At 56.3% G+C, this 118,923-nt stretch overlaps 3 protein-coding genes across 5 annotated transcripts; all 3 read right to left on the bottom strand.

The window, feature by feature from the left end:
- Positions 1-779: 779 nt before the first annotated feature.
- Positions 780-11,475, bottom strand: OCEL1 (occludin/ELL domain containing 1). Its single transcript, XM_074978290.1, has 6 exons — positions 11,344-11,475; positions 8,311-9,518; positions 6,433-6,626; positions 5,322-5,490; positions 3,442-3,492; positions 780-2,077 (listed from the first exon to the last, which is right to left on the bottom strand). The coding sequence occupies exons 2-6, from the start codon at positions 9,424-9,426 to the stop codon at positions 1,958-1,960; spliced, it is 1,650 nt and encodes a 549-aa protein (XP_074834391.1). The 5' UTR covers positions 9,427-9,518; positions 11,344-11,475; the 3' UTR covers positions 780-1,957.
- Positions 11,476-21,627: 10,152 nt separating this feature from the next.
- KCNN1 (potassium calcium-activated channel subfamily N member 1) lies at positions 21,628-87,860 on the bottom strand. The gene is made up of 9 exons (XM_074978364.1): positions 87,801-87,860; positions 46,288-46,734; positions 44,439-44,534; positions 39,552-39,970; positions 30,278-30,419; positions 29,105-29,215; positions 28,725-28,852; positions 22,538-22,607; positions 21,628-21,915 (listed from the first exon to the last, which is right to left on the bottom strand). The coding sequence occupies exons 2-9, from the start codon at positions 46,654-46,656 to the stop codon at positions 21,628-21,630; spliced, it is 1,623 nt and encodes a 540-aa protein (XP_074834465.1). The 5' UTR covers positions 46,657-46,734; positions 87,801-87,860.
- Positions 87,861-92,675: 4,815 nt separating this feature from the next.
- On the bottom strand, positions 92,676-116,278 carry CCDC124 (coiled-coil domain containing 124). 3 transcript variants are annotated; one of them, XM_074978133.1, is made up of 7 exons: positions 116,141-116,278; positions 112,736-112,907; positions 104,654-104,781; positions 104,039-104,096; positions 96,399-96,585; positions 95,857-95,971; positions 92,676-95,114 (listed from the first exon to the last, which is right to left on the bottom strand). In XM_074978133.1, exons 2-7 carry the CDS (start codon positions 112,892-112,894, stop codon positions 94,910-94,912), a joined length of 852 nt encoding a protein of 283 aa, XP_074834234.1. In that variant the 5' UTR covers positions 112,895-112,907; positions 116,141-116,278; the 3' UTR covers positions 92,676-94,909. The 3 variants fall into 3 exon arrangements, with proteins under 3 accessions (XP_074834234.1, XP_074834235.1, XP_074834236.1); XM_074978134.1 differs by lacking the exon at positions 116,141-116,278 and adding an exon at positions 115,700-115,960; XM_074978135.1 differs by lacking the exons at positions 104,039-104,096; positions 104,654-104,781.
- Positions 116,279-118,923: the final 2,645 nt, after the last annotated feature.

The raw sequence follows: 118,923 nt of genomic DNA, 5'->3' as shown, positions 1-118,923 counted from the left end.
CTGGGGCTTGGGCGGTTGCTGGCCTGAGTCAGGCTGAGCGTGTGTAGACAGAGGCTTAAACCTGAATCAGCCCCTGGCCTTCATTTTCAGTGTAGCGTAGCTCTGCTCCCTGTAGGCAGCTGGTCTCTAGCGCCCTCCCAGGGCAAGGGTTTGCTCCACGCCATGTCGCCTCTTGTGTTGCACTTACCTAGTAAGGCAGCTGGGGCAGGGACCAGCTTGTGGCTGTGTTCAAACACTGCTGAGTGCGGCGGGCACTGGGACTCCAAGGCACGACAGTAATGCAGCCGCCATCACGTTGGGCAGGAGGAGTCACGTTGTGGTGTTGTCTCTCGCCAGACCAGCCCCCTCCCTCCCTAGAGCTCAGGTGCTCTGTTACAGACCGGTTCAGACCAAACGGCCATCTGGCCCAGCGTCCTGTCCGCCAACAGCGGCCAATGCCCGGTGCCCCACTGGGAGCGAACAGCACAGAGACTCAGCCAGCGAGCCCTTCCTTGTCGCCCACTTGCCCGCCTCCGACAAGCAGGGCCTAAGGACTCCCTCCTGGCCCAGCCTGGCTAACAGCCGTTGAGCGACCGATCCTCCAGGCATTTATCGAGCTCTTTTTTGACCCCTGCTGTAGACTTGGACTTCACGACATCCTCCGGCGAGGAGTTCCATAGGCCGACGGCACGAAGAACACCTTCCTTTGGGTTGTTTTAACCCTGCTGCCCATTCGTTTCTGCGGGTGACACCTGGTTCTTGGCTGACCGACGCATGGAAATAACTTCTCTTTATTTACTTTCCCAACGTGTCATGAGTTTATTGCCACTCTGCCAACAGAGCTGAGGGTTTGGGGGAGAAGGTGAGACCCTAATGACCTTCCCAGTATGGGCACAGAGTCTCTACAGCTTGAACTAAAGGTAAAAGCCCCGGGGGCGGTGCAGGGCTGGAGCACAGGCACGTTCTATGGGGGCTTCAGGACACCTGGGGAGCAGAGAGCTCTGCCAGTTGCCCACCTTGATGCAGCTATGACACACAGTGCATTTACCAGAGAGCAAGTACAATGGCAGTTCCACCACCCCATGGTTCCCTCTAATTGTTCCATGTGTGGAATAAATTTTATATGTGCACTGAGGCAGGAGAGGGTGCGCACCACCCGTAGAAACGCAGGCTGCTGGCTGTGGGTGCTGTGCTAGTCAGCTGGGCAGCACCTGAATCTCTGCTGGGTGACCACCCCCCGTGTTTAGATGCAAGGAACCCTGCCCCACACCCTGCTGCCCTTCAGGGTCCCTCTCAATTCCAGCATCAGGCAGGACAGATCCTGCTGGCTACCAGGACATCACCCAGGGCAGCTGGACGTATCTGATCAAGAGGGGAAGCTGTCTCTTCTTCCGGACGGTGACAGGCGCCCAGCAGAGCTCCGTCTTTGCTGCACAGACGACCACTGCCCCCGTCCTCCAAGGGGCGCTGTGCCGAGTGGCTGAGCACCGCACAGGTAAGGTGGACAAGGCGCTCTCTGGCTGGTCTCCCAAGGCTCTAACCAGGGCTGCATCCTGCTCCCACTGAAGTCAAGGCTCTGACTCAGAGTGGTGCAAGTCCTCGGCCTTTGGCGCCTCTTGACTGGGCACCAGGGCAAAGTGAGCCACAAGCAACGTGCTGGCCCCAGGGCCGAGCCCCGCAAGGGGGGTGGCTGCCACTGGCCGGGGCACAAGTGTGGTGCATGTTCCAAGCAGGAGGAACGCACCGCTCCCCACCCCACCCAGCTGGGAGTGCGCTGCTGGCTCCGAGGCCCGGCTGGGCAAGGGCAGCATGGGGCAGGGAGGGGGCGCGTGTGATGCACAGGACGGCACAATCTGCCTGCCCACGGTCCTGCTTCCTGCTCCCTTTGGGCCAAGAGATGGTGGCCAGCCCCAGAGCCAGGCAGGGCTGGCGGAGAGGATGCTGGGGACCAGCCTGGGGCCGCACCCCCTTGCCAGGCTCAGAAACTAACGGCGTGCTCCTTGCCAGCCCGGTCGTACTCTTGGATCTGAGCCTTGATGTGGGTGAGCTTCTTCTTCAGGTACTCGCAGCGCTCCTGCTTCTCCAGGAAGGCCGGGTCCTGCCAGGATGGAGGAGCCTGCGTCAGCATCGCCAGTGAGGTCTTGGCCCCACACCCCCACCTGCCCTCAGTGTTCACTTAGCAATGACCAGAGACCAAAGCAGGGCTGCCGGGGTTTGCTCCTGCTCAGGCTCCAGCCAGCGTACTCCCGACCGTGGGGAGGGCTGCAGCCAATGCTCCCACTCGTCTTTTAACATCTACGGGCAGAATAATTTTTGTTATGTGCACCAAGGCAGGTGCAGACATGCACCATACATAGGACCATGCCACCGGCTGCAAGTGGTCTGCTGATCAGCTGGGCAGCACCTGACTCTCTCCTGGCGGCTGCCCCAAGTGCTCGGCTTACAGGGAACACTGGCTGCATCCCCACTGCCAGCCATGGGGCCCCGAACAGCTCCTGACCGAAGAGGAGATGCAGGAGTGGGACTGTTCCCTAGTGCTGGGGCCCTTGGCTGGGAAGGCCCATGCTTGGTGGCTGCCCTGCTGGGAGCTGGCTCAGGCAGGCCAGGATTGAGACAAGGCACAGGACCACGTCTGGGGGACCCCAAGAGAAAGGCCAGGTCTGTCTGCCTCCCCATTAGAGTCACTCAACCCCATTCCTGGCTCGTCCATACCACCAGGGCTCCGCAGCCGCACCAGCGGGGCCTGGCTTGTTTTGGAGACCTCGTTAGCCAGAGGTGCCCCGAGTGGGGCTCAAATGGGGACATGGGTGGAGGAGCCTCAGGGCACATCTGCAGCACAGCTGGGAGGCGTCTGACACGCCCAGCACTGAAGGGACAGCACAGCAGCCTGGGTCAATGGGGCTGTGATGGAGCGGGGGGAGTGCATGTGTGAGACTCAGGCTGGATGTGTGAGACAAGCAGAGCAGCTCCCAGCAGCTAAGGATGACCCTGGGGCTATAACCTGGGCTGGCAGGTAACACCTCTGCCCTGAACACAGAGGAGGGAAGAGCTGAGCTGGGTTTGATTCTGGGGTGGCAGTTAGAAGCTGGAGGGGAGACGGAGCTGGAAGGCAGCCAGCTGGGCGAGCGGGGAAGCTACACCCCAGAGGGGCCCCCCTCGGGCTCCTCTCCCCAGGACGGGTTGGAATGACTGCCTCTGACTGCTGCACTGACGCTTCTGTGAGAAACTGGGCATCTGTTGCCTAATAAACCTCCTGTTGTACCTGCTGAGTGAGAGTCACTCCTGCCTGCGGACAGGGTGCAGTGCATGGGGACCCCTGAACCCCATCACAGGGTGCGAGCTGCCATGGCCTCACTGGGACCTGACCCAGCTGCATGGCTTGCACCCCACGGGGCTCAGGCCACGCAGCGTATCCCTGCCCGTCTGCCACCCAGGCAACCCCAGCTCCACACCCCAACTCACCCTCTTTTTCTTCTTGTATTCGTTCCAGATGTGGGAGACCCGGCTCTGGTCCTGCGGAGCAGAAAGCAGCGGGTGAAGGGGCCCGGCCTGGCAGCAGGGAGCAGCCCCAGCCAGGTCGGGTCCGCAGCCGAGGGTGCAGGAAGCAGAAATTCCTTTGCCCAGAAGCCCTGGGAATGTTTTTCGGGTCTGAGCAGGACTCTTTCGGGTCTGCAAAAGCAGCATTTGCTGACATGAGCCCATGGCCCTGGAAGGCTGCGGCGAGCTCTGGTTGTTAGCTGCTAAACAGCTCGCTGGCTGTGGTGGGTTGGGGCGGGAACCCCTCCAACACTCTGGAAATAGATGAGGAAATTAACTCGCCGTCAGCCGGGTGCCTGGCAGGACAACTTGGACAAGGACCTGGCTGGGGAGAGCTGCTGCTCTTCGAATCTGCTAGCTGATGCCAGCTCTTGGAAAACCAGGGCCTGCCCCGGACAATCGTGGGTGTCTTAAGAATGTGCGTGTGCAGGGGGAAGGGGACATCGAATTCCAGGCGTGCTGGACTGAAGGCAGGGCTCTCTCATTAGCTGCGTCACACCAAGCCTGCCCCTGCGCGTGCACTGGTGTAGCTCTGAGCATGGGGTGTGGTACACAACCGGACCTCCAAGCGCACAGCTGCGAGCTGGATTGGATCCCAGCAAACAGTACCAAACTCCAGCTTCCCCACTTCTCAATCAGCCCCGGGCATCAGCCCCAGCAGGATCAGTGCAGATCTGTGACCACCAGGGTGTGACCTGCACTGGCTTCCTCCAGGAATGGCTGGAGGAACTCAGAGCACGAAGCTCTGTGGCTCTGCCAAGGAATGTTCCCGGAGAGCTCTGTCGTGAGCCACAGCCCTGCAGTGGTTGCTTGTGGCCGGGCAGTCAAGCCACTACTGCTTCTAGCCAGGCTCCAATAGCTCAAGCCAAATTAGGTACCAGCTGCTGCTCCCTGGGGGTGCCCAGCCCATCTCGGTGGGCTCTCCAGCTCTCCTCCTGAGCCAACGCTGCTGGCAAGGGGCCAGCCAGTTCCAGCGAGGGGTTTCCTGTAGATTGTTCCTGTCCCCTAAGATCGGCCAAACTGGATCAGACCAAAGGTCCATCCAGCCCAGCGCCCTGTCTGCCGCCGGCGGCCAGTGCCGGCTGACCCAGAGGGAGTGAACAGAACAAGGAATCATCAAAGTGATCCCTCCCTGTCACCCATTTTCTGCTTCTGACATACTAGGGACACTAGTCCAGCCCAGCCTGGCTAACAGCTGTGGAGAGATCTCACCTCCATGAATTTATCTCGCTCTTTTCTAAACCCTGTTGATGTTCTGGTCTTCACCGCCTCCCCCCGCGAGGAGTTCCGCAGGTTGTGTGAAGAGAAACGTCCTGCTGGTTCTAAACCTGCTGCCCATCAGTTCCAAGGGGCGACCCCTAGCTCTTGTGTGGTGGGAACAAGTAAAGAACTTTTCCTTTCTCACTGTCCCCAACCCACTCATGACTTTATAGCCTTCTGTCCTCTCCTTCCTTGGTCTCCTCTTTTCTGAGCTGAAAAGTCCCAGTCTTTTTAATCTCTCCTCACAGGGCAGCCGTTGCAAACCCCTCCTCCTTTTTGTTGCCCTTTTCTGAACTTTTTCCGGGGCCAAAATACCCCTTTTGAGATGAGGCAACCACACCAGCACCCACTATTCAAGAGGTGTTCGCACCATGGATTTATAGAGATATTCTCTGTCTCTTCTCCTATCCTATTAGGACATCAGCTGAGAGCCCTCAGCTCAGCTCACCAAAATTCCCAGCTGCTGGACCAGGCTGGACAGGACGCGGTTCCCATGCGACGAGAGGCCCCATATCCCATCTCCTGCCCTCTGATAAGCAACTGACCTGGCTGTGCGTGCGAGACGGCAGCCTGTGCATCATGGCCTCCAGCTCCTTGAACTTCTGCAGGGCCACCTGGACCTCCTGGTGGAGCTCCTTGTACTCTGCGTACTGGTCGTTGAAGACGGCCTTGTACTTCTCTCTCTCCTCCGGGTAGCAGATCTCCGGGTACTTCCTACCCGACCAAGGAGGTTTGGGGGGAGGGGAAGGGAGGAAGGAGTCGGTGTGAGGTGGGCGTGGATGGATCCATGAACGGCAGGAGAACGTTAAGCAGGAGGGGGCAGAGGAAACCAGGGACGTGCTAGGCAGGAAAACGCCTGCAGAGCTCGGGGTGCTCAGCAGAGCCGTTCCGGCCAGAGGACGAGGTGCAGTGGCCGCCCTGTGGATGGGGGAGGGAAAGGAGATTGCCTGGGCCAGCAGCCGGCCATGATGCCAGCAGCGACCTGCTCTGTTGGCTTTGCCGCTGAGCCCGGCTGTTCTGGGCTGCAGGATGTGGCCTTGGCTCCCCACTGCCCGCAGAGAAGTGGGCTCGTGGGGGGCGAGGCACAGCAGAGCAGGCTGCCACTGGCACCACGTGGTGTGTGTGTTTGGGCCCCCCGGCTGCTGCCCCCTGCCCTGGGTAATCCCAGCCCAGATGTTCAGAGAGGGGACGGGGCCCAGGGCATGGGGGCGCTGCCTGGGACCCCATGACTGGGACACTGGGAGAGGGGTTGCCCCAACCCTGCCCCCGCCCCGGGACAGCCCAGGTGCTCAGAGATTATGTGCATCATAGTCCTCTCGAGAGGCTGGGGCCCCATGGTACGGGCACTGCCTTGACACAGGGAACCCCTGTCCCAAAGAGCTCCGAGCTTGTGTAGACACAGGCAGGCTCGTTCTCCCGCTGGGTGCAGAGAGATGCAGTGACCAGGAGGGCCGGTGACAGAGGCAGGCCTTGGAGCAAGGGACTCTGGGTCCCTGCCCAGCACCTTAACTGCCAGGAGGGTGACTACAGCCTAAACCCATTGGTACCAGTTCAGCCCCCGCCCCACCCACCCACCTGCTGCTGCTTATGCCAGAACCGCTGGCACCCAGCCCTGAGCCGGCCCCCACAGCCAGGACACGAGCAGTCGTTACTTACACAACGTAGTCAGGGATGACGTGTGGCTTTGGGGTGTGCCCCGTGGGGATGGAGCAGCTCTGGACCCCCGAGGCCTCGCCCTTCTCCGAGAAGCACAGCTGCTTGGTGACCTTCCCCGGCGAGCCCCCGGCCGGCCCCACCTCGTCCTGGAAGACGATCCGCTTTGGCCTGGCTCGCAGGAGGGCTGGGTTGTGCTTAAAGGGACAGAGAGGCATGAGGCTCAGCAGCGAAGTGAGAGCTGCACCAAGGGGCACAAAGGCTCCATACCCCACCGCCTCCAATTTCTGTGCACAGTGTAGTCACTAGAGGAAGACATTGTGTTCAGTGTTCCCCAGAAGCAGAGCTCTTGGGTGGCCGCCCAGGAGAGAGTCAGGGGCTGCCCAGCTGATTAGCAGAGTGCCCCCGGCTGGCAGCCTGTGTTTCTATGGGTGGTGCGCATCTGCACATGACACACAACAAAATTTATTCTGCACATGGGTGGAAAAAAAATTATAGGCAATATTGCCTGTGCCAGGGAGAGGTGTCCACACTGCGGGGAGGGAGGGTTTGATCGCTTCACCCAGAGAGACAGAGATCTGCACTAGCTTGGGTAACAATAGCCACCGGAGTATGCACAGGACCTTGGGTAGGTCCCTGAACTAGCTTTGATCTAGAGCAGGATGGGCAATTTTTTCCACAGCGGGGCCACTCTGTGAAGTTTGTTACTAGTCATGGGCCGGCTCCGGGCTGGCTCTGGGTTCTCTTGGCAGAGGCCGGCCCTTGGGCAGAAGGGGTCGGGCTGGGGCGCTACAGAGCGAGACCAAGATCGTGTGAGCGTAGAAGAGAAACACTGGGTGTGAGGTGGACTTAGTGGCACAGATGGAGCATGTATGGCAGTTGAGTGTGTGTGTGGGGGGGCACAGACTGGGGGTGTCGGTGACACAGTGCGCACTGGCTGCTGCTGGGCACGTTTCTGCGAGAAGCCGCCCTCTGCCTCCATCAGGGAAATCTGTCCCTGTCTGTTGTCTCCCCTCCCTGGCTCTGCACTCCTGAGTCACTCACCAGCCACGCTTCAGCCTGGAGCCGCTCCGCTGTGTGTGTCTCCTTCCCGGCCCCGGCTCTGCAGAGATGGGGCACAGGGGCAGGGGAACCCCCTGACTTCAGAGCTATCCCCCCCGCCCCATGTGCAGCTGGCAGGAGAAGCCTAGGAGCAGCTCGGCTGCAGGCAGCGCACAGTGGTAGGGGGGCGGCTGACCACACGCTGCTGGCTGTAAGTACGCACACGCTGCCGCCCAGCCGGGCGAGCCGGACAGAAACGCTCAGTGGGCCGGATCCAGCCCCTGGGGCTGATTTTGCCCATCCCTGATCTAGTGGCACTTCCGGGGTTAACCGGGAGCCCTGGTGAAGGCCACCACTGGCTGCAGCTGGTGGTTTGCCCCATCCTTCTTAGGACTCTCTGCTGCATCTCGCCCCATGCAGTGCAGCAGGGCTGGGGGCAGAGGGCCAGGTGAGTCGCAGCCCTGGCACCCATTCGCACCAGGCATGAGCCCTCTCCCCAGCACAGTGAAGCTCCCTGCAGGCCTGGGGAAGGGTGGGGGGCGGTGGCAGGCTGGAGGAGCGAGGGGGCGTGGCAGAAGTAGGAGGGGGCGTGGCTTCGGTGGCCAGCGTTCTGCCTCCCTGCAACGCCCCATAAGCGCCTTTGAAACATGAGCGTAATGGGGCTTCCGTGGCTTGAGTAGGGGCCACGTCGGCCACTGGAGCCTTCCAAGTGCTTTGCCTCCTGCAAGGGACAAATCCTGCCCCGAGCCAAGAGAAGGCGCTGGGCCTGGCGGGAGCCAGGGAAAGGGGCAGAAGCTGCCTCCTGCTGCGGAGGGGCACACGCCCCAGGGAGCGACTCACCAGCGCCTCGACGGCTTCCCGCTGCTTCCTGGCCATCTCATGCCTCCACATCTTCAGACACACCAGCGCCCCGGCCAGGTAGAGCAGCGTGGTGAGGAAGAGGAAGGCGATGGCGGCCACCTGGCCCCCCTCCACCCGGCAGAAGGCAGCTACCAGCGGGTTGCTGGCGAAGAGGGAGTAGCACAAGCCGCCGCGGTTCACGTCGTTGACGTAGACGATGGCCGCTGCCATGTAGAGGAGGAACATGATGATGTTGAGGGCGAACTCTGTCAGGGGCCACCAGTGGGAGTCCAGGAGGATGGTCCGATAGTACAGGGTGACCCCCAGCCCCAAGAGGATCACTGTGACCAGCCACACCAAGCTGGCCACCACCAGCACAAAGGGGGTCATGGGGCCGTAATAATTGTACCCGTAGGCGCCCCCATAGAGGCCGTCGGAGAGCAGGTTCCCACCGTACAGGTTGTACCACTGGTAGTCCTTCTGGATGTAGGCACAGACGCAGGTGAAGACCATGCCGCCAAAGAGCAGCTCCAGCCCGGCCAGCATCCGCAGCAGGCCTGGCCAGGACTTCATGTAGGAGTACTTGCGGCTGTAGGCTTCCAGCTTCTCCTCGTAGCTTGGCAAGGTGGGAGGGCCCAGGGGAGGCGACATCTCTGGCTCCTGGCTTGACTCGGAGGGGCTGGACCAGGCGGGTTCCTGGAAGCCGCTGCTGGAGCTGCCATCGTGGGCTGCATCTAACAATGGACTTACAAGTGGGGAGCACCAGCCGCCGGGCTCAGGGTAGGGCAGCGGCAGGGACGGCTCAGGCTCTCGCCTCCACCTTTGGAAAAAGTTCTTCCATGACCGGGGGATAAAACGCCGGATGGGCTTCAAGGGGGAGGCCTCCTGGTTCTCTGCGCTGCAGGGGACGTCCCCGCTGGGCGGCCGGGCGGACAGGGGAGGCTCCCGGGCAGAGGAAGCGAACGAGCCAGATGCGTCACTCTTGGGCGGGTAGGATCTGCTGGATGCTCTGGTCCAGGCTGGCGACGGCCACGTTGGCCCGGAGGAGTTCAGCGGGTCTCCACTGGGCTCCGCGATGGGCCGCCTCTTCTCGCTGCAGGAGGTGGACTGCGCCATGTGCCCAAGGTCCCTTGTCTCGGCGCTGTGCCGTGTCACCGTGGCGACTGGCGATGCCCTGCGCTCTGCAGCCTGGCCGGGCACTGCTGGCGCTGGAGGAAAGAAACAAGGACAGCTTAACGCTGCGGTGAAGCGTGTCCTGGCACCAGCGCCATTCATCCCATCGGCAAATACAATGCCCTGAGTGTGAGCTGCCCTCTCGGCCCACCGCCCCCAGGCTTTGGTCTCAGCCCTGCTGCCAGCCATCGGGCAGTGTGGCCTAGTGGCTAGGGCCCAGCCAGGAGCCCTGCGTCCCAGCCCTGCCACTTGACCTTGGGTAAGTTGTTCTCCATCGCTGGCCTCCTCTTGTCTGAGCCAGTCAGGCAGGGACTGTCTCCCGCTGGGTTCGCAGAGCGCAAAGGGGCTGTGGTCTCGGTGTGTGCCGGGGTGCGACGGTGGGGGCGTTCCAGAGCTGGGCTGAGAACTCAGCAATACCCGTGTAGCCGTCTGCAGGTCCTGCCCAGCCAGTCCCAGCAGCGCCCAGGGAGCAGCCTGATTGGCTTGCGCTGATGTCACCCTGGCTCTTACCCACCTGCTCCTGCTTCTTCCATTGGCCCCTTCAGCACCAGCGCATGCCAGGCCTTGGGTGCCCACCCTGTTCATACCAGAGCCAGGCTGTGCCAGTGCAGCCTGTCCCGCCTGATTGGTGAATCAGGAGAGAATTTCTCGGCTGCTCAGCAGTTCATCGGCCGAACCCTGGAACCGCACAAGCCCCAGGTGTGAAACGCAGTAAAACAGCGCAGCTCTGGGCTGGTGTGGCCAGCTTCCTCTGGGCCTGGCCAGCAAGCCGCTTTCCTGGCCCATTTGGCTGCTAACCTGCCGCTGCCTGGCACATCCGTTTCAGAAATAACACCGACAGCTAACAAAAGAAAGGCTGCCCCGCAGCGATCCCGCTAGTCGTTTCCAGCCACATGCAGGCTTTTTCCACACGAGTGGAATATTTTTTTTAAAAGAAGTGCACCAGGACACGTGCGAATGGGCACCACCAGGAGAGACGCAAAAGCTCAGAGACTGTCCCTGCTGGTTCTTGGGTGGGGATGTGGCTTCTCCCTTGGGAGAACAAGAACAGCCATTCAGGCAAGGTGGTGTCAAGAGAACCGCCGTTACTAGTGACACACAACATGCAAGTACAAATTTCGCCCTGCTGTCGGCCTGGCTGCCCTCTTAAATCTGGCCAGCACCACTAGCTGGCTCACAGTCAACATAAAGAGTTGCTACCAATGTTCCCTCTCACCTTTGTCACCCAAGTGTGGGATAATTTTTCGTGTGCACCGAGGCATGTCTAAATGTGCACCACAAGTAGAAATGAAAAACCCAGGGGTGGGCGCTCTGCTAATCAGCTGGGCGGCATTTGAATCTCATCTGAGCAACCACACAAGCGCTCAGCTTATGGGGAACACTAGTTCCTACCCTCTGCATTCACCAGACCAATGCCACAGGCTGGGCCAGGCTAATGCCACAGGAGGGGACATTAGCAGCCCATGGAAAAAGACACGTACAAGTCACTTCTGTGTGTGTGTGTGTGTGTGTGTGTGTGTGTGTGTGTGTGTGTGTGTGTGTGTGTGTGGAGTGAAGTGCAGAGTGGAAAACACCTTTGGCTGGATTGATCTGGGGGAGTTAACAGCTTGAGCAGCCGCTTGTTGAGCAGAAAGACGGGACCATCTGCCCATGGAGACTTCGCTCATCCAGAGATTCCAAGCTCCTGGGGCGTTCGCACTTGGGCTGGCTGGCAATCCAGGCTTCCTGGGTTTGGTTCCAGGCTTCAGAACCCCTGCCCAAAGCCTTGGAAATTTTTCATACTCCCCCCAAAGCATCCCTAGCTAGAGAGGTGCAAACAGGACACCGTCCACCCCCAGCTACACCCATGGCAGCACTCACCGGGGGGGCCGCTTTCCGGTCCCCACTCTGTCTGATCCGGAGCACGGAGCTGAGCGTCCCCCTCGGCCGTCCCAGGTGAGCTGCGGCCCTGTGGCTGCTCCGGAGTGGCCTCCCTGCTGCCGGGGCGGTGTGAGCCAGCGCCTTTTCACACCGCGCGCCCTCCCGATCAGCGTTGTCCGGAGGGAAAAAACATTTCCTTGAGAAATTCCCGAGGGGCCCTCGCGAGCGGGGACCTCCTTGGCTTGTCTGGACAAAGCCAACTGCGGCTGGGTCACCGCCCTGCCCTACCCTGGAAGTCCCGCCAAGGGGACGCCGAGTTGCCGAGGCCGCATGGCCGTGCTCCACAGGGGCCCAGCAGCTTCGCTGGGGGCTCACTTCTGCTCCCAGCGTGAATCCCCAGCAGCAGAGCGGACCCGGGTGGTACTGCTGGGCCTGGCGTGTAGGATCTGCACCAGCAGCAGGATATCTCAGGCCGCGCCAGCCTTCCTGGTGTGGCCGCCGGTTGCAGCCTCGCTCAGGAGGGGAGCAGCGGGTTGAATCCGCCGGGATTTCAAACAGCGGGAGCCCTCCCCTGCCCTTGCAGGGCTGTGGGCTGTGGGGTACGTCGGTTCTGGGCTGAGCCTCGCCCTCCCGCAGGCCTCACGGCCAAGCTGGGGGGCGGTGAAAGCACCTGGCTGGCTGTCCAGAGGGGAGTGGGGCGGTGCCAGCCTCCGATGGCAAACAGCGAGTTACAGATTAACTGGGCCCAGGCAGCCCCGTGTGCAGAGCTGAAGCGGGGTGGTTGTGCTGCTAGGCACCAGCCTGTGGGGGAAGTTCTCATGGAGGCAGGCGGCACTCAGCCCCAGGCTCCCCTGCCCACCAGCCACGCCGTGCCGAGGGCACGGCCTGTAGGAACAAAATCCGGCTGGCTCTGGGCCAGCTACAAGAGAGGTTGACTCCTAATGACCCCCCCAGCCAGATCACCAGCAGGATTCGAGTCCTCGCTCTTCAGCAGCCCAGAACAGCCCTCCCGCCCACTGGAGCTAAAAGGAGAAGCTCCATGACCGGGCAGCAGTAGTAGGCTAGGTCCTATGGTGCGCAGTGACCAGCCGGAGGTGACGGCTGCCCTCTAGTGGCTGGACTCAGCCATTCATTGGAAGCCCTGTGCTGCCACCAGCTGATGATTTTCCTTTCAATTTACAGGCTGAGGCTTTGGCCAGGAGGCCCCCAGGAGCGGGCAGGATGCTGGGCAGGGTGGGGCGAGGCTGACTGTGTGATGGAGTGGGGGATACCTGTGTGGCTCACAGAGGCTGTGGGGCTCCTGCTGAGGGTAACCAGGCGCCCAGGTGACGCCTCTGTGCTGCAGACAAAGGGGAGGTGGAGCCTGAGGGGTTTGAATTGGAACTGGGAGTTGGAAGCAGTGAGTCTGGGCTGGGAGAGAGAGACAAAGGAAGGGGCCAGGCCCCAGCTCCGGGGGCCCCCTGGGGCCTCCTGTCCCCAATGTGGACAGGACTGGCTGTCCCTGCCGGCTGCACTGACTCCTCTGTACAACGCTGTGTCCTGTCAGCTAACAAACCCGCTGTTCTCCTGCTGAGTGAGAGTAACTCCTGCCTGCAGATGGGGTGCAGAGCTTGGGGACCCCGAACCCCACCACAGCCTGCACGAGGGCCTGGTTTGAATCGGGGTTCAACTTATGGACCCGTCACCCTCTTCCTCCCAACTCTAATTTACTCACTTAAACCCTCGTACTCCAGGTGGTGCATCGGCCACCGACGAGTCTCCGCCGCGTCACTGTCTGGGACAAAGCTTGTAGCTGGCCCCAAGCGCGCCCCAGTTGTTGTCCTTCATGCTCAGTAGCTCTTCTCCCCGCAGGCCGAGGTCTTCCTCGGGGGTTCCTGGTGAGAGCGAGACGGACTCTGCCGGAGGATGGTTTTCTGAGTGTGGCCTCGACACCCCCCACTTTCTTCTCTTGGGTTGAACGTCAAGTGGCTCTTGTCCTGCTCTGCTCCAAAGCTCCTCATTTGTGACCCGCAACCCTGCAACTAATTAATACCAGCAGCTCTTCATTCTGACTCCCCCCCACGTCTGTCTGCTGCAAACCCGGCACCAGGGCCAGCGAGCACCACCCCTTAGCCAGCCCCACCTCTCTTTGCTCCAGAAGGCGCCAGGGCTGTGAGTGTGGTGCATTTGTGTGTGTGTGTGTGTGTGTGGGAGGATAGTGGCTGTGACATGAGGGTGGTTGCAGCAGGAGGCAGTGGCAGAGCCGCCCATGGAACCCAGGGGTTCTGACTGGTGCCCAACTGCACTCTAACCACTAGACCCTCCCACCCAGACAACAGCACAGCACGAAGGACAGCAGCAGGGACTTGCTGCGCCCCGAAGCAGCCACCATGACAGCGAGAGACCGAGTTAAGAGGCCCGGCCAGGCTCGGGGACGCGCTGAATTGTAAGATGCTCGGGGCCAATTCAACAGCCCGGGAGCATCTCAGGGTAATTAACTGGTGAAAGCAAGAGGCAGCCACTCACTTGGGCCCTAGGGCATTGCTAGGCAGCACCTCACGCTGCTCCCATCCTTCGCTGGGCTCATGCAAGGGGAGAGAGACAGCTGCCCCCTAAGCCTGGCAGCCCTCATACCTGCTGGAACCTGGATGGGGACCAGCCATCAACAGCCAGGCGCTTGCCCCACGGCCCTGGGCCCCAGAGTCTGGGCCTGGCCCTTGCCCCAGAGCACAGCTGATTGCTTCAGCAGAATAAAGGAGCTGTTTTGGCCAATAAGCTACAGCGCTCCCAGGCAGCCTCAGCTGGTGCCCGTTTGCTTCTCAAAGGCCCATCACCCTGTGATGCTGCCCAAATCATCTCCTGCACCACCGCCCCTGGTGCTCCAGCCTCACTGGCCAGCTGAGCTCTGGGCAAGTGGTGTTTTGGTCTCTGGTGCATTTAGGGCTCAGGAGCTAAATAAGAAGGCCAGGTGCCCAGCGCCTACTGCTCTTTGCTCCTGGCCCTGGCGCTGTCGGTCAGGATGGCCCAGGTAGGGTCAGCTTCCAGGTAGCATCCATTTCCCGGCTTCTCATCAGTATTACCAATGCTTTGTCTGCAATAGCCTCGGAGCAGCCAGTCCAGAGCAGCTCCTGGTGTCCTAACCACTGAACTGACACTGCAAAGAGGCCATCCCTGCCCCAGAGTGTGTCCAGTCTAAACCAGATTAGCTCAACAGCCCTCAGCCCCATGGGCAGGTTCCTCAGACCCACGCCGCCAAGCTGTTGAGAAGAATCTGGCCCTGAATGGGGGGAGCAGGGGCAGGCAGAGAAGGAGCATGCCCTGGAATTGCTGGCTTGGTGCATTGGTCGAACACAGCTGGGATTATCTTGGGTTTCTTGACATGGTTCCCTTTAATTTTAAATTTTGTTATGTGCACCAAGCTCTGTGCACCACCCACAGGCTGCTGGCTGGGGGCGCTCTGCTAATCAGCTGGGGGGCACCGGCCTCTCTCCTGGGTGGCTGCCCAAGCACTCAGCTGACAGGGAACCCTGCTCTTTGCTCAGGAACAAGCTGCTGGCATCATGAGAGGACTCTGGAGCAGAGAGGGCATCTTTCAGGAGTAGCTGGGTGCATCTTGTTGACACCCCGATAAATCCCTGGTGGGATGCAGGGCCCTGCAGCTTCTTGCAGGACTGCCCCAGCCCGGCTGGCCATAAGAGCCTGGCAAACCCAGGCGCAGGGAGACGTGTTCATTTGTAGGGTCACCCAGCTGGGGGAACACTAAGTTCACAGTCTCCTGTGTTCTGGCCCCTACAAAGCCACATGCTCAAAGAACCCTCTGTCAGGGCCATGGGGCACCTAATCGTGAGCAGCTGAGAGCCAAGCGAGCGAGGTGCCATTTGCAGCCAGAAATCCCAACTCTGCCCCAGCGCTGCCTTGGCAATTTGAACGCCAGCAAGGGAGGTGCTGTTCTCTCTGCTTTATAAATGGGGAAACTGAGGCACGTAGTGGGCCAGGGAGCTGTTCCAGGTCACACATACTCACAGCTCCCGTGGAGCCCCTCAACCTGCAGCCTCCTGTCTCTGTAATCGGTTCACAGTGGATTGTATTTTGAGTCCTGGCTAATTTAGCTAAGGGACATAGCGGGGGTACATGTGCGTGTGTTTGTGTGTGCGTGTGTTTGTGTGTGTGTGCGCATGTGCGTGCACGACAGCTGCCATTGGCACCAACACGGCACATCCAGGCTGCACAGCAGAGATGATTCCTTTTCCGACTCTGTCGCCCAGCAACGCTGAGGTGGCAGGTTGATAGATGAGGCTGGGGAGCTGTCAGGCTGGGTCCATAATTAGGGTGACCGTATTTCCCTGTGCTGAATACGGGACACCTGGTAAAATTACTCATACTCAAGTGAGTTCAGTGGCAATCAATCAGAACGGTGCAGTGCGGAAATTCAAATTATCATCAAGTCAGCTAAGTCCCTGCTAAAAAGAAATACTGCGTGACTGGAGTCTATTAATTTGCCTGCTTATCTTGGAGGTTTGCATGGGGAGAAGTGACTTGTATATATTCCCATGCGCCCCTCTCACAAGAGCAATCATAAAAAAAGGGATAGAAAATTAGACCGAGACTATCTTCTTGCCTCTGTAAATCCATGGTACGCCCACATCTTGAATGCAGCGTACAGGTGTGGTCACCTCACCTCCAAAACGGTTTCTTGGCATTGGAAAAAGTTCAGAACTGGGCAACAAGAAGGACTAAGTGCTGGGAACAGATGTCCTATGAGGAGAGATTCAAACAACTGGGACTTTTCAAAAGCGGTGACTAAGGGGGGATGTGACAGAGGTCTATAAGATCATGACAGGTGTCAAGAACGTGAACAAGGAAAAGTTCTTTCCTTGTTCCCATCACGCAAGAACGAGGGGTCACCCGATGGAATTAACGGGCAGCAGGTGTAAAACTAACCAAAGGGAGTTTTCTTCACACGGCGCAGGGTCGGCCTGTGGGACTCCTCGCTGGGGGAGGTTGTGAAAACTGGGACTTTAACAGGGGTTGGAAAAGAGCCGGATAAATTCATGGAGGTGAGGTCCATCCACGGCCATTAGCCAGGTTGGGCTGGGCTGATGTCACTGGCCTCTGTGCATCAGAAGCTGGGAACTGGCAAGAGGGGAGAGATCACTTGTTGATTGCCTGTTCTGCCCATTCCTCTGGGACACCTGGCCCTGGCCAATGCTGGAGGACAGGACACTGGGCTGGACGGACCTTCGGTCTGACCCGGCCTGGGTGCTCTTATGCTGAGGGTAACTAATGGGGCACTTCCATGCCGACTTGATGAGATGCAGTAGCACTGCTCCTAACCTTGCCAAGTGCGTCTTTTGTTGTTCTTATCTACACCCCGGCCTCTGGCATTTCCACCCCAGCTCAGCGGCAGGATTGGGTTTTACCCACGAAGCTTAGGCCCTAGCAAATCCGTTAATCTCAAAGGTGTCAAACAGCTCCTTGTAGTGTGCCCTGCAGAGAGAGAACACGGCTTTGCCTGTCTCAGGCTGTGGGGCAGGTCCCACGAGGGGCTGATTCTCTGCCCAGCGCCAGGAGAGGAAGGCACCAAGATGCGGGGGAGGAGGCTGCTTATGGAGGAGCAGTGGGGCTGGAGGGTGAGGGGGCACAGTTGGGAGAGGACAGTGATTGGGGAGCGTGTAAAGGGCCGATGGGTGAGCAGCTGAAGTGACACGTAACCAGCCCGTGCTCACTAACCACCGCACAAGCAGCCAGCGCTGGTTGGAACTGGGACAGGGGGCAAAGGGGACCTGCTGGCGGAGAGGAGACACAGCAGGGACTGCCGGATGGACCCGCAGGGGCAGCCGGCCCCACTCACTGCAGCTACGTCCAACCACCAGCCTTGCAAGCCCACCCCAGCGTCAATCACTGGACCCCCCCACCCACTTCACTCACCTCTGGGGGGCCGCTGCTGAGCTGGGACTGGGCCAGCAGCAGCCCCCGCAGTACTGAGGGGTGGGGGAGTGAGGAGATGGGGTCATTGGCCCATTAAGAACAGACACCTGCAGGAGGGTTTTAACACAGCAATGTCCCTTTAAAAGGAGGACTTGTGGTCACCCCGTTAGTGGGAGCGGGGCGCCCAGGGCCTTGGTGGGCAGTTACTGATGCGTGCAGTGGAGTGCAATGCCGGGGCCGGGCGCTTGGCGGTCTTACAGGACAGCTGCTGCTGCAGCCCTCCGTTAGCGGCCGAGGTTCATTTCACGCCTGGCGAGGTGCTTGGCAGGAACATTTTTCAAAGGCCAAAATCAAACCAAGTCTGCCTCAATCACCTCCCCCGCCTGCCGGGTTCCCCAGCTTGGGGCAGACCTGGGCCTGGCTTAGAGGGGAAGGTCAGAGCCTGAACCTTCCCTTGGGCCTCCAGCTTCAGCCGCCTGCTCCAGCGGGGAGCCCCCCGAGCCCTGTGCATGGGGTGACAGGGCGTGTACCTCACACAAGTCAGAGGGGTGGTTCAGAGGGGAAGAACCACCAGCACAGGGACAGAACCAGGGAGAGAACCCAGGCGTCCTGCTGCCCAGGTCTCAGCCTGGGATCTCACTCCTCTGCCTGGCAGTCCTGACTCCCGGCTCCAACCAGGAGACCCCCAGGACCAGTCTATGCCTGAGGCTAAAGCCCAGACTCACCTGCTCCCTCGTCCTGCCTGAGTCACAGCTCATCCTGCAGAGCTGCTGGTCGGTTCTGGGCTCCATGGGGGCACAGCTGTGCGCTCCTGCCTTGCAATTCAGCATTCCTGCCTGCGCTGCACGGCGGGGCTCAGACTGTGGGGAGAGCCAGGCCAAGACAGGCTCCCCTCCCAGCTGCCCTTGGAGGGTGTCAGCTCCTGCCTTTGCCAGCTGGAGCAAGGGGTCAATCTGCCTCGACATCATCTGCCCGGTTCCAAAGCAAATTGGTTAATTAAGCCCCAAAGGCCCCTGGGGGAGGGCTGTCCTTGTGAACTGGCACAGCCAGGGGAAGTGACTTGCCCACATAACATCCAGGAGGATGGAACCCAGGAGTCCTGGCCCCCTGCTCTACCTAATAGAGAACATTCCTGTAGTACTGGGGCCAGGGGTGCAGATTCCCTGTTGCCCTCCGCTCTAGCCATTAGACCCCACTCCTCTCCCAGAGCCAGGGAGAGAACTCGAGTCCCAGGTCCCTCTCAGAGGCAGGACCAAGCCCATCACACTATTGACTCATATTTAGCTTGTGGTCCACTATAACCCCAGGTCCCTCTCTGCCATACTCCTTCCTAGACAGTCACTTCCCATTCTCTATGTATGAGGCTGATTGTTCCTTCCCAAGTGGAGCACTTTGCATTTGTCCTTATTAAACTTCACCCTGTTCACCTCAGACCTTTTCTCCAGTTTGTCCAGATCATTCTGAATTTTGACCCTGTCAGGTGCACCTGGACCGGGACTCGGGAGTGGGCATGTCTGACTCCCTCCCCTTGTCCCAGGAGCTGATCGTGTGGGCAGAGCCGGCAGCGCATGGCACACCGGTCATGTGGCAGGGCGAGTGAGCAGCCAGCAGGAGGTGCTGTGGCAGTGAGTTCACCCCGTGGTACCCAACTTGCCCAAGATTTCAAGGACTTACATTTTCGGTTCAACCCGAAGCAATTCTTTTCCCCGGAGTTAACACCAAATTGAGAAAATCCTTTATCCGCCGCACCTTCCCTGGCCGACGCCCAAGCTTTGGGCTTTCCTTCAGCTCTGTAGCTGGCTGCCTCTGCCGGGGCCAGCAGCAATGGAGCTGGGTGCTACTCCAGGATGCCTGAGCCAAGGTATCATCAAGACAGGACTCCCCAGAGATAAGAAGTATCTTGGGTGGAGGCTGAGCGGCCGACAGGGCAGCTGGAGAAGAAGCAAACCATTCGTGCCATAATTATGACAGCAGCCCTCGCCAGGCCACGGCCCACGGCAGCACATACAAAACACGGGCCATATGCTGGTCTCTCTTGTTTGTTTATTTTTCCCTTAAAAAAAAATTTGGATATTCCTAAGGAAAAGTCACAAAGGACCACATACCCCTCCCCCTCCGCCGTTGCCCACCCGCTGCTCCTGTTTGGCTTCAAAGGAAAAGGGGTTACTTGCAGGGATGGGAAATGTACCCAGAAAGTTACTTGAGTACAAGCGTGCCTGCTTGCACTCCTGGCTACTTAAGTACAGTCAAGATGTGGGGTGTGTGTAGTTTTACTCAAGTAGTTTTCTACAGGGACACTGGTGAGTTGTACTTAAGTACCCCCCCCAGCCACTGCACTTTTACTTAAGTAACTTTTTGGGTCCTTTCCCCTTCTGTTATTTGAGAGTTCCCAGGATTCTGCCGTCAGAACCCACACACTGGAGTGAAGCTGGAGGCTGGGGCCCAAGGACTGGTGCTGCTGTGCAGCCATTTTGGGCACGAAACACCGTGTTTGTGCACCGGAGCGAAGGATGGTGCCCGGTGCAGCAATCACCCTGTGCGAGACATTGAAAAGTCCCTGTACAATGGGGACTTGCCGTGTCCCCCATTGGTTAATCACAATGGAATGGTCTGTTGTGCCAGGGACTCTCCTCAAAGATCAGTCATCCAGAGGAGGCCTTTGATTGGCTGAGCATCCCCTGAGTGTCTTAGGTTATTCAAATCACAGCTGGGTTGAGACCATTCACAAAACCCAGTGGGGGGGGGAGGGTTGAGCAGCAGGAGGGGAAGAACATGGCCTTATCTTGTGTCAATGGCCCTTCCTACACTAGCGTTGGGGTTAAAAACTACACACAGTGCGCTGGGTCTCAAGGAAGGTGAACTTGTCCACCGGGGCAGAGACCGCGCCCTGGATCCCAGCTCCACCCTGGCCCTGGGGAGGGTCCAAACCTGAGTCACAACCCAGAATTTTCAGTTAGACCCTAATGAGATAACAACTCTGCTGACGCGCGCCCCCCACCCCCGCAGCTCAGAGAAGCCCCCCCACCCCCGGCCTGTTTGGGGTCCCATATTATGGCTTGAGCCTGGCCCTGCTCCTGGGCAGGCTCCCTCACCTGGGGTCTGATCCCCGCCAGGGCTTCGTTACCTTGGAGGAGAGGCCAGCTGGACTGCTGGAAGGCTCCTGCACCGCTCTGCGAATGCCCCTGGTCTGGCCCCTCCTGGCCCCCAGCCTCCCTGGCCTTTGTGGACAGAGCTGGGTGTGTTTGAGATGCAGCTGTGAGCCAGCCACCTGCAGCCTGTTCCCCCGTGGGCAGGGCACCTCAGGCATCTCATGGCGGGAACCACAACACATGGGGGGGTGTCTTGTAAATAAGCCTCTCCCCTCCCTGACATCCCACCCAGGCCAGCATCCACCTCCCCGCCCCCAGCCCCCTGCTTGGCAGCGATGCCGTCCCTCGCCATTTGTGACAACAGGGCCGGCAGCTCTGTGTTAAATCCCCCCTCCCACTTCCCACCAAATGCCCAGGGATTGCACTGCAGCCGACTGCCCCCCCCCCGGGACTCCCCCCCACTCTTCCTTCCATGCTTCACAGATGGATTCAGCCCCATCCTCGCTCATGCCGGCTGTGTGTAGTATGGCCAGGAGCCACTGCTGGCAAAAGCTCTTTGGGCCAGGCAGAAGCAGCTGCACCTGCCCCAGTCACAGTCTGTATTGGCGTAATGTTGCAGCCCAGGAAATGCAGAGTGCTTTGTTGTGAGCCCCCATTTTACAGATGGGGAAACTGAGGCACGGAGTGGTGAAGTGACTGAACTGAGGTCACCTAGTGGAAGAACCAGGGATAGACCCCTGAAGTCCTGACTCCTTGTCCCTGCCCTGCTCTAACCATGGGACAACACCTCCTTCCTGAACGTCGGGAGAGACGCTGAGAGTCCTGGCTCCCAAACCCTCCAGCGCTAACCATTACACCTCCACACCTTTCCCACAACCTTCCAGCGAATCTACAAGCCCTGCCTCCCAGCCCTGTGCCCTAACCATAGACCCACGCTGCTACTGTGCCCTAACCATTGACCCACGCTGCTACCGCAAGCCCATTGTCATGACTGAGGGCGGCACTCTGTCTGCATGCAACCTTTTCCCCCTTTCTGAGGGTGGCTGGGATCCCTTGCCACAAACCTCAGGGGCCGAGGGGGCGCTTTGGATTCCTTGCCCTGGGGCTCTAGCGGCCCTGCCCCTCCTCCCTGACGTGAAGGCAGCCATCACGGCAGATCTGCTCTCACTCCAGCACGATGGAACTCCAGGAGTTTAACTGTACAGGGCTTTGCAGAACAAAGCTAACAGGATCAGCCACACAATGGCCAGACATAAGGAGGCCTGGGCGCCGCGCCCGCCCCCCGGTGTCACCCGCTGTCCGAGGAGGTGTGGGGAGCGGTGGAAGGCGACTGCCGCCGGTGGGTAGGTGTGCATGAGGAACACTCCGAGCCGTTGGAGACGGGGCAGAACCTGGGGACGCAGCTCTGGGCCAGCTCGCGCTGCTGCTGGCGGATGGCTTGGCAGATGAGTCCCGGCAGGGCCTGCAGGCTGAGCCCCAGCGAGTCGATCTTGTTCTCCAGGGTGTGGATGCGTTTCTCCAGGTCCTCGTTGCGCTCCTGGAGCTCGGAGATCATGTCATACATGACGCTCTGGGTCTGGCGGAGAGACGGGGCGAGGCCGGAGGCTGAGCAAACGGGCCCAGATCTGGCCCCATGCCAACAGCCAGCTCCTGGCCTTGCAGCTTCCAACTGCCTGCTCCCACCACCCATCCTCAAGGGCTAGGGATCAGCCCCGGGGACAGTGACTGACCCCAGGGACTAACTCAGCCAGAGCCTATTAAGAACTGGGAATAGAACCGTGGAGTCCCGACACCCAGAGCCCTGCCCTAACCGCTAGACTCCTCTTCCCTCCTGCAGCCGGGGTAGAACACCGGAGTCTTGGCTCTCAGCCATCTGCTTTAATACACCAGCCAGGCCTTATCTCTCTCCCCTGGCCGGGGACAGAACTCAGGAGTGCCGAGTCGCAGTCTGGTCCTCTAACCAGACCCTTCTCCCCTCCTGTAGCTACGGCAGGGCTCAGACCTTGCTCCTCCTAGAGACGGGAATAAAACCCAGGATTCCTGCCTGCCAACTGCTGGCTTGAACCACTAGCTGCTATGGCCCTCCCCAGAGTCAGGCAGAACCTGAGAGTCCTGGCGCCTAGCCAGTGCTCTGACCACTAGACCACAGCACTGGTGCAGCACCCAGTGCTGAAGCTGAATGCCTCCGGGCAGCTCACCTTCGCCAAATCCACCAGGGTGTTTGCCTGATCGTTCAGCTTCCGTTGCTCCATTTTCACACTCCTCAACCTAGAGCAAAAGAAAAGACACTCGGTCGGGGCCCTCATCCCACCACGGAGGGAAGGAGCACGGGGTGGCCCCTTGCACCGGACATGCACAGCATCCCACAGGCTGGCTGGCTGGACCCAACGCACAGACATGCAGCTGTCGAACGAGGCGGCCGAGCCCCCTCGCTGCTGGAGAACGAGTCTCTCTGAGACAGCTACGCCGCAGCCTGCCCCAGGCTCCTTGGTGTCTGAGGCCCCAGGGCTCTGGCCTCCCTGGGGAGCACCCACACGACAGCCAGACAGGGGCGCGGGACAGAAACACTACCATGCAGACAGGCGTGGAAATGGGCGAACTGGGATGCAGAGGAGACCCCGGAGCTGGGGAGGGCGGGGGGGGGGGCAGCTGAAAGGCGACCTCAGGGCTGGGAAGCCGGTCGCGTGAATGAGAGGCACTGGAGATGTCACAGCTTAGAAGGGCTCTCTCTGGGTGCACTGCCCACCCCCAGCCTGGGTGCTGCACAGAACCCCCTGTTCTGCAATTAGCTCCCAGGGCAGCCCCCTCCTCTGCCCGGCCCCTGGGCTCGACTGCCACACGTTCCCATCCCCCCAGGGAAGGCCAAAGGCTGGAGACATCTCTGCCCCCCTCTCGGGACTACACCCTGCTGCCCTCCCGCAGCTACCTGGTCCTGTGCCCTAAATTGCTCTCCACTCTGCTGCCGGGGACGGTTCCCCTCCTGCGGCTTCAATGTCTCCTCTGCCCTGCCCTGCAACTCCCGAGGGTGCAATCGGGGAGGTTCTAGATCAGGACTTCCTAAAGCCAGCCCTGCCTCTTCTCGAGTCTAGAACCTCAGTGCAGCAAAGGGGAAGGTGTCCGCTGGGTTCCAGGCCTGACGCAAAGTGCTCCAGTCACAACTTGCCCCTTGCTGGGATGCTGAGGCTCCGGGCAGCACGACCGCCCCGCCAGCTCACTCGTGAGCAGGATGTGGCCCATGCCCTCCGATCCGGGGGCGGGGATTGCAGCAGGGCTGGGCAGCGCTGCGCCAGTTTTAATGCCGTGTGGCTCAAAATAGCTGTGAAGACTCAGCCCAGCCCCTGTCATGGGCTGATCCTGTGAGCACAGACCTGGGGGCCCAGGCAGGCTGCCAGTGCCTCTGTGGTGTCGATGCTATTCACCATGCTAGTGAGACTGAAGCTAGTGCAGCTGCGGTCTCCCTCTCATTGCTGTGGAGACACACCAACAAAATTCCTGCTAATCTTTTCCACGCACGTGCGGAATATTTTTATGGGCACTGAGGCATGTGCAGATGTGCACCACCCACAGAATCTCAAAACCCAGCTGGGGGCTCTGCTAATCACCTGGGAGGCATTTAAATTGCTCCGGAGTGGCTCCACAAGTGCCCAGCTTGCTGGGGACACTGCATGCCACAAGGCTCAAGGCCCCAGGAAGGGAGAGAAGCCCGGGTAAGCTGCTACATGGCTGCTAGCCATGGTGTTCAGGCTGCTGAATGGATCGATGAGGGGATTCAGTTCTGCAGCTTACACCCCTTGCCCCAGGCAATGGATGGAGCATGGAGTCACAGGGTAGACCAGGGAGGCTGAATTGCCAGTGTTCAATAAAACCATGCACAACACAAGTTCACAATTGGAGAGACTGGCAGCTCACAGAGGTGACTTACTTCTGGGCTCTGGAGGGATTGGGGCAAAACAAAGACAAAACACAACACATTTTAATAACACAACAGACAACACACACGGCCACGCCAGCCAGCGCCCTCCCACCTCCCCCATCCCTTCACACACAAGGGCCCAGCCTGCGCGCACAGATCTGGAAAGTGACAAAGCTGATTCCATGTAGTGCCTTATCCCCTGTGACTCCCCCACCCCCATGTTTTATGAAAGTTGGCTTATGAATATAAATAACTCAGAGATGCTTTGGACAAAGTACCTCATGAAACTAATTCTAATGTTACAATCTGCTGCCTTGGTACAACCTGCTCTTGGGAATGTATCATTCTTCGGTGTGAAGTTAGAAATATGAAATGTAAGTTTGTTTATACTTTTAAATATAATAATGATAGCCACAACTCCTGCCCAGAACTCTAATGGCTGGGTGATCAACTCAATGACTTGTAAACAGCCCTGTTCCTCCTGTAAGTTCAGAAGTTGGTTCACGCTAGGAGAATGTGTCTCCATCCCCACTGGTACTAAAAGCCATTTTGATCCAGTGTTTTTCTATGGGAAGCAGGGGTTATAGAACAAAGATTTCCCACCCTGAGGGGAAGTCTATTTAAACAATGGGAAATTGTCAGGTTTTTATCTTCAGCCTGCTTTAGAATCTGCCTGACACACCCTAAGAGGAAACAGACTATGACAGGCCTCAATCAGCAAAAATGAGCAGCTCCAGTATGAAGATTTACCTGACATAAGAACAGTTCTTTAAGGGAGAAGCCATCTCTTGGGGAAGTTAGAGCTTGCTCTGTGTTCTCTTTTCATTTTCATTCAGTAACTTACTCTGATTTATCTGTTCTCACTTATAACCACTTAAACCCGACTGTTTCTGCCTAATAAAAACTCTTTTGTTTATAATCAAGCCCAGTGTATATAATAATTATCTGGGAAAGGCTGCCACTGCCCATACCTCCCCTTCGTTGAGAATGGTGGCTTTCCCGATGAGCCCTCTCTGTGTACATCTTTCGCATAAAGAGAGACAGAGTTATTTGGGGGTTTGATCCCCTGTGGGGAGAGGGGGTTGGTTTCCTGAGCTCTATGCCCTGGATGCTGAAGCGTGTCTGCATCGGCATTGCTCTGTAGGGCGGTGGTTACCCCAGCTCTGTGCCTTGCCTGGGGCAGACCAGAGGATCTGGCCCAGCAGGACAGGGTGGTGGGGAGCCCCTGAGAGCAAAGCAGGGGTCAGTGGCACAATCAGCACACCAGGGAACATTGCAAGGAGACGCTTGGCACTCAAGCTTTCCAGTCTGCCAGGGCTCCCAGCGGGAAAGACCCTCTCCCTGCTGCATCTGTGCTGGGCCAGCTGGTTCTGGTGCCCATCCCTGTGAGGTGGATAAGGGGCACCCATCACTGCTGTCTTGGCAGGACTGACACAGCTGCCAGTTCAGAGGCTCAATTACTATGAGGAGATCCCCTGTTGCTTTACCAGTGGTAACTGTTTAAACAGGAAGCTGTAAACTTCCCCAGCTATAAACTGAGGCACAGAGGGGAGGGGGGAAGGGTCACCCCCAATTTGCAGCTGGGGAAGCAGAGGGAGAGGGTCTTACCCCAGGCCACACCCACAGAAGCCCTGAGGCCGAAGCCCCGATCTACCCCAGATGTGCTCCTCCCCCGGCCTTGGGAACAGAACCCAGGAGCACGGCTGCTGGGGGCTGCCCCCAGGAATGTTTGAAGAGATGCACACCCTCAAGCCCTGAGATGGGACATGGGCTGCTGGGAGCAGGGCAGCTGGGCAGCCCCACGGCGGAGAGCCCTGGGGCAGGAGCCGGCTGCTCGGCTGCTCTCGGTGTGGTCCTGTCACCAGCAGGGAGCCCTGCGATGGAGGGTGCTCAGTGCTGGCACCGCAAGCTCTGGGCACCGGGTCTCCAGCCCACTCACTCCACTTTGGCAGTACTGCCCCCTGGGCTGGTGGGGCCACACGGCAGTGGGTGGCGTGGCAGCCAGCCCTGCTCCCGGGAACGCCCCAGGCACAGCAGCTTACAGGCTCAGCCTGGCCGGGGGCTGCTGGGGCGGCAGTGCTGAGGCCAGTGATGGGGGAAAGGGGGCAGCTTCCCTCAGCAAAGACGCGGGCCAGAGCTGCAGCTCCTGGGGATCCCTGGGGCCGGCTGCAGTGGGTTTATAGCAGCTGTGGTCCAGCTGGGCTTGTGCTTTGGGTGACAGGACAGGTGGTTGCACCATCCACCCACGGGCTGAGCAGCTGTGAAGTGCCCGAGGGTCACATGCACACGCAGGGGTGGGCACACGCCCAGCATCCCCTTTACATGCTGGTTAACAGTCCCGGTGGGGTGGGTAAAACCCCAGGCTCTTCTCCCTGAGATAGCTCCTGCTAGTGCCACGCATCCCTCCCCTGCAGACAAACTCACCTACCCCGGCCACCCCTGCAGGCACCCAGACACCAGGGTCCCCTCTAAATAGCCCATCTCTGGGCAGAATAAATTTTGTTCTGTGCACTGAGGCGTGTGCACCACCGATAGAAACACGCTACCAGCCATGGGCACACAGCAAATCAGCCGGGCAGCACCAGAATCTGTCCTGGGCACCACCCCAGCGCTCAGCTTCCAGGTGTCACTGCCATACATCCATCCATCCATCCACCCACACCTGCAGCTCTACCCCCAGTTTCCCTCTCCTTCACCGTTGTGTCTTGGGGGTATACCCGGAGCAAGTGCTTTTTCTCCACCCCCATGAGACACAGGGAGTCTTTGTGGGTGTGGGCAGGGGAGGGGGCCATGCGGGGCCATGGGGAAACAATGAAAAACAGCCCAGCCAGAGTGCCGGACAATGGGGGGTTGAGGAGTCCCTCCCTGTGAGACCCCCAGGCTCACTGGGACAGCTTGGGGCCTGCAGACTGGATTGCTACATACAGCTTAGCCTGCTGCTGGGGAGCCCTCTGAACACATGGTTTGCTCCCCATGCACTGGTGGGGTGAGGGCACAGCATGGGCACACAGTGTCCAGGGATGGAGCCCTCTAGCCACACAGCAGAGACGCCACAGCCGAGCTGTGCCCGCTTTGATGGTGCCCAGTTCTCCTGGCCCCAATGGAGCTGGTGGTGCGAGGGATGACACCTCCCACTCCCCGTCCCCCACCTGCACCACACTGGCCCTGTGCCGTTTTGTAAGGCTGCACTAGCTTCATGGCTGGTTACCAACGGGGCCCCAGGGCTGCCCACCTGCAGCCTGATTCAGCAGCAGCACTGAAGCACCAGGACTGGCATTGCATTTCTGGGCTGCCCAGGAGCAGTGGGTGCCACTGGAGGAGAACTCTGCAGCCAGTCACAGAGGAACAAGCAGCACTTGCCAGCAACAACAGCACCAAGGCACAGCCCTGCCCAAGAGGGTGGCAACTGGTGGGTGCTGGCAGTTTGGTTCTGCAATAGCCGGACAAGGCAAAGAGGGGCTCTCCTGCTTGGCACCGTGCCAGCGCCCTTGCCCTCTTGCTGCAGGAAAGCAAACTGGCCTCTGTTCTGCTGTCTGTGGTGCTAGCAGAGTTCTGACGGCAGCCCCTTGTGATAGCTACTGGGCAGGGAGGGCCAGGAGCTGGAGTGTGCGGGGGGCCCCAGGACAGCAAGTGTCTGAGCACATGCTGCAGCGATTGGATGAAAAGGGGTGTAGGTGCAGGTGTTACTGAACGCTGGATCGACAGCTCAAGGGAGGGTAAATCTGGCCCCCTGGGGGTAGTCTGAAGAGCATCGAGCTTGGTTGGCACTGGGCTTGGAAAGGGCAAGTCGAGAGTGCAAAAAGGGAGAGAGATTTTTGCATTCAAAAATGGAGACCGTAAATACGGCAACTGGGTTTATTCTAAAATCAACACCCCGAAAAGGGTGGAAAATGCTTAGAATTTTATTCCTCCTTTTTTTTGTCAAGGAATCCAGGAAGGAAATAAAGAGAATGTGTAGAAATTGGCAATGGTGGAAAATTTGATATTTTAACCCCATTTGTCCCTGTTTTTCCTCAGAAAGTGGCTGTCCTTCCGATGACATTTTCCCTCAAAATTCAAAGCTGACACAAGTTCTTGGTGAAACCTGAACATTTCAATTACTTTCAAGGTTGGCTGAAGAACAGAAACAAAACCATTGGCGCACACGGGATTGTGCTTTTGGTCAAAGACTGATGTTTGACGGGAAATTTCTGGAATTTTGACATGAAAATTTGTCTAATTTTTCGCTAACTTTTGTGGCCAAATTTGAAATGCAGATGACATCGGATGGCAAACTTGTAACCTTAAGAAAAATTGCTCTCGTTTTCGCCATGCAATCTTTAAAATAAACCCTTATTGTCCAAGTGCTGGGATGTTACACATCAACCCTCCTTGCTCCCGTCCATCTCCCCTGTCCCCTTTGCTCCCCCAACCTCACCGCTGGAAGGTCCGGAGGGTACCAAATACGAAGCAGGTAAAGGTGTAGGACTTACTGATGGATGGCTTGGAGGAACTTACGCTGGTGTTTCCGAACTTTGGCATGGTCAGTCTTCTTCACCAGCTTGGTGTGTTTGTAGATCAGCCACGTTTCCCTGAGTACGTTGGCAGCAGCATTTTTCACCTGGGAGCAACAGGAATAACATCCGGCAATCACCGGGCTGGGTGGATTGGGTGTGAATTATGCTTTGAGCCAACCTGGAGGGGGAAACTCACCCTGGGCAAGGGGGTTAACCAAAAAAGTCAGGATGCCACAGAAGACCCACTTCCGCTCCGTGCCCATTTCCCAGTGCTGAATTTCACCACCCCCTCCAGGACACAACAGCTGGGCTTTGTGGGGGTAGAGGGAGAAGAAACAGCAGGGGAAATTTCTTACCCGCTTTGTTAACTGTGTGTCCATCATAAAATTGTGTACGTGTTTCTCAGCTTTGGTGAGTTCCAGTTTCCGAGCCACCACTGCGACAACCAGGGCCGTACATCCGGCGCCCTGGGACCGAAACAAGAAGTGGGGGGGCAGGTGAGGCAAAGCTGATCTCCAGCTACCAGAGAGAGGCTGTGGGAACAACTGGGAGGCTGGACCTGTGCCTGCAATGGAGCTAGAGCTCAGGGGAGGAATGGTCAGCACCCCGCTGGATTCTTCCTAAGGGTCTGGGGTGGGGCTCACACCGAAACACTAGAAGTTTGCAGGGACCCTGGGAACGTGGCCTGGGAGCCCACACTGGCCTCAGGGAGTGAGAAACAGGGTATTTCGTCTGTTCTAGCATAAGTCCCAGCAGCACTTGGAGAACATATTGGTCTCTTTCCAGTGGCTGGTCTTTCTAAGAGGATAAGAGCCTGCTACAGCTGCCAGCTGAGGGAGTCTCTTGTTTATTTCTGTGATGAACCGGAGCACATGAGGATTTTTATCTGCCTGGTTAGTTACATGTGTTTCCCACTGTCCTGTAGCAACAGCGGGTGGGTGCCTCAGTTTCCCCAGGCACAGCATGAGTGCATTGTGCTGAGGGGAGTTTCAGAGTGATGACTTCTCACACTTAGGCCAGGCCCTCCCTGCCCTTTGTAACCTAGGCAACCAGGTAACACCAGGAAACAGGACAAAGGCAGGAGGGGACCTGGCTGGTTTGAATGGGAACTGGGCAGTTGGGTGGGGCAGCCTGGTCTGGCTGGAGAGGGAGGAAGGGTGGCCAGGGCCCAGCTGGGGACCCCTCTGGGCCCCTCTCCCCAGGATGGATGGTGCTGACAGCTCCTAGTTCCTGTGTTGATGAGTCTGTTCTGTGCTGTGTCCCCCTCGCTCAATAACCCGCCTGATCTCCCTGTCGAACAAGAGTCACTCCTGCCTGCGGATGGGGGGCAGGGCCTGCGAACCCCCACGCTCCTTGGCACGTGGTGACCCCCACGCTCCGTGACGTGCTCAGGCCAGGGGTGTGTATGGGTTTCTGGGCACCATGGAGGGGTAGCAGGAAATGCAGCAATGCAGCCCCATGTCTGCAGAGCTGGAGTGGCACTCAGCTCGCGGGGGGCGGCGGGGACGCCTTGGCCAACAGCTGATTACCATGATTCCGGTGAGCAGGCACACCCCCTTCCCGCAGTAGGTGTGCGGCACCATGTCCCCGTAGCCGATGGAGAGAAACGTGATGGAAATTAACCACATCGCGCCCAGGAAATTGCTGGTCACTTCCTGTTTGTCGTGATACCTGCCCAGGGGCAAGAAGGCACAGGTCAGCCGGGCCCGCCTCCCGCACCCTGTCAGTGTCACACACCCTGACACGAGCCTTTCGGAGTCACTCATCAAACCTTCATCCAACACAGGCCACAGCCTGGGGCGGTCCCAGGGCTCTGCAGCAGGCCAAGCCGGCTTCTGGCAAATTGCATAATACCAGGCCTGACTCTCTGCTCTGCCACACTCCTTCTGCGGCCTGGCAGATTGGCAGGGCTGGGGCCGGCTGCTGCTTTGGGTTCGTGCAGCACCCAGCATGACGGGGGTCCTCCTCCTCCTGGTGGGGCCTTGGGCACAACCATCACAAACACAGGAAAGAATAAAACCAGTGGCCAAGACAGTGCAGCCAGACCCGGGATCCCCACCTGCTGAGCACAGTTCTGGCCATTGCTTTGCCTGTGCTCTCTGCAAAGGGCCGGCTCTGAGCTGCCCACAGTCTCGGGTTTCAGAGGGGGGGTCCAGGTTTCAAAACGGGGATGTGGTACAGCTGGGACCTGAACTAGGCACCCCCTTGCGGTGCACGGTCCTGCCTAGGCTCTGGAGGGGGCTGATTCCCCACCATCGGGGTCCCTCTATCGCACCGTTTCTCCTGCCGCAGCCAGCGATCCCAGTAAGCTGAGCATTGGGAGGCTGCCCAGGGGAGATTCAACTGCTGCCCAGCTGATTAGCAGAATGTCCACAGCATGTATTTCTATAGTGGTGCACATCTGCACATAGCTTAGTGCACTTAAAATTTAGTCCACCATAGGGTGGAAAAAAATTAGAGGGAGCCCTGCCAGCAGGTAATGGAAATCAGGACCTTGAGATGGATGGTCCTTAGGAACAATGGGAAGAGAAAAACACGCTAGGTCAGCCTGATGGACAGGGCCGGCGTTCCACCCTCCATGGATTAGCCTGGGTCAGACAGCGTGAAGCTGAGCTAAGCCCTGAGCAGGGGCCTGAGGTGAGCTGGGGAGGAAAGCCATGCCAGCCAGAGACACAGCCCCGAGAGCAGAGCTGTGCTGGGCTGCAGCAACCAGAGCCTGAGGTGAGCTGGGGAGGAAAGCCATGCCAGCCAGAGACACAGCCCCGAGAGCAGAGCTGTGCTGGGCTGCAGCAACCAGAGCCTGAGGGACCAGAGAAGCAGCCCAGGGAGCTGGGATCAGAGCAGCATCTGTGCTGAGGCAGGATGGAGCTGGGGCTGGGTGCAGTGAGCTCCTGTCAGAGGGATCAGTAAAGGAGACTCCCAGAGCAGCCTTGGAGGGGATCGCAACCAGGGTCCCTTTAATTTTTTCCCATCCATGAGTGGAATAACTTTTGTGCACACTGAGGCATGTGTGGATGTAAACCACCCACGCAAACATACGCTGCGGCTGCGGGTGCTCAGCCTACAGAGAAAACTGCTCTCAGCCAATCGTGAGCTCCAGAACTGCCCCCGCCCCACCCTGGCAGGTGAGTTTGACAGAGGCTATTGCTCAAATATCAACAGAGGAACCAGTTGCATTCGCTCCACCTGGTTGCTCTGCCGCACCCGGCTGTGGCAGAGTCATTGGATGAAGATAAATGGCGACAGAGACAGACGGGTTTACATCCCCCCCGACCTTCCATGACCACAGGGGAACAAATCTACCCAGCAATTGCACTGTGGAATGATCCATCGAGGCGGGAGGTGGGAGCCCGGTGTGTTGAAGTCACCCTGACACGTGCAGAACACGGCTGTGGCATGTGAGTGAGCTGCCAGGCACAGGTATGACACAGCTGGCCAGCCACATGCCTCTGGCCTCGGGGACATTCTATTCCAGCATTCGCAGAGGGGAAGAGAAACTCGCACCTGTTACATACTTAGCAGGTCAGCCGTGACACTTTGCAGCTGGCTGTGAACCGGGGACAACAGAAAACTGCAGGGGGCGGAGAGCCAAACATCTGAAAGGCGGGACGATGAAGAAAAGTGCTTCACGTTACTGGTTCAGTAGCAATTTAAGCCTCCCAAGGACCTTGAGGGATCGATTAATACTAACTGCCTTTCTGCTTCTTTTGTCAAGGATCTTAAAGCACATGCATATGACTCAACTGCCACGGAGGGCAGCAAAATCCCTCTTTTACAGGTGGGGAAACTGAGGCACACAGTGGGGGCAGCCGGGATCAAAGAGCAAGTCGATGGCAAAGCTGGGAATGGACCCCAGGAGTCCTCAAACTCCAGCCAAGCAAAAGGGTCAGATAGGGAGCCCACCAATCCACACAGACCAGTTGATGCTGCACAATGGGGTGGATTTATCTAGCTACACTTGTAGTCAGGACACCCCTCACAGTGGTATCCAGGTACCTGACATCTCAGAAGAACATAGCTCTGAGGTGCTGGAGGGAAATGCCACCACAAGCGGCCATGCCTGGTGGGAGTGATGCCCTTTGCCTCCCAGCAGAAAGGCTGAAAAAAGTCAAACATTTGCGAACCACAGAAAAGGTTCTGCATGCTGGCGTCTCTTCTTCTGCAGCCTGAGAGCTACCAGCTCTGTAGCCACCAGCTCTGCACCCAAAGGCTACCAAGCCAACCCCGAGAGGACAGCCACCCTCAAGCCATGGCTGACTTGCTGGGTGGTTGGTACTAGCAAACTAGTTTTGTGAGGTTTTCCGATCGACACTCTGGAGCAGAGGTGCAAGAACTGATGGATTTCTGTTGCCTGGGGCCCACTCAGTCGGAGTCATCTTCGCTGGAGCTGACGCTTTTAGGTAACATCCACTTTGCCAAGGCTGGAATTGGCCTGGGAGGACGTGGGGGGTGAGGACAGACATTGGGGTGAAGTCACTGCTGTGCAGAACGCCAGCACAAGATTTTGAAATGACTGAGGTCCCAATTTGAAGAGCTTAAGTGGGACTGAAGTGGTTTATGGACTTGCACAGGCTCCTCACCAGACTGTATTTCATCCTTGGCAAAATAAACATCTTCCCATCCCTGGCAACCTGAACCTGATGCACAGGAGCCGGTGACCACAGACAGCACTCGGGACCACCAGGGTGGCTCTCTGCTGCCCATCCTGACCCGCCACAGTCCTGCCCAGTTGTGTCCGAACACCAGAGAGACAGTTCCAGGACTGGCGTTCTTTGAAAACCAGGATTTACTCAGTTAATGCCAAGTTCTGTCAGAGATGTTCCATCAGCCCCAAGTGCAGAATTTCACAGGAAAAAAAAAAAGTGAACTCAAAACAAAACCCACCCTGGGTGTTCACGGGAAAGAAAAGGATGGATGGGGTGGTAAAAACTCAGTCCAAAATCACTGACACGGAGCAGGAGGGTTCCCCCTAATCTTTTCCATCCATGGGCAGAATAAATTTTGTTCTGTGCACCAAGGCACGCACACCACCAGTAGAAACACAGGCTGCCAACTGTGGGTGCTCTGCTAATCAGCTGGGCAGCACCTGACTCTCTCCTGCACTCAGCTGCCAGGGAACGCTGCGGAGCAATGTTGCAGACCTTGCTGGGTTTATCGGAGGTCTGTAGCAGGGCTCCATAAGCATGCAGGGAAGGAAAAAAAGAAGGTAAATGTCAAAAATAAAGGGAAAAGAATGAACAAGACAGCGAGCATGAGCCCCAAACCAGCCAGAAATCAGATTCAAGCAATATGAGACTTGGAATTTAGGATTGCTGCATTCTTGACACAGATCCCCCGGTCCTGCTCAGATCCATGCAGTCAGACATGCCCCGGCCGGCCCAGTCCCTGGCCCCAGCTCTCATGCATTTGCTCTCCAAAGGCGGTTTTGCAGAAAGGGTTGAGGGAACCTTTGAAAGTTTGGCTTGGAACCTCAGTGGGGAGAGAAGCTGCAGATGTGAAGCATGATGGGAAAAATACTGCTCCTCTCTCTGCGGAAAGGAGATGATGTGGAGAAGCATTATGGGTAAAAAATAATCCTGGTGCAGCAGGGTGGTCTCCTGTTGGTGCCCAGATCGCTGAATTGTCGCCAGAGAAGCAAGAATGAAGCTGTTAATTTCACCCCCACTCCCGCTTCGACTGGCTAACTCAGCGGCAGAGTGGGGTAAGTTAAGGAGAATTCCTGAGCTGACTGCTGCTGGAGACGGCCGCAGGAGGAAGTCAGCCAGCAGGAATTGACGCTGTTTGCTGTGGGGGAAAAGGTTCGTGCCTGGCTGTCTGTCTGACCCAAGCCTCGGTACCACTTAAACCCTGCTGTGCATCTGTGGGATTTAAGCAGCACACAGGCCTCCTGCCAAGCGTCTGCGCAGAGAGGCCAGGCCCCCGTGCAGAGCAAAGGGTTCCAGCAGTGCCAGCTCACACCGGTCAAGAACCCAGCCTGCTCTACTGCTACACCTCCCCTCTGGTCAGGGCTGAGGTTTGCCCTCTGCCAAACCCAGCTCTGCTCCGGTCCCCAGGGCTGTCACAGCAGGACCTCACCCCGGCACCAGACTTGATTTTTAGATGAACAGACTAGTACAGTAAAAACTACCCCCACGAAGGGAACCCTGGTGTCCGGGAGCCTCCTGAAGACCTGACTGAGGCTGGCATCCCATTGCCACTCCTCACTGGGAAACGGCACCAGGTGAACATTTCACCTTCCTCATGGGCGCAGCTGCTGCAGCAGCGGTCAGGCCCCTTGCTCCTCTGAGCCCTGCGTGGGCAGCTTCAGTGAGACAGGGCTGGGAATCCTCAGCCTCGGCCACAGCTGGCACCTGCCCCCTCAAGGCTTTTTTAGTGTTGCAAAAATACTTTAAGGCCAACTGAGTAGCTGATGAGGGAGGCTGGACAGGCATCCTTCAGACTCCCATGGTGGCACAGCCTGGGCACATGCAAGCCACACACCATCCACTGGGCAGTGCAATGACCTGCCCCTGGACCTGGGGTGCATTTCTCTCACTTTTCTCAACCTGCCAGCTGAGTTCCGACAACTCGTCACACGGGCCACACCAGTGAAATGCAGCTGGGCAGAGAGGCCGGGATGGGTGGGGACCCAGAACTTCTGGCCTCTCCTCTTGGCAATGCCATTGACTCACTGCATGGTTGCAGGTGAGTCACCGTGGTGCTCGGTGCCTCAGTTTTCCCATCTGTATAATGGGGATTCGTTCCCCAGGGGCACATGGCGAGCACTTGGTGCTCCCTCGGGGGAAGGCGCTAGAGCAAGGGACAGGCTCATTGTGTAGACATGGATTCTGCATGCTGGGTGAGACCTGGGACAAGCCTCAGCAGCAAGAGTCCTAGCTGCCAACCGGAGTCGCTGCACAGCCCAGAGGAGCGAGGGAAGGCCAGAAGGGCCAGGGAGCTGCCGTGCTGGAGATGGCCTGTGTTTGCGCCTGTCCTTCCCCGGAGTGGGGAGGGGTCTGCCACCTGGCTGCAGCTTCCCCAGCAACTCCTGCACTAAAAGGGGACGTGGGCCAACTGCCCAGGGTTTGCCTACGCTATGGAGGCCATGGGAGCATAGCCCATAGCTGTGCAGTGTAGCCCCTCTCCCAGATGCCTGCTACTGCGACAGGTGGGGGGTCTGTGTTGCAGCAGGCACCAGCGCACTCAACGGAAGCCTCGGTCTGCTGACCTATCTGGGCCCTACGCCGGGGCAAGGCTGGTGCCTGGCGGATGTTTTGCACCCCGCTGAGGCACACAGCTCTGCTGATCGCTGCCGTCAGTGGAGACCAGGCCACGGAGAGGGGCTGGCCTGGGCACCGCACCAGCTGCCCTTGTGGCTGACTCTGACCAGGCCTCCTGGCCCAGCCCGGGGTGTGGTTGGCACCAGTGTCCTGGAAGCTGAGTGTGGAATGGGGTCTAGTAATGGGGAGATTCTCACCGCGCCCCACCCCCCACCCGCCACCCCGCAGGTCTGGACAAATGTGCAGGTCAGTGCTGAGGCAGTTCCAAAGTCTCATCGGTCCAGCTGGCTCCTCGACAGCTCAGCCCTCGGCCGAGTCACGCTCGGCACACGCCAACAAGCCCACAGGGACCTGCCACGGTCCCTCCCTGGTGTCTCTCCCCAGGTGAGCAGGGAGTGGTGCCCCCAGGGCTTCCCCTCCTAGAGGGCTCCACCTTCAATCCACCAGCAGCTCCATCGTCCCTCACCAGCTCGTCCCAAAGAGCCCTCCATGATGCTACTGCAGCAGCCAGCCCCATAGGTCCTCTCTCCTGGAGGACTCCCACCACCCTGAGCTGGCACTGGTACCTCAGCTCTTTACATACGGCCTCCCAGGCCCCTGATTGGCTGCTTCCTCCAGCTGACACCCTAGGGTCCCTTGGAGCACCCCTCTGTGGTCACCGGGACAGGCCAAGAGCCTCCAGCAGGGGGCTTCAAGGCTCACCCCGCCCCCCCCACACAGGCCCCTTCTGAGCCGGCCTGCTGATCCTGGCCCTATGGGGACTCCCACCCCTATGCACAGCCGGGGACACTGACACAGTGAAGGGCCAATCTGCTGTCTGCAGAGGCCTTGCTCTAGTGACCACCTTGGTCAGACCACCCCCAGAGGAGGGGCTCTTCCTCCCACCTGGCCATGCCAAGGAAAGCAGACTCCTGCCACTAAAGGGTTAACCGGCCAGGAGGCCGGGAAGAGGCAGTGCTGGATTCCCGGGTGCAGCTGGAATGGACTCAGGGAGGGACACACCTGCCACCATCAGAATGAAATGCAGCGGTTCCGAATGCCACGGCTCCAGCCTTCTTTTAAGGTTCACGGTCCCTTTGCTGCCCACCAGATCTCCCCTCCCCGGCCTGTGCCCACCCCGCTAGCTGCAGCCAATCTTAAATCCTTGGCAGGCACAAGGCTCGGAAGCAGGAGGCAGCTGCCCGTGCAGGATGGGGCTACAGGGGGCTGCGAACGAAGACTCACAGTTTGTCCCTATGAGCAGCATAGCAATTAGAGAGGGAAAACAAGAGGCAGTTAATGAGCCACCCTGGTGCAGAGGAAAAGGGGCAGACAGGAGAGGAGAGAGCCCCCATGCACACGCAGGCTGTCGCACCCTTCGGGTCCCTTGCCACCTGCACTGGTGCAGCTGAAGGCGTACGCGTGGGTCACGCAGCAGATGCTCCCTTAAAGGACAGAGAGCCAGGCGGGCTCTTCTTTTTGCCATCTGCATGCAGAATAAATTTTGTTCTGCGCACTGAAGCATGTGTGGATGTGCACCACCCTTAGAAACCCACACTGCCAGCTGTGGGTGCTCTGCTAATAAGCTGGATGGCACTGGAATCTCCCCTGGGTGGCTGCCCAAGAGCTCAGCTTACAGGGAACTATGTCCCCTTTAGGTGTAAATCAATCTTACTTTGGAATTCACATTCCCAGCACTGTTGGTTTCACTGACCCCACTGACTGAGGCTGTGGCCAGGGTTTCCCCTAATATTTTCCCATCCATGTGTGGAATAAATTAGGGCGTGCACAATGTTACCCTGCGGCATGTCAAGCGGTTCCTTTTGCACCAGTGCAGGGCCATGGAGAGTTGGAAGCTGCGACCCCCCCTTGCCTATCTCCAGGGAGGCCCTGGTGGAAGTCAACTCAGGACACAGGGTCTTGCAGAGCAAGTGGCACACACTGTGCTGTCTCTCCTGGAGACATTATATTAGTTCTTTCTTTTGCCGTTCTTTCCACACACCTATTGTGGCCACCGGGTCCCATGCAGAAGTGCCCCTAAACCCAGGGTGGAGCTGTGTACCTCCAGTGAGTTTCATTTCTGAAACAGTGAAGAAAAGAAGGGCTGATCTAGGGCAAGTGCACACAGGACATTTAATTCACTCTGCGTCAATTACCTTGAATCAGCTCCTAGACCTACCCCTCCCCAGCACCCCCTCCGAAAGGCCCCTGCCTTTCACAGCAATGGTCCAAAGCAAATGAGCACCCCCCATGCGCTCAAAGGCAACATCAGCAACCACACAGCAACGCCCCCACTCAGATCAATGGCCTCTCAAGGGGAGCTGCCAGCACTCCCTAGAGCTCCACGCCTGGTCCTTAAAAGCCCCACAGCTCTTATCCCAGTCACGGCATTGGGGTGAGACCCTGGAATCTGGCTCTGAGTTCCTGCCAGCTGAGGTTGGCCACGGTGGCTGCTGAGGGCATTCCAGATGCAGCCACATTAAAATGCAACCTGAGATGCGTGGCAAGCTAAGGCGGAACAAGTACCCCCATAGTTACTTGCGTAAAAGTGCAGCTGCTATGGGAGGATTGTTCCAGTTACCGGTGCCTGTCTGGAAAAGTACTTGAGTAAAAAAGTGGCACTTTTACTCAAGTAACTTTTGGGGTACTTTTCCCACTTCTGGTCAAAAGCTTTCATCTTCCAGCGGCTCAGCGTGTGCCTGAGGTGGAAAGCCCATGTCCTGGTGCCAGACACAGGGCTGAGCACAGAAAGGAAGGGCTGGTGTCACTGCTTACACTTAGCTGGGATGATAGAGGGAGGGACAATCTGTTTGCTCTCTGTCTGTGCAGCACCTGGCGCAGTGGGGTCCCAGGCTGTGACTAAGTCTCCTGAGCGCTGCTATCATTCAAATACTAGACCACGGCACGCCAGATATGAAGCCGAGCCACGCACCCACAGCCACGCTCCATCTGGCCTCGGGGCTGACCACCCGCTGCACGACTGGCCCCAGTGGAGAAACAACCCATGAATGGGAATGACACCCTACTGCTCCCCACGCCTGCAGAGGCGGAAGAGGTGGAAGCCAGAGTTGCTCAGGGGCCGTCTGCCTGTAATGATGAGACCCTGCCCAGCGTGTCACCTCCAGCCCTTGTGACAGCATTCACCATAAGCTGAGCACTGGGGCGGCTGCCCTGGAGAGAGCCAGGTGCCGCCCAGCTGATTAGCAGAGCACCCCCAGCCAGCAGCGTGTGTTTCTATGGGTGGTGCGCATCCGCACATGCCTCGGTGCACACAAAGTTTATTCCACACGTGGATGGAAAATGTTAGCGGGAACCTGCCTGGTGTTGGTGCTTTTGCTTGGCCAGAGGGTGCGGGTAGCCCAAGCAGGTGCTGTTCTGTAGGCCTGAAGCTGGTAGCAGCCAACCAAAAGCCCTTTTCCCTCTGCTTGTGGAGACATCACATGTGCAGGGGTCCCTCGCTGTGGCCTGTCTAAGGGAGCCCAGCATGCCTCCAGCTGCACCGGGCTGCCTGGAGCCCAGCTGGAGGGGCCCAGGCCCCACCCTCCGCCAGCGGCAGCCCCCTCACCTCTCGCACACGCGGACCGTCCAGGCGGCGATGATCCAGGAAGAGATGCTGAAGACCAGCAGCACGGTGCCGGGGCAGATGGTCATGAGGGTCTTCATGATGAAGCGGGTGTTGAAGTTGATCTTGTTGAGGGCGCCGATGCTGCGGGAGGAGGCGTCGGTGAAGAGCTTGCTGTGCAGCAGCATGACCCGCCCGATCAGGTAGAGGCGCAGGAACATGGGGATGGACAGGATGATGTCCACGTCGGCATCAGCCACCGAGGGGGTGTAGGTGAAGGCCAGCCGGGCTGTCCAGGTGAAGAGGTACTGGCCTGGGATGGGGTGGATGGCGCACACCACCAGCTCCAGAGTGATGAAAAAGATGCGCTCGTAGGTCATGGCTATTCTCCAATCGTCCGCCCCATTGTCCACCATGAAGAGCTGGGCAGGGAGAGGGGGAATAATTATTACGGGGGGGCGGCCACTGGAAGAGATTGGAAAGTGGTTGAGGGCCACCCTCTTCCACGGTGTTGCGGGAGGGGGCGCGGGGCTTGGGTTGTGACCTGGGGCCGGGGGCTGGGTGCAGGAGGGAGGGTAGATGTGGTGTAGGAGGACAGGAGTGGGGGGCAGAAGATTGGGGGCAGGGAGGGCTGGGGTGCCAGAGGCAGGCTCTGGCTGGGAGACTTACCTGACAACTCCTGGCCAGCAGGGACCCAAGCCAGGCTCCCTGCCGGCTACAGCCCCAGACAGTTCAACACTGCTTCCTGGGCTGTCTGCCCCAGAGGCTGGGGGAGGGAAAGCCTTCCTGCACTGCCCCTGCCCCCAGCAAAATCTCCCTGCTCCCGTGGGCAGGAAGCTGCTGAAAGCAGCGGCCAGCTGCTCTGTGCCGGAGGTGGCCTGTGGTCTGGATCCTGCCCACCGCAGGTCGAAAGGCCCAGTGCAGCTAGCAAGGAGCCGCCAGCTGTGGGGTCTATGCCCAGCCTGCCGGCTAACCTCAGCCAAGCTCCTCTGCAGGGCGGCACCGGCACAATGGGGCCCGGGCTCAGGTGGGGTTTCCCAGGAGCTGCTACAGCACAAGCTGTGGTGACCGGCTCTAGCCAAGCAGTAAGTTGTTAGCCCCCTCTAAGCTCAGCAGCCGCAGAGCTAACACCTCGATGGAGCCAGCAGTGACAGGAAGGGTCGTGAGCCCTGTCACCGGGCAGCCAGGAAGCACGGCCTTGAAACAGACACACTCATGGCATGCAGCGAGTCAGTGCAGAGAGGGGACTCGCACGTACCCCTCGTGGGGCCAAACCTGGCTCCCTACCCCACAGACCAGGCTGCCAGGCCTTTAGCACCCCCCTCCTGCACTGGTGACAAATAACTAGGATCTTCACGTCCACCCCTTAAATCCCAGGGCTAGATGCAGGGCTCCCTGTAAGCTGGGCACGTAGGCGTCCACCCAGGAGAGAGTCAGGCACTGCCCAGATGATGAGCAGAGCACCCCCTGCGGGCAGCGTATTTGTCTATTTGTGGCGCACACCCCTGTGTGCCTCAGTGCACAGGACAAAATTTATTCTGTTCCAGGATGGCAAAAATTACAGGGACTCCGACCAGAGGTGCAGGTACAGGGCAGAAGGGGAAAGACGGTAACCAAACCAACCCTGTTCTAAATGCCACCAGGCTTCTCGAGGCTTCGTCCTGCTCACTGAATGCTGGCAGTTTTGCGTCTGCTCTCCATCATCAGCAGCGGCTCTCGGCAATCATGGCAGCCAATAAGAAAGTTTTAATGGCAAGTCCCTGAGCAATTTAGCCCTGCATTCATTTTCTGGGACTCTGCCAGGCTCCTCTGGGTCCCACTCAGCCCTGGCAATGACCAGCCGGGCTCTCAAGTGGAAATGCTGCCCACAGATGGATGCCCCATGTGCCACCTGCTACAGCTGGAGCTGTTTGGATGAGTAATGGCTGCACGCATCAGCCATCCCAAAGTCACTGCTTGCACATCTGCTGCTGTGTCAGCTCGGCAGCCTCCTGTAGCTGGCAGGCTCTGTTCTCAGGGCCCGACATCGGGGGTGGGGGTGTCCCATCTTCCCCTGCACTCATGCAGCATGCACCAGGCTTGCTGCCTTTGTCTGGGAAGTCGGGGGGATGGGTACGCGGGCCCCCTGCTCTGCTTGTCACTTCATCGCTCCGGCAAGCCCCCAACAGTTACCATTTCTCAGAGTGGCGACAGACAGGCAGCTTTCCAAAGGGGCTCAGGGCGTGCCTACCCTGCAGCTGGAGCAGCCAGACCAGCACTAGCTGTGGGCAGCCTCTTGCACTAGAACCAGCAACGTAGCTGCTGCAATGCAACAGGCAGGCCCTCTCAAGCACCACCTCAGCACGTTCACTGGGACCACGCTCAGGGCACAAGCTCCCTCGAAGCTAGCACTGGTATGGCCAGCTGAGCTGGAAATGACACCTTCTCGCTGCAATGTGAGCCTCCCCTCAGCCAGCATAACAGCCACGGGCCTGATTCTCCATCACTTGGCCCCTTCTGATGTCACCTGGGGACAGATTTGGGATCAGGGAGAGGGAAAAAATACTGCCTGGGGAATCCTACAGGAGGAAGAGTGCGTGGCTCATTTAGCATGCATCCTCACTGCAAAATGTGCACCGCACTGCTCAGTATGCACTGCACAGCTCAGTATACCCTGCACTGCAGAGTCGGTATTGCACTGCTCATTATGCACTGCACAGCTCAGTATACTCTGCACTGCAGCGTAGGTATTGCACTGCTCAGTATGCACTGCACTGCTCAGTATACACTACACTGCAAAGTAGGTATTGCACTGCTCAGTATACACTGCACAGCAAAGTATTGCACTGCTCAGTATGCATTGTGCTGCAAAGTTTGCAAATTTGTGGATGACACTTAGCTAGAGGGACAGGTAGATACACTAGAGGGTAGGGCTAGAGTCCAGCGTGACCTAGATAAACTGGAGGATGGGTCAAAAGTAATCTGATGAGTTCAACAAGGAGAAGTGCAGTGTCCTGCACTTGGGACGGAAGAATCCTGAGCATTGTTCCAGGCTCGTGACCAACTGGCTAAGTAGCAGTGGAGCAGAAAAGGACCTGGGGATTACAGTGGATGGAGGCGGGATATGAGCCAACAGTGTGCCCTTGTAGCCAAGAAGGGTAATGGCATATTGGGGTGCATTAGGAGGGGCATTTCCAGCAGAGCTACAGAAGTTATTATTCCCCTCTATTTGGCAATTGTTAGGCCACATCTGGAAGATTGTGTCCAGGTCTGGGCCCCCCAGTACAGGAGGGATGTGGATACATTGGAACAGGACCAGTGGAGGGTAATAAAAACAACTAGGGGCCTGGAGCACGTGACTTTTGAGAAGAAGCTGAAGGATTTGGACTTATTTAGTTTGCAGAAGAGAAGACTGAGGGGCGATTTGACAGCAGCCTTCAGCTTCCTGCAGGGGGGCTCTGCAGAGGCTGGAGAGAGGCTGTTCTCAGTGGTGACGGATGGCAGAACAAGGAGCAATGGTCACAAGTTGCAGAGTGGGAGGTGTAGGTTGGATATTAGGAAAAACTATTTCCCTGGCAGGGTGGTGACGCACTGGGATGCGTTACCGAGGGAGGTGGTGGAATCTCCATCCCTAGAGGTGTTTAAATCCCAGCTTAACAAAGCCCTGGCTGGGCTGAGTTAGTTGCATTGATCCTGCTTTAGGCAGGGGGTTGGACTTCTTGATCTCCTGAGGTCCCTTCCAGCCCTGGGATTCTCTGGCTGTCTGCTCAGAATGCAGCACACTGCAAAGCAGGCATTGCAAAGGTGCTGGGTTTCCAGTCTGAGTGACAATGGAAGCTGGGCTCTGGCCTGTATCCCCCACCCAGGTAACCAACCCGGGTTTAAAGTACCACAAACTCAGGTCAGAGGTTAGAGGCAGCACCGGAGTCAGAGTCTGGGTAACTCTGCAAACAGACTCAGGAACTTACAGAATTCCCGTCACAGGTGACTTCTCTGCAGTAGAAAAAGGACAGGAAATGATCTCAACTCCTACGTGTCACAGGGCCTACAGCAGCGGTACCCTCAACCCACACAGCCCCTTTGTTAATCTATCCACTTAGCCTGATGAAGAGCGTCCTATGCTGCGCCCTATCGCGGGGACTCTCTTTCCACGCTGTGCCCCTCCATGCACAGTAACAGTTCTGCTGTGAGCCTGTTTTTGCCGTCTCCAGCTCCAGGACTACATCCAACGTGCCACTGAGCGCTGTACTGATCCACAGGCCCCTCCTCCCAGCACCGCAAGAAGGATTCTGCGTGGACCCCTTCTGACCATTGAAACCACGGGCTGGACTTCTGCCTCAGGTGCTTCTGCAGAGGTGCGCAGCTTGCAGCTCCCGGGTGGGCAAGAAGGGGATCGGGGATGGGTTTAGGGGAGTTCTGAGGACCAAGCTGGCGTTAGGGGTGGCAAGCAGCCTTTGTGAAGCTAGGTTACATGTTCTAGCTCTTCCACCCCCAATAACTCCCGCACGCTCCGGAGCTCTGGCTTCAGACAAGACTCAGCAGTGAAAATCAGGCTCAGGTACCACATGGGAAGGACAGTACAATGCTGATATTCCCCTTGATTTATAATTACGCACTAAGCACAAGAAAACAGCGACATGTCGGCCAGTGCGGCTGCCACACTTGGGTACTGTTATGTCGGATTTGGGTAAGCAAGTGATTTTTAAGTGAGGGGAAATACCACACAAAATCGGACTCTTGCAAGGGGTCCAGCAGCGTGGGGAGGGTGAGACCTCTGTCTGGACCAGGGGGCTTGGTTTGAGCCCCTGCAATGGGGTTCCCAAGATTTCCAGCAGCTGTGCCTCCCGCGGGCACAAACTCCACCCGCCCTGTGACTAAGGGAGGGGCCATGCGGGGCGATGGGCGGCTCACCTGGATTTCTCTGGCGTGGTACATGATGATGAGGCCCAGAAGGATCATGGTTGAAAGGCTGATGAGGCATTTCAGTGCAAATGAATATGAAGACTCCTACAAGGCAGACAGAGGAGCAGCGTCAGGCACAGCTTCCCTCATTCCCCACCCCTGGCAAGGATGGTGCGGACTCTGCCTGTTCAACGGGCTGGGACTTGCTGTTTCCCCATGGCCGGGCAGCCTGGCGAATACCTGGATTCTGCCGCAAGGCGAGAGCCTATCCCTCCGTGAAGCCGCCAGCCGCCAGCCGCTCAGGGGCCAGATCTACACCGAACGCCAGGCGGGCTATGGGATCTCAGGGCCAGTCTGCACAGCAGCTCTGGCGTGAGATCCCCAGGGCAGGCTGATACCCCCAGCGTAGCTGGCATGCTACCAACAGTGGTGTAGCCACGGCAATGGGGCAACGGCTCAGGCTGGCCGCCCAGCGATGTCCCTAGCACCTTGGTTGGGGGTGTCGTCGGGTGGCTAGCCCCTGCTGTCACGGCCACGTTGTTATTTTTAGTGCACAAGCTGTGCCAGCGTGGGTGAGCATCTGGCTGCCTGGGCTGGGAATCACGCCTCCCAGCGGCTGCGGGAATGCACCCTCTAGCCCCAGACTTTGACTGGGAAGACAACACTGGGCTTTTCCTGTCTCTCTGCCTTCTGATGAGCCGCCAGCATCCAGCAAGGATCTGTTCAGCTGCCCTGCTTCTCCCACAGGCCCACCCGTCCCCAAGGAGGTCAGGGCACAGTCAGGGATAGAACCCAGTGTACTAGAGAGTCCCAAAGGATTCTCAGAGGTTACACCTGCCCCGTGTGGCTGGGGGGGGCAGAGCTGAGGCAGCCCAGGGCTGATCACGCCCATTGAGGGCTGCCTTTGACACGTTGGCACCTCGAGGACCCAGTCTGTTCACTAGGACCTTGCACGGGGGTCTGCTGGTTCTCTGGTGACGTGCACAGCGGTTTCTGAGGCTGCAAAATCTGAGGCTCGGCAGTCACACACCATCCCGCTCCCTGCAGCCCAGGCGCGGGTGGCAGGGGGGGCGCCGGGCAGGGCAGCACATCGGGCAAGGGGGGTTGGGTGAAGGATTCTATCAGGTCCCACACCCTGACCATTTCTGTGCTCGCAGGGGGGCTGATTGTTCAGCCCTGGAGAGAAGCCAGCGGAGCTAGAATGATAAAGCAGCTGGGTGAGCCAGGGCTGGTCACACTGTCAGCACAAAACGCCCATCAGCCTCCTACGTCGCAGCGGCAGGCAGGGTCCATCAATCCTCAGCACGGCTCAGGGGAGCAGTGCCTCACCGGGTCCGTGCAACCAGCTGTGTCAGGGGGCGGGGGAGGAAGCAGCCCACGATGTGCCTAGAGCACGCCCACCTCCCCACATCGGTGCGTGCCCAGGTGCGTGTAACATTCCAACTCTGGGGCACCCTTACACACATGGCTAAAGGTGTCCCCCTTCCCCCGGCGTGCTCACCCCGCAGCAAGCCAGGGTTCAAACACACCCTCGTGCTGCCTCTCTCACACACTTTCCTGATCCCGGCCCTGGCGTGTCAGGTGCTGTACAACCACTAACGCAGCAGCCTCGCACTCACCCGGCCTCCGGCTCCCTGCCTGAAACTCAGCCTGAGGCAGGGGCCCTGCACGAGACCCAGGTACTGGATAAAAGTCCCACTTTTGCTCCAGGGCTCGATGCCCAGAATCCTTTGCTTCCCAGGGGTGACGTACAAGGCTGGTGCCCCTCGGGCATAAATGGGGCCTAAGTGGTACCCAGGACCTGCAATGTCTGTCCCCCACATCCTCAGCTTGGCGTCGAGCCAAGCTGCAGGCCTACCTTGGTGTAGATGCCCCATGACAGCTCTGTCTCTGTCACCATGACGACAATGCCGAACATCCCGAAAATCAGGGCGTAGTCGCTCAGCCGTTTGCGCTTCTCGAAGAGGGCCCGCCGGTGGCCCAGCCTGTACCCGATGTTCTGGTTCTTCCTCTGGTTCCGGGAGCGCCGCCCCGCCTCCCCTCCCACCTCCACCCTGGGATCCGAGCACTTGGCCTGCTCCGTCTTACAGACCACCACCTCCAGGCCCGAGCTGTGGAGGCTCTGCAGGGGCTGGGTCTCGGCTCCCGGCTCATGGAGGTTGCACTGGGAGGCGCTCAGGCGGCTCAGGGGTCGGACCACACCTCCATTGTACTTGCAGCTGTTCATGGCTATCTCGCTGGGGTTGCGCTCGCTGGACGCCGGCGGGGAGCCAGCATGGTTCAGAACCTGCGGGGCTGCATTGACCTGCAAGGGGAGGGAAATGGGCTTAGAGAGATGCACCCCAGGGGGGCAGAGAGACCAGTGGAGAGAGAGGACACCTCATCCCCTGCTCAAGCCAACTTGCATGGTGCCCACCTGGCCAGCGGTGTGTGGTGCTCCCTGGGCTACTCTTGACCCCCCGCCCTGTTCCCTGGCAGCAACAAGAAGACTGTGTGTGACACCCCCCCAAAGGCAGGGAAAACCCCGACGTTGCTAGGAGGCAGCACTGTGCATGGCATCCAGGGCTTCCTCTCTTTTTTTAACATCCACGGGCAGAATAAATTTTGTTTGGTGCAGCAAGGTATGTGTTGATGTGCACCACCATAGAAACACATGCTGCCAGTGGTCCACAGATAGCTCCCTTGCAGTGTACACCGGGGCGGCTGTGCTGGAGAGAAGGAAGGGCTGCTCACCTAATTAGGGGCTCAAAAGCCTGGCTGTGCTAATTAGGTACTTGGACCCAGACCCTTACATGTAAGTACCAGCACTAAAAAAGGCCTGGACTCACTAGAGGTGGCCTCACCAGGTGCAAAGAGGAATAATCACTTCCTCGATCTGCTGGCAGTGCTCCTAGCAATGCAGCCCAATATGCTGTTAGCCTTTTTGGCTACCAGGGTCCACTGCTGTCACCTATCCAGCTGCTCACCCACTGCAATGCCCAGGTCCTTTTCTGTATGCTGAAACAACCTTGGGGCTTTAATGAGCAGCTGCAAATCTCAGCCTGAAGCCAGCGCCTGCTAGGACAGCTCTGTGCAGATCCCAGGTTTGTATCCGCAGCTGATCCCCAGCCATGGTCCCTGGCCACAAAGCGGATCCCCGCAGGTTTGCTGGGTTAGACCACCAAGCGCTGGCGCACTCAGCACAAAGCACACCCCGCCCCCTCCCTGTGGCTCACTTGGCATCTGGATCACTCTTTGTCTCACGTTCCCTATAAGCTGAGCAGCGTCTGCTCAGGACAGAGGCAGGTGCTGCCCAGCTGATCAGCAGAGCGCCCACAGCCGGCAGCCTGTGTTTCTGTTGGTGGTTTGCATCCGCGCAGGCCTTGGTGCACAGAACAAAATTTATCCCACACATGGATGGCAACAATTAGCGGACGCACTGTTCGCGTCCACCACTTTGGTGTTCAGCATCCCAGAACGTCAAAGGCTGCAGCAGGAAGTCGGGGGAGAACACGTCTGTCTGGGCCTCTCTAATGAGGCTTTAATGTTTCCTGAGCTGTACAGAGCCACCTCCCTGTCTAGCAAACAGGCCTTTCCAGGCGCTGATTAATAGCCTGCATCTGGCACAGGGCACAGGTTGGGGAATGAATCTCCCATTTGTTAGCCAAGTGCCTGCACGTCAACGCAGAGCACTCACTGCAGATCTGGACTAACGGCTCGCCTCCCGCTCTAGGGCTAGTGCAGCAAGGCCCATCGATGCAGCCGTTGGTAGGTCCAGTTCTGAGGCTCGGTCACCAGTGAAATGGCTTTGTTGGGGCTTGTTGTCTTGTTTGTCTTGTTGCCAGGGGATGTGACAAAAATCACCATCCAAAGCAACAGGACTTCCAGCTTCTCTGCTGGCAATAGAGCAAGGACAGAGAGGAAAGAGGAAAGGCCGTACACACCTTCACTTCGATCTGTGAACTCACACAGATGTGTGTGTGTGCATACATGTGTGCACATGAGCATGGCTACATAGCCACAGGACCACACTGGGGCAGACGATGACCCATCTAGCAGGAAGTGATTGGCCCTACCAGGAGAACTGAGGCTGTGAAAATTTTTCCTGGCCTGAATCCGGACAAAGCCAAAATCTCAAACATTTTCAAAGATGGATCATCATCATGATCATAATAATAAATCAGAGCAGGCCAGCCAGAGTATTTGGCTTTGGTTGTTCCCATGCATTTGATTTTGACTCTTGAATTTCCCTCCTGACCCCTGTTAGAGCTTGGGACTGGTGCCCTGAAGCATGAAGATTAATAGTCCTTCCAAAGCTTTACACTATTTATTTTTCACACTCGCCAGCTATTCTCAACACATTTTTTCTTCGCTTTGCTTTCTGAGCACTGTTACGCTCCTGGCCTCAGCCCTGTTACGCTCCTGGCTTGCTGCACCCTGGGCAGAAAGACACATCATTTGCCAGACCTCAGTTTGCCAGCTTGCAGCTTTGCGGAATGGCCCCGCTTGTTCGTGCAGTCCCATGAAGAGCCTTTTGTTGGGGCTTGTCACTAGCCAGAAGCTTTGCAAGATGTGGCTTGAAAATCAAACCCCGCTTTCTTAAAAGCTGTTGGATTCTAAATGCAGGAAGGCTGGGGGGTAGGGGTTCCCAGGCGAAAGGTGCAGGGGGTTATGGTGCTGAGCGGTGCTAAGCACCATTATCCATCCCCTGATTGCTCCCATGCAGCAGGAAAATGTTACACAACAGACGGGTTCTTGTTGCCTTTCCAAGTACATAGGCAAGGGGGATAGGGTTAGGGTTAGGCTCCAAAGCAGCTGCTGAAAGCCCCAAGGGCAGTGCTAGAGCTTGAATCTGCTGCTCTTGGACACTCCTGAGCAATGGTCCCTCTATTTTTTTCCACCTGAGGCAGAATAAATTTTATTATGTACACCGAGGCATGTGCGGATGTGCACCACCCACACAAACTCACGCTGCTGGCTGTGGGCGCTCTGCTAATCAGCTGGGCAGCAGCTGAATCTCTCCCAGGCAGCTGCCCAAGTGCTCAGCTGACAAGAAACCCTGCTCCTGGGATAGGCTGGGGAAGCCACCCCACCAGCGAGAGCCCTGCTCTCTCTGCACTGGGTTCAGCGCCTGGCAATGCCAAGGAGAGGCCTTTTGCTCCCCAGTGCTGATGGAGGAGGTCCCCTGGTTCTGCTCCCTCCCAAGGGAGCCTGGGTGATGAGTTCTGTGGGGCTGGAGACCCAGGCTCCAGGAATACTCCTGGCCTGGGACCTGATCCAGCGAAGTTCAGGGCCAGGTCTCTCTCCCCGTCCCGCCTGCTCCCACCCAGTGCATCCCCCGGCCCCACCTGCTGCCCCAGGCTATTTAAAACAGCCCAGAGGAGACGTCAGCTGTTGCGGCGTCCTGCTGTTTGCTCTGCCTGACAGCTGGGACCTCCCTGCAACCCCAGGAAGGGGCATCTTTGCTTGCTGAGCCCTGCCGAGCACCCTGGCGGCCAGTGGGAGCTGCAGGGGCAGTGCCTGCAGGCAGCAGCTTTTGGAGACCCCTTGCCCCACCCACCTGGGAGTTGCTGCTAGAAGGGGTGCCCCAGGCAAGTGTCGCACCCCGCCCCCTGCACCCCTTCTGGCACCCCCCACCTCTCGCCTCATCTTTCTCCAAGAGCCTGAAGCCCTTATCCCCTCCTGCACCCCCACCTCATGCCCTCTCCCAGACCCCCACCCACACCCCCATTCCCCCCAGCCCTGCCCCCACCCACGCTCCCTCCCAGAGCCTCAGGCAGGTGGGGGAGGGGGTTTGGAGGGCTGCAGACTCTGGGCTGCCTGGGCACCCTCCAAATTCCTGCTAACCTGCCACTCTGCAAGGGAGGCCCAGCCGGGGCTGATACTCGGGGACTCCTCAAAGGGCCCCTGGAGTCTGCGGCCGGGTGGGGAGTGATGCTACCAGTGGTGCTGGGGTGTGGCAGCAGCTGGTGGTGGGAGATGGCAAATCGGCCCAGTCTCCAAAGACTTGTGGCTGCAGAAGGAATCAGAGGGGCTGGTTGCATCTCCTCGGGGATGAGTTCTGATGGCCAGTGTCTGAACAGGGCTCCTCGTCTGCAGCCTCAGCAGGAAGGCTAAGGAAGCAGCATCAAAGCCACAGTCTGTGTGACAACAGAGAACAGTTTGGAGATGCCCCTCCCCTGGTTCCATCCCCCCATTCCCTCCTAGGTACAAAACCCCCCAGGTACTGTAGCCTCCTGCGACCCAAGGACCCATCAGCCCAGGAGATTCCAGGCAGGAAAACCCCTCATGGAGGAAGAGACACACACGCACCCAGAACAATCCCCCAGTGCCAGAGTGGCTTCATTCAGAGACCTGCTTGGAAAGACCCACGTGCGCGAGAAAACCCACGGGGTCAGAAATGACCTTATGGTTTGCCCTGGACTCCCAGAGCTTTTGGCCTCAGAACGGAGGCAGAGAGAAGCAGGGACAGGGATTATGATCCATCTCACAGAATTCCCAGTCAGGGCTGGGCAATAGACCCCACAGAAATAGAAAGGCCAGGCCAGGCCTGTGCTGCGGGGTGGGGAGCCCAGATACTACGGTGATGGGCATGGGTGAAAAGCAAGCTGGAACTTGATGGAGAGGGCTCCACAGCCAGCTCTGCTGATGACGCTCCCGTCCCTTCATCTCTCCAGCTCCCTGCTGACCATCTTACCATCTCCCATCTCTGGCGGGGTGGCGGGAGGGGGCAGTTCACCAGCACCACTCTCAGGAGGTGCTCAATGCCCCATGCACAGGACTTGGTTCTCACACTCCATTTCCCAGACCTTATGTATCCCAAGAGAGGTGCCACATGCAGCTCCCAAAAGGCCTCATCCTTGTCAGCTCAGTTCCAAACACAGCAAGATACAGGAGGGCATCTGTGATGGGGAGCTGTATACAATATATATGGTGCTACCAGTCAGGCAGGCTCTATTTAAAGGCCCAGGCAGCTGGCCAATTCAAAGAGTAGCACTTAACTGCAGTGCACGTTGGAAACAGAGACCAGAGGTACAGCAGTGCCCAACTTTATTTTATACAGGGCCTCGGTTTTCTAATGTGCACAGCAGCCAGGTGGTAGGAAAAACATCTCTCAGCCTCTCTCTCTTTCCAAGGTTACGTGATAAGCCCATCTGAATAACACACATACACCGATTAGCTAGACAGGCAGACCTGGTATGGGACCATCTAGGTTTTGCACCAAAATGTAAATGCCCTCGCAGAAGACTGCTCTGCAGAGCCTGCTCCCAGCTCAGCTAGCCCACTGCAGAGCAGAGTGTTACAAGGATCTGCAGAAGCAGCCTGAAAGCCGTCATGCACCCAGCTCCTTCCTGCATGGAATAGCTGCAGGCTGGTTAAAAAAAACCCAAGGGATTTCCCAGGACCATAGCCAACGAGGGCCTTTAAAAGCATCCGTCAGGTGCAAACGCACCTGCCAGCACCCTGTGATGCTTGCAGGAGCTTGCAAAATCCCCGAGTAGCTGGGAGCAGGGAGGGTGAAAAACGGAGGCTGTTGACTCTGGAGTGGGCGAGTGGGGCTGAGAGAGGTGAACCTGCCCACCTGTGGTTCTGTGGACGGGTGTCACCAGGGGCATCAGAGGCAGCCCCAGCTCCTGGAGGGTGACAGATACAGGCAAGAGAACACACAGTCCGAAGGCAGAATAATATGCAGCACTTTGCATCGTCCAAGCTCTGCATAAAACACTGTGGAGCTCATTCACAGCCCACATGCTGCTGCTGGCTCCTGAGGGCACCCCCAGAGCAGAGGCAGCCCTGACTGAGGGCTGTCACCCCACTACAGACATACAGAGACCCTCCACTGACCACTGAAATGCAACCACCTCTAGGGTGCAGCATGCCAGCTGCTTAAAGAGAGCAACAGGAACAATCCTTCATGATACCAGCAAACGGCTTGCTGCACAGAGGCAGCACTTGAAAGGGCACAGGAATCTGCCCAGGAAAGATCCCTCTTGCATGTCCCATCCAGCTACTGATCAGGCCTGGCTCAGCTTAGCAGAGAAGACCTCACTGTGTGACATGCTGGTCACAGAGTGGGGGGTCCCCAGGCCCTGCCCAACATCCACAGTCGGACGTGACTCTCACTCAGCAGGGAGAACAGACAGGTTATGGGGTGACAGGGACATAGTGTAGAACAGACCTGTCAGCACAGGGACCAGAAGCCGTCAGAACCATCCATCCTGGGGAGAGGGGCCCAGAGGGGATCCCCGAGCCAGGCCCTGGCCCCCTTCCCCCCTCTGCAGCCAGACCAGACTGCCCCACCTCACAGCCCAGTTCCAAGTCAACCAGCCAAGCCCCTCCTCCCGCCTTTGTCCTGTTTTCTGGGGAGGGAAGGGCTCACCTGGTGCCTGGGTTACAGAGGCCATGGAGGACCATTGTCTATGTGAGAAAAGTCATCACACCCAAACTCCCCTCACCACTGATATTGTGCCTGGGGAAACTGAGGCACCCACATGGAGTTACTGCAGGACAGTAGGAAACACATGCAACCCAGCCAGGGGACTCTAATCCCCACAAACCCCACTTCATCACAGCTGGCTACTCCCAGAGAGCTGGGAGTCCACTCCACTTCCCACACGGCAGGCAGGGAACTACTCCAGCCAAGAACTCCCTGGAACTTGGCTCTGCCCAGTTTCTTGCCACCAGGTGGCAGACGGCACAAAATCTCCCATCTCCCTGCAGTGTCGGGAGACTCATTTTTGCAGAGCCCTGGAGAGCTTATCTGGACAAAAATTAATGAACGAGGATCCCAGGAACAAAGCCAAGGGAGCCAACAGGAGTGGGAATGTTCTGTTCTGCTGGGCTGGACCTGAGACATGTCATGGAAGGATCCAGGGTGAGCCAGCTTCACCAGGGCACCAGAAAACACAGGGAGCGAGTTACAGGGGAAGGTGATCAAAGCACAGGCCACCCTGCTCCCTTTTGGGTGGAGGAAGGGAGCCTGGGGCAGAGAAAAGAGGTAGGTTTGAGACAGCAAAGGCGGTCCAGAAGGGTGGAGCAGATCAGACCTTCCCCAGGCCCGACACACCCTTGCCCTGAGAATGGGGCTCATTTCCACTTTAGCCGTGTGACCAACAGATGTCTCGCTTTGCTGCGAATGCCACAAAATATCAGGGGGGAAAAACCCTGAAAAGTTTCACATTCCTTAACAAATCAAAAGGAAAAGGAGACTTGTTTTGAGTGGAACGAGCCCTTTTGCTTTGATTTTGAGCATTTTTTGAATGGCTTTAATTTTTTTTCTTTCTTTTAAAAAAGCAACATTAAAGGAAACTTCAAATGAAAAGTCACAGCAAGTCCGTGAATTGCAGCCATTCAAGTTTTGTGGATTTTTTTAAGAGTTTCCCCCCCGCAAAGCACTTTGGCAAATTCACAAAAAAATTCTGGTGTCATCAAAGCAGCATTTGGCATGGGGGAAAAAAAAGTTGCAGTCAAAAACTCTTAATTTCAACAGCAGCCCAGTTCTCATTTCAACCAGAGAGGCGCGTGCACGCATGCGTGCGCGCACTCACACACACACACACACACACACACACAGAGACACCCGTCTGCCTGCAGTTGTGACAGACAGCACACAGGCTAAAAATCACGCATGCCCACTGTCTCTTTCACTCACACACAACTTGCAATCTACAGCTGCTGCTGTAGATACACATAAGAAAACACACAATAGGTGCCTGCGCGCGTGTGCACACACACACACACACACACACACACACAAATTAGGCAGGTGTAGAGGTTTACTCTCTCTCATTCCCACTTGCAACTTAATGGGCACTTACCCCTCGTGGGCAGGCAGCAAGGCCCCAAGGTACCAATCAGCTATGCCCAGTCCTCCCTGCATGCTGCCCGTCTGCACCGGTACCTGCTCAGTGTGTCCCCAGGAGTCCTGCCCCCTCCAGAGCCCTCTGGAAGCACGGAGCTCCTTGTAGCTAAGCGGGAGTGACATGGCTGGGATAATTACAGCCCCAGCTCTCCCGCCCCCAGCCCGCCACTCTCCTGCCGCCCGAGCGCTGCCAGTGGAACCCCACCCTCCACATGGCACTGGCAGCATAATTACGGGGCTGAGTAGCAGAGTCGCTTTAAAAAGGGGGAAGGAGGAAATCAGACAAAAATTAGCCTGCCCTGCTGCCTTGGAAGCTGACACTGGGAGAGACGGCGGGGGAATCAGCACTCCTGCGTGTGCAGCCCTTCAATGGGCTGAATTACAGAGCACAGGAAATTCGGGACTTTCTGCTGCACACTTGCCAGAGACAAAGGGCGGGCAGGCTGCCTGCGGTCCGGGGGCAGGCGACCGAAATAACTACGGGAGCGGTTAAAATTAAACCACCTCCCTCCCCACATTTTGCCTCCTGCATCTCACCCCGCTTTGGGACCTAGACATGTGCTAATCTGGCCCTGGGCTGTGGTCACCCCCAGGTCACCCTGGTCACCATTAAAATTAACCGATGTACACACAGCAATAAAAGGGTCAAACAGAATTATAACTAATTACAATCTAACTAACTTGGCTCTGCGTAAGCACGCGAGCTGGGATCTGTACAAAGCCCAGATCTGGTGTCACTCCAGGTCTGCAGGTGGTGGGAAACTGGGAATAATTTGGCAGATGGGGGGGTCATACCAGCCGGGCTGCGTCCCTCATTCCCCACATGACACCCATCGAGAGCAGGGCGTTAAAGTAGATGGCTCTCTCCAGGGTCATTGCCTGACTGTGCCCGTGATTTAAGGGACACAGAGATGGGCTGAAGTAGGCCTGCCGGCTGCCTGCGGGGGCCAAAGGCAACTCAGGCACTCAGGGTGGAATTTCGGTTCAACCCCAAAGTTGAATTTCCAACGTGCCAGTTTTAGAACTAGGGCGCGGAACAGAGAGAAAACTAGATGCAGGATGTGAAATGTTACAAGCTGCAGGTAAAGCCTGCGGCACAAACTCACCCAGCATCCCTGAGGAGGTCCCGCAAGTCCATGGAGCAGAACAGAAAGCAGCTTCCCGCCCCTGCCACTTGCCAGGTGTATGGTTAGAACATACGTGAATGAGAACTCCTGGCTGGGGCTCCTGCCTTTTGGAGGGAGTGTAGCCTAGTGGTTAGAAAAGGGCTCTGTGAATCAGGACTCTCTTGTTCTGTTCCTTGCTCTTCCATTGCCATTAGCTCCCCCTGAGCCAGGAAAAGAACCCAGGAGTCCTAACTCCCCACCCCCCGTTCTAACCAGTAGGCAACTCTCCCATCCCCATGGCAGGAGCAGCCTGAAGACTTCCCAGTTCCCGCGCTGGTCGGTTTGGTTTCTCTAGCCATGCTGGGCCTGCGGTTTGTCTTCTGGATGGATGTGCTCCAGGCCTGCACCGTCAGCCAAGAACCTCAGGCAGCCACTGGACTAGCTCTTCCTTCATGTTTCCTGGAGGCGTGGGAGACTAATGGGCTGTCTGCTTCTTCAGGGCACCTTCCACACCGCCTCTTAGGAAACAGTTCCCAAGTGATGCCCATTTGCCCAGCGCTGGCCCTTCTCCAGGGCTTTGGGCTCCCAGCCATGTTGACGCCTCACCAAACAGGACGGTCACAGCCACTGTATTTGGTACCAGCCCCTCCAAACAGTTCTGATGGGTGTCCTGCTTCAGGCCATGGGTCTGGCTGTTGGCAGGTGGGGGTGGTGGAAGTCAGGCTGCTGGGGGTAGTGGCAGGTGCACCCCTGGTTTGAAGTATGGGTTGAACCTCTCTAAACCGGCGCTCTCTTGCCTGCCAACATCTGTAATCCGGACTGATTTGAGTTAGTCCGACAACCACTTATCGGGGGGGTGGCCAAGTTCCCACGGTCCCATAAGGTTCGTTTCCAGCCACCAGGCTTGGCTCTCCATGTTCTGGGCTGTTATTTAGCTGTAACTTACTCCGAAATGTCTTCTAAGAGCCCAGCAGTTAGTGGAAGTGCTGGTAATGTGTTAAACAACATTGACCCCCCCCCCACGTTCTGGCAAATTGCCTCATTTGGCAGCGGTCAGGTCCCGAGGGTGCCAGATGACAAAGGTTCAACCTATAGAAATAACAAGTCGAATATGCGGTGTCCCCCTTCAGCACCCGCACTGTAAGAACCTTCTTCCAGTGTCGCCAGGGCAGGAGGTTTCTAAACGCAGCGCCTGTGCCCAGTCCTGTCTCCCCATCGCTCAGCCTCTGTTCGGTCCTGATAAAACCAGCCCTGGCATCACGCATGGGGGAGGCCAGTTTGCAAAGCCGGGGCCTTGGCTCCCATGGGTGTGGCCTCACACGCCTGGAGACACCCCTGCCCCGCATCCAGCAAGCCAGGCTCTGGGGAGGGCGGGGGCACCTCCCTCCAAGCTGGGAACCCTTGTGAGGAGGGAATCCCCCCTCAGTCTCTTGGGGCTGAGGTCAGTTCTTTTGGTTACTGCGGTGCAGCCCTGGAGCAGCTCTGCTGACACTGCTACAGCAGGGACCAGAGGTGGAGTAAGAGACATTGGGCTGTAATGCCTGCAGGGCCAAGCTCCGTGGGCTGTGATGTTACCCACCCCGTGTGATGGGCAATTGGGTTGGCGGCTCTCTGGGCCAGGGCTGATGGACCAGGACGGGGCTGGCGGGAGGGCAGCTCTCTGAACTTGCAGGCGATGTGCCTGTAGGGCAGAGATTGATGGCAACTGTTCTCTGCAGGGTTAAGTGACAATCCAGATCAGTGTTTCCTGAGAGCTGAGCACATGGGTGGCCGCCCAGGAGAGATTCAGGTGCTGCCCATCTGATTAGCAGAGTGCCCAGAGTGGGCAGTGTGTGTTTCTACCGGTGGTGCAAATCCACACATGCCTTGGTGCACAGAAAAAAATTTATTCCACCCGTGAACTGAAAAAATGAGAGGGGACCCTGCCCCAGAGGCCCAGCTCTCAGAGCGTTCAAGGCTCCGTTCACTCTTTTGCCTTCCCAGCACAAATCACAAGGCAACCCGCAAAGCCTGGGGAACCTTCCTCTGCCACGGCTGTTAGACAGCACCAGGCATTTAAGCGTCCCTTGTAACAACACACCAGCCTGTGTCTGGTATCTCACATCACCAGCCCCTACTGCCTGCACTAAAGGGCCTGACGGTAACCTGCTCACATGGCTCTGTGTGGTCCAGCCACTAGAGGGGGACAACGACCTGCACTGTGTTACCGCAGGTCACAGCTGGCTGGCACAGGCAAGGTGTTTCCACCTCAAGACTGGCTTTTGTTAAATGCTCTTTGAGGGATGTGCTGGAATAGCTGATGCTCCACACAGCTCTGGGCCTGGGGTCCAGAAGATATGGGAAGAATTTCCGCAGGACTGAGGAAGAATTTGCAAGACGCTAAGCACTTCTGAGTCATTTCTAGTAGATGGCCATTATGCCCAGGAGTTATATGGTGCCTGTCTCCACAGGACAAGGCAGAGCTCACGATCTACTGGGGAAACTGAGGCATAGAGCAGGAACGTGACTTGCCCAAGCCTTGAGCTGGAGCTGGAAGCCAAGAATCCTGATTAACATCCCTGTGCTTTTATCTCCAGCCACACACCCTCCCGAAGCCAAGGAGAGAACCCTGGAGTCCCGACTCCCAGCTGAGTTGAGTCTTTCCAGAGCACCTTGCTCCCTCCATTACGCTTGGTCTAGCTTTGTGTTCGAGTAGCACCTAGAAGAGCCAAAGAGCTCAGGCCACATGGTGAGAGAATGTTCCCACCTGGGAGGTTTTTACCAGAGGCAACACATGCGAAGATGGGAAGGGAACCTGAGGCGCAAAAAGACAGTGACTTGCCCAAGGTCACAGAGCTGGGAACAGAACCCAGGTTTCCGGCCACTGCCAGTACCTGAGCCCCAGTTCTTGAGCCCCCTGCAATCAAGTTAACAAGCAGGATCACTGCTGGGGGAAGGTGCTACCCTTGTTCCCTACCCAGTAAAACTCAGCACAGCATCTTCATGTACCTGTCTCAGGCCGCTCCAGGAGTTACAAAGCGCTTAAGGCAAAGGCGGGGGTCAATGCTGTGAGTTTGCCCCCAGCCAGCCCCGAGCTGCTGGCAGAGGCCCACACACAGGGCTGTGGTGCCTGGTATCCCAGGCCCCATTCAAACCAAGGGAAGGTTCAGCCCATGGCTCAGGATCTCATTAAGGATCCTTTAAATGGGGACCGAGGCTGTAAAATGGATCGGGCCTGTGGCTGGTCTGTGCTGCCAGGTGGCTTTTGCAGGTGCCTTTTCCACTGAGCAGCTGGGAGCCCTTTTCAGACGTCAGCTAGACAGGAGTTATCTTGCACTGTGCAGCTGGGGAAACTGAGGCTCAAAGAAATGGGAAGTGGCTTGGCCCAGATCACACAAGAGCAGCCCTGAGCCTGACAGCCACAGAGCCCCACGCCCGGTCCTCTCAGTGGCTGAGCAGTGCATGGCAGCAGCGCTTTTGGATTGCGCACCATTCCAAACGCAGCAGTAGGGGAGTGGGAGCTAACGGCTAGGGTGGAGCCGGGGGACTCAGGACTCCCAGGTTCTTCTCCCTGCTGTCAGCGAGACGTAGGGTAGTGGGAATAACAGGCAATTCGGAGGCTTGGCTCTATTTGTAGCTCTGTGCCCAACAGGATGCATGACCTTCAGAGTGTGTTCTCGCACCGGATAACAATGGGCACTGGCCCCCACCCCCGGCAGGCCTGGGCCTTTCATTGTTTATTGCCCGGGGTGGGTGGGGTTTACATCATCTTTGGGAAGCACGTTGCCATCTTCCTTCAAAGTCACAGCACGGCAAGGCAGCACGCTGTCATTCGAGCAAATCCCCTTCTGCTTCCATGGAGCTCGGAGGAGCCAGGCAGAGGTCCTGATCCTGAAAACCCTCTTCCTCCCTCTGGGAGCCTGTCCTGACACAAGTCCCCTGCCACATGTGGCTGAGCAAGGCGAGGCTTGCAGGATCGGGCCCATACATCAGGGCTCCTTTGTCGCACATCCAGACACAGCGGGCAGCAGGAGGGGCACGTGTGAGAGACAATGTGATGCACAAACACACCTGGTGTTCCCGGTACACTGAGCACTTGGGCTGCTGCCCGGGTGAGGGTCAGGTGTCACCCAGCTAATTAGCAGAGCACCCACAGCTGGCAGCCTGTATTTCTATGGGTGGTGCACATCCGCACATGCCTTGGTGCACAGAACAAAATTTGTTCCACCCATGGATGGAAAAAAATTAGAGGGAGCCCTGCCTGAACCTCTTCTTTGGGGCAGATCACAAAGCCTTTTCCTAGTCTACTTCCCTAGCTTTCCTGGGGCTGTGTTTGGTGGTGCTGCAGGAGAGGGACCTGGGACACGTATTTGGGGTCACAAGAGGCTTTTAGAAGCCCCCGACTGTCAGATCCATCTGCACCATTTAGATTCTGCCTTTTGGACTTGATTTTGGAGTGGATAAATTTTATTGTGGGAAATGTGCAGATTACATACATTGAGAGCTGCCCACGGGACCCTGTCTCCAGACTAGCCTCTATTGGGGTGAAGTCCGTGGCTGTCACTGGATGGGCACCTTCCTTTCTTAGGATTCCAGCTTCCTTGTTCTATGCTGCCTGCTGCATTTGCAGGGCGGGCTCCCACCCCAGACTAGTCCCCCACCTGTAATAGAGATGCCCTTTCTCAGCAAACAAATGCTGCTGAAAAGTCACAACGCTGGTGTTTGCAGCCATGCAAAGGTTCCTTGTTAGGGTTTTAAACGTCTGCCTCCCCCAAAAAGGCAGCTCTCAGACATTCTCAGGACGCAAGTCGTCCCTAAGCAGAACAATATCAACAAGGGTAAATTCTGACCTCATCACTGACTCAGCACCACTGCCACAGAGCGAGCCAGACTGCCTTCTGGTTTAAATCAGGGAAGCCTCACGGACAGCAGGAAAGTGATGCTGATTTATAACTGGGGGGGGATCTGGCCCATGGGCTTCCAGGGAGCAGTGCCATTTACACCAGTCGGAGGTCTGGCCCAGCTGATTTCATCAGAACTAGGGCTGGTTTTCCCCCAGCTGATCCGGACCATTTGTGGAAAGACACCGTCACCTTTGCGGGGGAGGGGAGTGGGGTGGGTATTGGAAGCAAAGGGGGTCATTCTAAGGACCTGGAAAAGAGCAGAGGATTCCTGTGCTCTGAAAAGACCACGTACTGCATTGGTTGTCACTGACCCACAAAAAGAGACTAAATTTAATCCAAGCAGGTTCAAAAATGTGCTTCTCCTGGTCCCGTTTCAGAGTCTCCTTCCCCAGCGCTGCTCAGATTCACCCCCCAGGCTGTGATGCAGGCAACAAGGACGTGAGTGTGACACTTCTATTTCTCTGTCCCTTTATCCAAAGTCCCCACCCCACCCCTTCTTCCAGTGGCTGAGCTCTGCAGCTGCTGGTGGCAGACCATTTGAAATGAACATTGCAGCTAATTCTGTAGACTCGGTGGGCGCAGAGAGAGAGAAGGACCCCTTCCTTTTGTAGCCATAACCATTGATTTGTGCAGGTTTTTGTCCCACTCTTTCTGCAGGCCAGGTTAGGGAAATACTGTCAAGCTACTTCAATGTTGCAGGGTTGGATGGCTGGACTTGCCTGCAGAAGCACTGAACTGTCAAGCTACCCTACATGGAGATGCAGACACGAAACTTGCTAAGCTCATTTTCTAAGGCTCTTGTCACCCAACTAACTTCCCACTCCGTTAGGAAGTGACATTATGGGGTTTTTAAAACCACCACCACCACCAACAAAACCAACAGTTGTTACTCCAAATTCCTTCTAATACACAACATTATTCACAACTCAAGACTTGATGTTAAAGTCTTGGCTCCCTTTTGAGAGGCTAGCAAAGGCAAAAGCACCACGAAGGGTACGTCTGTTCCGGTTTTTCCATCTCTCTGGCGAAGAATCAGAGATCGTTTGTTCTCTGTAGAAAACCTTGCCGCCCATTACTAGGTTAATTAAAAAAGAAAACATTCTGATGGTCCAGCTGAGAAAAAAACCAGCACGTTGAGGGGGATGTAAAGGCCCAACATAAAACCACTGAATTTAATGGGCTTTGGATAAAGCCCAGATATATTGAGTGAGATTTTCAAAGGAGCTTGGGGCCCCTTGTCCATTGAAAGGTGGAGCCTGTGCATGGATGGATACACACCACCCACTCTTCTTTCTCTCTACTACAGCTACTCATTCGCTTCCACCGCAGAGGTCTCTGCCCAATGCCCGGGACACCAGACCACCCAGGCTGAAGACTGGTCCCCTCATCCCAAGCCTTCTGCTCAGTCATGGTTTGCTGACCACCTGAACAGGGAGGCTCAGAGAATAGCTGAGGTGTCCTAAGTCAGCAGACCCTCTCCTGAACAGACAATTTCCTGCATTGGGCGTAACAGGCCGATAGAAAGACTAGATCAAGTGAGTGGAGCAAAGCTGCTGCTCAGTTGTTGCATTCGCCTGCCCCAGCCTGCCAGTGCTCAGGCCTCATCCACAGATGATCAAACAGGGACTTTCAGTGCAACTCCCCGGAAACCAGCCCACCAGGAACCAGGTGGGGGTGACCCTCAAGGTTAAGGGAAGAAATAGATGTGAGCACATCAGGGATCCTGAGCCCACTCACTTCCCAGGCCCCCTTTCCCAGACACAGATCCAGCTGAGACCTAGCCAGGGGCCCAGCTCCCCTCTCCCCATTCCGCAATGCCAGAAGAGTGGGATGGTGTGCTCCCCTCAGGTGGAGGAAAGCTGGCTAAGGACACAGCCACAAGGCAAAGGGCATCATTTTGCACCCTTCCAAACAACATTATCTCTGAATCATTCCTTAGGCCCTGGCTCAGACCCCCATGGACTGGACTGGCCCGGCACAGAGACTGACAAAACCCAACTGAATTTTTAGCCGCTTCTACAACCCCCCCTCCCAAACGCAGCATCACCCCCTTCCGCCGAGACACAAACAGCGCTGAGCCTGCAGACCTGACAGCCGAGCTCCTGCATCCAAAACCCTCTGCCATGCCAGCGCCAGCACCAGCTGGTGCCCCAACCCCCTGATGACCTCCAAGCTTCCCGCCAGTCCTACGAGTCTGTGACTTCACTTCCACCAGGTGAAGGGCTGAAGTTTGAGCCTCATCCAAATATTCTCGGCCAGGCCTAGCGGAAGGGCCCTGTCACCTCTGGGGGATTCCCGCAGCCTGGGGAGGTACAGATCTACCCACCCCCTGCCCTTCCCGGCCACACAAAGCAGACCCGGCTGTGCACCTACATTCTCCTGGGCCAGCAGCAAAAAGTGGCAGCTCCTGGGACAAAGATCGGCAGGCAGCCAAGCCCCGCTCCCCCGTTTGCTTGGGACTATCAGGTTGTCCCCCCTTTACTCCTCTCTTGCCATTTCCTGGACTCAGAGAGAGCAGGGCAGCTAGCGGCTGGGGTGCATTGTGTGCGCATTGCAATGCACGGACACACGCGTGCACGCACACACACATATGTACATGCACACACAGACACACTCACATGCATGCACTTACGCGCACGCACACGCACACACAGACACACTCACATACACACACTCACACATACACGCACGCACGCACACAAGTATGCACATGCACACAGACACACTCACATACACGCCCTCACACACATACATGGACGCACATACACACACAGACACACACACATACACACACTCACACACATACATGCACGCACGCACACAGGCACACTCACATACATGCACTCACACACATACACACATGCAACAATATGCACATGCACAGACGTATGCGCGCGCGCACACACACAGAGGCAGTCACACACCCTCACACACACACGCACGCACGCACACCCACAGGCACACACGCAAGCACATGCACACACAACACGCACACATACAGGCTCTCGCTCTCTCTCTCACACACACACACACACTCCCCCGCGGGGGGCACCAACCTGCCCAGCTGCAGCGGGAGCTGCGGGGACCGAAGTGCGCCTACCTGCTGCTCCGGGGGGCTGCGGGGCCCGCGGCGCGGGGGCTGCCCCTGGCCGGGAGGCCGGGCGCAGGGGAGGCGGCTGCGGCAGGAGAAGTTTGCGAGGCGCTGCGGGCGCTCCTCCAGCCGGCGCGGCGCGGGGCTCCCTCCCGGCGGCTGGCAGCGGCGGGCGGGCTGCGGGGACCCAGGCGGGCGGGGGCAGCCGGGCTCCGCAGCGGGGGGCGCCGGAGAAGGGGGCTGCGGGCGTGGCGGGAGGCGGCGGCCGGCCGGGCTCCGGCGCTGGACAGCTCCCGGGCGCTGCGGGCGGTGCTGAAGGACAGCTCCCTGCGCGCGCCGCGGCATGGCCCGCTCGCGGCTCCCCGGGGCGCTGGGGGAGCCCGGGCGGCCCGCCTGATTGGCGGCTTCGGCCAGCTCGGCCCTCGTGACGCAGCCCGCCCCCCGCTCCGGGGCTCAGAGCCACGCCCACCCCGGGAGAGGGGCTGCTCCCTGCGCACCTGGCCTGGGGGGCAGAGCTGCTCCCCAATGGGGCAAGGCAGCTCCCATGGGAGCCAGGCGGGTCTCCCCCCGGCCCACGGACCCCTATTGCACCCCCAGTCATCGCCCTGCGCCCAGCTCCCGGGCCAGGTGAAGGAAGCAGGGACCTCAGGGCCTGCCCTGTGCTCAGGAAGCCCCAAGAGTGAAGCCAAAATGCTCCCCCTTGGGTCTGAATCAGGCTCAACCCTGGGTCCCGGGGCCCTGCCGTCCTTCCCCTTACCTGTGCAGGCCAGGTACCCGGCTGGGGCTGCCCCTGCCTTTGAGAACACCTGGGGTGTCTGCCCGGGGGCTGCCAGGGGCTCTTCTAAGGAGGCCTCTTGCTCTGTTTGTCTCCTGGACACCAGGGGCTCCTGGGTTCCCTACGTACCTTAGCGGGAGAACACAGAGAAATCCTCAGCAGAGGAAAACTACAAAGCTCATGCAAACAGCTGGCCCAGAGCGCAATGTCCACACTCACCCTATCGTTTGATGCCACCAGCTTAGCACAAGTTCAGGGCCCTGTCTCAGCTAAACTACTGAAACAGGGAACCCTACCCCCATGTGGATGGGGTTACACTGACACGCATGCTTACACTACTCCCATATGGAAAGGGAATAAGTGTAAATCCACACACCTTTACACCAATATAACTGCATCGACATTAGGGATCATACTCGTAAAAAAATCATCAGGAAAAATCACTTCCACCCTGCCCTGGTTCTACTGGTGCAGAATCTGTGCAGAGCCACTGAACCTAGCGTACAGAGTTAAGGCTAATATCCTATGGGGCTTTGCAGCCCTGGAATAATTATTAGCCCCTTGAAGGAGAAACTGAAAAAAACCTTTTGGTGTGACAAGCCTCCAGCTTAAGAGTCTGTTTATCTCCGGCAATACTTAATGACTCAAATTTAGAGAGCAGATGAACCATTATGATCAGCTAACCTAACCTCCTGCAGAACACAAGCTACAGAATTTCAACCTGTCATTTCTGCTCCTTATCCAAGAGCTTGTGGTTGAGTTGAAGGATGTATTTCAGAAAGGTCTAATCTTAATTTAAAAGGCTGTAAGTGGTGGAGGTCCTCTACTTATGGGGAAAGAGAGCTACTAAAGGGTGCTATCCAGAAGGCTGAGCATCTTCTTGCCTTTCTTGCTTCAGTTATCTATGAAAAAGTTAATGATGACCAGGTACTCAAGTAACATGAACAAGGAGGAAGTAGCTCAAGCAGAAATAGGTTAAGGAGACCAGAGAAAAGTATTGGTATCACCAGGAAGATGAAATTCATCCTAGGATACTTAAGGAACTAGCTAAAGATATCTTGGAACCACTACTAATTAGCTTGGTGTGTCCAGGGAGGATGAGTGAGCTCCCAGGGCAGTGAAGGACACATTAAAACAGGGAAGCTGTGAATCAGAGACCGGTCAACTTAACTTTGGTACCTGAAAAGCTGCAGGAATAAATTACTCAGCAATCCCAAACACCTGGAGGACAATGGGGCTATAAGGAAGACTCAACAAGGATTTGACATGAAAAAATCATGCCAAGCCAAACCAATGTCCTTCTTTGACAGGATCAGTGGCCACGCGCAGTGTTTTGCACCCTTTTTTTTTTTTTTTTTTTTTACAAAGTACCCCTTTTTAAAGAAAATGTAAGTACCCCCAGGCATCTCTCACGTACCCCAAAGGGTATTCAATACCACTGGCTGAGAGACGTGGTCCCACGGCAAGCTGAGTTCTTGAAACAAGGGCCAGTCAACCTTTCCAGATGACCGTACCCATTGCAGGAGTCAGATTTGTTTTGCATCCCTCCAAGTTACACCTCACTTAAAAACCACTTACAAAAACGTGCAAAACTACCCAGCAGCCTTCGACTGAAAACGTGCTGACTTTCAACCATCTTATTATCAAGGAAATTAATTGGAATGGAACTATTGTACTTACATTTCAGCCTAAGGCATATGAAGCAGTAGAAACTAGTCATTCTCTGAACAAACTTTTAGACTGCACTATCTTTACTAGTGTTTTTATGTAGTCTGTTGTAAAACTAGGCAAGTATCTAGATGAGTTGATGTACCCCCTGGAAGTCTTTGGGGTACCCCCAAGGACACAGGTACCTCTCTGGCCTAGCACATGATGGGAAGCAGCAGAGGTGGTAGATCTTGACTCTAGTGAGGCTTTTGACACAGTCCCACATGGCAGTCTCCTAAGCAAACTATGGAGATGTGGTTTAGGTGAAATTATATCGTGGATGCACAATGGGTTGAAAGACCACTCAAAGAGTAGTTATCCATAATTCACTGTGAAACTGGGAGGGTGTATCTTCCAGGGTGCCACTGGGGTCGGTCCTGGGCCCGGAACTAGTCAATATTTTCATCAAGGGCTGCAGGGGGGGATCACTGAGCAGGGAGTATGCATTTTGGATTTGCAGATGATGCCACACTGGAAGGAGTTGCAATCACTCTGGAGGACAGGGTTGGAATTTAAAATGCCCTTGGCAATTTGGCAATTTGATCTGAAATCAAGAAGAGGAAAATCAAGGTAGACACCTGTAAAGTACTGCGCATGAGAAGGAAAAATCAAATGCGCAGCTGCAAAAGAGGCAATCACCGACTAGATGATAGAATGGGCTACAAAGGCTCAGGGGGTTATAGAGGATCACAGATTGACTGAGAGTTGCTAGTGGGATGCTGATACAAAGAAGGCCAAGATCCCCGAGGCAGGTACCAGCAGGAGAGTCAGATGTAAGCCATGGGAAGTAACTGCTCTACTCTGCCCAGCACTGCTGAGGCCTCAAATGGAGGTCTGTATTTCTCCCCCTCACATCCCTCCCCTGAGCCACCCCAAGCACACCCATCTCCTGCCCTAACTACTGCACCCACCCCGTGAGCTGAGCACCCCCAACCTCTGTCGTGACTCCTGCACCCCCCTGGGTGTCCACCAATGTTCTCTCTAATCTCTTCCATCCATGTGCAAAATAGTTTTGATGCACACTGAGCCATGTGCAAATGTGCACCACCAGGAGAAACACAAAACCTAGCTGGGGTTGCTCTGCTAGGCAGCGGTGCTGGATTTAAATTTCCCCTGTGTGGCAAAGGAAGAGGCAGAAGAGCCTTGATAACCACCATCCAACATGTTAAGGGTTGTGTCAGGGCTGCCTCCCAACTCTGACACTCTGAGTGCAGAATGTGGGCTCCTGCAATACCTTAAAAATATCTTGCCTGTAAGGCTCTGCTTCAAAAAGCAGCCCAAGGTCACAGATTCACTGACCCTGGGAGGTAGCTGCCATGGCCCAAGTGAAAAAACTCTTTAACCCAGGAAGACACACATTGGATGTCTCCCCATGGGGTACCCCATGCTCTTAACCTTGGAAACAAAAAGCTGTAATCTGATAGCTGACCTTTCAGTCTAAGACATGAATATTCACACACTCTTCTCAGGACACAGGGCCCGAGAACAGTAATTTACTCACAAAACAAGAGACAATAGCTCAAACATACCAGTTGCACCACAGAGAATTACTTCCCTGATATTCAGCTTAGACGTTACAGAGTACAGGGGAAAGAATCAAGTCATTAACCAGAGCAACTGAAAAAGCCCACACCAATTTCAAAATAACCATAACCTGATTGCATCTAACTACACATTTCCCTTCCACTTACGTATCATTTCCCTACCACTTATGAGACGGCCAGGGGATTTACTGGAGGCATTCCAGCTGCTTAGGAGCAATCATTTTTCTTTGTCCTCTCTGCATCAGCCACACAGACAAAGACTCCTCAGCCTGCAATTGTCCTCAGTTTAAAACAGTTTCATTTCCTCTCATTGGCTTACCTGACTGCCCCTTCCTGAGAACCCTCTGTAAGGGTTAACCCTTTGCCAGCGTTCATTCACGACAGGCTGTTATAAAGAGAATGGTGAACAATGATTCTCCCTGTCCACAGAAGACAGAACAAGAAGTAAGGAGATGGGGGTTGGATTGTAGGACAAAATTCCTAAGTCTAAGGGGAGCTAAGCTCAGGAACAGGCTTTCAGTAGAGGCTGGGGGATGTCATCACTGGAGGCTTTTGAGAACAGGTTGTACAAGTGCCTGCCATCGGTGGCCTCTGCTTATCGGTCCTCCCTCAGTGCAGGGAGCAGGACCACATGACCTCTCTGAGTTCCTTTCGACTGTATTTCTGTGAGGCTGTGGAGAAATCCCTCCATCCCTGGTAAGTTGTTCCAGTTGCAGACCTCTCACTAAAATCAGGTTCTCAGTCCAGCCCTGCTGTCCTTGCTCCTGCTGGTGAAGCTTCGATTGGAAGGATGTGGAGGGAAGGGTGCCAGTGGCATCTGTTAGGTGATAGCTGTATGAAAGTGATGTAACCCAGAGACTCAAGCCCTTTGGGATGGGTCTGGATCCATGCTTGCTGCACAGTGAAAAGCTCTTAGTAAGATACACAAGAGGCCGGTTAATTCCAATGGGAATTGCCGGTTTTAAAACTAGTGTAAACCAGCTGCACTTTGACTGGGTGGGAGCAGAGTGCTAGGGATACGCGGGGCTTTCAGAACTAAAGGGGGGTTAGGAATATTTTGCTTGGCCCTGGCCAGCTGGAGGACGGGTCGAGCTGCAGAGGGACGAGAGGGGGAGGCAGGAGACCTGGATTCTATTCAGCTGGGATGTGCCAGGAGTGGGGGTGATTCCCCCGCTGGAGTGCAGCTTTCCTAGGGTCACTTGTGTTTAATCACGCAGCCCAGACAAGGTGCAGCTGCTGTCTTAAATACTAGCTCGTCCCACTTCCTCCAGATCTAGCCCAAGGGCCTGGGGCTGGGGGGCTCTGTTCTTTGGGGCCTGCTTTTCAGTCCCAGCCCCAGAGGTGCTGTCAGAGCAGGAGAGGATGTTTTACTACCTGTGGAGGATGCGCACTCAGCTGCCGAGTGCTCTGGAAGGGAGGCTGGCAGGGCTCCAGAGCCAGATCGTTTTCTCTCTCTGGTGCCCAATTTATTGCATGAAAATGGGCTCCGGTTTCTTTTTAATTCTTTGATGGGGAGGAAAAATGAAGCCAGCAGGCTGGCTACATAGGGTGTGGCATAGAGGGGGCCTCATCTAGCCCAGGGATGGAGGCCTGCTCCCCCATTCATCAGGACTTACCAGGTCGCTGATGACCAGGCTAAGAAGGTGCAAACTGCTCCCGGGTGAGAGGAATCAGATGCAAAGCTGTGTTCCCTGTGAGCAGAGCCCTGGCGTGGCCACCCAGCAAAGATTCAGCCACCCAGAGCTGGCAGCAGATGTTTCGACTGGTGGTGGGCGTCCACATGTGCTTCAGCGCACAGAACAAAATTTATTCCGTGCCTGGATGGAAAAAATTAGACTGAAGAACCCTGGTTCTGACTCCCAGTTCCATGCTCTAACCACTAGACACCAGGCTCACCCTCTCATTTATTTCATCTGTTACTGCGGTTGTATGCCGCTCCAGCTTACAGTGCTCAGGAAGCTGCTTCTCCAGCTGCTGCGAACACCCCCAATCAGCACGTTGGCTTCTCTCTGCAGACCCATTTGGTACATTGCTAATGGGTGTCCTCCCCCACAGCTGGGGGGCCTTCAGCCGCAGCCTCAGAGATACAGGAGCAAGAGGTGTTTTGGACACTGGAGGCTGGAGCAGGTTTGGGGCTCAGGGAGAGCCCAGAGCCACGGCAGCTAGCAGCCTCCTGAGATGGGCCCAAGTAAATGTTTTATTAACCGCTACTTAGCGGATGTTGCACTAATGGGTTCTATTGATGTCATCGGAAATAGGCTTTATTAAATCTTTCCTTTGGTCTGGATGTCAAAATTAAGATGTCTCGGCCAGGGGAAACGTATTGCCCCGCCGTGAGATGTCAATTGATTAAAATGCCCAGCCTGGCACATCGAGGGGTTTTCAGGGCTTGAACGCATCAGTCTGGAGGGAAAGAATTGCTACTCCACCGAGCATGTGAGCCACCCTGCTCTCATCACTGCCATGACAACAGCGTTCCCTGGACGTCGAGCACTTGGGCAGCCACCTGGGACAGAATCAGGTGCTGCCTGGCTGATTGGCAGAGTGCCCACAGCCTGTGTTTCTATGGGTGGAGCACACCTACACATGCCTTGGTGCACATAACAAAATGTATTCCACACATGGATGGAAAAAAAAATTGGAGAGACCCCTGCGAGCTACCCCTATATAGGTCCAACAACATGGGGTTGAAGACAGCATCTCCAAGAAAGGCTGCCAGGGTGGCTCAGAGGATTTCTGGAGCAGTGACATTATTTGCTCTGGGGGCAGAGAGGGCAGGGCTCTGGGGCAGAGACTTTCTGCAGGGCTGTGCACACCACTCTGCCCCTTTCGGCGCACCCGGCTCTTAGCCATGCCATGGCTATGTGATCACACACCTCTGTCTCCCTCTCTGGCCCTGATCAAGAGATGGTGAATCTATCACATTCCTGGGCCATTTATTCTACTGGGCCAGAGACCAGCTGGGTGCTAACTGGCTAATCGGCACGTCTGGCTTTGGCTGCCAGCCGTAATCAAGCTCTGTCTCATGTGCATACACACGCTCTCATCTCCCCCTGCACACCCACTGTGCAGAGGCAACACTTGGGGGTGGGGATGCAGGGCCACATGCCCCCTCTCCCCCTCCCTGCATTTTGGCCTCGCATGTTGGTCTGCTCCCCAAAGGGCTGATGTAGCAGGCTGGAGCCCACCCAGTTCTCAGCTGTCTCTGGGTGCATGGCAGGGGTCTCTCTAATTTTTTCCATCCAAGGGTGAAATCAATTTTGTTCGGCGCACCGAGGCCTGTGAGGATGTGCACCACCAATAAACACACAGGCTGCTGGCTGTGGGTGCTCTGCCCATCAGCTGGGCAGCACCTGAATCTCTCCCGGTTGGCTGCCCAAGCACTTGGCTCACAGGGAATGCTGGTGCAGGGGGCTGCATGGGCTCAGTCCTGCTTGATTCCTAACAACTCCACACCTTCCCCTCTTCGTGTTCTCCACAGTCGCTGCGGGGCCGAGGGTGGGGACAAAGCATCAAGCAAGCAGGATCACAGTCCATGCTGAGATCCCCGTCCACATCCCCTTGCTCCCAGACTCACACCTGCAGGCAGCACAGCTCTGGGTGACAACCTCATCCACCTTCAGGCACCCTTGGGACAGGGCTTCTCCCCTGCTGCACCTGCCAGCAAAACGCCAGCCAAAGTTGGCAGGGCACCTCAAACTCCCCCCATCTCTCCCCCCTCCCAGACATGAGGCATGGGGCAGTCACGTGCTACCTCAACCCCCCCGGTCCACCCTCATGAGTCCCGCATCTCTGCCCCAGCACAACCACATGCTCCTATTAGACACAAGGTCCAAAGAGAGGGGACCGGGCAGGGCCAGCTGGGACCCAGCAGAAGCTGCTGCCTGGCTTCCAATAGCACTGCTAGGATTCTTTCAAATCACCTCTCTGGCGACAGACGAGCCGGGACCCCCCTCAGTGCATAGGCACTGCCCAAACCCATTGAATCCTGGTGCAATATTGTGCCCTAGGCTGGCTGTGCCCCCGTCTGCCTGGGGACTAGTGCATGGGGAGGGATCTGCCCCCCCAGAGATGCTTTTCACCCCACCCCAGAGTGGAGCAGGAGACAAAAGGACTGGGCAGGAGGGGGCTGCGAGAGGAGAATGACTAATATTCCCTTCCCTCCCCATCCCTGCAGCTGGAGGGATCTGGCTGGCAGCCCCAGGTGTGGGGAAGGACTAAGGGTCCAGACCCCTGGCTCTCTCCCAAGCAGCCCCCCACTCCGTACCCAAGTCCTTGCTGAATGTCAGCGGCAGTGACACGCCCTGGCTGGTTCGGTGGGAGGCCTGAGGGTTCTGCAGCACACGCTGGTTTCCTGCCCTGGGTGGGCACGGAGAGGTCAGGGGCTTTAAATAGGAGCATGCTGGGGAAGGAATCCTCGCCATGCCTGCCTGCCTACCAGAGAGAGACTGCTCCATGTGGTCACACACGAGCTTCTGGCCTGGCCAGAGAAGGACAGACCCCCTGGCCCCTGGGTCTGGCCTGCCTCGGGCAGGCTCTGGTGCCTGCCAAAAGAGTGGGACCTGGCCCAACACACAGGGAGCCAAAGAAAGGGGCACGCATGGGCTTCAGTGCCAGGCCCAGGGATGCAATTCGTTTCTATTGCCCCTTGGCCAGCGTGCAGCTACTGCGTCCCTCAACCACTCATGCTCCCACTGCCCGGGAGGGCTGGGGCTGGGGTGTCGCTGCCCAGCTGTCCACCCGCCACACGCTCTGGCTGGTTGGGAAGTGGGGGCCGTGCCACCCACTGGGACAGGTGAGACTAAAGAGCCTGGGGTGTTCAGCACCTGGGGGCAATAACCAGGGGAGCGGGAGGTTGCAGAAGGGGCGGGACCTCAGCCAGAAGGGGCGGGGCTGGGGCTCACCTTCTGCACCTGGGCATTCACCCCCCTACCACCCTTGTCCCTGAAACTTGATTCAACTTCCCCGTGAATTTTTTCACCCTTCTAGCTTATTGCAAGGGGCAGTGGAGCTGGGGGGCAGGGGAGAGAAAGAAAGAGGCTAAATGGAGGCGAGATCAGACAGATACACTAGGATTTAGGGAACTAGACAGACAGACAGACAGACAAAGGAGGACCAGCGACACAATGGATGCGACTGGGTGTGCCCAGTTGCCTGGAGGGTTTCCCTGTGCGGGGAGGCAGAGGTTACTCACAGGCTTGGCGACTGCTGCATGGGAAAGCTGGAAAAGCAGCTGATCTGCTGCGGAGGGAAGCCCCTCGCCCCCCCTCCAGCCGCCCACGCCCGTGCTGCAGCTATTCTCTGCCAGGGAGCCCTAGTAAATTATGCATTCTCTCTGCTTGGGTTTCCCAGAGATGAGATTCAGAGGAACCTCCTCAAGGGGCGTGAGGGGCCCCCTGGGAGCCAGGCTGCTTCCTGGCATCAGCCCTAGGAAAGGGAGGAGCAGAACAGCATGGGGCCAAGCCCATGTAGGGGGAACGGTGGATGAGGCCAACCTGCCCCCCAGGGCTGCTCTGACCCCAAACAGGCACTGCATGGAAAATTCTGTATTTGCTGCCAGGGCCGGATCAGGTTCCTTCCCCAGGTCACAAACAATGGGCACTACACTGCAGGTGGCAGCTGGGGCCCGCACGCAGTTGGGTAAACACATTTTAAACCCTTGCCCAGCCAGGCAACAAAGCCAGCCCTTGTGCATGTCCCAGGCTGCTTGTCTTTAACACCCCCTGAGGCCACAGCTCTGCTGGGAACAGGATCCAGAGGCAAGGAACATCCTGTGTTACCTGGAACAGGAATACCCCTCCCCAGCCAGCCTCACCTGCTCCCTGGGATCACGGCGTCACTTGGAGGAAGGCAGCACCAGCTTATCATCGGACCATTGGTTACCGTCTTCCTCTTTATAACAGCCCTTCACATACCTGAAGTCTGTTATCAGGTCTCCTCTCCAGCCTTCCCTCTATTTTTGTTCCATTCATGGGCAGAATAAATTATGTGATGTGCACCGAGGCATGTTTGGATGTGCACCACCCATAGCAACATAGACTGACAGCTGTGGATGCGCCGCTCTTCAGCTGAGCAGCACCTGAATCTCTCTTGGGTGGCTGCCCAAGTGCTCAGCTTACAGGGAACACCACTCCTCTCAGCCTGCTGTCCCTCCTCCCACCTTTTTAAACCTTCCCTCGCCCCTCAGGTTTTCTAACCTTTTGGTCACTCTCCTCCAGACTCTCTTCAATTTGTCCACCTCTTTCCTAAAGTGCAGTGCTGGGAGCTGGACGCAGAACTCCAGCAGAGGCCTCAGCCGGGTGGAGCAGAGCAGGACAGCTACTGCAGCCTCTTGGGCACGACACGCCTGAGAACACAGCCTTTTGCAAATGCAGCTCACAGTCAACTCACATTCCAGCTCTGATCGGCTGCCAAAAAGCTCTGCAGCAGAGCTGCCACCCAGCCAGCTGCCCGTCCTTTTGTAGTGGTCCAGCCAATTCTTTCCTTCCTCAGCGAAGGACTTTGCATTTCTCCCTATTGGATTTCGTCATGTTGATTTCTGACCAACTCTCCAAATTATCAGAGAGTCACAGAACACTAGAACTGGACGGAACCTCGAGGGATCGGCAAATCCAGTCCCCTGCCCTCATGGCAGGACCAGGCACCCTGAGAATAGCCACGTCACAGTCATCTGAATTCTCATCCCATCCACCAAAGTGCTTGCAACCCCTCCCAGCTTGGCGCCAACTGCAGCTTTCATAAGCATGCTCTCCATTCAGCTACCCAACTCTTTCATGCATAATTCATAAGTCATCCATTCATAAGCATACTCTGCATTCAATTATCCAAGTCAAGGACTAGTCCCAGATCCAGCAGGGACCGTGCTGGAGTCTCCTGGATTAGATCTCCCAGTTTGACATGCACCAGTCACCGTCTGCTGTTCACTTTCAGCTGTCTTTCAACAGGTTCTGCACTCAACTTATAAGGACCAACTTTCCCAGCCTAGGCCAGGGCAGGCAACCAAAAGAGCCAGTTTTTTCAAATTTGGCAAAACCTCAGTAATTGCAGAGCCGCAATGCATGCAAATACGAGACGGTCCTTAATAAAGAACGTCAAACCAGACTGTTTGTAACCCCTGTTTTAAGAGCAGTACACACCACTTTGTGATGAGATACATGTTCACTACAGGGCATTCACAAACTTTTTACTTATTCTATTTCCTCACACTTTACCTGGGGGTGTTTGTACCACTGTCTGCCAGACTCCAACTCCCGAACCCATTTTAACGATGCCCATTTTACGTCACATTTCATTTCCGTTTTCTTTCTTAAAATGCGTGTTCCCCATCACAGCAGGAGTGCCGCAGCTTCCTTTTCCGTTTCCAAATCAGGACTTCATTAGCAACTCGATCAAAACACAGATATGGTCATATGCCACAATGCACTGGACATATTAAAGGGGACATTATCCAATGTTTCGAGATCACATATCGCTTGTTATTTACATGTGAGTTTGGCTCATTATTGGGCTTTTAGACATTCACTGTTAAAAGTAACGAGGAGGGTTTTGTTTTTGTTGTTTTTACTTTGCAAATATAGCATGGGAAGCCACAAAGAAATCCTTAAAGAGCTGTGTGTGGCTCCGGAGCCGCAGGTTGCAGACCCCTGGCCTAGATCTGTGCCCAGACAGGGAATAAAAGTACCAGCTTAGCATACCAGAGTTCCAGCACTGGCTGTGTGTTCGGCAGCTCACAGGGAGCACCCAGGCTGGAGGGCGGATGGCAGGCAGCAGACCCATAAGCCAGGACATGGTGGGTCAGTAGAGGACGCTGAACTGTCTCTGTGCTAATAAACAACCCGCTTTCCTCTCATTCTTCCTCCCCAAACACCCCCCGTGATTTTAAACAAGCCATGAACTCACACAGATGCTGTCCACGCTATGCTGAGGAACTCGCTGCACCCCAGAGGTGGCTGCATTTCAGGGCAGCGCAGCCGAGACATCTCTACTCTGTAGTTGGCAAAGTATTCTCGAGGTGCAGAGCATTTCCACGGCAGGATCCAGCACTGACAGAGTTAAACAATCCTGCAAGTGCTTCTGTGAAATGCTGGTGGATGTGCAGGTCCAAAATATTCCTGGCCCTTGGGCGGGTGGAAAGCAGCCCTCGCCCCTCGGGGAGCTCTGGAGTCTGACAGAGCAGCTGCTGTGGAGGCTGAAGCTAAAAATAAACTTGGACGGTCAAAAGGTTCCATGCCGCGATTTATTTATTATCCTTCGACTATTTCCTGCCTAGGAAACAAGTGCAGGATACTGGAGGGGGTGGGGGAAAAGCAGGTGTGTGTGTGTGTGTGTGTGTGTGTGTGTTTAAGACAGGCAGCTTGGGAAACGCACAAGGTTCCCTTTAATTTTTTGCCACCACTGGGGCAGAATAAATTTTCTTCAGTGTACTGTGATGCGTGGATGTGCACCACCAATAGAAACACAGGCTGCCAACTGTGGGCACTCTGCTAATCAGCTGGGCGGCACCTGGATCTCTCCTGGGCAGCCGCCCGTGCTTTCAGCTTACAGGGAACCCTGGAAATACGGCGTGAGGATGGCTGCTTTGTAGAATTCTGCAGGCCCTTAATCTGGAGGAGGTGAGCTGGATTTAGGGGCGAGGTTGTAGGGAAGAGGTGACACTGAGACGGGGAATGTTGGGTTTCATGAGCAGTGTTTGAAATGAACAAGAGGCCTAGAGAACTCAGCCACCCTCCAACCCCTGGGGACAGGAGAGGGGGTCAGGCCCCAAAGTCATGAGCCACAAAAGGATCTGAGGACTGGGAGAAAACACCTAATTGCAAGAGCTCCTGCCATTTAGCTGATCAGAAAAGCTCGAGAGATGACGGCACAGAAATACCTTTGCTGGGAGAACGCTGCAGGTACTACAGAGCTGTTTAGCCTGCCCAAGAAAGCAGAATGAGACCTAATGGCTCATCATTAAAGTCTGGTTAGAAATAATGCCCCGATTTTTCATAGTGAGGGTCACTAACAAATCCTCAGGGAAAGGTCCATTCTCTTTCAAATCCACAGGGCATTCTTTCTGGAAGCCGAGTCGCTGGTATCACTACTGGGGCAGCTGGCAGGGGTAACATACAGGAGCTCAGAGGAGATTTAATGGCCCCCAGTTGGCCTGTAACTCTGTGAATTCAGGAACAAACCTATGAGCCTGGCTTTAAAACTAGAAGGTGAAAAAATCAGTGTGTGTTGGGTTTTTCATTTATCATCTGGTTTCAGGCTCTGCTTCCTAACCAGGAGAGTTGGAAACTTGCTGCTCTTTATTAAACAGAAGCTTTGATTCTCATGAAATGGCAGGATTCCAGCAGCTGAGGCTTTAAGAACCAAATATTGTGAAGGCAGCTCCTGTGGAACAGGCGCTGGGGTCTAGCTGCTAAGACTGGGAGTCAGAGTCCTTTGCTTCTAGCCCAGCTCTGGGAAAGGAGTGGTATCTAGTAATTAAACCAGGCTGGACTGGGAACCAGGACTTGTTCAGTCGATCCCCTTCTCTGCCACTAGCCTGCCAGGTGGCCTTGGGCAAGTCACTTTATCTCCCTCCCTGCCTCAGTTTCCCCATCTGTAGACTAGGAAGAATGACACCAAGCTGCTCTGCAAGGAATACGGAGGACAGATGCCACTGCAGTTATGAGCCCCTTTCTGCTGCCAAGCTTGGGAGATCTGTCGGCTGTCTGAGCAGCATCTCTGTGCTGCAGAGGACACAGGGTCCCAGCAGCAATGACACCGCCCTGGGTGGGATGGAGGAAAGGCAAAGCACGAGGCAATAGAGAAGCCAAGCGGTGACATTCCAGCGCAGGTAGGGGGAAGTCTAACTCAGGGATAGGGGCTGCAGGGCCAGGTTGGGGGTGCAGGATGGGGCTGTGTGTTAGCAGATGCAGGGCTGGCATTGGCTGGCACAGGGTTGGTTGGGAGATTCTTGGCTTGTTCACAAAATTGACAAGATCGACCTCCTCACCAAAAGCTCTAGCTTCAGAACACGCCAGGTTCCCTGTCGCAGCAGACAAAGCCCCATCGCTTGACCCATTTCAATACAGTGCCACCCAAATAACCCACCAGAGAATAATTGCAAGGGGCCGTTAGATCCCTAGAGCCTAACCCCCCCACAAACGCCAGCTCAGGACACACCACCTGCAGTCGTCCAACTGGCAAACCAGGCCCCCAAACCAATTGTATGGGAGAGATTTTTCCTTCTGCCTTTAAGAAGCCACTGGCCAGAACCATGTTAGTACGCTCATGCCCAGGGGTCAGCCGAGAACAGGACCTCATTGCACAAAGCACCAGATGCACACAAAGCAGCTGACAAACAAAATAAAGATCCCTTTTTACAGATCAGGAAACTGAGGCACAGAGCAGCAAAGCAACTTGCCCAGTATTACCGAGCAGGCCAGTAAAGAACACAGCCCAGGCCAGGGCTCTAGCCACCAAGCCACTTACTCTCTCACAGAAGAGATTATCCTGATCCCCTGCACATCATAGGCCACAGAACTGCCCCCACTCACACTCCCATAATAGGCCACGAACAGTGGCTCAGTCCCCGACATCCTCAGCTCTCAATTTAAAGACCTCCAGTTGCAGAGAATCCACCACCACTTCCTCACCTTCCAACCAGCTCCTGACCCAGGCTCCATGCGGCTGCAGGAGGCAAAACCTCCCCAAGTCTCTGCAGAGCTGACCTGGTGGAAGATTCCCTCCCGGTGGTCATCAGTGAGACCCAGAGCACCCGGCCCAGCTCCGCCAGGCAGATACCCCGGGAAGAATTCTCTGCGGGAACTCTGAGACCTCCTCGTCACAAGCCATTGCCGGCTCTGCGCCCCAGTGGCTGCATTTAGCTGGAGCAATGAACAGATCGATACGTTGCACTGGAGTCTGACATGAAACTATTTTGAAGCTCAGCACATGCAGAGCCAGCTCCAACCCGCCACTGGTTCTCCCCCGACTCCTCTGCACCCTGGGCTCAGACCCACAGGCAGTCGGCCTGTACTGGACACACACTGCCCTGAGCTCTTAGGGCATGCAGTGCTCAGCACTCCTTGTCTCATTGTTCTCAGTGGGGGAGGGGAGAATGGGCCATTGTTCTCTGCAGAAGTTGCTGGGTGCTGTGACCTTCAGGATATTAGGTTTGCTTAGTTTGGAAAAGAGGAGCCGGAGAGGGGAGATGGCCACAGCTTTCCAGTACCTGAAAGGGGCTTCCAAGCAGGAGGGAGAAACATCATTCTCTTTAGCCCCCGAGGACAGGACAATGAGCAAAGGGCTTAAATAGTAGCCAGGGAGGTTTAGGTTGGACCTTAGGAAAAACTTCCTACCTGCCAGGGTGGTTAAACGCTGGAATGAATTGACCAGGGAGGTTGTGGACTCTCCATCTTGGGAGATATTTAAGTTAAGAGCAGGGTAGAACAGACACCTGTCAGGGATGGTCTAGACAGCACATAGGCTTGCCGTGAGGGCATGGGCTGGACTTCATGACCTCTCGAGGTCCTTTCCAGCTCTAGGATTTCAGGTTCTCTGCTATCAGGCCGGGGTGAGACCACCTTGTTCCCGAGCACCTTACAAGCCTGAGACTGGCTTTAAAACCTCGAGACTGCCGCCGCCCCCACCCCAAGAAATCCAAGGTTCTGTTGGTTCACCGCCTGGGCTCTGAATCTCTCTGGGTCATGTTGTCAAGCTTTCAGCCCCCACTGGGGGACCTGGAAACCTACCCCCGCCCATGCAAGGAAAGCTGAGATTCAACCCGAGGTCCAGGACCTGGGGATCAGGGAAAAGGAGTTGTAAATATCACAAGGCTGAGGCTCCCCTCACCGGAGTAGGCAGCTTGGGGCCCTTCCAGACTGCCTGGCTCTACAGCTCTATTCACACACTCAGCTGCGGCCATAAGCACCTGGCTGAGCCCTGCATGAGGGGACTGGGCACAGCTCAGGGACGAGCTCTCCCAGCCAGCCGGCCTTTGGGTGACACCACAGTAACCATCTGCTGAAGGTAAAGCAAGCAGCTTGGGTACAGAAGCCGCTTATGAGCCCCTGTTCCTCCACACAGCCTCTGGAAAATGCTGCCAGTGACAAATTCCTGCCTTGGAGCCTGATATTACAGCCGTCCGCTTACCTGCGAGCTACCCAGCTCATCTCTGGGTCTTCGCCTCAGGGCAGGGTGGGGAGCACGCCGATTCCTGCTCGACACCCCAATGGGCTGTGGGGCTGTGCCTAGCACCACTCACTTCTCATTGGCGGAAGCGGGGCTCCCTCTTCAGGTGAGCCCCCAGGAAGCTGCTTGTTCACAGCTGTCGCCGCTTTCACCCCACCGCGGGCTCAGTTGGAGGATCCCCTCCAAAGCAGAAGGGGTGTGTGGGTCTGTGCCTGCCCCCCTTCCCCAAACAGAGGGCTCCCTCTGCTCTGGGGGTGACCTTGAGGCCTCCCCCGAATCCACCAGCTCTCTCCAGAGCTGAGCAGGTTATTTTTAGCCAGGAGTCACTCGCATCCCTATTGTTATTGGCTTGGCCCAACGGTCTCTGTCCCTGGCTGCCAAATTCCAGCCTCGCCCCCGGTCCTGCACGCGGCTCAGGGATGGCCTGGGCAGCAAATCCTCCTGCTTTGCAGATGGAGCAGAGCTGGGAGGTAGCAGGCTCCATCCCCAGCTCCCGCAGCATTGGGCCACTCGGTTGGGCGGCCGATGGGCTTCATGGACCTCAGAGGATGGTCCCAGCGGGTTCTGCAGCCCGGCAGACCTTGCAGGCTGGGTGTTTTGTCTACACGTCCCTTTATTCCAGTGCATCCCACCCCTGAAGAGCACCACTCCCCCTTGGTGATGAACCTTCTCTGACCGTTCCCACCTCCTCCCCAGGGTTCCTCTGACTTTTTCCATCCAATGGGTGGAATAAATTTTGTTCTGCACACCAAGGCATGTGCAATGTGCACCACCCATAGAAACACAAGCTGGTGGATGTGGGTGCTCTACTCATCAGGTGGGCAGCAGCTGAACCTCCCCTGGGTGGCCGCCCAAGCACTCGGCTTACAGGGAACACTGCTCCTCTCCCACCAGGGCCCGCCCAGGCAAGTCCCACCTGTGCAGGTGTTTTAAACCTTGTCCCTCTCCCAGTTCCCCAGGGCAGCCCCTCCTCCATTTGTCGTGCCCCTCTCGGAACTCCCTCCCATTTGTCAATATTCTCCTGGTCCCAGGGCTGGGAGCATCCCAGCTTACCTGGGCACAGCCACAGAAGGTGAAAGAGACAGTTCTGGTGCTGGGCGGGAGCCCGACCCCATCCATATGGGAGTCCCACAGGCCACCATCTCAGCCTGCTGAGACCTCCTGTACTGCAGAATCACAGCCCTTCCTAATCAGGAGGGGATCACAGAACCTAGAGACACCAAGGTACATCTACGCTAAAGACATCAGCCAGCTGTGCTCTGTGGGTCAGGTGCACCTTGGACCAATGTAGCCATGCTGGCAGAAGGCCCCAGTGCAAACATAAGTTCCACCATCAACACTCTGTTTTAGCCACTCCAACTTATATCACTTGTGGGGCCCCGCATAAGCTATCCGCTAGGGCAGCATGCTGGTACAGCTGCGCTGGCAAAACCTTGAAGGCATAGACCTGGCCAAAGATACTGGTTTCTACACAACTCGTGTTCCAGCTTTAGCCTCCTTTTTTTATCACTGCTTGCCTAGAACTCGGGACAGCTCACAGTTACACCCGGTGGCTGAATCATGAACTGCAAGGAGCTCTCTTTACACACACCCCGCCCGCCTTCTGGGGCACTCTGCCCACATTAACCCTCTAACTGCTGCTCTTGGAGGTTAGGGTTGTTAGGGCTCTTACAGGCAGAAAATCATATTCCTGTTGCTAGCCATAGACTTGCTTCCTGATCTTGGGCAAGTCACTCCCCCGTGCCTCAGTTTCCCCATGTGTAAAATGGGGAGGACTGTTACTTCTTTTTGTCGACAATGGAAGAGCTCTCCCAGGTCCTTCTATGAAAGGTTGCTGCGACACACCTGTTATTGTTGTTATGCCGCTCACACACTCACATTCACATTCACACACATTCCCTCAGAATTCGTCCGTCTCTGCAGCCAGGAGAACTAAGATCTCCATCTATGTTTAGATGGCGGTTGCTGACTCCCCGGCTTTTGTTCTGCTGAACGCTGAGCAAATTCCACCTCTGCAGTCAAGCCAGGCTCCTCTTGGCATTTCTGCCTTCCAAATCCCACCAGCCCACTCTTGCCTCTGGAGTCAGCTTTCCCCCAAGAGCTGAGCACAGCAGCCGCTTTCTCATTTGCCCCAGGCAAGGACCTTTCATCTGTGATCTCGTCACACATCAAATGCCAGTGTTAGCTGACCACCTGAAACTTAATTCTTTAGTGACAAAGGCCCGGCGAGCACACAGCTCCCCAAAGAACTACTGTCTCTGTTTGAGACCAGTGCTCCCTCTAATTTTTATCATCTGGGGGGGGAATAAATTTTGTGGTGTGCACTGTGGCTTGTGCAGATGGGCACCACCCACAGAAACACACGCTGCTGGCTGTGGGTGTTCTGCTAATCAGCCAGGCGGCTCCTGAAATCTTTCCTGGGTGGACGCCCAGTGCTCACTTTCTAGGGATCACTGGTTGAGACCCTGGCCGCAACATTAACATTAGCACAGCATTAACACCTGACTGCAATAAGAATACAGCAGTGGACTTGCTCCTGGGCCCACCATCCTTGCCCTCTCCCCACCTGGAAAAGCCCACACGGCTGTCGTTGCTGTTACAAAGAAGCTAGGCCACCAAGCTATGATCTAACTCTTCTGGCTTGGCTGCTGTATTCAGACCCAAGAGAAATTCAATTGCCGTCCAGCTGAGTAGCAGAGCGCCCACGCCCGGCAGTGTGTGTGGCTGCTGGTGGTGCACTGAGGCACAACAAAATTTATCCCACCCACGGATGGAAAAAATTCGAGGGAACGCAGGCTCTATCCTGCATTACACTTCGCCTGGAGAGGAACCCCAGTGAAGCTGAGGTAGCACAAGAGCAGGTGGCCACCCCCAGCCCCGCAGGGTGGCTGTTGAATAACCTGAGCACCTCCGCACAGGGCAGGGGCCTGGAAGGAACCAAGCCAGTCTCCTCCCAAGCTTGCCGCAGCTCTCGTTCTCCTCCGCACACGCCAGCCGGAATCCGTGGCGCAGAACGGGAGCAGCTGCTGCTCTTTGGGGTGGGGGGTAGGGCCAGGAAGACCACTGTGAATCGTGACTGCGTCAAGCGCCTGCAGCGCCATGCAAGCCTCTGTGCTACCCACCCACCCGGCTTAGATAAAGGACCTAGGAGAGAGACAAAGAGCTGGCTCCTGCCGCCATCTCGGATTTGGTTTCAATGCCAGTTCAACTGAGCTTTTAGGGGATTGGCTCAAAGCCCCCCAGCCCCCTGGTAGCATCACTCAGAGCAGGTTCTGTGCCTCGTTCACAATGAGTTCTATTGTCTTTGCACTCGGGCTGCAGAGGAGCTGGGCCCTGTCGTGCTGCACGGACACAAGAGATGGGCCCTGCCCCAAACAGCTTTCGGGCGAAACGGTCAGAAGGTGGGAGGGGAAACCGAGGCACAGGGCAGGGGCAGGACTGGCTCAGGCAGATGGCAGAGCTGGGACTGGAGCCCACAGCCTCTGAGCTCCAGCCCCACCAAGAACTGCCATGGGGAGGGCAGCAGCTCCCTGCCTCCATCACGCCTGGAGCCCTTCCCTCCTTTCATGCCTTCTTACCCCTTTGCCCTGAGATTCAGCTTCCCCCATATGATGGTCCGGCTGCCGGGGCTGGTGCCCCCGGCCCAGGCCGCTCCCCAGAGGCGGCCGCAGCTGAACCCAGGGATGGCCAGAGCCGTGGAGGGCCCCAGAAAACAAAGGCCCTGCCCCCCGAGGGCCTGGCTGCCCCCCGGCGGCTCGTTTCTGCATGGGAGCCTCCCTGTGAGAGGCAGCACCCCCCCATCGCCCTGCACCCCATTGCACCTGCAGGGCCGACAAGCCTCATGCGACCCGCTCCCCCGCCGGACCCCGCAGCCTGGCTCCCGGGGGGGGGGGGGGAATGGAAGGACCCTCCCCCCAGCCCGTGCTCGCTGCCCCAGCTCTCCCTTCCCCCCCCTCCCCTCCCCCCCGCCGGCTCCGTGACGTCAGCAGCCGCCTCCGCGCCGCGCGGGGAAGCCCGGTGGAGGATTCCTGCCACGTGACTGCCAGCGAGCCCAGCGCTCCCCCGGCGTCCCCCCGCCCCCGCCCACCCCGTTTCCATGGCAGCAGGCAGACCACCCCCCCCCCCGCCCCATCCACCAGTCATCCTCCGCCACCCGGCAGGGCGGGGAGGGGGAGAGGGACCTCGAGCGCCGGATGGGGGGGATTCCCCCCCCCATAAACCGGGCGGGGGGGAGGGGAGGGCAGCCCCCTCGTGAGGGATTCCCCAGCAGCGGAAACGGGGGGGGAGGGGCGGGCGGTGTCACTAGCTGAGCAATGGGGCGGGGGGGATTCCCAGCTGCTTCTGCAGCCAGAAGGGAGAGAGACTCAGGGACCCGGTGACGTGGGGTGGGGGGAGAGATGGGGGGGACACGTGGCTTCCGCTGCGGGGGGGGAGGGGGCTCGGAGGAAATCCCCCTCCCCCACCCAGCACAGCACAAGCAGGGCTGGGCAAGAGGGAGCCGGGGGGGTTCAAGGGGAGGTGGGCCTGCCAGAGCCCCCCCACCAGCCACCCCGGCCCCCCCCCCCGTCACCCCCATCCTGCCACGCACTCTCCCTTCCTCCAGCTTTGGGAGGAGGAGAGGGGGCAAACCCCTAGATCAGGCCCAGGCCCATTGCTGCCCCCTCAAAGGGCAAATGCTGGGGAAAGAGCAAAGCTGGGTGGGGGGGCGAGGAATGGACGGAGATGTAGGAGGCACCAAGGAGATCCCTCCTGCCCCCCGCCTCCCCTCCTCGGGTGCAGGGGGGGACCTGTCTGCACACCCCTCGTACCTCACATGGGACAGGCTGGGGCCTGTGGCTAACAACCTACTGCTGCTGCCAGGCAAGGAAGCTTACCCCCAGCTGGGGTGGTAAAGGGCCACGGATCAGGGCATCAAAGCCCACCCAGAAAACGGGGGTTGTTACAGCTGCCAGCTGCACCCCAGTTCCAGGAGCTGCAGGAAGGACGGAGGCAGGCAAGGTGGGGAGCTTCTAAGGGAGAAGGGGACAGAGAGCGCTTGGCTCTGAGGCTTGGATGATCCCATCCACCCAGGCCCAAGCCCCTGGGAGGTGGGGGTGGAGAGGAGGCCTTTCCCTGAGCCCCACCACCTATCCTGCCCCCATTGCATGGCAAAGTCCTTGGATCACAGCACTGAGATGCCTTCCCCTCTCTGTGGCTCTGGAGAGCCAGGGGCCAGAGCTGTGGGGGGCATGTGGGAGACTGTTCCCATTAGCAGGGGCCCAGAGACCACAGCCATGGCCACGGGGGAGGTGGGGAGACCCATCGATTCCAGTAACACCTAGCTGCCCGCAAGCAAGTAAACGGGGGCTCCCTCCTGCATCCCATTCCTTCCCCCCTCCTGCCCACCAATCGCAGGACAGCAGGCAGTGCCGTGGGCCACTCCAGGAGCCCTCCCCTGGAAAAGGTAAGCCAGGCAGCAAGGCCCAGTGGTCAGGGACACTGGACTGGGGGTGGGGGAAGGGGGAAAGAGAAACCTGAGGTCTGTTCCTGGCTCTGCCCCTGTCTGCTGGATGACTTGGGGCAAGTCACTTCCCTGCTTTGTGCCTCAGTTGCCCCTTCCTCTATTCAGACTGAGCTCTTTGGGCAGGATCTGCACCTCCTCTCAGCACCTGCCATGGATGGCACCCAGCAGGTACCAGTGATACATATGGGCTCCCCTAGTGGAAAGGCAGATGCTACCTGGTAGAGGCCCAGTGGGCTGCCACGCCAGGGACTCGCCCCATCTGCAAACAGGGGGTGAGCTGGGGGGGGGGGGCGGAGCCTCCTCCCTCATCCTTCACCACTATCCCGAAGAGGAACTAGGCTGCTCCTGGCTCTGAGGTGAGCTCACCTCTGGGCTAACCAGGCAGCAAAAGAGATGCCAAGCAGATTAACTGCCTTTACCCCTAGGCTGTGATAACAGGGCTTCTGGGCCCGATCCTGGGGGGGGGGAGGGCAGTGCCCTGGGGCACTGCATCCTTTGTTGATCTCAGTGTCATTTACAAGCCCTTCACAGGAGGTCAGAGGCAGGGAGAGGGGATATGCAGAGTTTAACCCTTCCTGTTCCAAGCGCCCAGGCATGGGGATTCCCCCTTGCCCCCAACTCCCCTTCAGGGAAGTCTTCTGCTCACGCTAACCCCTCTCCCCATTTCGCTTCAAGCCCTGGGCCAGACTTTTCAAACCCTGGTATCAGGCACTGCATAAAGTGGGCTGAAAAATCCCTCCCCTGCCATGGGCTGGTTGTGCCCAGGCCAGGCTCAGAGGCGCCTGGCACTAGAAGCAGGGCCACAAGCTGACAGCAAGGGGCTGCCCCTGCCCACGGGGCCATGCCAGTGCTGTGCTGGGACAAGAGGGAAGCAGGGAGGCAAAGGAAGCCCCCTCCGGCTGCTGACTGCCCCACAACCAGGCCACGCTCTGCCCCCACGGATGCCAAGGGGCCAGGCTTGGGCTGCCCAGACTTTTTGAGTGAGAGGAAATTTAGGGCTGGGAGAAGACAGAACTAAGGGTAGTGCTAGGGGACATGTAAAAGCACCCCCACCCCGATATCCCACCCCCGCTGCTGCAGTGTGTCCCCCCAGCTCTGCCCACGCCCGGCCAGTGCCACTCGGTCCTGCAGCCCTACCTGTTCCAGCCCCAGGTGCCCCACACGTGCTGCTCACCCAATCCGCAGGCCCCCATTATCTCCGTCCCAGCATTTCATGGGAAGCCCCTTAGTTTCGTGCCATGCACCAAAGTCCATCCAGCCTCTGCAAACTCATGTCACGTACAGACGGGTCACCAGGGCGGAGAAGGAGGTGGCAGGGGCAGAGCATTAACCCCTTGCAGCCCATAAACCAGACAGTTTCTCAATCCCCCAGTCTTTGGCCAGGATTAGAACATGTCCTTGGGGTGACTTTGAACAGGCCATGCTTTCTGGTGCATTATCATCATTTCTGCACCACATTCCTCTTGGTTATCTCCTGCACATACCCAAGAGGCAGAGGCTGCTGCCAGCCACACAGCAGAGGCTCTAGTGACCTCGAGAAGACCCCCACGGATTGTTTACTGGCCTTCTCGTGCCCTGCTGGGCCTGGCCAGCTGAGAAGCTCAAACAGATTGAGCTGGAGGGGGGAAGATTTAACAGAGGAGGGAGAAAGATGGGGAGGCACAGAAGGGTTGTGACGCACCCAAGGTCGAACAGTAAGTTGGTGGCAGAGCCTGGAATAGACCCCAGGAATCCTGATTCCTTATTTCCCCTAATCTCAGCATGAGGCCAAATTCTACCCCTCCTCCCACACCTGGTGGTGGGGAAAACCCAGGAGTCCAGTTGGCCAGTCCCCTGCTTTACGCACTGGACTATATTCCTTCCCACACCACCTGGGTGCTACAACAGAGAAGAACTTCAGGGCCTCATGATTCACTCAAGGTCACAGCCCCCCTCGGTTCCTGGGAACGTTTTCTAACAGATAGATACAGCCTCTTCCATTCCCTGCAGGAGGCCACAGAGGCCCCTGTGCCTGGGCCTCACTGGAATGCTGGCTAAGCATGTGCTAAAACAGCGAGAAGCCCTGCGGCACCTGATAGACTAAGGGACTGTGCTATTGTGCTGGCTCCAAGGCTCACAACCTCCCTGTCCTCCCCAGATTGCTAAAGGGCATTGGCCCCCAGCAGAGGAACAGCCGAGTCTGTAGACGCCCAGCCACCCTGCCTGTGCACCCCTTTTAATACTCTTGTGCAATGCGCCCCCTTATTTTTTCCACCTCCGTGTGGAATACATTTTGTTCTGTGCACTGAGGCACATGAGAACATGCACCACCAAGAGAAACTAGCTAAGGGAGCTCTGCTCACCAGCCAGGCGGCATCAGAATCTCTCCAGGTAGCCACCCAAATGCTCAGTTTACAGGGAACACTGCCATGGGCCAACTCCATCCCAGGTCCCAGTGGGGTCCCAGCGGGCCTGGGTCTCCCTTGGAAGCCACTCTCTCATCCACTTGCAGGGGATTTGTCCAGCTCCCTGTCAGCAGAGCCCTGTGAAAACCACTCCACCACCTGCCCTCGGATCTGCTGTGCTTCGAAACAAGGCTGCAACCTGCAGGGCTGCGCGGGGAACAAGGGCCCTTCCCTGCTAAGCCTTTCAATGCAGCACAGGGTGGGAGGCACAAGGAGGCCCTGCTCAGCCCCCTCCAGCACAGCCCCAGCTTTGCACAGCACTGGGGAGAACCTGCAAAGCAGGAGACAACAGCAACACAAACACTCTGTACTCACCGGCTGGAAAGCGGCTGAGCTGTCATCCCTCTGCACCAGGGAGGCCAGAGCACACCCTAAGGGCAACAGCTGTTCCTGCCTGCCAGGTTTAAAGGGCCAGCCAGCACCTTGAGAAAGGGAAGCACCGCTTTAGAGCTGGTGGTACAGGCACAGCTTAAACGCCCAACTCCCCCTGCAGCTCAGGGCGAAGCTCGGGGATTTCTGCTGCAGAACCTCCTCTGTGCGCTGTAGTCAAGGAGTTACGCCAGCCTTCCAGCCAGGCCTGACCTCCTGAGGTAGTGAATACACTGACTGATTAGAACCCTGCAGCCTGCTCTTCCCCAGGCCTGGCCCCGCACAGATCTCAAAGTGCTGGAGCCAAGGCCAAGCACAAAAGTTCTCCCCAGTCTACAGATCTCGGTGTTTGACTGGCAGGAGCTGAAATGTTTTGGCTCAAAAAAAAAAAAAAAGAGGTTGGTTCTGACGGGAATCCAAACAAGCTAGTCACAGGCGGCTTGGCCGTGTGCCCCAGCACGAGTCACACAGGAACACGGCAGCCTGGGACGAGGCCTCATGCAGAGCCCAGCAGGTCGGTGTCTCCCACACGAGGCTCTTTGTCACAGCGATCTGTCCCCAGCCTGTCATCTTGGCACAGATGCCCAGGCTGCGGAGGGCCTCTGGTGATGACCGCCACCTCCGCTCACTGGCATGGCCAGCTCGGAGAAGCTGCCCATGTGATCCAACCTTCCCTCTAATTGTTTCCATCCACGGACAGAATAAAACTTGTTCTGTGCACCGAGACATATGCGGATGTGCACCACCCATAGAAACACAGGCTGCCAGCTGGGAGGCACATGTATCTCCCAAGTGCTCAGCTTTCAGCAAACACTGGCAGCAGCTGGTCCCTGGGTGGGATCATCCCAAGGGGGCAGGAGCCTCCTGAGAGCTGACACAGGGAGACAGCCTGGCCTGCAGCAGCGAAGGGGTTAATCCCATCCTGGAGCACTAGGAGGGGAAGGATCAGCCCCAGCAGGACCGAGAGTTTGCCTGGAAGCACAAAGCTCTTTGGGAAACCCCTGGTGGAGTCAGGGTGGCGAGAACACCAGCCCGGAAACACCCACCAGCAAGACCCACTGTCACCTGGCACTCACCTGTACCCACCACTAACACCCAGCACCACCTGCTGCTGCACCACTGCCCGGTGGGTGTTAATTCCACCAGCAGCCATGGGCACTGCCCTTACCCAGGAGAACTTGTTGTTACTCACCTGGTACCATCCCACTTGTACCTGCCCTGGCCCAGCATCCCCCACCCCCGCCGCTGTGTAGCATCCAGAACCCAACTGAGAAGCCTGATGGTGTCCATGGGGCTGGGTCCCAAGGAGACGGCGATAGCTCAGATTGTCCCTTCGCACCCAGCTGGGCCCTGCTGAATGTAACCCTAGGAGCCTGCAGGGAGGCCTGGCCCCCAAGAGCTAGCAGGGCCCTGCCCGCCTGGTTCTGAGGGTGCCCCGTGGGCAGCCCAGGGGTTTACAGGATACCCTGGCACTGAGCCACTTCTCCATGCCTGAGCCTCACGGCACTCACAGAAAAGCCCCTCCCTGCCCAGCCAGGAAGGCCCCCCGCCCTGCCCCTGCCCCGCTGCTCTCCAGACAAGGGCTTTGGAGCTGTCTGGGCCAGAGCTCTCGCTGCAGCTGAGCCAGGGGAAGCTCCCAAGGCAGCAGAGCTGATCTGAACCGGGGAGGGGGCGTTGGGAACTGCCCCGGGAACAAAGATGCTTGGGACCTCCCTCCCCCGGGCAGACGAGCCTGAGCAGTGCCTGGGAAACGAAGGGGCTGTTGCTGGCCTGCAGGACCGCCCGGGGGCTGAGGGTGCAGGAAAAGGGACAGCTCCCCCGCCCCCACACTTTGAGAAGGGCCCCAGCCAAAGTGCCTTGGTGCAGGGGGCTGGGCCCAGCTCCGAGCACTGGAACCTGGCCCCCAGGACTATGCTGTCAGGTTGGGGAGCTCCCACAGGGAGCCTGGGGGGTCTGAGCTGTGATCCCACCCGCTGGGTAGCAAAACCCTCCCTTGGGCATGGCCTGGCAGCCCCTCCCTCAGGATAGAGGCCTGAGGCAAGATCTCAGTGGCAATGCACCTCCCCCGGGCATAGAATTTGGGCTGGGGCAGGGGGAGACGCCCTCCCCCACTTCCCCCGGCAGGCCTGCCCTTGGCCCAGGGGTGGGTGGCAGTCTCACTGTTGCCTGCAGCTACCCCAAAGCTGCAGCCCGGCCCTGCTGGCACACAGGGCGTGTGGGCTCCCCAGGCGTCACTGGCGCCCGAGGGTGGCTCCCTCGCCCAGCCCTGTCAGGTGCTCTCCGCGCTTCGGGCCCTTGCAGGGTAGTGAAGCAGCAGGCGGGCCAGGGTGGGGCTGCCTGACTTGGCACTGGGGAAGTGAACAGGCTGCAGCGACTCCACCGCTCTCCCTGCCTCCGGCCCCACGTGCTTCCCCTTCTTGCTGCAGCTACTCTCTGCTCCCGGCCCAGCAGCACAGCTGGGAGAGGGGGGGGAGGACCCAGTCTCACATCCACCCCCAGCCTGGGGGCCGGAGGGGCGGGAAGCACAGGGTGCATGTCCCAGGGTACTGCTTGGGGAAGAGATCCCAGCTGGCAGGACCAGGTGTGGTGGCCCCCTGGAGCCAGATGGGGCGATGGGCATCAGGCTGGCAGCGCGAGGCCTGAGAGGGAGAAGCAGGGCTCTCCCGGGCCTGCCCCTGGAGATTGCGTTCAAACGTGCTTTGCAGGCTGCAGCCGGCGGTTGGCCATGGGAGCAGCCCCAGCCCCAGTCCCGCTGCTTGCTCTGCTAGTTCACACAGCACACCAGCCACCGGTAACAGACTAGCAGAGGGGGAATTCCACTCCCCTCCCGCTGCAGCCCAGGGGCAGTGATACCTGGCCTGACTTGGGGGACACCGCTGTTCCCCCGAGCCCCAGCAGGGAAGGGCCCAACGCTCACCTGTTAACCTGCAGGCGGACGGGAACCCAAGGCAGCACCGTGGGAGCTTCAGTCCCCTCCGCGACTCTGCACCTCACCAGCTCTCTGCTGGCCCAGGCTAGGGTTACCCCCGAACTCCGCAAATGCTGCTTGATGCCAGCTCGTGCAGGGCGAGGCGCTGCTGAGTGCCACCCCCACGCAGGTGGTCTTTAGCCTGGGGAGCCCTCAGGCATTTCTCCAGCGCGGCAGAACCGGGTTGGACGGGTCTGGCTGAGCCAGGGCCACACAGAGGAAGAGCCGGGTTGGCGCAGGTTAGCACTCCTGCTCCTCGGCAGAGACGGACAAGCAGTGAGCGCTAGAAGGGAGGGGGCGTGGGAGAGTTACCCAGACCTTTACAAGAGCACAGCTCAGCTCCAGCAGGTCTTCCTTGACCCCAGCGCTCTCCCCATCCAGCTTTTTGACCTAGGATGAAGGCTCCCAGGGCCCAATATGGAAACAAAGACTCTCTCCTTTGTAACCAAAGTTGCACTGGATGCTAGACCTTACTTAAGGGCACAACATAGAGCCTCTCTCCCCCTTCCCCATCGCGGGCCATTTCTCTCTAGCCCTGGGAAAGCTCACGCCTCACTGGTGCAACGCACAGCGCAGCCCATGAACAGCTGCTGAAATAGGACCCAACGGCTTCATATTTGATCTGTGCTGAGCCACGGCTGGAGTGCAAATTTAATTCTTCTTCCCCTCCCCTTTCAAGGTCGCTGCTGGTGAGGTTGTAAAGAACCTTCCCCCGGCTGCAGCTCCAACAGAAGGTTCGTCAGAACAGACGCTTTTTGAGCCGGTCCTGGGGAAAGCAAGACACAGGAGCAATCCCATCGCACAGGGGTCTGAGAAAGGTCCCACCCCATACTAGGTCAGCTGCCTCCTCCCGCTAGCCCTGTAAAATCGCCTGTGGTTTAGCAAAGTGATCAGCAAACTGTCAGGCCAAAGCCTCTGCATAAGACACATTAGGCCTCAAGATGGACTGACGGCTTAGGATATGGGCCTGGCTGCAGGCAGTGACCTTGGTAACTCTTTAAAGTACTGCTGAGCTGTTAAACCCGTAACTGCCCGATAGTCCAGGCTGAACCTCTCTCATCTAACTCTCTCCTCCGGCAACATCCGTAATCCAGCCTGATTTGAGTTAGCCGAACAACCACTTCTCGTGGGTGTGGCTGAGTCTGTCCCACAAAAGCTCACCTGATAAACTATTTTGCTCGTCTTTAAAGTGCTACTTGACTGCAGTATTGACCTTCTGTGGTCCAGCAAATTCTCATATCCAGCACCAGTCAGCTCCTGGGGTTGCCGGATTAGAGAGATTCTACCTGGAGTAGTTTTGTTAAGAAACTGCTTTCTCTGCCCTGTTCCCTCACCTTCCGTCCACTCTGATCTTCCCCATTCCTCTGTACTGGCCCCATCTCGATGTACAAAGACTGCTTCCTTCTGGACAAAGAACTGAGATGCATGACACATGTGAGTTTTAACTGGTACAATGATAAGATGACGATTATACGCCTGACGTGTAATCAACACAGAAAAAAGCCGATTGCTAAGTTTTCCCTCAGTGCACTGTAATAATCCGCGGTGTGTCAGCTGTGCAGCTGAATTCTGGGGAAAAGAATTCCTTTGCTCAACATCACTTATGGAAGATTTCAAACCCCTTCAGTTCCCTGCCCTCCTCCCCAGGGACCAAATCTCACTCATGGGAACGCAGTGGTAGAAGCCCTGGGTGCCACAGGGAATACAGAAGAATCAGACGTCAGAATTTCCATCATGCCTGGCCCACAAACGAAGCCGGCAACGTAGGCTTTGGTGATCTTGGACTCAGAACAGGTCTTCTGCTTCCTTGAGCAGAGACAAACAAAAGAAGGGAAGTGGGAAAAACACGCCAGCGCGGTTCAAAGGCTTTATTTCTTCAACAGCATACAGGTGGGGCTTCCCGTTTGTAGGAGGAGATTAAAACCAGAAGAGGAGCTGTGACACAAACCAGCAAGGGACAGCCGCTCCCTTGTGCTCTCCCGGTCCTTGTGCCAGCTGGGTTTCTTCGTGCCGCTGGGGAGAGTAAGGGGGCGGAACTGGCTTCGTCACCCTCGGGGTCTGACAAAAGCCAGATCGGGGTGTGCAGAATGGGAGGAAGTTAATGTCTTTCCAGGCAAATCAATGAGAATGGGACATGGCTGGCTAGGAGGCCAAAGCCTCAGCTGAGCTGCAGGAAAGGACAGGCCTCTTTCAGTGCAAACCTTACAGTCCCTGGGAACCCAGACCCGTCTCGCGCCTGCACAGCCTCTTGGAACGCGAGCAGGCGTGGCCCAAGCGACTTCCCCTCTGTGTTTAGTGGCATTAAGAGAGCTCCCCCACCCACCTACACCCACACTCCAGCCTGGCAACTCCACAAGCACCTCCCGCAGCAACACAGGCCAGCCCTGCGCTTGGCCCTTGCAGCCTGGCCCTGAGCAACAAGGGACGAGAGGCTGGTCCTTTGGGGTAGGGGGTGCTATGAGATAGCCATGGAGCAGCTCTGCAAAGGGATCAGCTCCAGCTGAGCATGGCCCCTTTGTTCACCCAGTTTAGGACTAAATGCCAGAGGACAGCAGCTGCCGCCTGGCATGCCGGAGACACAGCCCAGGCACGATCTGGGCTGGACTGCAACCATGGCGCAGCAGCGCAGTCAGGGTGCCGGCTCTGGAGCTGCCTTGTTGGGTTTTAATTGCCAGAGGATAGTTAGAACACAGTGTGGGAGGGCGGTGGGGTGGGGAGGGGGGTAAGCATACAGGTGATGCCAGGGCTACAATTCCACCTTTGTCTCTTGGTGCTACACCCTTTCTGCTCTGCGCTGGGGGTTTCCAGGAGCACTGCCCCTCTCGTGGGGGAGCTCTCAGCCTTCGGTTTCCCAGGGGCTATTTCATTACCTAGCTTCAGTGCTGCCAGAAGGCAGAGTTAGGGTTTTAAACAACACCCAAGGGCTCTGCGGACCGGGCCAGCGAGCAGGGTGTAAAGGGAAGCAGTGACTCTGGGGCAATGCAGAGCGCAGCATAAAACGGGTGCTTTTCTTCAGCAGGTGGGAGAAAAATCCCTCTGAGCCCTTGTGTTAGTTGTCATGTTGCAAGATCCACATTCCCCTCTCCAAGGGGAAAAACACCCCAGCCTGGCCTGCTTGAGACGGCCTATCATGAGCGGCGCTCTCTGAAGGCCCCTTCTGACGTCCCTCCGACCCTCCTGTAATGGGCAAAGCGCTACCAGTCCCCCACCTAGGCTGCTGCAGAGAGAAGCAATAGCACCTTCTATTCTGCAGTGTTAGGGAGGCAACTGAGCTGTACTGGGCCATGAAGGTCGTTTGCTTTTCCCTTGCGGGGGGAAGGGAAGGCAGAGAACCACACACAGCTGCATGGGAAGGATTACCGCTCACGTCCATTGGTTCTACTTCAACCCTGACTGAAACAGAGGGAGCAGCCATGAGCAGGATGGGGGCTTAACGACGGCTCAACTCCGCCCTAGCCTCTTACCGCCTCCCCGAACAACCCAGTGCCTACCGGAGCTGGTGCCTATTTCACCCTGGCCTCCCGCCACACGTAACCACCTCAGCATTGCAACACGGTTCTTGCAAAGGCAGCATGAGGGCAGCTGCAACCGAGACAGGGAGAAAGAGAAGACACTTCAGCTTGCAGGGGTGAGGGGGTAGGCAGGGCAGGTGTCTAGACAGTGACAAATGGCACTGGGCGTGACCCTGTGGCAGTGCCAGCTTTGGTACAATCCTCCCCACTCTCCAGGGTGGGCAGGAGTTCCTTTGCTGAAAGGACGACCACCACGTTAGAAGTTAAAGACTGAGTTAATCCAGCCAGGCTGCTTTGGACCAGCCGAAAAAGTGTTGCTCTGGAGGGGTCTCTATGCAAGGGACAGTTTCAGACCACGCCTGCAGTGCCTAGGGAGCCCCGAGTTGAGCTGCACGCATCCCTTTGGGTCTAGAGGCCTCACATTTAATTAGGAGTCCAATGACAGGGAGCGAGAGAGATGGAGGGGACAAGGGAATACATGAGACAAGGATCCAGGGGTGGGTTTGTTTTCTTACATGGCTGAAGGAAGCCTGAGGGCTCAGCCCTCTCCTCAGCGGGGACTGGCTTCTTTAGTCCTATTTTTGGCTGTTGTAAGTCAAGTGCCTCTGGTTCATCGGGTTGTCCAGGGACCTCATCCACTCCTTCTTGAGGAGCTGCTTGAGCTGGGAGAGGCGCATGTTGGGGTTCTCCTGCTTCAGGCGTGGCAGGTGGACCTCTTCAAAGGTGGCAAAGGCAGCTTTCATCCGGCGCTCTGGGTGACGGTCCAGGTCTTCAGCAACACTGTTGGGAGAGTTACAAAAGGAGAAATAAGAACCTCAGTCACTTCTGGCTGGGCCCGGGGAACAATCCCACCCTGGTCAGAGGCTGGGCAAGATGCCTGGTTCCTTCCAGTTCTAAATCACATCATCTATGGCTGAGTTTCCTTAGCTGGGACAACGTGCGTAGGACGCACCAGCCAGAAGAGCAACACTGGAGAGACTGCCCTGACATGCCAGCTCTGCTCCCCGGGCATCTCGTTTGCCCACTCCGACCCGTCAGCTCCGACGCTGCCGCATAACAGTGGACGCAGCACCAAGAAATCGAGCTGGGGCCCTTCATGCTGTCCCTATCAAACAGGAGAGCTCAGCTGGTGGGATATTCCCCACGCGGGAGGACACTGGACGCAGAAAGAGGACAGGGATTTTTTTTTGCCCCGATCGCAGGGGAGTTTGCAACACCGGCTGTTTCCCGAGGAGCCCTTAGCCCATTTGGAATCTGAATATCTCCAAGGCCAAAGAGAAAAAGCAACAATGCTCTGCCCCCTCCCTGCTGTCATTCTGACCACGCTTTCAAGGAGCGTCTCTTTCCGGGGAGTCTGCACAGCTGCAGGATCTGCCTTGAGCTCACAGGAGCAGAGGCAGGTGGCTACATTTGTAAGTGTGAGAACCCCCGAAGGTGCCGGGCTGTTGCCTCCAAAGGCAGGGCAACTGCTCAGGAAACTGCCCCCTGCCCAGGGAAGCGCCACGAGTCTACAGCCAAATACCTGAGGACTGCAATGGCATCTTCAATGGTTCTGGCTTCCACCGTGCCTTCCTCCAGCACTCTTCGGTTGAGGTTTTCTTCCAAGGGAACATCCAGGTGACTCTTCTGCTTCTCCACTGGAATGAGAAGTGGGGGGAAAAATAACGAACTCCAAGCTAGAGGAAGGCTTTGGCAGGTGCAGACACACCAGGGCAGCCATGTTTGCTTGGCCAATACCATGAGGGCAGCATGGGCTTTGTGCCCCGAATGACACAGCACAGCTTGCCAGGATCCTAGCCAGCCAAATGCAAGTTTAACCTCCTGGCGTCGCCACCTCTCCCCCGGACTTGTCGACACAGGGGCTAGTTAAGCAGGGGCAGCAGGTAGGAGACCTTGGCAGGGACGCAACCAGGGTGCATCACTCGGGCATGGTAACTAGAGGTTGCCTGTGACATCTCCCTCCACACTGTGCCAAAGACAGAGCTTGCTCACATGGCCTCAGCACCCCAAACCCTCCCGCCAGCAGGGGCTGTTCAATGGCACAACGGCAGGAGAGGAGCAAACCTTCATCTCCGCTCTCCTTCTGGAGCTGGTCTTTCCGGATGGTCTCCTCGATCTGAGCCCGGGTGATCTTGCCGGGGGTGCTTTGTTTGGGCGACTTCCCTTTCAGCTTCGAATCCTCCTCTTCCAGCAGGCGCTGCAGCTCCTTCTTGCGCTCCAGCTGCTCCAGCCGGCGCTTCTCCCTCTCCTCCTGGAACAGAGAGCGCATGGGAGGTCACCTCCTTTCCCAGTCCGCTCGTCCCGACAAGCCCCGAGTCAGCCTCGGGTCACAGAATCATAGAATCCCAGGGTGGGAAGGGACCTTGGGAGGTCATCTAGTCCAGCCCCCTGCCTAAAGCAGGGCCAGCCCCAACTAAATCATCCCAGCCAGGACTTTGTCCAGCTGGGACTTAGAAACCTTTAGGGATGGAGATTCCACCACCTCTCTAGGCAACACATCCCAGTGCTTCACCACCCTCCTGGGGAAGAAGTTTTTCCTAATACCCAACCTACACCTCCCCCTCTGCAACTTCAGATCATTGCTCCTGGTTCTGCCATCTGTCATCACTGAGAACAGTTTCTCTCCATCCTCTTTAGAGACCTTCTACAGGTCCCAGAAGACAGTTGGAAGAGACTCATTTTTATTCAGTCAAGTTCCCCCCCCACCCCCAGCGAGGGATGGAGAGAGAGGATTGTATGGAAATGGGCATCTTGCTTTTTCATTGTCTCAGCCCACTTCCACTCCCAGCTCCTCACTCCGGTATCATGCCCCAGAGCCATCAAGCCCAGACCAATCTGGTTGCTGGACCAGAACACTGACAAACTGCTTCAGAGCAAAGCCAGAATGTGAGGAGGCCCCGGGTAGTGCTGCTCTAGGCAGGAACAAGAGACAGTCCTTGTTTATATCCACAAGGTTTCCTAATTGCTAGGTCAGCGTGCCACCAAGCACACGCTGCGGCTGAAGGAGGAACACCCTGCTAAAGGAGGCTGGTTGAGCCCTGCAAATTCACAGCTGTCTGAATCCACAGATGCAGATACAAACTTTGTATCTAGAACGGTGGAAATTTACAGCTATCCGCTTTACATCTGCAAGGACGGCAGATGCAGATCGCCACGGATGACTTCTGCAGATGAAGAGGTGGATTTGGGTACCCATTCTGCATCCACACAGGGCTCTAGAGATTGGCACCAGTCAGCATTCAGGACAAATAATAAAACATCGAATAAAAGGGTCCCCAGGCTTTACGCTACAAGAGATCAGGACCGGCACTCATTCGCCACCGTGCGAGAGCGAGAGAGAGGTTTTTAAGCCATCGCTTTAGCAGACTGATGCTTGTATGTTTGCTCAGTAAGGTCTCAGCCTCCCGTCTCCTTCTGCTGGGAGGCACTGTGAGCTGCGAGTCACTCCACAGCGACCCTTGCTGGCTGCTCAGAATTCTGAAAGGCACAGAGTTCATTCTGCCCAGCCGGTCACGGGCAATACGGGACAGCACATGGGCTCCCAGCCAAAAGTTACACTCCAGGACCCTTCCCCAGGCTAGTCACCAAAGGTGGGCTGGGAATTTTGCCCGTCATCCTGAGATTTCAAGGCCCATCTCAAAATAGTAATTAGAGGAGGTAATTTCACACTCCCTATGCTGTTTGCCAATTTTACCCCGCCCCCGCCACACCTTCATCTGTAATCGTGTACATCGGGATGTCAGCATGGTGAAATGTAACCTGTCAACGAAGGAGAGAGAGGGGCCGGGATAAGATTTCCACTGTGAATTTTAGTAAGCGTGAAGGGGTCAAAGTTTGAAAGTTCAGAAGCTGACGGCCAGGTAAGAGGTCGTGCGCTTCCGCAGAGCTCCCCTTTGTCGTGCCAAGGGACCAGAAAGGCTCTTCCGAATCTCCGAACTGACGCAGTTCTTGCAGTCCTGGAGGAGGAGCGCTGCCCATTCGACGCGAGACACTGCGCCTCCGCTTGCTCGGAGACAGCGGTGCCACCCCGCCGAGGATTTTATCAGCTTTTGTTTTCATGTTTGATTCAAAGCCCTGGAGAGTTTCACAGCAGACAGTAACTTCTGTCCAGGGTGATTTCATCTGCCAGGGTCACAAACAGCAGCCTAGTGCTTAGGTTAGTTAAGTGGCTACTCTTAATTACGGGTCTCATCAATTATTCATGGCAGCCACGCAGCTAAACCGATCAGGTGTTACGCTCCTGGGTTTTGCTCTGAGGCAGCTGCTGAACAACTGAAGCAGTCACACCACCTGCCTTGCTCCATGCGTGAGGAGCGCAGTACAGCACGCTCTGTTTTAACCGCTATTCAATTAACCGATACTCTCAAACACTGGCACTGCCAACAGGTGCTATCGCGGGCCTAGTTTTCTTCCTTTCCTGCAGGGGCTGTGCTGCTCGCAGGCAGTGAAAGGGTCCTGTCCTGCCCCCAAGCCACTGATGCCACTTCCCCTTCTTAAGGACGCAGGTGGGGAGCCAAGACAAGGCTGCTGCATCTGCCGCTCCCTATTTCTCCCTGGGCCTGGGCTGCAGAGGCTCCAGGGCTGCTCTGCAAGTGCCACCAGTGAGAGAGGGACAGCACCCCTCCACCATGTGCCAGCCGCCCCACACGGCAGCACAGGCCAGAGCCTGAGCCACTGAGGGCTGCTAAACCCCTGTGGGGAGTGCGGAGCAGGGCTCTGGAGAGGGGAGCACTGCTCGCGGCAAAGGGATCCCTCTCTATTCTCCATAATACTTTAATATCCAGCAACCTCCTGCTCCCAGGGCTGCTGAATGTGAACGTGTTTACTGTACGACGCATCTCAGAGCACAGCCCACTCCACAGGCTGTAAATAAGGCTGAGAGGTTTTAGAGCTACTGAACCTGGTCCCCAGCGCGGGAGCTTCCAGGGTTTCAGGACAGACCGCAATATAAAAGGTGGCCCAAAGCCAGCACCTCCATCTGATGCAGCAAGGATTGCGATCGAGGCAGAGGAGGAGGGTACCAGCACACTTCAGCCTTAGAGTTGCTGCGATCCAGGATGGAAGAAAGGCCACTGGGGGATGAAGCTTATTACAAAGACGCGCTCCGCTCCCCAAGCGTTTGCTTCAGGTGCCTCTGGAGAGGGTGTTCGTTACCTTTGCCAATCCAATCCCCCCTGCCCTCACGCGAGGCAGTGCAGCAAACAGGTTGGTATCTCCCACCAGAGCTGGGGGAGCCCTCCTGCTTTACGCTGCCTCTCGCCATGCCGTTTCTTGACCATATCTGATCAGCTGCCTTAGGCGAGCATCTCCTTCAAGTTCCACTGAGGAGGGAAGAATGTCACAGACACCCCCAAAGGCCATTTGTTGGTTTTTTACCGTCTGCGGCGCAAGAACAACCTTTCACGCATGGAAATCCACCTCTCTGGACACTGCACCGCTGCAGAGCGGCCATGGCTCAACAGGACAGGAGCAGCAGCCAGCAGGTGTCCCACAAAGGGGCGATTTCTGCCATCATTACACTAGTTCTCTGTCCCTGGTGCTCCATCTCCAATCTCTAATTCCTGCCTCCTCTTTTCCACGTCCCAGTCACCACTCAGAAGCCCCCCCCATATGGGTTTTCTAAGTGTCCACTGTCCACACCCACGTGTTCTTGGCAGCAAGGAGAATTCGCTCCATACCTGCTTTACGGGGGTTTGGTTTGGTTTAAGCCATAACAAGGTTTTTAAACTAACTTCTGATTTAAATAGCAGAAGGGTTTCTTCCTCGCGAGAAGCTGAGCCCTGGCCAGGCCATAAGGGAGGGTTTTTACAACTCTCATTACAAATTCAGATGAAGCTGAGAACAGGCTATTACCCGCCAATGTTCCCCATCCTAGGAGGTATTACTGGTAATTGGATTTAAAGCCCCTGCATATGGTCCCAGTTAAATACAAGTGGAGCTCTGCATCGGGACACAGCAATTTGATGGTGGAGCACTGGGCATCCAAAACCAGGCTTCCAAGCCTTTGCTGAGTGTTCATTTGCACCCAGCAGCCCTCAGCCTGCTTGGCTCCAGCTGTCGCTTCCCTGCGGAAACCACAAACAAACTGGGACTTTTTCCAGGGGCAAGGCAGAGCTCTGATGCAGGCCCAGGAGGCAATCACAGAATCTGAGGGCTTGAAGAGACCTTGGGGGATCAGAGTCCAGCCCCCTGCCCAAAGCAGGATCAATCCAACTAAATCATCCCAGCCAGGACTTACACCTCTAGAGATGGAGATTCTCTAGGTAACAAATCCCAGGGCTTCGCTGCCTTTCTGGACAAATAGTTTTCCTAATATCCAACCTCGACCTCCCCCATTGCAACTTGAGACCACTGCCCCTTGTTCAGCCATCTGTCACCACTGAGAACAACCTCTCTAGAGCCCCCCTGCAGGAAGTTGAAGGCTGCCATCAAATCCCCCCTCACTCTTCTCTTCTGCAAACTAAATAAGCCCAAATCCTAGGTCATGTGCTGCAGCCCCCAAGTCATTTTCGTTGCCCTCCGCTGGATCTGCTCCAGTGTATCCACACCCTTTCTGTACTGGGGGCCCAGAACCAGGCGCAACACTCCAGATGTGGCCTCACCGGTACACCTCCCTTTAATCCCTGTCCCAGTGCTTGTGTGCTTCTTGGCAGTGCAGCCTGGAGGCAAGAGGGAGCAAGTGGGACAGTTTACCCAGATGTCCCACCAGAGAGGGCCCCCAACCTCAGGGCATTGAGCTTTGGCAGGTGGTTTCACAGCACCACTCAGCCCCGTCCCATTCACTAAACTTGGGCGCCATGGGCCCACCGTCATGAGGGAGGAGCTGTGGGGCCGAGTTCAGTACTTCTGCCCCAGGTGTTGGCTTGCAATGCCACTCGCTGCCTGCAGCACTCCCAAAGCCTGGTGGAGCAAGTAACCACAGGCAGAAGTCTCCCTTTGTATCCTCCCCCTTTTCCAGGGAGGCAGCTCTGACTGTCAGACAGCTGACAAGCTGGGAATCCTGCGTAGCCTACGAAAACCCATTTCAGCTGCTTCCTGCCTGTCTTCAGTTCCCTTTTTTAAAGTTAAGGAATCCAGAGAAATCTCCAGCATGAGAGACTGGTCGCTGGATTTGCTCTACAAAAATAAAGAGCCGAGCCCCCCGGCTCCCCTCTCTCACAGATTGGCGGATTCGGTCTCTCTCATACTCAGCACGTGCTGCCATTCCGTTTCGTGCACTTGCAAATAAAAGTGGAGCAACAGACATTCGCTCCTCCGAAAGCTGCCTGGGCACAGCTGCAGCTACAGCAAGGGTATCGGGGAGGACAGCAGACTCCAGTGATGCTGCCACTGAAGCGGTGATGCGATTTGTGTTTGTTCTCTCCTAGCTCTTCAGACCACATGCAGAGCAGCACCCTCTCCAAGGGCACTCAGTATGGCCAAGCACAGACACAGGGAAGCACGGCACGGTCAGATGCGTGCCCTGTCTAAGGAAAGGTCTCGGAACAGGGCTGGCCACCCCCACACCGGCAGGACAGAAGAGTACATGGCAGGACAATGCAGATTATACAAAGCCTTAGTCCTCGTCTCTCTGCCACCTGCCTACGCCACCCTTCAACGATTCTCTCTGCTCCCTATTATCTTGTTACAATTATGCCAGAGGCAGAGGAAATCACAGAACGCACAGCTACCACAGAGGGAGCACGAGCAGCGTGATTTGACCGACAGCGAACACCGGAAGCCAGCAACGTACGCATGGCACTGGCGATGGGTGTCTAGAACACAGGTTACTGTAAAGCAAAACGACGCTCAGGCCACTTCGTCCTCCCTCTGATGAGCAAGCCCAACTGACCTAGGTAACCGAAAGAAACCCCTGGCACAGCAGGCACCTTTCTGATACGACAGACTGGGCTGCAGGTTTGAATTACTGGAGAGGCAGATTAGCACTTGTAGGTCCGCATTCCTAGAACCACTTTCCAAATAGAAGAGTTGTGTAATAAGATGCCCAGATGGGGAAACTGAAGCACAGAAGGGCAGCAACTTGTGCTCTTATCCATCCAGCTCAGGCTGCAAGTCAGCTGCTAAGTAGATAGACCCCCCAGCCCCAGGAATCCTGATTACAATTTCTTTGCTCTGACCACTATACAACACTACTCCCCATTCTCTAACGTGTACAACTGAGATGTTTCTAGTGGTAGAAAGTAATCAAGCCCAACTCATTACTACTTCGCCACAAGGCTTGCACAAGGCACACGATCAGCTTTCACTATCAGCACTGCACTTTCCAACCTGCGCTGGGCTTTAGAGAAGGTTGAAAGTTGGAGAATACTGCCGCAGCAACAGCCGTGGCCACTGCTCCTGCTAATTCTTCCTACCCATGGGCAGGATAAATGTTTTTATGTGCCCCACCATTGAAACACGTGCTGCCAGCTGCGGGCGCCTTGCTGACTGGCTAGGTGGTACCTGAATCCCTCTCGCCCAAGTGCTCAGCTTACAGGCAACAATGGCAGGGGCCTCAGGGAACCAAGCCACACCGGTGGCTGTACGATAAGGCTTGTGGGCACATGAGGACCAGAGTTTAAACGCCAAACAAAATCACCACAAGTTCCCGAGTACATAAGTGTCAGTTTCCTTAATGGGCTAACGCAGCGCAGAGGTCAGCCACTTAGGGGAGGGTATTCTACAGAAAGTGCGTCTACGAACAGCTAACGGCTGAAGCGCCATGGCAAGAATGGGTGTTTAAATACTTACGGGGAGAAGCAGTTTCGTAAACTTTATATATTGTCTTCTGTGCACATTTCTGCTTTTATCTCACAAGAGCTCCGTAAGCAAGGAATTTAAATACTTCCTCAGCAGGCTGAGCCAGGAGAAATGTCTCCCTGTGTGCTGATTCATTGGAGGGGCACACAAGTGCTCTAATGAAAGGGACACTGGTTTTTGCTAAATGAAACGGACAAGCAAAGTGGCCAGCTAGCTGGAAGAGACACCCCCCAGAAACACCGTGGTCCACAGGGCCCAGGAAAGGAGGATTCCATGGCTGAACAGGCTGCTCGCATGCCTTTCTCGCAATTCAAAAGAAAATTTCTAGCCTTGCAGAGAAGCGGCCAAGTGCAAACGGACGCATTAGCTGTCACAGTGAGTTCCCTCTGTCTAAAGGGAGGGAGAAAGGTCAAAGCCGCATGGGTCTGAGCAAGCGGTCAAATGAAGTGTCTGTGCTCCCAATCAGCCTTGTGGCACGAGACTCTGAGGAGCACCGCAGAATCTCTGCTGGAAGGGCAAAGAGCCGTTGCTTCCCACAGAGCAGAAGAACCAGGTGACACAGAGTCGGGTAGAGTCAGCAGAGATGGACTAGATGCCTGTGCGTGCGTATGGCCCTTTGAGGTCCTCCACATCTGTTAAATGGATCAGCCCTCAGCCGCCCCCCACTGTCCCCACATGCCAATCCATTTCACGGGTGGGGAACACAGAAGTCACAGCATGGAGGGGAGATGCTGGAATTAGCATTTGGGCTCTGCTCAGCATTCCTACTCCTCCTGTGCCCTCACCACCAGGCCCTGCTCCCCCCTATCGTTTCTCGCTCCCTCCCCAGCGCAGTGCTACTTCTGTAGCTGTGGCAAGCGCTTGTCCCAGGATTCACATATGGGGCCTAGTCATCTGACCCATTGCCTCTAAGAGTGCTGCACAGAACAGTAATAGCGGACTGAGAGGGATGATTTGTCACTTACCTGCTTGTAACAACACTGTAGCATAAGGGCGCCAGTGTACAGAAGCGTCAACCTGCACCTGAAATTCAGGGTAATATGACCAAGAATGTTACAGGAGTCAGATGCCAGCAGAGCTGCAGAATTTTGGGAGACATCTGCACCCTTAACACAAGGCCGGCCAGAGCAGCTCAGACCAAAGGTCTGTCTAGCCCAGTGTCCTGTCCTTCAACATTGGCCAATGCCCCAAAGGGAGTGAACAAAACAGGGAATCACCAAAGCGATCTCTCTCCTGACACCCACTCCAGGCTCTGGCAAGCAGAGGCCAGGGACTCCATCCCTCCCCAGCCTGGCTAACAGCCATTCATGGACCTCACCTCCATGAACGTACCCAGTTCTTTTTTGAACCCTGTTAAAGTTCTGGTCTTCACAACCTCCCCCAGTGAGAAGTTCCACAGACCAACCACGCGCCGTGTGAAGAAAAACTCCCTTTGGTTAGTTTGACGCCTGCTGCCCATTAATTCCATCAGGTGACCCCTCGTTCTCGCGTTATGGGAACAAGTAAAGAACTTTTTCTTGCTCACTTTTTCTAACACGACTGCGCCCATCTTGGGATCAATGGCTATTAAATGCACAGACCTTTCATTTGCTGGCTCTGACAATACGCCTGCTCTCTTTAAAAGGAGGCGGCCACGGAGTTCCTCCATACCAGCTGGGTGCAGAAGCTGACAGCAAAGACCTCCTGAAGCCTGACATTTTGGAGAAGCCTGTGAAGCAGAAGGAGACGTGGAGGGGAACAGCATGGTGCTGCCACTTATGCACAGGCTAGGGGCATGGAAGGGATTCCAGGCAGCTGGCTGATAGGTCACCAGGGCAGGGAACGGCTTTCCTGGCACTTCAAAATTGCCTTGAGCTGAACTGTAGGAGTAGCAGCCAGTCAGTCAAAGACCAGTCAGACAATTATTTGAATCCCTTGGAAGAGCCCCTTCCTTTGCTGGCAGCCAACAAAACACTAGACCTTCTGCACGCAGTATTTTAAAAATTCTCCATGTTTTAGCTGTAAAAACCTCAGAATATAATCACACGAGTTCCAGTTATGTTGGTGATATATTATTGCCAAATCCCCGTCAGCGAGCACGTCTGGAAGAGCACAGACAAGAGAATTCCCGCAGGAGCAGGGCATTAACGAAACTCCCGGGACAATCCAGTTCTTGTTTCCTTGCTACGCTTCTGTGGGGCGCCTCGGGCTGGGAGCGTCGCACTTGCCAGCTGGGCGCATCTTGGTGGGGGGAACCCTCTGCCCCTCCAGCCGTTTAGTCTGTCCTGGGGGTTTTGCTCTGCCCTCCTACTAGACTTGAAGCGGGCAAACAGAGAACACTCCTGGGGAGAGAGGGCGAGGGTGCAGGGGTGCAGGGCATTTCTGGGGTGCTGGAGGCCTGCCCCGGCCTAGACAGCCAAACTCCCACTTCCCAAAGCCCAGCCGCAAGTGCCACTCCACCCAGTTACAATACTGTCCACTTGGGAGCTGCAGCATGGCCCTTCCCTTCACCATCCTTTGCAAGAGTTGGTGCAGCTGGGTCTCCCAGGCCTGCTCCCGCTCCAGGCAAATGAGACTCAGGCCTGGCAGTCAAAGCACAGAGCCAACGGGCTTCCGTCTCCACAAAGGCTGGCGCTCCACTCACTGCAGGGCTGCAGCCCACATGCAAGGGGGCAGTTAGGGAGGGCAGGGGTGTGTATACGTTAAGGCCCCTTGTGCTGGGACACTGCTTGCTCCTCTTCCCCTCCCCCAAGCTACCAGGGAGCTAGAGCTAAGTATGCAGTGTGAGTGCAACCTCACTCCTGGCTGGGACTCAGCAGGGTTCCCTGTAAGCTGAGCCCTTGGGCGGTCGCCCAGGAGAGATTCAGGTGCTGCCCAGCTGATTGGCAAAGTGCCCAGAGCCAGCAGCCTGGGTTTCTGCTGGTGGTGCACATCTGCACAAGCCTCAGTGCACATAAAATTTATTCCATCCAGGGATGGAAACAAATCAGAGGGACCCCTGGGAGCAAGCGATGCAAACTGGGTGTCTTCCCCTTGCTCCCTGCCTGGGAAAAGTGCCAACAGCCTCCCTGTACAAGGGGCTTTGGCTGCCCTCCCAAAACAGCTTTCCTGCCCACATGCTGCCTCCTTTGTCCCAGGCGTGCCAGGCCTCCCTCCCAGGTGCACTGCGAGCATGGAAGCCGGGCTCTGCTGGGCCCAGCGGCCCCTTCACAGCAGCCCATGGCTCTGCGGTGCCAATTCTGCAGAGAGAAAATGAAATCCGAGGTGGAACATAAACATTCTGCGGTGCTGAGTGGTGCAGAATTCCCCCCGGGGGAAGCAATGGAGGCAGCTCACCTAGGAGATGGCTCTCCAGCTATCTGTGCAGGCACGACTAGGGGAGGTTGCATGGCCAGTCTCAGAAGCGCTCGTCAAGCAGAGAGGACCCCCCTGGGAGGGCACCGACATCAGGGTGGCTCGCAGCCAAGATCCTTTTGCCTGGTTCTGCCAAGACAGCTCAGGACCACAGCGGCGTCTCCTACAGCAGCCAAGTTTAGTAAGCTTGGCAAGCTGAGGTGGGGACCGCCCTCCATTTGGCTGGGCACAGAGATCTAACAGATCTCCCAGATGTCAGAGAAGACCCCTTCTCACGTTGGGGGACAAGCTTCCTTGCGACCATTTCCACCCCTAATCTCCAGGGAGGGGCAGACTTGTCCTGTGCTACCCTCCACCTCAGAAGCAGCTGCATTTTAGTGATGCTGAATGGACAAAGTGGTGAACGAGATGGCGCTCAGTGAGACGCTTGCATTAGTTTCCCCATCACAAGTCTCTCTCTGCCCCAAGCACCATTTTCTTTTGAAGGACATCGTCTCTCCAGAGGCATATTTAAAACAAAACAAAATTTAAAACGGTTTCAGTGTTAGCGTTGGTCTTTCAGCAAATGCAACGTTAGGTGCATCCCAGGAGCCCTAGACAGTTAGTCAATTTGACAACTCTTCCCCGAACACTTGGTAGACGTGTTTTGATCATCTGTCATCCTTCAGCGCTCCCTGCAGATTCATCTCATGAACTGCTTCAGCATTAAGCCTACTGCGCAGCCAGACTGCACTTCAGGTAATTTCCAGGGGAAATAAACACAGGACACTTGTGCAGGGCAGAGCTTGAGTCAATGGGTCAGCTTCGTACAGGAGCGTGCATGTGCTAGGGTGGCGGAGGGATAAAAGGGGGCTAAAAGACTGCCTTAGAACAGACGTACATTTGCATCCCCACCTGGCACAACAGGCCTTTCCCTTGCTGGCCCTGTGAGCAGGAACGAAGGGCAGGGTACCCAGCCAGGTCAAGGCTGAAAAGGACCAGCTAGAGGCTGGCAAAGGGTATTGGCCCTTTACAGCCCAGTCGATATTATGGCCATAGCGCACACAGGCTCCTTGGCACAGCACACAGAGAGACAAACTGAACCCCTGAGGTGCTTACACCCGATATGGACACAACAAAGGACAGAAGGGGGTGCAGGGTGCAGATCTGCCAAAGGTCATACAGCACAGCAGCTGCAACCTGGAACAGAAGCCAGGGCCAGTCCCAGTTCAGTGCCCTCCCCACTGGGCCATGCTGCCTGGGTCTAGTTTGGCCAATCTGCCCCTTCTGCAGGAGCACAAAGCCCAGAGTCCCCTATGGCAAGTGACAAGAAGGGGTGTGCTGCCAGAAACACTGGAGACTAGAAATCGATGCTGTTAGCTCAGACGCTCCCTTACGCAGCAAGGCCATGATAGAAGCTGGTACCCATTAGCAGAGATCATCTCAAAACGCTGTAGGTTTAAAGACACAGCAAGAGCAAATGTCACAGGTGAGTCATCTAATGACAGGCACAAGCGTATGGCTTTGCCTTCACACTGCCTTTCAGGCATTCAGCTTCCTAATGACCAGATATTAGCGTGCCACCATACGGGCAGCCTCTGAGCTCACCAGATTGCTGTGTGCAGAGTCACTGAACCCTGAAATAACTCAGGAAGCAGCAGCTTGAGGAAAATAAAGAGATACATCCTAATTCATAACACGAGGGCTTTGGTGGCTGCATCTGCCGGGAGCCAGGGGAGGAGGAGGAGTGGGTTGTTTTAAAAAAAAAAAAAGGCCCTGCGCATCCCGCAGATTCTCGCCCAGTGGCTTTCATTCAGTCTTCCGCTAAGAAGAGTTTGTTATTGCGCAGGAAATTAGAAGGGGCTTGCACAGCGACCAATTAATACATTACTGCCACCACCTGGACAGATTCGGGAAGAGTCACTTCGGTCCTGAATAAGCAGGCTGCTGCCGGCACATTGACACTGCAACGACTAGCCTGTGGCTCACCAGCGTCAGAGGACTGGGGCGATAACGCTGCAGTGGAGACGTTCGTTCGGAGCATGAGACCACAAACAGGGCAGGAGGAGTTCTCAGAGCTCAGGCTCCACCTAAGCCCTAACGTCTACACTGCAATCTTACAGCCCCACAGCCAGAGCCAGCTGACCCAGGAGGAGTTTTACTGCAATGCAGATGGACCATTACAGACCATCCTCCCACCTGAGCTGCACCAAAGCAGCACAAGGCCCCTCATGCCCAGGAAGGCCTGAGACCACCCTTTGGCTGAGCCCCTCCAAGAAGATTCTTTGAACACCTTTGGGCTCCGGCCTTCCTGTAATCAGCGCCCACTGAAATCCTACTTTACCCCCACTCGTGTGCGCCCCAGGCAATCCCAGCACCTGACAGTCGCTTGCCCAGGATGCTCAGGTGAACGTCTCTGCCTTTTAGCCCCTGTGGAGAAGATCTGGGGCCAGGCACCAGCGGATTCGCTCAAAGCCACAGAGCAAGAGAATTTGAATCCAAGACATTGCTGGCTCTTGTAACCCTGGCCAGCCACAGTCGACCAAGCCTGGGCCTGACGGAGGACAATACGAGCCAGGCTAAGGGAACAAAGGAAATTAGTGGTACCGTGGACAACAGTCAGAGATTGAAGAGATGGACAAAATGCAGAACCACTAGAGGTATTAAAACTGCACCCGGGGCAGGGCTGGAGACAAGAGGGCAGTGTTTCTCCACTTTTTGTTTTTAAATAAAGTACCCCTTTTTCAAAAACAACAAAAAGAATTACAAGTACCCCCAGACTTCTCTCGTGTACCACTGGCTGAAAAACATGGTCCTAAGGTATTCTGAGGTCTTGAAACAAGGGCCATTCAACCTTTCCAGATTACTGTGCCCTTTGCAGGAGTCAGATTTCTTCTGCATACCACCAAGTTACACCTCACTTAAAAACAACTTACTTACAAAAATATCACAGAAGACTGCTGCGGAAAACTTGGAGAAGTCCTGTGGCACCTTATAGACAAATAGATTTTTTGGAGCATGAGCTTTCATGGGCAAAGACCCGCTTCATCAGATATTTGTGCAGACACAGACTAACATGGCTACCCCTCTAACACGGAAAACTTGCTGACTTTTTACAATTTGAACATCAAAAACCAAACAAACTGGAATAGACATATTATACTTACATTTCAGCATAAGGCACGTAAATCAGTAGAAACAAATCATTGCCTGAACTAACTGTTAAGATTGTTCTAACGTTACTAGTGTTTTTTATGTAGCCTGTTGTAAAACTAAGTAAATATCTAGATGCACTGCTGTACCCGCTGGAAGAGCGCAGTTTACCCCAAGGATCCACATATCGCTGGTTGAGAAACACTGGAATAGGGGATTTGAAATGGGCTGTTGAGGACTTTCCAGTTCTGTCATTAACTGCTGATAGTTCTGCTGGCAAACCTTTCAAGAACTTGCTTGTGTAACTGAACAGCTATGTCATCGAGGGCCTGATTTCCCCCCCACCCCTGCCAAACAAAGGCACGCCAGAAAAAGACTACTGTATCGGCAAAAAGAGACCTTGTGTCCAGCTAGTTTACCCTGCTTGGCAAACTGGATAAGCTACACTGCTGCATCCCCATGAGTGGGTCTAAAGGTTTAGTTCAATAAATATATCAGGGTGGTCAAACTTACTGACCGTCTGAGCTGCATACAATATCCCTCATAACCCCAAGAACCGAGCTCACCTGCTGGGGCTCAGGGGTTCAGCCCTGAGGGGCTCACCTGCTGGGGCTGAGGCTTTTGTCCTGCAGCAGGCTGGTGGGGCTTAAGGCTTCGACCACATGGAAGGCATCTGCTAAAGCTCAAGGCCCCAGAAGCCCAAGCTCTGAACTTGCTAGTTTATTAAGCAGAGAAGAGGAGGGCCTCTTTAATTGCAAAAGAGCCTCACGTGGCTAGCAAGCCACAGACCTGGATCTCTGCTAGCAAACTGTTTCAGGAGTCCACCAAGCCAAAGAATGAGGTGGTCTCAGTCCAGCACCTAATACACAGCAGTGTTCTCTGTAACCTGTGCTCTTGTGTGGCCGCTCAGGAGAGATTCCAATGCTGCTCACAGCTAGGCTTTGTGTTTCCCCTGGTGGTGCACATCTGCATATGCCTCAGTGCACATGAAAAAAATATTCCACACATGGATGGAAAAATCTGCACCTGGATGGAAAAGATTAGAGGGAACCTTGGTGCACAGGTCTCCCTGCAGCCAAAATCAATGAAAAGATGACCTTGTGATGAAGGCTCTGAACTGGGACTCCAGCAATGTAGGCTCTGTTCCCAGCCGCACCATGGATTTCATGTGACATTTACAGAGTCCCCAAGCATAAGGCAGCATGTGGAGGGCAAAGTATCCACCAAAGCCCACTGAGTGAAGCGTCAAATGTTTAGCGGAGCACGACCAGATCTAGAAACCGCAAAGTCTCTTTGAGATGCACTGACTCTGAGCTGCAAGCCAGGAACATGAATACTACCTCACATCCCCATCCGCGAGGGATACTTTCAAAGCAGCAGCAGCACGCTGCACTTGGAGAAGGTGCACCATCTGTTCTCCCTAAGGAGACAGAAGGTCAACGCCTCCACAAATCTCAGACTCTCACGGAGCCGGGCATTCGTTTCGATTTTCAAAACTCATTAGCAGTTCCTAAAACTGCAGCCTGGGTGGCGTCTTCAGGCTAGGCTTGCACATATCACAGAAGTGACGCAGACCGAGATCAAATTAAGCTAAGCAAAGAGACCATTTCAGAAGGTGAAGGAAAGGAGAAAGACGCTCAGAGAATCCAGGATTACGTTTTCTCTAACGCTGTCTCAGCCCAGCTGAGGACAATCACATCTTGTGTCCACGTCCCCAGTCAAAGTACATTAGAGATTGAACCTCTCTCGTCCGGTACCCTCAGGACCTGACTCGTGCTGGAGGAGACAATTTGCCAGACCGTGAGAGGTCAATATTGTCTAGCATATTACCAACACTGCCACTGCTTAGTGGGCTCTTAGAAGTCCTCTAGGGGTATGTTTCAGCCAAACAACAGCACAGAGCACTGACGGCCAGAACTGGTGGCTGGAAACAAACTTTATGGGACCGCAGGAGGCTTAGCCACACCTATGGCAAGTGTTTGTCTGGCTAACTAAAATCATGCCGGATTACAGATGTTTCTGGACGAGAGTTCTGAATTAAAGAGGTTCAATCTGTTTTAGCAAAAGGGAACCTGAATCAAGCAGCTGACTACACCACCAGTGCTTTCGTAAGCATTTCCCGCCTGCAGAGGGAGGAAAAGCAAACTCCACAAGCAAACATGTGGTGTTCGATTTAGCTGCTCACCAACGGCATCACAGGGGATCTGCTGATCAACGGCTCAGTCCAAGAAAGGCCTTTTATGTTTTTGTTTATGTAAATTACTGGGCTAACTACAGCTGAGGTCAGACCAGCCCCACATAGTCAGCCACACCCACTTAGCTGCTGTTAATGGTGTTTATAATGAGAACAGACCTACAGACAGGACATTTCACATCCAGGACTGCGGTAGAACTCGTCCTAGGAAAGCAAATTGCACAAGCCCTTGATGCCGGCAATTATGTATCTAGGAAGCTCATGGGAGTAGGACGTGCGCTTGCTTGTGCATCGTTTGCATGGGGCCCCCACAGTTTTAACGTGACACGGTAGGGCAAATAACAAGGTTACTGGAATGGGAGAGAGACTCACCCGTCCTACAATGCACAACACAATCGCTGAGTCTTAATGGTCCAGCTGCTAACCTACGGAACAGCTAAATAATTTACAAACAAAGCACAGCAAGTAGGTAAGAATCTAACTGGAGAAACTCATCCTTCCCAGAAAACTAATGTTACAAGGGCAAGAAAGAGACAAGACAAGGCGTGTTCTCTCTTGTGGTTTAGATATTTCTTTGATTTGCAGATAGAAAAATAGATTCCAGTTCATGTAGTCCAGGCTCCTGCAGACTTGTTCCCTGTGAAAGGTTCCTCTGCATTTTTCCCAGTTCAGTTTAAATTATTCCAACTTAGCTGAGTTACAGGAGATGGCGAGAGCCCCACCATCTTAGGGAGGCAGCTCTGTAATCGATAGCGTTGAGCTGTGTGTCAACTACCTTCTGCTACCTAGGAATAAATGGAAGCGACGAGCTCTCTCTATCATGCCTTAAAAAGTAGGGATGGTGCTTCCAGCACCAGTGGTCACCCAGGGACAGAAGAACAGGGACAGCTCCTAGAAAGGAAGCTGGGACTGCCAGGTGTGGATGCAAGGGCCTGCCCCAAGGTTCCCTTACACACACATTCCCGTCCCGTCAGCACCTCCACCTCCCCACCCACTCATTTACCTTCCTCTGCTCCTTCCTCATCACGTGTTTGTCCTCATCCTTCCAGAAGGCATCTTCCAGCTCCTGCTGCCGCTTGGCATCGGCTGCTGCCTTCGCCTCGGCCTTTCTTGCACGGGCAGCAGCCGACTTGGTGTTCTCGCCCTGGAACTTCTTGGGCATCCCTCACAGAGCTCTGCGGTGCGGAGAGGAAACGAGCCTTGCAAAGAGCTTGCCTGGGCCACGGACTCAGGTAATGCCCCCCCGCCATCCCAAATAGACAGGGCCAGCCCGGATCCATGAGAATGCTTCTTTTTCCAGCTGTGGCTATTTCTGTGCTACAAAGCCTCGACTTTTTCTGTCGGTGAAGGAACATCAGCATCCCCAATTATGTTAGCTACTTTGGCAGAAACCTAGCGACGTAAACCCCCAGTGGGGATGGAGTGACCAGCAATCGCTGTGTCAGTCAGGGATGCGGCCCTTTTCACACCCTGGAACGACACAGCTACATGGACAATAGTTCTAAGCAAAGATCAAGCCTGAATCGAACTACTTTGAGATCAGAGAGGGGGCCAGACTCAGGACCCAACATCAAAACTTAGACCACGAACTTCTATATGCAGCTCTCTTCTGCTGTTGGGTTCCACCGACCCTACTCTGTACCCACACTAACCTTGCTCACCAGAACAAAGCGAGGGTTAGTTAAGATTTGTACATGCTCCGAGAATGAAAAGTACAATAGAAATGTCAAACGTCAACATTACTTGACCCGTGGAGCAACTGCCGCACATGATATTTAGTTTCCATCGCAACTTAGATTCCAGGCCGACAGGCTGCTCTGATCCCGTCCACTAGGCTGTCAAACTTACATGAAAACCAAAGTCTGCCATGACTGCAGAATGAAATTCTAAGTTTTCTTTGAAAACGTGACCCATACAGAGAAAACTCAATTATCCAACGAAGTCAACGGTCTGAAAAAACAAAGATTTTTCTTCACGAGAAACTGCTGTTACTCCACTAGCGGTCACATTTGCACATTCTGAAGAAAGCCAGGACATGTTGCACCTCTCATATCTCGTACACTTTTGTCTGCTGGACCACAGATGTTCCAGGATGAGAGAGTACCAGGTTGGCGCCAATGCTGGAGCCCCTGTCTATCCCATGCCACTGTGGGGCTGGAGCCCCTAGCCTGTCCCATGGGGCCAGGGGCTAGAGCCGGGGTCCTCAAACTGCCCCACTGCAGCTAGGGGGCAGGGGCTGGAGCCCCCTGGCAGCCAAGGGCAGGGGTGCAGTCCCAGGGGTCACTGAGGCCACAGAAGCCCAGGGAGTGTGGGGCCACCAGAGGGAAGAAGTCCTGGACTTCTCCCATCCAGCAAATTTGGGACCTGTCAGGTGCAACCTGTATTTCCTCATTCAGAGCAAACCACAGCCTCCAAAAAACAACAACAGGATCTGGATACTCAGATAGTACTGACAAACAGCGCACCCAGGCCTGTGTATGTGCATGTAGTAACCACTGGTGACTGTGAAGCATCTGTGATAAGGATTCTCCCTATTAGCCACTCACAGAGGAAAAGGCATAGCAGCTTCCCTGTTCTACAAAACACTTGAATTCATTAATGGAAGCAAAATAAAAGACCTTCCAATCCAGCAACAGCACAGCTGGTGCACACAGTCTGCATTTTAACACAAGCCCCATCAGCATTCTACCTCCTACCCCACTGCACTGTGGTTAGTCTCATAGCCTTAAAAAGAAATGAGGTCTGCCAATGGAAACGTTCCTCATGCCATCATGCCTCACACATCATAACTCAAAATTAACCTCGATGCTTCTATGAACAACCGCCTTCCACCAAAATGAGATTATGGGGTAAAGGAAGGTCACGAAAGTCCACAAGGTAAATGTCTGAGTTAAAGGACCAGGGGTGCAGAACTGGAAAGCTATCAGCTCATCTCAAACCTAGTCACAAATCACTCTGTAGATTCCTAAACAAGTTCAACAGGTGTACAACACATTAAAAAAAAATTCCTTAGAAATCCACCATGTCTGTGTAACCCCGTTCTCCTCACCCCATATCTTGGTCATTATTGTGTCATTTAAACATAAAATACCTCAGGTCAGGGACTCTGGCCTTTTTTAAAGCAAGGATCACACACACTACACCCCCCCGCCCCCCACACACACACCTACACTAGAATAAAGTAAAACCACTGCAATGCATTATTAGAGACCTACAACCTAACCTTAATAAAGATGCCACACTCCAGAAGGCCGTAGGTGGCAGGCCTGTTCTCTCCTACAGACAACCTCCCAACCTTATGAGCTCCTTTCCAACGGCCACAGTCTAGCCCACAGGAATACCAATGCTGGAACTTTTCCTTGCAACAAGGCCCATTGCCAACTTTGTCTACATACCTATTCTGGAGATACCATCACTGGACATAACCAGGTTATTCACAGAATCACAGGCACATTCTCATGTTCTTCAGCTAACATCATATATGCCACCATGTGCCAACAATGCCCAGATGCTTTGTATATTGGACAGACTTCAAACTCTCTTAGACAAAGAATTAACGGGCATAAAACAGACGTAAGAACTCCTGATTCACAAATCTGTCAGCCAGCGCTTTAATGGAGTGGGCCGTTCTGTTAACAACCTGAAACTCTGCGTCTTACCGAAGAGGAGTTTTCACAACACTCTTGAAAGAGAGGCTGCTGAACTCTCTTCTATATTCAAATTCAACACGTTACATGGTTTGAACCCGGACAACAATTTTCTAGCTCGTTATAGGGACTTTTACATACTTGACACACACACCCCCCCCCGTCCTCCTTCTACCTCTCTGCTCTGCTCACTCTGATCATAATTTTTCTGACTTGTCCACCCTGATTGCTATTCGTGGCTCTCTGTGCCTTAAATATCGAGCCTGTTCAGGGACGGCTACGGTCTGAAGAAGTGGGTCTGTCCCCCGAAAGCTCATCACCTGTTGCATTATTCCGTTAGTCTTTAAAGTGCTACCGGGCCGCCTTTTGTTCGCTTGTTTTCCTAGAACAAAAGCGCGTTTTTAACGCGATGTGGGGACAACACATGAAACCCCCGGCGAAGGCAAAGTTCCACTGTAACCCCCCGTTCAGCCTTCGGGAACGAAAACTCCAGTGGGATTCGGCCCACGAGGGTTCACGCCCGCATAAATCCTAAGCCCCTGCGGCGCCCCAGGGGCGGATCCAGACTCGGGCACGCGCGGTTGTCCCCACGCAGCAGGTTGCACCGGGGAGTTTCCTCGCGAGCCAAACGCAACGATGCTCTGAAGGGCGATGACCCCACTCGGCCCCTTCCTGAAACCAAACCGCCCCCCCCGCAAGCAGGGCAGCCCGGCTGGACCCCGCCACACAGGGGCGCCTCCCTCCCCGGCCCCGGCTCTTACCGGCCGCCCGTCGCTGGCGTGACCCGTCACGGGGCGCCTTACCGCCGCCTGAGCGGAGCGCCGCCGGAGGGTGGGGCGGGGGAAGGGAGCCTGGACGCTGGGGAGGGGGGAAAGGCGGAGGAGGGCGAGCGGGGCTCAAGAGGGTCCTTCTAGCGTTTGGGTCCTTCCGCGCCCGCGACGCGTTTCCCCCGGGCGCCATCTTTGTGAGGGGCACGCCCGCCGTTCCCTTCTCCCCCCCCCCCCGCCTCCCGGGAGCCTCGGGCGGGGAAGCGTGTCCAGCAGCCCGGCCGCAGGCGGCTGGCAAGGGCCGGCTAATGGGGGGAAGGCCCCTTTCCACCCCGCTCCGCCTCGCACCTTGCCCCGCACAAAGATGGCGGGCTCGGCCTGACGTCATCACTGTGCTGCCCGTACCCCCTTCCCTTTGCAACGTCATGGGGAGGGGGTGGCGGCGCCCTGCCTGGTTCTCCCACCCCCCGCCCCCCCGTGTTCCATGCACCCCCCAGCTCCTCTCCTTGTCTGCTATGGGTCCCCCTTTCCCCTGCCCCCCCATCTGCTGCGTCACACACACACACACACACACCCCTCTCTTCTCCCAGGCCCGGTGTTCCATGCACCCTCCACCCCCTCCTAGGTGACCCTGTCTCCCTGTGCTGACTACGGGACAGCTGGTGAAGTTGCTGGGTCTTTAGCGGGTTCAGTGGAACTCAGCCAGACCTGTGCAGGACAAACGGTCAAAATAACCTAGTTAACTGAGCACCCGTGAAAAGACGCCACATTTCTGTGACTTATCGAAGGTTAAAAAATAAAATAAAAATATCCACTACAAGTAAATGCAACACAAAATACAAATACAATGTACATTACAATACAATACAGGACAAAATACAAGCCTGCCTCTCAGTCCTGCGCCAAGCTCCTTTGCCCCCCCAATCTCCACCCCAAAGACTCACCTACATGTTTTGGCTCCAGGCTCACAGGAGGTTAATCTGGCCCTGACTCTGCCTCTGGGATCCAGAGGCTCGTCCACCACAGGGAGCAGGATTAAGTCCTGCCATTCCCAGTTGTTGCCCTGCTGTGGGGCACTGGCCAGGGAGTCTCCTGCCTTGCAGTACTGGCCCTGGGCATAGGGGCTGCAGCTTCCCAGTAGGGACAGGGGACCTTGGGGATGAAGGCTGCTGCCTGCAGACTTGTGGGGGTGGCTGTCCAGCAATGGGGTACTAGGAAAGCAGCCTGTCTAAGAGGGGGGCTGGCTGTGAGGGGAGACTGCCCCAAACAATGGGGCTGCTACCCCAGGGAGGACAGGGAATGGCTCCTCCACAGCTGCCCCACACCGAAGGGCACCCTGGCTGGTCCCCCTGCAGCAGGGGAGCTCCCAAGCTCCAGGGCATTTGCCCTGCAGGAGCTACTGCCCTGCGGGTGGGGTGCTCCCCACTGCTCCAAGCTGCATAGCACTGGGAATGGGGCTGCAGCCCTGCGGGTGCAGCTCCCAGCTACTCCCTAAGCCGTGGGGAGCAGAGAACAGGACTGAAGCCCTGTCTGGCAGGAAAGGTCACCCTATCCCCCTCCCCAGTTTGCTGGGCAGCCCCCTTTCTCTCTCTCACAATCCCCCACGTCTGCCATGCACCCCTGTGGGCGTGGGGAAGAAAACTCTGGCCCCTTGGAAAGAAAGCAAGGAGGACCTAAAAGCCAGCATTGCTTGGAAGGGCCTGTCTCATGGGGAGCTGAAAGAACAGCTCCCTAATGCGCTGAGGCAAAGAACCACACTGGCACAAGAGAGCTGTTGTCTCCATGCTGGTCCGGCGCTGCTGTCCCCAAAGGGAGAGCTTTGCCAGGAGAAGAGTGAAAGCAGCTTGCCTGTGGGACTGTCTCCTGCGTTATGGCCCAGAGCTTCCATTGCGTCTCTGCTCCCGGGGCTGCCTGCCAGAGGGGCATGGTGGGCCAAGGAGACATTCCAAACACGAGTCCACCTTCAGGGCCTGTGACACAATCCGACAGCTGTCGTGAGCCTCCCAGGATTGCCACTGCAATCAAACACTTGTGGCAAGGAGTCAAAAAACTTCTCCGTTGCCATTTCACAGTGCCCCTGCCACGGCTGTGTGGCTGCTCTTTTATCACACTGTAGCTGGTCCCCTGGCAGCCCCTGGTCCCCTGGCAGCTGGTCCCCTGATATCTTGTGTGGCAAAGTGGGTGTGTGAGGATTTGATTCCTGTGGTTAGGTTGACTGTGTTTCCTACTGTCCTGTAGCAACCCAAGGCGTGTGCCTCAGTTTCCCTAGGCACAGCGTCAGCACATAGTGGTGAGGGGAGTTTTGGTGTGATGACGTCTCGCACGGAGGCAATGGCCCACCATGGCCTTTGTTACCTAGGCAACCAGGTGGCCCCCTTTCTTCCCCTGGAAACAGGACAAAGGTGGGAGGAGGCACCTGGCTGGTTTGAATTGGAACTGGGCTGTTAAGTGAGACTGTCTCACCTGGCTGCAGAAGGAGGAAGGGGGCCAGGGCCCAGCTTGGGACCCCCTCTGGGCCCCTCTCTCCAAGACAGATTTGAAAAATGGTTTCTGGTTCCTGTGCTGACCAGTCTGTTCTACACTGTGCCCGATAACCCGTCTGTTCTCCCTGCTGAGCGAGTCACATCTGACTGCAGAGGTCTGGGGTCCCCTGTAATCCATGACTCTTGTCAAGCTGGGATTCCCCATTAAAACCCTTTTAATAACAAGTCCGATTTGTTTGTGAAGGTGGTAATAAAAGTCAGGTTGCACCTCGGTCCGTTTCCTCCCCCTCCACC

Source organism: Carettochelys insculpta, chromosome 27 (assembly GCF_033958435.1).
Source record: "Carettochelys insculpta isolate YL-2023 chromosome 27, ASM3395843v1, whole genome shotgun sequence".
NCBI classification, from domain to species: domain Eukaryota; kingdom Metazoa; phylum Chordata; order Testudines; family Carettochelyidae; genus Carettochelys; species Carettochelys insculpta.
The sequence above is the reverse complement of the archived record's forward strand: the minus strand, read 5'-3'. Positions and strand labels throughout refer to the sequence as shown.

Excerpts from the sequence above, each read along its gene's own strand:
- CCDC124 (XM_074978133.1), bottom strand. The coding sequence starts at position 112,894 with ATGCCCAAGAAGTTCCAGGGCGAGAACACCAAGTCGGCTGCTGCCCGT. Across the intron at positions 95,972-96,398 it reads GAAGGAGAGCGGAGATGAAG|TGGAGAAGCAGAAGAGTCAC; the intron begins GTTTGCTCCTCT and ends TTCTCATTCCAG. Across the intron at positions 95,115-95,856 it reads GATGCCATTGCAGTCCTCAG|TGTTGCTGAAGACCTGGACC; the intron begins GTATTTGGCTGT and ends CTCTCCCAACAG.
- OCEL1 (XM_074978290.1), bottom strand. The coding sequence starts at position 9,426 with ATGGCGCAGTCCACCTCCTGCAGCGAGAAGAGGCGGCCCATCGCGGAG. Across the intron at positions 3,493-5,321 it reads CGTCTCGCACGCACAGCCAG|GACCAGAGCCGGGTCTCCCA; the intron begins GTCAGTTGCTTA and ends TCTGCTCCGCAG. Across the intron at positions 2,078-3,441 it reads AATACAAGAAGAAAAAGAGG|GACCCGGCCTTCCTGGAGAA; the intron begins GTGAGTTGGGGT and ends CCATCCTGGCAG.
- KCNN1 (XM_074978364.1), bottom strand. The coding sequence starts at position 46,656 with ATGAACAGCTGCAAGTACAATGGAGGTGTGGTCCGACCCCTGAGCCGC. Across the intron at positions 29,216-30,277 it reads GCCTGCTCACCGGAATCATG|GGCGCCGGATGTACGGCCCT; the intron begins GTAATCAGCTGT and ends TTTCGGTCCCAG. Across the intron at positions 21,916-22,537 it reads CCCTGGTGGATTTGGCGAAG|ACCCAGAGCGTCATGTATGA; the intron begins GTGAGCTGCCCG and ends TCTCTCCGCCAG.